This window comes from Euprymna scolopes, chromosome 25, assembly GCF_053919585.1.
Source record: "Euprymna scolopes isolate OS-2025 chromosome 25, ASM5391958v1, whole genome shotgun sequence".
In the NCBI taxonomy this organism is placed as follows: Eukaryota; Metazoa; Mollusca; class Cephalopoda; order Sepiida; family Sepiolidae; genus Euprymna; species Euprymna scolopes.
The window spans coordinates 90,402,744-90,546,922 of record NC_136506.1 but is presented as its reverse complement, the minus strand read 5'-3'; the positions used below and the strand labels follow the sequence as shown (position 1 = coordinate 90,546,922).

The 144,179-nt window shown below is 30.4% G+C and overlaps 3 protein-coding genes across 8 annotated transcripts in view; 2 read left to right on the top strand and 1 right to left on the bottom strand.

The window, feature by feature from the left end:
- The window catches only part of LOC145247503 (uncharacterized), a 1,258,807-nt gene extending 1,222,880 nt beyond the window's left edge, over window positions 1-35,927 (top strand). For 4 of the 6 annotated variants that reach the window (XM_080109320.1, XM_080109319.1, XM_080109316.1 and 1 more), the window contains one exon: window positions 35,476-35,927. In XM_080109320.1, the coding sequence (XP_079965446.1) occupies window positions 35,476-35,666 (191 nt within the window). In that variant the 3' untranslated portion in view covers window positions 35,667-35,927. The remainder of the gene's footprint in view (window positions 1-35,475) is intronic. The other 2 variants (XM_080109318.1, XM_080109317.1) reach the window with 1 other exon arrangement.
- A 25,633-nt stretch (window positions 35,928-61,560) lies between these two features.
- On the bottom strand, window positions 61,561-117,566 carry LOC145247502 (nondiscriminating glutamyl-tRNA synthetase EARS2, mitochondrial-like). The gene is made up of 14 exons (XM_080109314.1): window positions 117,274-117,566; window positions 110,684-110,756; window positions 109,838-109,875; window positions 107,788-107,835; window positions 106,538-106,708; window positions 99,042-99,122; window positions 95,850-95,942; window positions 94,962-95,056; window positions 94,386-94,440; window positions 80,122-80,229; window positions 79,263-79,420; window positions 72,887-72,956; window positions 68,945-69,208; window positions 61,561-61,789 (listed from the first exon to the last, which is right to left on the bottom strand). Exons 1-14 carry the CDS (start codon window positions 117,532-117,534, stop codon window positions 61,655-61,657), a joined length of 1,650 nt encoding a protein of 549 aa, XP_079965440.1. The 5' UTR covers window positions 117,535-117,566; the 3' UTR covers window positions 61,561-61,654.
- Window positions 117,567-120,247: 2,681 nt separating this feature from the next.
- On the top strand, window positions 120,248-135,808 carry LOC145247501 (mitochondrial import inner membrane translocase subunit TIM14-like). Its single transcript, XM_080109313.1, has 6 exons — window positions 120,248-120,351; window positions 124,417-124,468; window positions 129,989-130,065; window positions 131,723-131,802; window positions 133,031-133,101; window positions 135,615-135,808. The coding sequence occupies exons 1-6, from the start codon at window positions 120,349-120,351 to the stop codon at window positions 135,680-135,682; spliced, it is 351 nt and encodes a 116-aa protein (XP_079965439.1). The 5' UTR covers window positions 120,248-120,348; the 3' UTR covers window positions 135,683-135,808.
- Window positions 135,809-144,179: the final 8,371 nt, after the last annotated feature.

Below are 144,179 nucleotides of genomic sequence, written 5' to 3'. Positions count from 1 at the left end.
CTGGGCTGACCTATTATTTATTGCCATATTTGGGTGAGCCTAAAGTGCAAATAGTTCCAAACCAAATTTAAAATCGACCCCTCCCTTCCCTCAAAATAAAAAAGACAAAAAAGAGGCATGCTGTCAGGTAAAGCAATGAGAAAAGAAAAGACAAAACTCTCAGCATAATTCCATTTGCAAAGAAACACGCAAAATATGAGAATTGGTGTTTCGTATTTCTATCTCCCCTCCTTTTTTTGTTCTAGCAGGGGGATGTACGGCATCATACCAGATGCCACTCATACATTCCAACTAAGAGATCTCTTTAAGATTCTAACTGTTTCTTTAAGTGCAATTTCTTTTGTATCTCTCTCACACTTGGTTCACTGGGTATATTTGACAGGTAATTTTTTAAAACTCTTTTTCATGGGTCCTATTGTCACTGGAATGATTGAGATCTTCCTAAGATTCCAATTTCTTTTCATGCCATACATTAGGCATCTGTATTTCGTTATCATTTCCCTCTAAACTTTGTTTAAGCCAGCATCATTGGGGACGCTAACTTCTAAGGTTGCTTCTTTTTCCTTCTTGTCCCCTGTCACTATTTCAAGTTTAATAGCTCCATTTTTTTTTTTTTTTTTTTAGATAATTGTAGAAATTGCGTAGTGGATGATGTAACTGTTCTTTCTGTTAATGTGTGTGTGTGTGTGTGTGCAAGTTTGTAGGTAAACACTAATTATCTCCCTTAGATCCAGAAAAGGGAAATTATTTAATCTATCAAACCAAATTAGCTTAAATATATGTTTTTATTGTTTAATTGGATTATTGCTTATTCAGATTATCATGACTTTTTTTTTATTATTTGGGTTATTACTTATTTAAATTATTAACTATTTGGGTTATTTGTGGTTATTACTGATTTGGATTATTTTGGGATTATTACTTATTTTGCTTATTACATATTTGGTTCTTATACTTACAAGGTTTCGGTTGTAATATCTTTAACCTTTTTCATGTAAATCTTTTTGAACTTAGAAACGTGTACAAGATTTATTTCAAACTGAACTATTCATTTCAAAGATTCCTAATCTTATTTTGTTTGTGAACCGCCTGAGAGGTACCTTATCATCTGTGGTCACTATATATATATATATGTATGTATTTTAATCAATTATTTGTTTCTAGGTTAGTAAAACCTAGAAACAATGAATTTTTAGGTTGCATAATATAGGCACAATCACTCATTTAAAAAAAATTCAAATATTTCAGATTGGTTGTTTTCTTATACAGCATATCAACCCTTTTCGTGTTATTTAATGTAAATTTTGAAAATAATATTCATGTTGCCTCCAATTATTTTGTAGAAGGTTTTTTTTCTTAAAGTTCTTTGTATCTTCAATCGTTAGTTTGTAGCGTTTGGTTTGGTTGTTTTATAGCGAGTTTTATTGTTTTTGTTCACTGCCTTGCAGAACATGAATGAATTTTGCAATGGGAGAGGGAAAAGGGTTATAGTATTAATGTATGGTAGATTTTAAGTTCAGAAACCAATCAGGAAGTGGGTGGGGGATAGAAAAAGGAAATGGGAAGAAAGAAAAGAGAGGAAAAAAATGGGTTGTTGTTTTTGGTTGTGCAGAACATGATTAAGTTTTGCAAAAGGAAGTAGAAAAATAAAAACATCAATGTTAGATGCATTTCGTCTCAGGAAGCCAATATCTTCAGACAGCCTGATCTGGTAGCACGAGAAATATTTCAGATTTGCATTAAATTTGTTGCAACATCATTTGGCACCAATTAATCAACGTTCTTTGAAATTCAGTTTCTCAGGATTTCTTACGCCTTGAATTTGAGACATTTTTCTTTGGTAAAAAAAAAAAAAAAAAATCATGTGATGGATTTTTATCAAAATTGGAACAAGGATTCTAAACATAAAGTTTAGTTATATAGTTTATATCTTGACTTGAATCTTTGTAAAGGATTATAAAAGTGGCGTAAATCTTTGGAGAAATTAATTTTAGCCATCTTCCTTCACACAGATATTCTTCTAGTATGATATATATATATACACACACACACGCATACACATATATTTCAGGTTGATATAATTTAGAAGTAAAACAGCCAATGAATTTAATGAGGCTTATACAACAGTGCTCAATACCATGGTAGAGCGAGATGATGTACTTTGTATTTATTTCTACATAAAAACTTAGGTACCTTTACACATTCATGAGTATGTTTCAGTTAACTAGTTATAACTAACTACAGGCATCATCAGGCGATGTTTTTTAAAAAATTTTTTAAGGAATGGACTTTTTGTAAAAGTTGATGTCTCTAGTTGGTTTTGACTGATTGATTAAAACATACTCATGAATGTGTAGCAATACCTAAATGTTTATGTAAAAAATAAAGTGTATATATATATATATATATATATATATATATATATAGCCTTTGAGACTTTGGCCAGACCGGTCACCACAATCAATTGAAAATTTCTAAAAGTTGTAAATTACTCGCCCCAGTCTATAAAATTTCTTTAAATAAAGAAACGGGGGGGGGGGCTCATTTATTTTACGACCCTCAAATATGTGGTGACTTAGAATGACTGAAAAAAGAGTGGTCACAAGTTTACACATTTGGTGTGTAGTCAAAATGTCAGGAGTAATTTATTTTTCAAATCTCAAAGGCTGTATATATATATATATATGTATATATATATACACACACACACACACACACACACACACACATATGCTCACTTAGTATTAAATTTTAGAAATTTAAAATCTAGTGGACTGTTTAAAAAAAAAAAAACAAGATTTACTTTTATGAGTTGTTTCTTTGATTTGCTGTGTTCTTTTGCAAAATGCTATGTGAGGGTTTGCTAAAAGTTATTTCTTTTTTTGTCTTTGATCTTTTCATCTCTTTCCTATCCAGTATCCTTAAAAAAAAAAAAATCTACTGTACCTAGTGAAGAAACTATTTCTGTATAGTCATCCTATATTTTATAGAGCGGGTCCCAATTCCACTGCCATGTAGGTACACATACACACGCTCACCATGAAGCCTTACCATTCTATCACCAAAGTAGATCTTAGCTCTAATTGTTGTGATTCACTAATAATTGCAGACGTTTTTTATTTTTTATTTATGCATTTTTTGATTAAAAAAAAATTGTTCTTTTCCAGAATTCCCCCTATATTAAAAAATTACAAGAAGCAAAAATCTGAATCCTGGGCGTACCCATGACGAAAGGAAAATATTGTATTCTGAAAATCACATATATTGATCCAGTAGTTTTATTTTTAAATAAGAAAAACTTTTTTTATGAGTTACTAAAGAGTAGTTTGTCAGCCATTTTGCAAAAAAAAAAAAAAAATTTAAAGGTTGATAACTCAATAATAATTCAAACTTGTGAGATTTATGTTTACAAATTTTCATTAATCACTTAAAAATAATTTTCTTTATAAAAATAAAACTACTTGATCAATTTACATGATTTTTGGAGTATGATGTTTTCATTTCATAACGGGTATGTAAATTATACAGATTTTTTCTTTATTTCTGTTGTTTGATATAGAGAAGGATTCTGAACAAGAACAAAAATAATGTGTAATCTCAATATGTGTTCGTATTTCTTTTCTCTTTACTTGGAAACATGACTGGTCTTAACTTGATTTTTTTTTTCTACATTAATAAAATTTTGTGACCACTTGTGGGTCTGTATTTTTGCGCCTCAATGTGACTTTCACATTTTTTTTTTTTTTTTGAATTCTAATAATCAATGATTTATGGAAAATCCACAAATGGCATAGCATTAAACATTAAAAGAAAATCCTATTTAAAAAAAAAAAAAATATAAACATTCAAGCCACCACAATGCATTTTGACTTTTTCGTAAACAAGTCGGCCATTTTAAAATCTTGTTAATAATTCAAGATAGAAAAAATGAACTATTTTTGACCCTTCAGAAACTGAAAGTAATTTGGAAGCATTTAAACTGTCAAATAGAAAATAATTTCTAGTTTTAAAAGTCTTAGCAAATCTTCATGCATTGAAAGTTTAGGAAGTTATTTATATAGATAATTTTATGAACAATAAAAAAAAATTAAACAACATTATTTTAACCAAATTATAATTCCAATTTGGTTTAATTAATAATTTAATGACCAAACGATAAAATTACATTTAACTTTCAAAATCCTATTAAAAAAAAAATGGTAAAAAGAAAAATTGCATGAGTATAAAAAGAAAGAAAGAAAAAAAAATAACAAAAGTGGAAACGACTCCTGTACAATACCGAATGGGTAAATCTATTAATAAGAAAAAAAATATACATTAGAAAAAAGTTTTGACCCTCTTCACTTTTAATCATTAGAATAAAACACACCCTTATTTTAATTTGATTTGAATCGTTTTTCAATGCTAGAATTTCTTTTTACAACCGTTCAATTTATTCACGGACATTAGTGTTTATCCACGAAGGGCGTTCCAAAAAGTAATGCCTCCTATTTTTTATTCGGCCTGAATGAATCTGAGGGGATTGCAAATTGCATTGTTATGATGATTGAACTTATGCATTCATGACCTGAAAGCTTCATCTCCATGTTGCGGATATTGATGGTGTGACCTTAACCCTTTATGACCTGGTTGAACTAATTCGTTCAGTCGTAAATAAATGAATATAATGGTATAATTAAAGTGGGAATTGATTCAAACACGCCTTGTATATATTAGTTCAGTATCTGAGTTGATGCTAGATACCTCAAGATTGTAACTGGCCATTGTTTACATTTAATATGCCGGCATCTCTCAGCAAGTGGAGAATTCTGTTTGTTGTCGTAAACACTTTTTTTCAAGCACTATTGTTAATAATCAAGGTAAGTTTATGGAATGCAAAATTTCTCAGTGGTAGTTTAACTATTAAGCTTTATAATTTTTCCAGTTTGAAGACAATCATAGTATTGTTACCCTTTAAACTAACTTAAATTAACAATAAATATTTTTATAATCATCTACATCATAATTCAGGTCATAAAGGGTTAAGAAAGCAACCCTTTCTCATAGACGTATATCAGAAGCAGAGATGCATCATTGAATTTCTGGCAAAAGTACATTGAGAATGGCGCTAACTATGTAGAAAAGTAAATTCTGGAGCACAAAAGATTGCTCGTTTTAATAGTACCACTCCTATCTTCGTAGCTATTTAACTTTTTGAGTTAAAAATTAAAAATAGGTTTTACTCTCGCAATGACTCTTGTATGACAATGCATACTCCGAACGCCCATGCACATCCATCGTTCGTCATTGGCAAAAGTTCATTAAGAATGGTGGTGACTGTTGAAAAATAAATTCTGGTGCACAAAAGGTCGCTCGTTTTAAGGGTACCACTCTCATTTTCATAAGTATTCAATTTTGAGTTTAAAAAAAGTAGGAGGCTTTACTTTTGAAATGATCCTCATATAATCATGTTGACACACCGGTTTCTGTAAGCTCACCAAAGCTAAGCGACATTGAGCCTGGTCAAATGGTCAGCCATTTTGAATGATCAAATCCTGTACATAATAAAAAATATCTTTTAAAAAATTTCAATTAATCTATAAATATATGCAACAATAAAAATTGTAAGATTTCTGGCATGAAATAACCAAACAGTGGTTGGCATGTCGTAAAAATTCAACAACAAAAACAAATCCATCCTCTTAGACCATCTGCGGCAACTTTTTGTTGTACTAACCTATGTTAGTGCCGCAGTTTTTTTTGTTTTTTTTTTGGTGGGGGAGTTCATTATTAGTAGTTAGTATTATTATTAAACATTACTAAATGATTTGAATTAATAAAGTTAATCTAATTAATTATATTTACATATTTATTTTAACATAATTAAACATTACTAAATATTTCAAAATGTGTGTTATTAATATTCTAACACATTGCTCGCGCGATTCAAAGAAGCTTTTTTTTTTTTTTTTTTTTTTCGGTGCTTGTGTAGATTGGTGATATATATATATATATATATATATATATATATATATATATATATATATATATATATTTTTTTAACCAATGCATTTCAGATGAAAATGTTATTATACACTTACGTGTCATGTTGAATCTGATATAAATTTTAAAAAATTTATGAAAAAATGATCTGGTAGAAAGTGTACTGGGTGTATTTTTAACAAAAATATCCTCCACAATTACATTCTGACATTTTGTTTAAAGATGGCGGACGCTTAATTTAAGTCAAGGGAGATTTGGATATATCCCCCCCCCCAAAAAAAAAAAAAAAAGAAAAATGATCCAGTAGAAATATAATTATAAGTAAAAATAGAATTTACTAAATTGAGTTTTATTGTATGTTTTAATATGGAAATTTTGTAAGACCAATTCAATATGATAAACTTACTTATCTCCCTTGACTTAAATTAAATGTCCAACATTTTTTTACATATTTTTAAGGAATGAATTTATTGTGGATGATTTTTTTTTTGTTAAAAATACATCTGGCACATTGGATCAATTTTTTGGAAATTTTTGGAATTTATACTAATTTTGACATTACAAGTAAGTATGTAATGTTTTCCCCTGAAATGCTTTGATTTAAAATATCACTAAACTGCACAATCACTTTATTTTCCTTTCTTTAAAAAATTAATGCTACACTAATTTTAATAAATATTGCATAAATTTGCGCCTATCAAGCCATAACAAAAATAATGAATTTTCTAAATTGTAAATAGACCTATCTGAAATGTTTAAAAAGGTAAGTTAGAACTGACAGGTTTGAATTTTAATATCTAAAATGTTTTAAAAAAATCATAACATTAAAAAAAACAAGAAAATCTGTCTTTAATGAAAGCTTATGTTATTAACTCTGTTTTTGTCACCTGGATGTACCAAACATGGTTAATCCCATGAAGTGTTTATAGTTTTATTATTTTGTAAAATATAGTTATCCTGCTGGTTCAGGATAAATCTACAGTCTCTGTTGAATAGTTTGAATCACTTGTATCTTGTTGATATTAATATAAAATAATACATTAAAATAGATTATGAAATTAAGGCAAAATAAAGATATTACATTAGCTAAGCTTATAGTTACAAGACTGAAAAAGTAATGAATAAAAGAAATAAAATAATAATCCCATATAAAATAATAAAATAAATTATAAAACTAAGGAAAAATAAAGATATTACATTAGCTAAGCTTATAGTTACAAGACTGAAAAAGTAATAAATAAAAGAAATAAAATAATAATCCCATATAAAATAATACAATAAATTATAAAACTAAGGAAAAATAAAGATATTACATTAGCTAAGCTTATAGTTACAAGACTGAAAAAGTAATAAATAAAAGAAATAAAATAATAATCCCATATAAAATAATACAATAAATTATGAAACTAAGGAAAAATAAAGATATTACATTAGCTAAGCTTATAGTTACAAGACTGAAAAAGTAATAAATAAAAGAAATAAAATAATAATCCCATATAAAATAATACAATAAATTATGAAACTAAGGAAAAATAAAGATATTACATTAGCTAAGCTTATAGTTACAAGACTGGAAAAGTAATGAATAAAAGAAATAAAATAATAATCCCATATAAAATAATACAATAAATTATGAAACTAAGGAAAAATAAAGATATTACATTAGCTAAGCTTATAGTTACAAGACTGGAAAAGTAATGAATAAAAGAAATAAAATAATAATCCCATATAAAATAATACAATAAATTATGAAACTAAGGAAAAATAAAGATATTACATTAGCTAAGCTTATAGTTACAAGACTGGAAAAGTAATGAATAAAAGAAATAAAATAATAATCCCATATAAAATAATACAATAAATTATAAAACTAAGGAAAAATAAAGATATTACATTAGCTAAGCTTATAGTTACAAGACTGAAAAAGTAATAAATAAAAGAAATAAAATAATAATCCCATATAAAATAATACAATAAATTATGAAACTAAGGAAAAATAAAGATATTACATTAGCTAAGCTTATAGTTACAAGACTGAAAAAGTAATAAATAAAAGAAATAAAATAATAATCCCATATAAAATAATACAATAAATTATGAAACTAAGGAAAAATAAAGATATTACATTAGCTAAGCTTATAGTTACAAGACTGGAAAAGTAATGAATAAAAGAAATAAAATAATAATCCCATATAAAATAATACAATAAATTATAAAACTAAGGAAAAATAAAGATATTACATTAGCTAAGCTTATAGTTACAAGACTGGAAAAGTAATGAATAAAAGAAATAAAATAATAATCCCATATAAAATAATACAATAAATTATAAAACTAAGGAAAAATAAAGATATTACATTAGCTAAGCTTATAGTTACAAGACTGAAAAAGTAATAAATAAAAGAAATAAAATAATAATCCCATATAAAATAATACAATAAATTATGAAACTAAGGAAAAATAAAGATATTACATTAGCTAAGCTTATAGTTACAAGACTGAAAAAGTAATAAATAAAAGAAATAAAATAATAATCCCATATAAAATAATACAATAAATTATGAAACTAAGGAAAAATAAAGATATTACATTAGCTAAGCTTATAGTTACAAGACTGGAAAAGTAATGAATAAAAGAAATAAAATAATAATCCCATATAAAATAATACAATAAATTATAAAACTAAGGAAAAATAAAGATATTACATTAGCTAAGCTTATAGTTACAAGACTGAAAAAGTAATAAATAAAAGAAATAAAATAATAATCCCATATAAAATAATACAATAAATTATGAAACTAAGGAAAAATAAAGATATTACATTAGCTAAGCTTATAGTTACAAGACTGAAAAAGTAATAAATAAAAGAAATAAAATAATAATCCCATATAAAATAATACAATAAATTATGAAACTAAGGAAAAATAAAGATATTACATTAGCTAAGCTTATAGTTACAAGACTGGAAAAGTAATGAATAAAAGAAATAAAATAATAATCCCATATAAAATAATACAATAAATTATGAAACTAAGGAAAAATAAAGATATTACATTAGCTAAGCTTATAGTTACAAGACTGGAAAAGTAATGAATAAAAGAAATAAAATAATAATCCCATATAAAATAATACAATAAATTATGAAACTAAGGAAAAATAAAGATATTACATTAGCTAAGCTTATAGTTACAAGACTGGAAAAGTAATGAATAAAAGAAATAAAATAATAATCCCATATAAAATAATACAATAAATTATAAAACTAAGGAAAAATAAAGATATTACATTAGCTAAGCTTATAGTTACAAGACTGAAAAAGTAATAAATAAAAGAAATAAAATAATAATCCCATATAAAATAATACAATAAATTATGAAACTAAGGAAAAATAAAGATATTACATTAGCTAAGCTTATAGTTACAAGACTGAAAAAGTAATAAATAAAAGAAATAAAATAATAATCCCATATAAAATAATACAATAAATTATGAAACTAAGGAAAAATAAAGATATTACATTAGCTAAGCTTATAGTTACAAGACTGGAAAAGTAATGAATAAAAGAAATAAAATAATAATCCCATATAAAATAATACAATAAATTATAAAACTAAGGAAAAATAAAGATATTACATTAGCTAAGCTTATAGTTACAAGACTGGAAAAGTAATGAATAAAAGAAATAAAATAATAATCCCATATAAAATAATACAATAAATTATAAAACTAAGGAAAAATAAAGATATTACATTAGCTAAGCTTATAGTTACAAGACTGAAAAAGTAATAAATAAAAGAAATAAAATAATAATCCCATATAAAATAATACAATAAATTATGAAACTAAGGAAAAATAAAGATATTACATTAGCTAAGCTTATAGTTACAAGACTGAAAAAGTAATAAATAAAAGAAATAAAATAATAATCCCATATAAAATAATACAATAAATTATGAAACTAAGGAAAAATAAAGATATTACATTAGCTAAGCTTATAGTTACAAGACTGGAAAAGTAATGAATAAAAGAAATAAAATAATAATCCCATATAAAATAATACAATAAATTATAAAACTAAGGAAAAATAAAGATATTACATTAGCTAAGCTTATAGTTACAAGACTGAAAAAGTAATAAATAAAAGAAATAAAATAATAATCCCATATAAAATAATACAATAAATTATGAAACTAAGGAAAAATAAAGATATTACATTAGCTAAGCTTATAGTTACAAGACTGAAAAAGTAATAAATAAAAGAAATAAAATAATAATCCCATATAAAATAATACAATAAATTATGAAACTAAGGAAAAATAAAGATATTACATTAGCTAAGCTTATAGTTACAAGACTGGAAAAGTAATGAATAAAAGAAATAAAATAATAATCCCATATAAAATAATACAATAAATTATGAAACTAAGGAAAAATAAAGATATTACATTAGCTAAGCTTATAGTTACAAGACTGGAAAAGTAATGAATAAAAGAAATAAAATAATAATCCCATATAAAATAATACAATAAATTATGAAACTAAGGAAAAATAAAGATATTACATTAGCTAAGCTTATAGTTACAAGACTGAAAAAGTAATAAATAAAAGAAATAAAATAATAATCCCATATAAAATAATACAATAAATTATGAAACTAAGGAAAAATAAAGATATTACATTAGCTAAGCTTATAGTTACAAGACTGGAAAAGTAATGAATAAAAGAAATAAAATAATAATCCCATATAAAATAATACAATAAATTATAAAACTAAGGAAAAATAAAGATATTACATTAGCTAAGCTTATAGTTACAAGACTGAAAAAGTAATAAATAAAAGAAATAAAATAATAATCCCATATAAAATAATACAATAAATTATGAAACTAAGGAAAAATAAAGATATTACATTAGCTAAGCTTATAGTTACAAGACTGAAAAAGTAATAAATAAAAGAAATAAAATAATAATCCCATATAAAATAATACAATAAATTATGAAACTAAGGAAAAATAAAGATATTACATTAGCTAAGCTTATAGTTACAAGACTGGAAAAGTAATGAATAAAAGAAATAAAATAATAATCCCATATAAAATAATACAATAAATTATGAAACTAAGGAAAAATAAAGATATTACATTAGCTAAGCTTATAGTTACAAGACTGAAAAAGTAATAAATAAAAGAAATAAAATAATAATCCCATATAAAATAATACAATAAATTATGAAACTAAGGAAAAATAAAGATATTACATTAGCTAAGCTTATAGTTACAAGACTGGAAAAGTAATGAATAAAAGAAATAAAATAATAATCCCATATAAAATAATACAATAAATTATGAAACTAAGGAAAAATAAAGATATTACATTAGCTAAGCTTATAGTTACAAGACTGGAAAAGTAATGAATAAAAGAAATAAAATAATAATCCCATATAAAATAATACAATAAATTATGAAACTAAGGAAAAATAAAGATATTACATTAGCTAAGCTTATAGTTACAAGACTGAAAAAGTAATAAATAAAAGAAATAAAATAATAATCCCATATAAAATAATACAATAAATTATAAAACTAAGGAAAAATAAAGATATTACATTAGCTAAGCTTATAGTTACAATACTGAAAAAGTAATAAATAAAAGAAATAAAATAATAATCACATATAAAATAATACAATAAATTATGAAACTAAGGAAAAATAAAGATATTACATTAGCTAAGCTTATAGTTGCAAGACTGGAAAAGTAATGAATAAAAGAAATAAAATAATAATCCCATATAAAATAATACAATAAATTATAAAACTAAGGAAAAATAAAGATATTACATTAGCTAAGCTTATAGTTACAAGACTGGAAAAGTAATGAATAAAAGAAATAAAATAATAATCCCATATAAAATAATACAATAAATTATAAAACTAAGGAAAAATAAAGATATTACATTAGCTAAGCTTATAGTTACAAGACTGAAAAAGTAATGAATAAAAGAAATAAAATAATAATCCCATATAAAATAATACAATAAATTATAAAACTAAGGAAAAATAAAGATATTACATTAGCTAAGCTTATAGTTACAAGACTGAAAAAGTAATAAATAAAAGAAATAAAATAATAATCCCATATAAAATAATACAATAAATTATAAAACTAAGGAAAAATAAAGATATTACATTAGCTAAGCTTATAGTTACAAGACTGGAAAAGTAATGAATAAAAGAAATAAAATAATAATCCCATATAAAATAATACAATAAATTATAAAACTAAGGAAAAATAAAGATATTACATTAGCTAAGCTTATAGTTACAAGACTGAAAAAGTAATGAATAAAAGAAATAAAATAATAATCCCATATAAAATAATACAATAAATTATAAAACTAAGGAAAAATAAAGATATTACATTAGCTAAGCTTATAGTTACAAGACTGGAAAAGTAATGAATAAAAGAAATAAAATAATAATCCCATATAAAATAATAAAATAAATTATAAAATTAAGGAAAAATAAAGATATTACATTAGCTAAGCTTATAGTTACAAGACTGAAAAAGTAATAAATAAAAGAAATAAAATAATCCCATATAAAATAATACAATAAATTATAAAACTAAGGAAAAATAAAGATATTACATTAGCTAAGCTTATAGTTACAAGACTGAAAAAGTAATGAATAAAAGAAATAAAATAATAATCCCATATAAAATAATACAATAAATTATAAAACTAAGGAAAAATAAAGATATTACATTAGCTAAGCTTATAGTTACAAGACTGGAAAAGTAATGAATAAAAGAAATAAAATAATAATCCCATATAAAATAATAAAATAAATTATAAAATTAAGGAAAAATAAAGATATTACATTAGCTAAGCTTATAGTTACAAGACTGAAAAAGTAATAAATAAAAGAAATAAAATAATCCCATATAAAATAATACAATAAATTATAAAACTAAGGAAAAATAAAGATATTACATTAGTTAAGCTTATAGTTACAAGACTGGAAAAGTAATAAATAAAAGAAATAAAATAATAATCCCATATAAAATAATACAATAAATTATAAAACTAAGGAAAAATAAAGATATTACATTAGCTAAGCTTATAGTTGCAAGACTGGAAAAGTAATGAATAAAAGAAATAAAATAATAATCCCATATAAAATAATACAATAAATTATGAAACTAAGGAAAAATAAAGATATTACATTAGCTAAGCTTATAGTTACAAGACTGAAAAAGTAATAAATAAAAGAAATAAAATAATAATCCCATATAAAATAATACAATAAATTATGAAACTAAGGAAAAATAAAGATATTACATTAGCTAAGCTCATAGTTACAAGACTGAAAAAGTAATAAATAAAAGAAATAAAATAATAATCCCATATAAAATAATAAAATAAATTATAAAACTAAGGAAAAATAAAGATATTACATTAGCTAAGCTTATAGTTACAAGACTGGAAGAGTAATAAATAAAAGAAATAAAATAATAATCCCATATAAAATAATAAAATAAATTATAAAACTAAGGAAAAATAAAGATATTACATTAGCTAAGCTTATAGTTGCAAGACTGAAAAAGTAATAAATAAAAGAAATAAAATAATAATCCCATATAAAATAATAAAATAAATTATGAAACTAAGGAAAAATAAAGATATTACATTAGCTAAGCTTATAGTTACAAGACTGGAAAAGTAATAAATAAAAGAAATAAAATAATAATCCCATATAAAATAATAAAATAAATTATGAAACTAAGGAAAAATAAAGATATTACATTAGCTAAGCTTATAGTTGCAAGACTGAAAAAGTAATAAATAAAAGAAATAAAATAATAATCCCATATAAAATAATACAATAAATTATAAAACTAAGGAAAAATAAAGATATTACATTAGCTAAGCTTATAGTTACAAGACTGAAAAAGTAATAAATAAAAGAAATAAAATAATAATCCCATATAAAATAATACAATAAATTATAAAACTAAGGAAAAATAAAGATATTACATTAGCTAAGCTTATAGTTACAAGACTGGAAGAGTAATAAATAAAAGAAATAAAATAATAATCCCATATAAAATAATAAAATAAATTATAAAACTAAGGAAAAATAAAGATATTACATTAGCTAAGCTTATAGTTACAAGACTGGAAAAGTAATAAATAAAAGAAATAAAATAATAATCCCATATAAAATAATAAAATAAATTATGAAACTAAGGAAAAATAAAGATATTACATTAGCTAAGCTTATAGTTACAAGACTGGAAAAGTAATAAATAAAAGAAATAAAATAATAATCCCATATAAAATAATAAAATAAATTATGAAACTAAGGAAAAATAAAGATATTACATTAGCTAAGCTTATAGTTACAAGACTGGAAAAGTAATAAATAAAAGAAATAAAATAATAATCCCATATAAAATAATAAAATAAATTATGAAACTAAGGAAAAATAAAGATATTACATTAGCTAAGCTTATAGTTGCAAGACTGAAAAAGTAATAAATAAAAGAAATAAAATAATAATCCCATATAAAATAATACAATAAATTATAAAACTAAGGAAAAATAAAGATATTACATTAGCTAAGCTTATAGTTACAAGACTGAAAAAGTAATAAATAAAAGAAATAAAATAATAATCCCATATAAAATAATACAATAAATTATAAAACTAAGGAAAAATAAAGATATTACATTAGCTAAGCTTATAGTTACAAGACTGGAAGAGTAATAAATAAAAGAAATAAAATAATAATCCCATATAAAATAATAAAATAAATTATAAAACTAAGGAAAAATAAAGATATTACATTAGCTAAGCTTATAGTTACAAGACTGGAAAAGTAATAAATAAAAGAAATAAAATAATAATCCCATATAAAATAATAAAATAAATTATGAAACTAAGGAAAAATAAAGATATTACATTAGCTAAGCTTATAGTTACAAGACTGGAAAAGTAATAAATAAAAGAAATAAAATAATAATCCCATATAAAATAATAAAATAAATTATGAAACTAAGGAAAAATAAAGATATTACATTAGCTAAGCTTATAGTTACAAGACTGGAAAAGTAATAAATAAAAGAAATAAAATAATAATCCCATATAAAATAATAAAATAAATTATGAAACTAAGGAAAAATAAAGATATTACATTAGCTAAGCTTATAGTTGCAAGACTGAAAAAGTAATAAATAAAAGAAATAAAATAATAATCCCATATAAAATAATACAATAAATTATAAAACTAAGGAAAAATAAAGATATTACATTAGCTAAGCTTATAGTTACAAGACTGAAAAAGTAATAAATAAAAGAAATAAAATAATAATCCCATATAAAATAATACAATAAATTATGAAACTAAGGAAAAATAAAGATATTACATTAGCTAAGCTTATAGTTGCAAGACTGAAAAAGTAATGAATAAAAGAAATAAAATAATAATCCCATATAAAATAATAAAATAAATTATAAAACTAAGGAAAAATAAAGATATTACATTAGCTAAGCTTATAGTTACAAGACTGGAAAAGTAATAAATAAAAGAAATAAAATAATAATCCCATATAAAATAATAAAAATAAATTATGAAACTAAGGAAAAATAAAGATATTACATTAGCTAAGCTTATAGTTGCAAGACTGAAAAAGTAATAAATAAAAGAAATAAAATAATAATCCCATATAAAATAATAAAATAAATTATGAAACTAAGGAAAAATAAAGATATTACATTAGCTAAGCTTATAGTTACAAGACTGAAAAAGTAATAAATAAAAGAAATAAAATAATAATCCCATATAAAATAATACAATAAATTATGAAACTAAGGAAAAATAAAGATATTACATTAGCTAAGCTTATAGTTACAAGACTGGAAAAGTAATAAATAAAAGAAATAAAATAATAATCCCATATAAAATAATACAATAAATTATGAAACTAAGGAAAAATAAAGATATTACATTAGCTAAGCTTATAGTTACAAGACTGAAAAAGTAATAAATAAAAGAAATAAAATAATAATCCCATATAAAATAATACAATAAATTATGAAACTAAGGAAAAATAAAGATATTACATTAGCTAAGCTTATAGTTACAAGACTGGAAAAGTAATAAATAAAAGAAATAAAATAATAATCCCATATAAAATAATACAATAAATTATAAAACTAAGGAAAAATAAAGATATTACATTAGCTAAGCTTATAGTTACAAGACTGGAAGAGTAATAAATAAAAGAAATAAAATAATAATCCCATATAAAATAATACAATAAATTATAAAACTAAGGAAAAATAAAGATATTACATTAGCTAAGCTTATAGTTACAAGACTGAAAAAGTAATAAATAAAAGAAATAAAATAATAATCCCATATAAAATAATACAATAAATTATAAAACTAAGGAAAAATAAAGATATTACATTAGCTAAGCTTATAGTTACAAGACTGAAAAAGTAATAAATAAAAGAAATAAAATAATAATCCCATATAAAATAATAAAAGAAATTATAAAACTAAGGAAAAATAAAGATATTACATTAGCTAAGCTTATAGTTACAAGACTGGAAAAGTAATGAATAAAAGAAATAAAATAATAATCCCATATAAAATAATAAAATAAATTATAAAACTAAGGAAAAATAAAGATATTACATTAGCTAAGCTTATAGTTACAAGACTGGAAGAGTAATAAATAAAAGAAATAAAATAATAATCCCATATAAAATAATACAATAAATTATAAAACTAAGGAAAAATAAAGATATTACATTAGCTAAGCTTATAGTTACAAGACTGGAAAAGTAATAAATAAAAGAAATAAAATAATAATCCCATATAAAATAATAAAATAAATTATAAAACTAAGGAAAAATAAAGATATTACATTAGCTAAGCTTATAGTTACAAGACTGGAAGAGTAATAAATAAAAGAAATAAAATAATAATCCCATATAAAATAATACAATAAATTATAAAACTAAGGAAAAATAAAGATATTACATTAGCTAAGCTTATAGTTACAAGACTGGAAAAGTAATAAATAAAAGAAATAAAATAATAATCCCATATAAAATAATAAAATAAATTATAAAACTAAGGAAAAATAAAGATATTACATTAGCTAAGCTTATAGTTACAAGACTGGAAGAGTAATAAATAAAAGAAATAAAATAATAATCCCATATAAAATAATACAATAAATTATAAAACTAAGGAAAAATAAAGATATTACATTAGCTAAGCTTATAGTTACAAGACTGGAAAAGTAATAAATAAAAGAAATAAAATAATAATCCCATATAAAATAATAAAATAAATTATAAAACTAAGGAAAAATAAAGATATTACATTAGCTAAGCTTATAGTTACAAGACTGGAAGAGTAATAAATAAAAGAAATAAAATAATAATCCCATATAAAATAATACAATAAATTATAAAACTAAGGAAAAATAAAGATATTACATTAGCTAAGCTTATAGTTACAAGACTGGAAAAGTAATAAATAAAAGAAATAAAATAATAATCCCATATAAAATAATAAAATAAATTATAAAACTAAGGAAAAATAAAGATATTACATTAGCTAAGCTTATAGTTACAAGACTGGAAGAGTAATAAATAAAAGAAATAAAATAATAATCCCATATAAAATAATACAATAAATTATAAAACTAAGGAAAAATAAAGATATTACATTAGCTAAGCTTATTTTACAAGACTGGAAAAGTAATAAATAAAAGAAATAAAATAATAATCCCATATAAAATAATACAATAAATTATAAAACTAAGGAAAAATAAAGATATTACATTAGCTAAGCTTATAGTTACAAGACTGGAAAAGTAATGAATAAAAGAAATAAAATAATAATCCCATATAAAATAATAAAATAAATTATAAAACTAAGGAAAAATAAAGATATTACATTAGCTAAGCTTATAGTTGCAAGACTGAAAAAGTAATAAATAAAAGAAATAAAATAATAATCCCATATAAAATAATAAAATAAATTATAAAACTAAGGAAAAATAAAGATATTACATTAGCTAAGCTTATAGTTACAAGACTGAAAAAGTAATAAATAAAAGAAATAAAATAATAATCCCATATAAAATAATAAAATAAATTATGAAACTAAGGAAAAATAAAGATATTACATTAGCTAAGCTTATAGTTACAAGACTGGAAAAGTAATGAATAAAAGAAATAATATAATAATCCCATATAAAATAATACAATAAATTATAAAACTAAGGAAAAATAAAGATATTACATTAGCTAAGCTTATAGTTACAAGACTGAAAAAGTAATGAATAAAAGAAATAAAATAATAATCCCATATAAAATAATAAAATAAATTATAAAACTAAGGAAAAAGAAAGATATTACATTAGCTAAGCTTATAGTTACAAGACTGAAAAAGTAATGAATAAAAGAAATAAAATAATAATCCCATATAAAATAATAAAATAAATTATAAAACTAAGGAAAAATAAAGATATTACATTAGCTAAGCTTATAGTTACAAGACTGGAAAAGTAATGAATAAAAGAAATAAAATAATAATCCCATATAAAATAATACAATAAATTATAAAACTAAGGAAAAATAAAGATATTACATTAGCTAAGCTTATAGTTACAAGACTGAAAAAGTAATAAATAAAAGAAATAAAATAATAATCCCATATAAAATAATACAATAAATTATAAAACTAAGGAAAAATAAAGATATTACATTAGCTAAGCTTATAGTTACAAGACTGGAAAAGTAATAAATAAAAGAAATAAAATAATAATCCCATATAAAATAATACAATAAATTATAAAACTAAGGAAAAATAAAGATATTACATTAGCTAAGCTTATAGTTACAAGACTGGAAAAGTAATGAATAAAAGAAATAAAATAATAATCCCATATAAAATAATACAATGAATTATAAAACTAAGGAAAAATAAAGATATTACATTAGCTAAGCTTATAGTTACAAGACTGGAAAAGTAATAAATAAAAGAAATAAAATAATAATCCCATATAAAATAATACAATAAATTATAAAACTAAGGAAAAATAAAGATATTACATTAGCTAAGCTTATAGTTACAAGACTGGAAAAGTAATAAATAAAAGAAATAAAATAATAATCCCATATAAAATAATAAAATAAAATAAATTATAAAACTAAGGAAAAATAAAGATATTACATTAGCTAAGCTCATAGTTACAAGACTGAAAAAGTAATAAATTGTAAATAAAATATAAATCCCATCAAAACTTATGATAAAGAAAATACCTAAACATTAATTCCATATTAAATATTAGAGAAGATTAATGATACGTAATAATTATTATTTATTTTCGTTCCTACTGGAAAAATACAAAAATATATAAATCATAAAATCATACGTACGTTAGTCAGCTGGAATGACTGGACACCCCAGAAGGACAAAGCAACATCTACCTCCAAGGAAAACTGAAATACAACTGCACCATACTATGTGTGCTATATCTTCCCTGAGTCAGAATAGTATTGGGAGGGAAGAAAAGATAATAAGTTGCTAATTAGGAATTATGAGCACTTAAGCAAAATTGGGGTGACAAAACACCCCATGAGACTAACGCAGAGAGTTTGGAATTCAAAGAAACTTGTATAACAGAAATCCTCAGGTTTCTTAAGCCGTAAATCCATGTTAATCTACAATAAATACAATTATTCTAATTTTATGTTATGCAGACATATCTATTATTATACTAAAACTGAGTTAATCAATGTTTGTTTCCCTGCCATGGAACTGGATGTAGAATCAGTACAATCAGTTCCCTTTTGAAAAGTAAACCAACAATTTTTTTTGTGTGCAGGAAAAAAAAAATTAATCCAATCGCTAACTTTAAATCCAAGTTGTGATATTGCCAACGTGGATTTGAGGTTAGTGGTTGAGTTAATAAAGTTTTGTATTATTTGGATTCTTCAGACTACTGTTCTCATCTTGAGTGTTATGTTTGCAATGTTTTGGTTGATATCAAAATGCAATTATCAACTAATTAGGACCTCTACTCAGTAATGGCTTCTCCTGTGGATTAAATAAAAGGCCCCATCCGAAATTCTGTGTAAATTCTCTAGTTCTGCAGAAAGATTCTGGAGTTTGAAACGAACTCAAATAATACAAATAATCAATGCTCATGTAAAAAATTCGGAAAATTAATGAAGTTTTTTTTTTCCTGCACAAAACAATCTTTGTGGTTGCATAATAAACTTTTACTAAGTCAATGTTAATGTTGCTATCTTAAAGTTTGGGGTTTTGGCAATATCGAATTTCAGACCCTAAAATAAACATTTACTGAAATATTGAACTACTTTGCTACAAAATAGTAAATCTGCACAAAAAACTTAGAATCAAGCAGGATTGTCAGATCATAAATCTTTAAACGACATTTACATCAAGGCAAGCTTGTTGTAGAAGATTATCTCCCTTCTAATATGAAAACAATATGCTGGCTTGTCATTTGGAATTTGTAGACAACAAATAGTCAACCAATTTCGTTAGTCCTGATCAATATTTTGTTTATATTTTTTATTTTATTGTCTTAGGTATAAGCTGGGGCAATGCCAGGTACCTCTGCTAGTATTTAAATAAGTATCAGATTTACAAATTTTGGCTTTTATTTTATTTTATTTATTTTATTTTTATTTATTTATTTATTTAATTTTATTTTTATTTATTTATTTTATTTTTATATTTTATTTTTATTTATTTATTTTATTTTTATTTATTTATTTTATTTTTATTTATTTATTTTATTTTTATTTATTTTATTTTATTTTTATTTATTTAATTTTATTTATTTTATTTTTATTTATTTTATGTTATTTTTATTTATTTCATTTTATTTTTATTTATTTATTTTGTTTTTATTTATTTTATTTTTTATTTTATTTTATTTTTTATTTTTATTTTTTATTTTATTTTATTTTTTATTTTATTTTATTTTTTATTTTATTTTATTTTTTATTTTATTTTATTTTTTATTTTATTTTATTTTTTTTAATTTTATTTTATTTTTTTAATTTTATTTTATTTTTTTAATTTTATTTTATTTATTTAATTTTATTTTTTTTATTTAATTTTATTTTTTTTATCTATTTTATGTTATTTATTAATTTATTTTATTTATTTATTTGCAGACTGTTATCGTCATCTTCATAGCTATTGTTGTTTAACCACGTTTCGGCCAACTCATCCTCTGGCCTTCTTCTGGTTATTGGTCTGAGGAAGAGTTGACCAAAACATGGTGAAACAACAACAACAACTATGAAGATGAGGATAGCAGCTTGAAAATAAATAAATTGTTCATCTCAAAGGATTCCAATAATAAAACAATATATAATAAAATTTTGGTATGCTGCATTTTTTATTTTTTATTTTTTTTTTTTAGATTATGTTAACAAAACAAATCCAACATTAGAAGTAATCAATATTGAGTGTAAAAAAAAAACAGAAAAATTTTTTTTATTTTTAAAAAAATTTTTTTTTTTATAAAAATAATTTGTTATTGTCAGCTAAACCTTTAAATAAAACTAATGTCTGTACTTTTGATTTCAAATATATAGCAATTATTTTTTAATAAATATTGTCTTATCATAAAAATAATCCAAATCGGTGCTTGCGTCGCTGATTAATTTTGGGGTTTTGGTAATATGGAATTTCGGACTCTGAAATTAACATTTACTGAAATATTGGACTACTTCTCTACAAACTAGCAAATCTGCATAACATAAACTTAGAATTATATTTTTTTCTGTAAAATTGTCGTTGTCGGCTAAACCTTTAAATAAAACAAACGTCTCTTCTTGGTTTTAAATATGTAACAATTTTTTTTTTTTAAATAAATATTTTGTCTTATCATAAAAATAATATCATCAGCTAAACATTCTTCAAATTAATGGAACAAATGTCACTCTTTGAAATGTATTTAAAATAAGCATAAAGATAATTTGATTTGGGAACAATTCATTTTAAAAATGGATAAAGTTTGAATTGTTTTACTCTGGTGACAACAGATTAATCACCGTTTTTGCCGATCAGATTATTTCATTTTTCTCTTAAGTGATAACATAATTACAAACATGAAAAAATGTCTTAGCATATTATTATAATATAGATGGAATTTTTCAAAAATGTCTTCGCATATTATTATAATATAGATGGAATTTTTCAAAAATGTCTTAGCATATTATTAGATGGAAAAAAAAATTAATTTTTTTTTGAAGAGTTGATTTCATTTTAGAATATTTGTTGTAAATATGTTTCATTCCATTTTTCTTGTCTTTAATGTTCAATTTTTTTTTTCTTTTCTTTTTGAAATTGTGTCCGTTATTGTCTGTTCATTCATTTCGTCAACGTAATTCAAAGTTTGCCCCCTTTTTCCTATTAGATCTCAAATCAGTTTCGGGTTACATATGAGGAACCCTATGCCAATAGCAGTTAAGTCAGCTAGTATAGTTTGACATGGGGAAGATCATCGGTGGGTGACGTTTAAGATTGAATCAAGGGTTAGCAGGTAAAACGGACAACAGGACATGAAAGAAAAGATAAGTTCTGTGAAAATAGGTATGAGACATACTGCCAATAATGCTGTAGAGAAACTTTGAATATAGCTAAGAGTGAAATAACCATGCTAAGATCTCTGTTTGCATGTCACCCATTTTAGTAAAGTAGATGAGTTTGAACCAGCGAGTCTCCAAACAATGGTGTGTAGGCCAGATCCGGTCTACCAAAGTCTTTAATCATAAAGTCTTTACAGAGCTCTGATGGAAAACGTCAAAATGTTTGGAAGCATTTTAAAAATGGAAATGTGTGAAAACAGTGTTGTGATTTTTCTTTTTGTTCATAAAATGATCCAAAGAATGAGGTTTGGGAGAACCAGTTTCACTAAAAAGCAAAGCTAATAAGCAAAATAGTATAAAACATGTCCAGGTCATTTAAAAAAAAATTTTTTTCTTTCATTTTGATTCCGCATAGCTCTAAAAAGTCGGCGATATGCCCCCCCACCCACCCACCCATTCTCTAAAACTTGGAGACACCTAGCTTAAACAATTTGTTGAGAGAACTTGAGTTTCTCTCCCCTGTGTGAATCAATTCTCTCCAGTAATAAAACCTTAGAAACTCTCAGCGAACGTCTCTGTATTTCTTTTTGCATGACGAGAAGTTATTTATTCGTCTAGCTAAACTGATGACGGATCTATAAAAGAAATGGACTATAAAGACGTTTATTTTGGTAATGATAACGTTACATTAGAAGCGTATCTATTACAGTATTCATCTTGGTTGGATTGAACAGCTTTCTGAGAATGGAAATTTCTCAAAAATTAAATTACGAGCAATCTCCAGTCATATGGGTTTTTTTTTTCGGTTAGGGAAGATAATTTTGGGGAATAAGGAAAGCATCACCCATCTAGTAGTGACAAGGCTCGACATTGCTTAACTTTGGTTATCTAACAAGAACCAGTGTGCCTACGCAATTGTGCCTTTATAGTGTTTTGAATAATTTGATCCATTGCTTTATTTGTTAGAATTAATTTTTGTGCATATTTTTATTTGGATATGAAATATGGTGGTTCAAAAAAAGATAAGAGAAAAACCTACGAAAAGAAATATTGGTGTATGCCAAAAGTTATGGAAAATTACCGAGTAGAATTTTAATAAAAGAAAAAACAATAAAATCAATTTGCTGTTCAGAAATCGTAAAATTTGAATGACATTTTACATCAAGCCAAGTTTATTGTAGAAGATTATCTCCCTTCTTCTAGTATGAAAAGCAACACGCTGGCTTGTCATTTGGAGTTTGTAGATAAAAATTAATTCCGATCAATATCTTGTTTATATTTCTATTTTATTGTCTTAAAAATAAAATATAAGTTGAGGCAAAGTTGGATACCTCCTCTAGTATATAAATAACACCGTTGGATTTAAAAGTCTCGTTCGGCATGTCATGTATTTAAAAAAAATTTTTTTTTTAGATCACATTAACTAAAAAAAAACCCTACTAACATGAGAAGCCTGTGCATGTCTGGCTGCAAACTATTTATTGGGCTATTAGACCTAGGAACTTGAAATTTAGTAGAAATGATCTTCAAACGTGAACCAGTTGTCTGTATGAAAAGTTTTGTAATTTTTTTTTTTTTTTTTTTTTTTTTTTTGTATTTTCACCCCAAACAAGTCACAGTGTCACTTTGATGTAGGGGGCTACTATCTGGGACATAATTGCAGGGATACTATGTAGGGAGTTGAGCAGCAAGATGACTGTTTACATTACACTTGAATTTCTGTATGTCAGAACAATCGGGGGAAACAAGAACCTGAAAGGGAATTTCAAAGTGTAGCAGTTCTGGGGACGAAATTATTAAAGTAGAGGGCTTTCTGGCATCTGGGGATCTCTACTGTGTAGGGGTGGGATTTTGTTGCTTGTTGGGTTTGTCGGAGGTATTTACGTTGAGGGGGTTACAAGGGCTTGTAGTTCGTCGGAGAATCGACCATTGAAAAAGGGATGCAACATTTTGTCTGGGACTGAGGCTGATGCCTAGCTGACAGTTCAAGACCAATTAAGTGTATTTTTAGTCTGTCGTGATTACAGAATTCTAATTATGGTGTCGTGTTCGACTTTGGAACGATTCAATTTCAAATACTGCTTTCGAACACTGCTTTTGCATCTCATGAATTACTGGTAGGTTGAGAGATAAGATGTGTGAAACACGTGTAAGACAATGGAGATGGATGAGAACTCGGATGTGGAGAAAGTATGTCTGGATGGAAAAGCTATTGATGCTGTTCAGAAGTTTTGTTACCTTGGTGATACCGTTGGTGAATAAGGTGAAGCAGCTGCTAAGTGTGATTGCAAGCGTTCGGGGTGGATAGAATAGCATAAGCACTGTCAACCGAAATGAAGAGTCTATCAGGCATGTGTACACAATGTGATGACATATGGAAGTGGAACTTGGCCAGTCAGTGAGAGTTGAGGATATGTGTTGCATGGAGAGAAATGATATGAGAATGATACAATGTGTGTATAATGTAACTCTTAAAGATCAGCTGAGTTCCGGTGACCTCAGAGGAAGATTAAACCTGGACACTTGCCAATCTGACTTGGGGTTAGTTGTAAGTGAAGTTTGGTTAATTCTTTTAAGTTTACAAACTAGTAAAATAAAAAAAGTTACCATGGAGAGAATTGATATGAGAATGATATGATAAATGTGTAATGCTCTGATGAAGATTGGAAGGACTGTATAAGGTGATGTGTGCAGTACAGGAGACTTTGATGGTATGGTCATGGTAAATAAATGAGTTTTTGGATTATTAGATGTAGAACAGTTAATGTAGTCATATACCTTACAGGGGGAGGCAAATGACAAGGATGGACTTAATAGTGAGATAAAACTTGGCCACAGATAGATTAGTTTGGAAGTTAGTTTCTGAAAAAGACTGTAACATATGAGAGTATGTAAAACATATTACAGGGTTCACACAGACTTGAAAAGTCCCTGAATTTTGACTTTTTGCCTTGAAAAGGCCTTATTTTTATGTTTACCTTGAAAAGTGCTTTGAAAATATGAAAAATGCTTTGAAAATATGAAAAATGTCTTGAAAATATGAAAAATGTCTTGAAAATAAGGAAAATGTCTTGTGAATACCTTGAAAGGCCTTGAAAATTGTATTCTTTATGTCCAGTAAAAATTTGTGTCTAAATATTGAAAATAAAATTGAAATAAATGTTGCTCTATTTTTGCTTCTATTCATAATTTAATCTGGGAGGGGGAGTGCGGTTACCATGAATAAAAATGACTGCCTCCCCTCTAAGAAAAAAAAAAAAAAGAAAAGAAAAAATTGTGATAATCTAAAATGAGTTTGGGCCAAAAAATAGGGACAAGATGGTAGCGATGTTGGTTACTTTTTTGAATCCCTGTTGATTGTAAAACACCCCAAATTTTGCTTTGAAACGTTTAGTTTTTTTCTGGAGAAGTCCTTGAAAAACTTGGAAAAGTCCTTGAAAATGGACATTGAAAATCTGTACGAACCCTGTGTTTAACCAAATATGAAGATGATTGGGTGATCTCTTTTTTATGGATGAGAATGCAGTTCAAAAGCTCAAACATTATTATATAAATTATTAAAAATACAAATATGAGAGTATGTACGTCATTTTTTTTTTTTTTTTTAAGTTAATTTTGGTCATGTGATGGGGTGGGGTGATGTTACTTTATTATGGGGACTCATTTTTTTTTTTTTATTTCAATTATTTTCTCGAACGACAGGCGGGCATGTCTTCTGCCAATTTGGGGAATGCATGATAGTACTGATGATGATGCTCCCAGAATGGAATGGAGATGCGCTTCCAATTCTGGAATATTCCTTGCTTTCTCTTATAATAAACTGCATTGAGTTTTATTTTTACCCCATAATCTGCGAACATTCCTTGGGCTTGTTTGATATTTTGCCACCATGTCATGTGGATTTAAAAAAAACAAACAAATGAAAATCTGTTGAAAGAATTGCCATCAATTCTTGAATGTTGAAACTGATCTTTGTTCTCAATTTTGCATCGTTAACATTTTTTTTTTTTTTTTTACTTACAAAACATTTCGAAATGAACTATAAAAACCAATTTTAATAAAACTGAGAAAAATACAAATGCGAAGAATATACAATTCTGAATTTTTTAGATGAGGGCTGATTGTTTGTATTGTTTTGATTGAACTATTGTTCTCATCTTAAGTGTTATTTGTGCACCGTTTTGGTCGTTGTAGCCTTCGACTCTCATCAGGCATGTTGGTCGTTATCTTAGAAAGAAAAGAGAAAAATTACTGGCTCGTAGACGACAAAAATAATACTTTAAATTTAAAATGTACTTTGAATAAATCTCTTGCTACACAGCTCCCCACTTAGGATGCCTCCTATAAATCTGTTTTCTAATCACCCTAGCCTCTTTCATCTCCGTGACAATATGCCTTGGTTGGGATGTATAAAAGTTCAAAAAAAAAAAAAAAATAGTCAACTTGTTTATCATAATGTAAGTATCATGTTATAGTTCTGAATTTTTTAGATGAGAGCTGATTGTTTGTATTACCTGTTTCTTTTCCAAAATGGCGACCAACATGTCTGACAAAGGTCGGAGGCTACACCGTTGTGCAAATAACACTCAGGATGAGAACAATATTCTGATTAAAACAATTAATACAAATAAAATCTATCTCTATTTTTTTTTTTTTTAATTTTTGTTTTGGTCCAGCAGAGTTCCTCCTATATTAAAAAAAGAAAAATAAAGAACTTGATCAATACAGATATTTCCTTAGTTTTGTTTTTAATATAGGAGGAATTCTGAATAAGACCAAACCGGGGAGACAGGAAGAGGAGAAAGCAACAACCTCTGCCATGTTTATTAGATTTATAGAGACAATCGTGGCTGCGCCTATGAATATATTTGAAAAAAATTTTTTTTTTCCTTTATAATTGTCTGAAACCTTATAAGATTTATATATACTTTTTAAAAAATGAAGTGGCCCTTCCCCACTGCCTTTTAGAATTGTTGATCCATCTGTCTGTGTGTCGTCAATGAATGTCCATCATAATCTTTCACGTTGTTTGCATTTATTGTCGTCTGTCTGTGTGTCTCGTTTGTATCTAATGTCCAAAACATAATGGACAAATGTTTTTTGTTTTTTTTTCTTTTTAATTGACAAAATAAACTTTTTTTCCCTTTTGTTTTGATTGGTCTCTGACAAAAAATAAAATCTGCTCTGCTACTTTTTTTTTTTTTTTTTTTTTTGCTGTGTCTTTAGTTTTCATATTTTGCAATTCACTTTTTTATTTTTATTTATTTAAATTTGTTGCTTTTTTTTGTTAACATTTGAAAATGAAAAGTAAGATATCCGTTAATATAGACTTCATATTTAATTTAATATATTTGATGTAAGTCACGATTTTCTTTGTTTTTATTAAATATAACTATTTTTTTTTAAATAATTAATATTTATCTATTACAATTTTTAAATAATTAATATGTATATATTGCAATATTTAAAGAGTTTTTAAAACTTGTTCTAACTTTTCACATTAAATATAAAATTCTAATTAAAAAATTCTGTTAATTTTTTTTCAATGTTTATTGCTTTTAAAAACCTGATTTGTTTGTTTATTATTATTTTTTATCTGCTTAATATTTTTTTTAGCTTTATTGCTTTTTCTCTTTCTTTATATGTCTCTTTCTTCTGTTAATCTTTATTTCTCTACATTTGTTTTTCACCGTTTTATTACATCTGTTTGATTGGTATCTGTCTATATACACCTGTCTGTTTTATCACTATGTCTGTCTGTCTCTCTCTGTCTTGCTCTCTCTATATTTATCTATCTATCATATATATATAATAAAAATTACAATTAAATTTACCAAAATGATCCAAGATGGTAAAATTAAAGTATATTATAAATATTAAAGAAATAATATTTATAAAATTATCTCAGCCAGATGTAAAAGCTTGATAAAACCAAATAGGAAATAGAGCTTATAATATGAGCAAACAGTTAATAAAATATGTTAAAAAACACTTTGAAATCGGTTAAAAAAACATATTTAATCTGAAAAGGAAACACTAGATAAGTGGATAGTCCTTAATCTGTGGAGTTAGTAGGGTAGGAATTAGCAAAATGCGGGATCGGATTTTGCATGCAAAAGTATTTGATGAAACAACAAATAAGTCAATATATGTATATATATATATATATATATATATATAAATAAAAACTATAATTATTAAATTATAAACTATAATTATTAAATACCTACAGACACTAGTGTTTCATCCTTTTGGGAATCATCAGTGCAGGGTGTCACGATTAACACCAGTCGATAGATTCGAACCAGGCAACAGAAGCCATCTCTGTCTTCATTAGCAAGGACCTAATCCATTCGGCTACTGTTAACCACGAGAAATATTGTTGAAATTTAAACATTTATTTTTTTAAATATTATTTTTTTTTTACGTCAGTCAGAGTAATCTAATCATTATATGATGATCTGTGCATAAGAGCTAAATTGACCGACTTTTTATTTCGATTGAAAGTGCTCAATGATAAGAAACGAGTTTCTTAAAGGGCTGACATAATTATTTATATATATATATATATATATAATCTCATTAGCTCTGTTTATCTGTTTATCTCTCTTTCTACGTCTATCATATATATATATATATATATATATATATTTCAACCTTTAAAAATATATTCAAAGTTCTTTGTTGGAAAATTATTTTGCTAATAAGTCAGTTAATCTCTTGCAATCACTGTATTAGTTTACTTTCAAAAATTGACACTAGTTCTAATTTAAGTTCTTCACCATGTTTCAGTGATTTAAAGACAAAACAGCATATTAAATCATTTCAGCAGTGTTGATCAAACACCACCTCCCTTAAAAAAACGTTTCAGATATCTGATCTAATTTCTCGCTCCATATTAATATGGATGATCTATTCATGTTATTAAAATGTCTTCTTTATATGTGCCATTCTTCTTGCCTTCCAAAAAGAAAGTGCTTATTTACAAAACTGCCGTATTTTATAGGATTCCAATGAATCCATTATATTATACGGTCCTGGATATGACCTTAAACTATATCCGATGGTGAGGGCCCCAGCTTGCAGGCCTTAGGGAGTGTGGAGCCACCCTTTAATTGCCATTGCTCCCAGGTCCACTCTGACCCGGAGTGGTAGCACCTGTTAAGGTCCCAACTATGGGTTAAATAGAATACGACTTAAAAAAACAAATATACTATATTAAAAAATCGTTCTTCAAAATCACCAGATTCGGCATTAAATAACCTGAAAAGGGTTGATATGCCGTAAAACAACCAACTAACCAACCATTATCACTCTTCCTTTTTTTGGTTATTAATATATTTTATATATTCACATTATTTACTTATAGTATTTTTATATTTATTATAGTTTATTAAAGTTAAAATTATAGTGTGTGTGTATATATATATATATATATATATATATATATATATTTATTTGTTTTTGGCCAGGGCTCTACATTGCGAGTGAAACAGTCGCATTTGCGAGTGATTTTTCAAAATGGCGACTAGAAATAATGAAACGCTTATCTTTTGGCGATTGTATTTCTTTCACTGACAATCTTCCAAAGCTAACTACTGAGTGGAAAATATTTGTTCAAGTTTTTTTATTTTTAATAAAACGAACAAAGTCAAATTATTTAAACAATAAAAGTTTAATAGAACAATATACTCCCTTTTTAACGAAGGCTGTTTAAAAAAACATTTGAAGAAATTAGAATGTTTATATCTTCAAGTATCAACATAAAATTTGTTGTATATTTAGAATTACACTTATTAAAAAAAATACAGAAAAATTTTTATTATGTACATACTCGTCACAGAACGAAGATGTCATATTCTAAAAATCATGTGGGTTTGGCTAGTAAACGAAAATATTAGTTGTCAAAGGTCAACTAAAGATAAATTTACCCATAGAGCCCTGTTGGCGTTTTTTAGCGATATTAACAACTTTGAAACGCTTATTTTTTAAGTTAAAATTATATAGATATATAATTTTAACTTAAAAAATAAGTGTTTCAAAGTTGTTAATATCGCTAAAAAACGCCAAAAACAAATCATATATATACACACACGCATATTATAATCATATTATATATATATATTATATTATATATATATATTATATATATATATATATATATATATATATATATATATTATATATATATATTTTTTTTTTTTTTTTTTTTTGAAAGAGATGAGTATTGGATGAAGAGAGCTTGATATGGATGTCTAAAACGGTCCTAATTATCGGGCTTGAAACCGACGGTACCAATGACTTATTTCATAACTTTCTGTACACAAAATACAATATATATATATATATATATATATATATATATATATATATATATATATATATATATGTTTGTTTACTACTGTCTATATCTACAGGCATTTATTTATGAAAAATAACACTTTTATCATTAAGGATGGCTAAAATAAATACTTTTCTTCCTCTGGTTATCCTAAACCAGCCTTATAACAGTGAAACAGCAGGAGTAGATAGGAGTCTAAAATATAGATTTAAATGACATTAAGACAATTGTCTGTAAATATGCTTAGAAAAAAAATGTTGATGAATCCAACAGAAGGAACAGAAAAACAGTTTGAAACTGAACATGTGCAAATCATTAGGAAGGGACATTGAGGACAGATGTACATCCTGTTGCCGTTGCGGGTTTATTATTATTATTGGTTCTAGTCCAGAATTGCCCTATATTAAAAACAAAAATAAAGAAAAAAAATCTGTATGATGTCCCAACCCATGATAAAACGAAAGTATCATATTTCCAAAATTGCGTAACTCGGTCAAGTAGTTTTATTTTTTATATAGAAAATAATTTTTAAGCGATTAATGGGAATTAGTAGGCATTACAACAAAAATCTCAAAAGTTTGAATTATTGGGTTATCTACTTTTTGTTTTGGGTTTTCTTTCTCATAAAATTCGATTTTCTGATTTAAAAATAAAACTATCTGATCAATTTACGCGGTTTTTGGAATATATTTTCATTTCATCACAGATAAGTACATCAGTATCTTCATTTTTATCTTTTTAATATGGTGGAAATTGTGAACAAGAACCGGATTCTTTCTAGAATCAGGTGCTTACTGGAAAGCCAACATTCATAGTTTTATTATATTTATTTAAACTTGTATAGTATTCAAGAGAACTGGAAAAGCTTATAAAATCATTGTTCGTTATAGGCATCCAAATTAATATCATAATTCATTATAGGCATCCAAAATTAATATCATAGTTCATTATAGGCATCCAAATTAATATCATAGTTCATTATAGGCATCCAAAATTAATATCATAATTCATTATAGGCATCCAAAATTAATATCATAGTTCATTATAGGCATCCAAATTAATATCATAGTTCATTATAGGCATCCAAATTAATATCATAGTTCATTATAGGCATCCAAATTAATATCATAGTTCATTAAAGGCATCCAAAATTAATAATTCGTTGTAGGCATCCAAATTAATATCATGGTTCATTATAGGCATCCAAATTAATATCACAGTTCATTATAGGTATCCAAATTAGTATCATGGTTCATTATAGGCATCCAAAATTAATATTATAAATTCATTATAGGCAAAGCCTGGGAGGATGGGCGTTCTACAATAGCACAGAACTAAACTCCGATTGCAAAATCAAAAGGGACCGGATCATTACAGGAATGGTCTAATCCCTGCTGATTTTCGGGGCCCAAGATAAAAATCCCTAGCTGAGTTAACTGGGTGTTTGATCGTGTGTGGTCTGTTCTGACAAATCAACATTCAAAGTTCAAACCAACCAATGACATTTGGTTTTGGCAGAGAATACACAATTACACTGTAATTTATTAAATGTCTTTTCGTTTTTAAATTTTTGGATTATTCAGACTTTTGTACTCATCTTGAGTGTCATTTTCACAGCGTTTTGGTTGAGATTACCTCTGATCTTCAAGTACATCTCATTGAACTCTAGATTCTGTACGATATTTTGAATGAAAGTTCTTATTTAATACACAAAAGGAGCTTGTTCTCATTCTATCAGCCATCACGGGTCTTTGCTGTGAATATAAGTACCAAGTAATAATCAGTCTAAAAAATAAATGAGTCATCACAAGTTGAAATTTAAGGGAAGTTCACTATATTTTCCCAATTTTTTAACACTAAACTCTAAGCTGGTTTGTAATGACTAATATTCTTTTATAATTAAATAAGAAAAGTTTATTTTTCATGAATAAATGTTTGGTTTGATTTTTGTCTCTAATCGTTTGTCTGTTTTATCAAAACTCTGAAGAACATAGGTTATCAATCCAAGAACTAAGTTTCCATGATGCAAACTATTGATTTCAATTAATGCAGTTCACTGTAAATCCCAAAATAAATTACTAAATAAATTTTAAGCAAATAAAATAACTTTTTGAATATTGCATTTCATTCCAGATAAATGCATTGGAATTTCTGAATTCATAAAAACAAACCCCAAAAAACAAAAGGAAGTAATAACAAGAGAAAGAATGATACCTTTATAAAAAAAAAAAAAAGATTAAATTTTGTTTAGATTAAAATTTTATCAAAACAATCAAAAAGAAAAAAAAAAAGAAGAGTTATCACAAGTTAAAATTGGAGAATATTTTGCTATATTTACCAGTGTTGGGACGATTAATCAGAATCAGGAATCGGAAAAATCAGAATTTCTGGGGTATCTGTATTGGAATCAGAAAAATCTGTGTCTATTTTTTGAAGCCAAAAACGATTCCTTTATGTTTTTTTGTTTTTTTTAATTAAAAAAAAAACAAAAAACTTTCACTTCAGGTTGTAATGATAAAATAACAAATATTTATTGATTTAAAATTCCAGTAAAACTAAAATATATAGATAACCCCCACCTCAAAAGTGTTTTTACATTTTAGAAAATATATACATAAATATTTTTTAGAGATTTATAAAGAATCGGAATTGGTAATTTAGTACAGAATCAGTAATTGTATCGGAATCGGTAAAAATATTGGAATCGTCCCATCACTAATGTATACCCATTATCGTACTTGAAACTAGATTAGTGTCGGATGCCTAATAATAGTTGATGCCAAAGAACTACAGATTGTTAAATTCAAAAAACTTTAATTAGATTGAGTTCTGGATGACAACCCAAAAAACTTATATAATTTTGACATCTGCTTTCTGTTTCGCAGAAGTCATGCCGGTGTATACCGAGAAAAAGTCAATTCTGATGTTTACATAATGGTTTCCAGTTTCCTTATAATTAAAAATTTAACGTTAATTTGTTTTTTTGTTTTTTTTTTATTTTTTTTTTTTTTAAAGAAAAAAACTTTAGATATGAAACTTTAGATGTGTTTTTTATATTGCAAATACTTGAGTGAACTTGGATCCAGAATTCCAGAATTTTTTCTTTTTCTTTAATGTGAGGTTAATTGTTCTTTTGTTTTGTGTGTGTGTGTGTGTGTGTGTGTGTGTGTTGTTCTTTTGTTTTGTGTGTGTGTTGTTTTTTTTTTTTGCTAAAATAAAATTTGAAATATTTATTTTATATTAGAATTACTCTATTGAATCGGACTTCAGAATTTTCTTTTTTTTTCTTCTCTTGTGTGAATTAAAGTCAACTTTTATTTTGAGAACAGTCTTCCTGTATTTTCTGCATATCTGTAATCGGAACTGATAACACCTCAAAATAGTCCCTTCATTTTTTTTTATTATTATTCACTATTTGTACTTTGAAGGGATTTATTGAAAAAAAATATAAAGGATATTATTAAAAAGTATACAAATAAAATAACAAACTCATTTGCATTTTAATAACAAATTGAATTAGGATTCAGAATTTTTTAAGTAAATTTCAGGGCTATGAGAGGGATAAGCAAGGGAAACTTTCATGGTCATCTGCAAGCATTTCTTCTGGCACTGATAAATTAATTTTCAAGAATATTCTTTATTGGATACTTTTTTTATGATCTGTAAAAAAAAAAAAAAATTAAGTAAAGAGTACTTTTCATGCAAACTTTTAAAATACATTTTTTTTAATCGAGTCTGGAAAAAAAACAAGCAAAAAAACACTTCAAATTAAAGACTAAACAAATATTTTGATTCTAACATAATTTATTAAAAATTCTGGATAAAAAAAAAACAAAAAACATTTAAACATAAAGACTAATTTTTGTGTAAACTTTTAAAATCCATTTTTTAAAATATAAAACGAGTCTGAAAAAAAAAAAAAAGCATTTCAAATTAAAAAACTTAAAAAAAACAATATTTTGATGACCTTATTTATTAAAAATTCCAAAAAAAAAAAAAAGCATTTCAAAGTAAAAACTAGTTTTTTTTTTATGTAAACTTTAAAATGAAACTGGAATTACTTAAACATTAATTAGAAGGTATTTTTCTTTGGTATAACACCAACATGACTTCTGCTAAACAATCAAAATGACCCAAGTTTTTTTTTTTAATTGAACCCTATAGATATCTAGCAACAAAAATGGAGAAATGTCAAAAATTTGAAAAAAAATTTTCTTTTATTTCTAATAAAATAAATATTTATGAAAAATAATTTCACACTTGTCTGGTTTTTTTAATCGTTAAATCTTAAATTTAATTATAATTTATCTCTTGGCATAAAATAACCTGAAACGGATTAACATGCCGTTAAAAACCAGTTTATATTGGATTTAGGTTTTTGTTGGAGTCAAAGCAAAATCCTTCTCATGTAAGTATTTTTTATTTTGTTTGAATTATTGTACCACCATTCTTTCTCAAATTTCTAAAACCATTATTTTCCTTTTTTTCCAGAAAAATTACTCAAAAAGAATGCCTCCATGTCATTTCGTTACCAACAAGAACTGTGGAAAAATCTTCCTGCCCATGCCACACTTCCCCGGGGAATCACCAACCCAACCACCATTATCGAAGGACCACCTCACCCATCAGGAAATAAAAAACGTAGCTGGTTCTCATTCACAGGGAAAAAGTCTAAACGTTGAACAGCATTTCGTGTGGCGTAGGTCCATACTGCTTAGGCAAATGATATACACACGATATAAAAGAAAAAAAAAAATTTGTTTAAAGTAATAATAAAAAAAAAATAGAACAAAGCTCAAAAATGAAAGATGAGACCAGTGAAGAAGCTTTAGTAAAAGACACTTTTTTGCAAAAAAAAAAAAAAAAAAAAAAAGTGGATTTTTTTTTTTTTTTTATTATTATTCTTGTCCAGAATTCGCCATATATTAAAAAACAAAAATAAAGAAAAATCTGCATAATAAAATGAAAATATCATATTCCAGAAATCATAAATTGATTCAGTAGTTTCATTTTTAAATAGTAAAATCAAATTTTATGAATGACAGAAGAGGGACTGACTTTATCTCCATTTTGAGGTGGGGGGGGGGAATCTCCAGAAACAAGGGAGATAACTCAACAATAATTCGAACTTACTAGATTTTTTTTTTTGTTTGTAATACCTATGAATTCTCATTTATCGCCTAAAAATGATTTTCTTCATAAAAATAAAACTACTTGCTTGATTTATGAGTTTTGGAATATGCTATTTTTCGTTTTGTCACAGATGCATACATCTACATATTTTTCTTTATCTTTATTTATTAAAATAGGTGGAATTCTAGACAAGAGCCTTTTTTTTTTTTCAATGAGTCTTTCATGGTTAATGGTGGCTCAAAAAAGTGATCAGTAGAAAATGCAGTGGAGCTGGATTGAAAATGTTTTTTTTTTCTCTCAATATAAAAAAAAACAACAAGACTTTTATTATGTCAAATCATAAACTGTATGTTTTGACAGATGATTGCTTTTTTTTATTTTTACTGAGAGAAGAATTTAAATTAATATATATATATATATATATATATATATATATATACTTACAACAAGAAGAAAAATTTAAATAAAAAAAGAAAATCCTAACCTACACACACAACCTTCGCCCCAATCTGCCCACTACCATCCTTGGCCCATCTTTCTGTTTTGAGCAATTAAAGGATACAAATGCTTCAAAGACTAAAAGCTAATGTGCCGTTCTGTTGTCGAGAGCCTGGAAGTTGCTCGGAACAGAAGTAGCCTTTTACTATTCGTTGCAGTTCTGCCGAACGATCATTAGAAACAACATTTTGGTTTCATTATAAAAGACATTATCAAAAAACATTTTATTTTGAATCGATAAAATTAAAAAAAAAAAAAACATCCACAAAAACTGGGAAGCAGGAAATTCAAAATAAAAATAAAAATTTTAAATGACGCAACAGACTTTAGGGACCATTCTAAGTTTGAAACAAGCTTATACATTTTTTTTTTTTTTTTTTTTTTTTTTTTGAGGATAAGAGATTAAAACAAAAAAAAAATACTTTAGCTGTAACAGGGTGAAGAAACAGTTTTTGCCTTGTTAATTTGAGCAAAGGGACACTTCATTGGAGCTATTTGGTTCGCGTATTTCTTTTTCTTTTTTTTTTCCATTTCTTTTTCCCCTGTTTAAAGCGAAAAACGTGAAATCATAAACAGCAAATGAAAAAGATTTTTTTTCTTTCTGCGTAGTCATACATTTAAAAAAAAGGGAATGAGTTTTAAAAAAATTATATGAAAGCAATGGAATGAATTTTGTTCATATTATGTATTCTCTTATGGAAAAAATTTTTTTTCTTTTCTCGACTGTATTTAAAAACAAAATATTTTTTTTCTTTTAAATCAGTTATTGAGTTTTAATCGAATTCTATTTGATAAAGATATGAAACTTAACATAATACTAATAAATGGCCATTTCTTCTCCTCTTCCCTTCCCTCTTAAAAAGACCAGACCAAAAACAAACCCTTGAATCGTTTAAACTATTTTTCACATTTTTCTAAAGCAATACAATGTCAGACACAAAAAGTGTCATCCATTTTCCTCTTTTTTTCTTCCTCATAGTTCCTTTTTTATTTTTTTACTTTTCTTTTTCTTCTCCTCCTCCTTCCTTTATTTTGCTCCTCCTACCCTTTTTGTACCTCCTACTGTTCCTTCTCATTTTTTAATTTTTCTTCTCCTTCCTTTTTGCTCCTCCTACTGCTCCTTCTCATTTTTTTTTTTTTTTTTTTTTTTTTCTAACATTCTTCCTCCTTCATTGCAGACAGTTATTTACAAAATACGTAAACGTGTATTTCCTGCAGAAACCTCTAACATGTTCACGGAACCTGTAGCAACTCGTGTAGTACGTTTGTTATTTATACCGATTCCTAAGAAACTGGGGGAGAGAAAGAAGAAAAAAAGTAAAGACATCTTCATTTTTATCGCATTTTGCCATTTAAAAAAAAAAAAAAAATTTCCTCAAAATTTCTAATTTATTCTTACTGACTTGTAATGTGCACACACATAATACATACATACACACATACATACAATACAATACACACAAGTTCAAATGTATTGTTAAAATGAACTAAAAACAAATTTAAAAAAAAAAAATGTTCAATACAGAGTAGTTTTATAAATGAATAAATTCATATAGACATTAGAACAGTCTATGCAAATTAACTTGTGTTTCTGCACTAGCACACGTCACAGGGCTCTCTCTCATATATATATATATATATAGCGTGTCAGGAGGTGATGAAAAAATCCAATAAAGTGCTCGATTGTGGATGTGACAGCTGAAGATACAATATTTATTACGACACTATATATACATATTTCAAAGTCATACCATTAGTTTCATTACGCCAAATCAACCATAAGAGGTTGGAAACAGTCAGCGTAAATTCATCAGCAACAATTGAAAAACTGAAAACAATATGTATATATAGTGTCATAACATTTTCGGACTACTATTTTCATTTTGATTATAAAAACCAAGATAAAAAGCAGTTGTCCAAACAATACAGTGTCATTTCAGTTGACGTAACATCCAAATTTCTTTCCAAACTCAAAAACCTTTATGTAATTTCAAACTGAACCTTTTATTTAATCCATGAATGTGTGGAGCTTTTTCACTCCATCAGTCATGTAGCAAAATTTTAAACCTTCAACCCGCTGAAGACTAAGGACGGTCTTCTGGAGGTTAAAGGTTCAATCCTTACTACAAGTGATAAGAAATAAGCATGACATGAATTAACTTTTCATTCTCATGGCATTAAATAAATGCCATCCAGGTTCCCGTTTCTGCCTAGATGGTTTCCAAATTTGGAAAGATGTCCCTGAAAAATCTCTGCGATTATATTAACCGAAACATCTGTGAATCTAAAGATGAGAATAGTAGTCCAAATATCAATTATTACTTCTCCATCTAAAAAAAGAAAAAAAAAATGCTGAAACATGCACACATCTACCGTATATACTTGTGTATAAGTCAAATTTCTGGGAGACAATTTTAAGGATTTTTTTTTGGGGGGGGGGGTCGACTTATATGTAGATAATATTTTTGGAAATGTTGTTAAAGAGTGACTCGGCGCTCGATCATAACAATAGAAAATGCTATTCTGTTTGTGCACTCGGTATATACTGTTAATCCTAGTAATTAATCGCAATGCTTCCGAACCCCCACTGCAGTGTGTTTGTAAGCACATGCGCGGTTTTTCAGTGGGAGGCTTAATAATAATTGGAATAGCTCTCGCAATGTTCACTCTCTAGATGTGGTTATAAGCCTAAGTCTGATATGATGTATTCAGTGATATGATGTTTTATTAGTAGGTTAGGAAATGTAGTTTTTACCATATGTCGTTCTCCCCTAAGTTCAACAAGTTTTAACAATTTAATGACAACTATTTAATGATACTTAACGATTGCGTTCACATTATTACAGTATATTATGGCTCATGCAATGCATGCGTTTACGTTATTATGGTACGTGACATAAATTATGTCTAAAAACGGCAACTGCACCTGAAATCTACAACATGTCATTGCTCAGAATGTCTGATTAACAACATTTGCGTTCATTTGCATGTAAGTGTGCAGTGGGTTGATTCTATATATGAAAATTGAATAGACCACACTTGCGTAAATGCACGTATTATCGTTCGCAAATGCTGAGAAACAATTTATGATATGTCTTGACAAAAAAAAAGCACCAAAAAGGAAATAATCTGTGCAAGAAAGAGCCATGAGGCAGGCTATTTAATGTGTCTAGAATCTACAATTGACTTATACACAGATAATTCCTAAAATGACACAATTTTTGGTCTTAAAATACACATGGACTTATTCACACTATCGATTTATGCACAAGTATATACAGTATATAATGGAGAAAGTTAGATTCAATTTGACAATTTGGCAAGAGTAAGTAGAAAAATGAATATAAAATGATTAAGTCTTTATTTTTTTAGAAGACTTTCTCTGAGTGAAATTCAATTGAATATATCATGCTAAGGAATGAAATATTGGTTTTTAAAGATGATTTAACTTTAAGGTTTATCTTATATACTGAAATATATATATATATATATATATATATATATATATATATATATATATATATATATATTAGTGTTGGGACAATTAATTAAAATCAGGATTTGAGAAATTGTTTAAGATATCGGAATCAGAAAAAAACGTGTTTATTTTCTGATGTCAAAAACGATTCTTTTAATGGTTTATTGTTTGGTTTGGTTTTGTTAAAAACGTAGTTTTCCATTACTACTACCAAACGTAAAATAGTAAATGTGTATTGGTTTTAGGCTACAAAATTAAAATGCATAGATTCTGCACATAAATATATTCTTACATTCGCAAAAATATATACCTTATATCGCATAGGTTTTTATGGTAATCTAAAGAAAAAACAACTCTAAAGTTAATATTGAGTGATTTTAAAAGTATCTGAATCTAAACCGGTAATTGTATTGTTGTATCGGAATCAGGAATTTAAAGCAGAATCGGTACTTTTTTTTTTTTTTTTGTATTGGAATTGAAAAAAAAAAAAAAAAAAGTTGGAATCGTCCCATCACTAATATATATAAATGAAAAAAATTAACTGATGAGGGATAAAAAAAAAAAAACTTACATTATTACAGCATCAAATGTTCAAAGACACGGAATACAGTAGGAGTTATTCTTTATTACGTCGAGTTTTGAAAATTTATACTTTAAAAATACCTTCTAATGTATTCCATGTTTCGTTTTAAACGTTTAAGGATTCAATAAATTATATAAATATCTTATCTGTCATCAGTTAATTTTTTTTTGTTTATTAAATCTCTATATAGAATAGTGAGCGTCCCTTTCAAGATAGGATTTTTTGCTTATAGTCAGATTTTCAAATTCTCTTTTATTCTATTATATATATATATAATATATATGAGAGAGAGAGAGAGATTTCAATAACTATATCTTTATTTTATAACAAAGTTTCTTTTTAGATCAACAAATCCTGAATTTTCTTGACAATGATTCATCAAAAAAAGTATTCATTTAAAAAAAATTTTTTTTGTATGTTGATTCTTTTCTCTTGCTCATTAGAGTACATATATTCAACCCCAGGTCTACTCCATTTTTGATCTAGAAAAATCAGAGTTAGTTGATTGTAAAAGAAACCTTGATTGCCTGGAGGATAAAGATATGTTGTGGGAATTTGTTTTTTCAATTTATAAATGCTCTAGAATTATTAATTAACATCTATTGAGCTTAAACACTGAAATTTTTATTATGAATTTCAAAATGAGAATAGTTTTTTGGGTTTTTAAAAAAAACAAAAAAAAAAAACAAGGAACACCTATTTATTTAAACCTAATTTTACAGAGTGCTTACTGTTATAAATTAAAAATATAACAGAGCTAATATGATTCTCATATTTTCAACTTAATCTTAATAATCCCAACATCGGGTTTCATATCTCAAAAATTAATGGTAAGAGATTGTTTGTTATTGCTTACTTTAAAATTAAACCCAATTTGATAATTGTATCTTTTAGGAATTGTGAGCAATGTTAGGATAGGAAGGTGATTAGTAATTTTAAGAATTTGGAAAAGTTTATAATTTCATGGTGCTGAAACAAGTTTTCTACAATTCTAAAAATTGGATCTGGAAAATTCTTTTACATGTCCCCCCCCCCTCACTTTTTAGATAAGTTTTAGAGATATTTTATGAATTACTTTTAACCTGTATTTAATAACTGATGCGTTTCGTACATTTATATGTGCCTTTGCCATTCTCATTTTTTCCTTAACTTCAGCCCCGAAACAGGCCAATGATTCTGGAATGTTCCGATTTTGTCTGTGACCTCCATGAAGGTTCAGTTTTTAATTTCCCTAATCAACTCAGTTTTTGATAAATGCGTGTGTGTGATTTTTTTTTTTTTTTCTATAGTGTTGTTGGCTTAACTATTTAGTAGTTGAACCAATTTTAGGAATGCAGGAGTTATCTTCCTTTTGTATTTTTTTTTTTTTTTTTTTTTTGTATGTCGGCCATTTTACTTAAAGCTTCCGAATCCCTTAATATTATAAATATGTATGTATTCACTACAAGTCAAAAAAAAAAAAAAAATAGAGCTTTTTTTTCTTTTTTTTTTTTTTTTTTTTTCGTATCTGTGATAGCTGCTCTTCGAGTCTTGGAGTGGAAATGAAATACATAAAAAAAAAAAAAAAAAAAAAAAATCATTTCCAACAGGCGATAAAATTCTTTTTCTTTTTTTCCTCTGGAAAAAAAAATATAAAAAAAAACATAATCACACCAAAGAATATTTTAAGTTCTGCAAAGAAAAGGATTTATTACTGCTTTGAAGTTTTAAATGAGTGAATCACGGAAGAATTTATTTTCTGACTGAAGATTTTAAACCAAAACAAAACAAATACATCAACTAAAAGTATTGCTATTTGAGTTTCTTTTTAAAAAAAGGACAATTTCTCAAAGTTGTTGAATCAAGGTAATTCCTATAACATGCCATGTAATCTTGTAACCAAGATATTTTACTGGAAGAAGAGAGAATTTGTACTTAATGGTTATGGTTAGAGTCCATTTTGAATGAAATTTTCTAAGGTACTTTCCATAAAAAATGAACAACTTATGTCTCTGGGGAATTTTTTCCTCGTCACCAAAGTGAACAGAGTGTCGGCCATTTCTGAAATGTTATTTCTCCTGATGACTGCTGCCTTTTACTGGACATAATGTGTATTTTCAAAGATTATTGATATAGCAATGAAAAACAGAAAATTCTTTTTTGATATTAGTTTAGTGATTGTTTTTATGTGTTTTACATACAAAATAAGAACAACACTGTGCTAATTAATAAAATTGATAATTATTAACAAATTCCTAGAAATGAAGAGACAGGTAATTTTGATTAAACAAAAGCAGACGTATATTTTAATGAATGATTTTTATTTCAATATAGGCTTTTTTCAATTTATTTATTTTTTTTTAGCAAATTTTTACTTAATCATAGCCATGGTTAAAATCATCTCATAATGACATTGGTCTATGAAAATCAAGCATGAACTCTTCATAGCTTGAATAAGCAAGCTTACTTCCGGTTTTAAATGCAGCTGTTGTCAGCTGTTAATAATTGAAAATAAATTAAATAGAAATTAAATTAAAAATAAACTAAATCAAATATAAATTGAATTAAAAATAAACTAAAACTTTAAATAATATTTCCAAATAGATCCTATTACAACAAATAATAAAAAACATTAAGCTAATTATTAAAATAGATTATCTTTAATGTAATATGCAAATGAGGTTAATCATCGAATGTAGATGTCTTTTGAATAAATAGTATATATAGAAATCGTGTTTGAATAAAAGTGTATAAAAGTCCGTTTTTAGTATGAACATTAATGTGTGAAACAGAGTACCATTGTGTACATATTAAATTGTGAACAAACGAACTGATAGGAATACAACAAGACGTTCTATGGTGTCTTTTGCTGTAATAGATTCTTATAAATAAAGAAACCGGTAATTTGGAATAAACAAAAGCATATTTCAACGTGTGCTTTTTATTTTTTGTGATTTTTTTTTTCTTTGGTAACCTTCTACTCATCATAGCCAATGCTAGAATTCCTTCAGAATAAAATTTTCTAAGAGCAATGACAGTAAAATGTTAGCAGCTAAAACTATCTCTACTGACTGATAGTAAAATTTGCCTCCGGTCAGAAACTGCAAATGGTTAGATCTCTCTGTCTGTTATTGGGACGGCCATGTTTTGAAAGGATATTAAAAAAAAGAAGTGTAGGCTTTTGGTTAAGTAATTATGGAAAGTGTTCTTACACAAAAAAGAGGTGAGTGATTGTTGGCTCAGTCGAATGTTATTCATTTTGTGACGCTTTTGTTTGAAAAATGTTTGTATATGTGCACTTTCTGGATGAATGTTTTGTCGCTGTCAACTTTAAAGAAATCTTTCCACTAAAAAAAAAAAAAAAAATGGTTGAACAATTCACGTCTTGAGGGTTTTTAAAAATTTTTTTTTTTTTTAACCATTTCAAAATGAGAAAAAAAAATTCTTTAAATAAGATTTTTTTTTTATTATTCTTGTAAAATAGAATGGCATTTGTGATCATCAGAGAAACTTACAAATAAAGTTTTCTTCATTTTCCCACTTAAAGCGTCCCCAAGTTGTAACATGGATCACATTTAGGATTTGATCTTTGATATATTTTTTAATCTAATTGTATAGAGTCTCCTTAAAAAATGATTCCATTGGGCTTTGTAACACAGGCGTTAAACGGACACACAAAACTGTCAGAGACTATAAAACACAATTTCTCACTCTTTTCTTAGCTGATTCAATATCAAACCCTACCTGTTATTACTACTGCCATCTATTTCCTTCTGCCCCATGTGTGAAATGCTTTTCGTTTTTATGAGTTCGCCTGACCGTTATGCAAATTTCTTTTCATGACGCAGACACACACACCCACACTTTGGATAACAATGTAACAAAATATTTAGTGAAACGAAACCTCTCCAAAATGAAGTTATCAGTTGTTATTTTGTCTAAAACTTGGACTTTTTCAAGATACAGACTGTAATATATATATATATATATATATATATATATATATATATATATATATAAATTACTATCATTATTTTTTTAATACCTACACACACTAGTGTTAAATCCTTTTGGGAATCATCAGTGCAGGGTGTCATGATTACTTCCGATTATATGTTAATATATAATGATATTCCAATGAGATGGAGAGATGAAAAAGGAACAAACGAAGTTATATGCTCATCCTATAACTTGGTTTATTGCTTTTTTTTTTTTTTTTTTTTATCTCTCCATATATAATTAGCGTTTGTGTAGTGTTCTCTTCGGTTTCAATTTTGTGTCTATCTCTCTCTCACACACACTTAGATTTTTATGTTATTCATAGTGAGACTAAAATAAATTGAAGTCGAACATTAAAATAAAGCAAATATTTGAACTCTGCATAATTCAGACCCCCCTTCCCTCCCTAAAAAAAAAAAAGAAATCAAGTTTTGCAATGACAATTTTTTTCTCATATTTCAGACTAGACAGTGTGTTTTTTTTTTTTTAGTTCAAACCAAACAAGTTTCATTGGAAAAAATAAATTCCAAGATACTAAAAAAAAACAAAAAAACTGATTGTAAATCTAAGTAAATACTCCTTTTTCAAAGGAGTTTCTAGTTCATGAGATTGCTGTGCCTGACAGTAATATTTTAAATTTTAAATGTTTTTCTTTATTATTATTATTATTACTCAGTAAGAAATATGCATTCATCATTGGGTTCACAACATTTCAGCTGATGTAACTGCCGACTTTCTTCAGGGGACGTCTTTCTAAACTTAAAAAAGCAACCTGTATGGAACCTGTATGGAATTTCAACTCAAACATTTTATTTAATCTAGTAGATTATTCAAAGTTATTTCCCCCTTTAGTAAGGCTTGAACCTTTAATATCAATAAGACAGATACTTTGGAACTTTTAGTCTATAAGTCATCTGTTAGAGATTACAGGATCAATTCTTACTACAAGCAATAACTAAAAATAACAAATTAACACTTGGCTGAGTGAATGAGAATAATCTATCCATCAGTTTGACTAGAAAGTTCACAAGTTCAAACAGATGCACCTGAGAAAGGTCAGAGGTTATATCATCCGAAACATTGTGAATATAATAAGATAGTAGTTTGAATAAAACAAATTATCAATCGTTTGTGAAGTATATCAAGATTTTATTCTTAAACTTTCAAAGATTTTTTAAACTTAATTCTTACTGGTTGTTTTGTTTTGCAAGTTTTCGATTCTTGCTCATGTCTACAGTAGATGTTTCTGCTATTTTCGTGTCAGGATTGCGAAGTTAGGTTTGACAAATGGGGGAAAGCGGAAGAGATGCTCGTCCTCTGTCATATCTAGCAAACCGACTTGCCTACATTTTTCGTATCATTCTTCACAATCAGTTTGAATTAGGAATATAATTGTTTTTATTTTTATCTTTTTTTTTTACTATTTTCATAGTTACAAATAACATTTTCTTTTTTTTATTTATCCATTTATTTATTGCGGACTGTTATCCTCACCTTCTTGTTTCGCAACATAACATCTGGTATTTTATTGCACCATGAAAAATAGCATATTATTTTTAAAAACTGGCCAAGTTTACAGGTTGCCACTTTGGTAATCACAAACTATCAGCATATCAATATTTGGATCAACACTGTTGCATTATAGCAAAGTTTGATCACTTAAATTTCCATTTGTTTCAAAACATATTCATTTGAGCTTATATGATGGGATAAATTGAATTGTGAAAGAAATCTTTGGTGAGAATTGAATTAAAGTAGAGTCGAATAATATTTAGGCAAACTCGCAAGTTTATGTATCACAGAATAGGGTAGTTTTTTTAGTTAATGACAACATTCATCAAATTGGGAAATTAATTTTCCCTCTCCCAGGATGAGTAAACTTAAAAATATTGCATCAGTTATGTCCCTTTATGAAGATTGTGTCCCCTTTGGGGTCGTGGGGGCGCTGCATTATTTCATGCAGCGTGTCTTGGGTAAGAATAGCTTGGCGGCGCCCATCCTTCTCGAGGCTCCGAGCATATACAGCACCTGGTATTACCAAATGGTCCCCCATTTCAGTTTTGGCGAGAACTGGTGTGTCAACATGATTATGCTGTATATATATATATATATATATATATATATATATATATATATATATATATATATATATATAATTTATGGACTGAACGTTTGTATAAGCAATATCACCTGAAGAGGTCTCTAGTTAATTGTAACTGGCTGACCGAAAGCTGTTCATAAATGTGTATTGACATATTAATGCTTATTTAAAACAAATAAAATATATATATATATATATATATATATATATATATATATATATATATACACTTTTATTGGTTTAATTTGTACTTATGGCAGCATTCACATGGAGTGAGTTGAACCATCTCCAAATGAACTCACTGCATCATAAGTCAAGGCAGTCTATCCAGGTCTGACCGCTGCTGACTCCTCTGCATACTTCAGCCCTTTATGATTTCATCATTGCATACTAAATATGCGAAAGATGGCCACATCGTCAGCTGACTACTACTTTTCTTGTGCCATTCCAGTAGCGGTATTGGCGCTATTGCTTTGTAAATCAGGTCAGTTGGTGGCCAATGAAGAGCCTTTCCTCAAGTTTAGGAAATTTACATTTTATGTGGAATCTGGCGTTTAAAAAATTTAGTTTTGTTAATTTAAAAAAAAAAAAAAAAAAAAAAAAAAAAAAAAAGGTTTATTTTGGGTGGGTAACGATTTCCATTGGATAGAATAGACATTTTGATTTTAACCATTCCCCCCCCTCCCCAATATTTTTTTTGTTCCAAACTAAGGGAAGTAACTTTGTATTTGCCAATGATGTATGAGTAGTTGCATTCTTTGCTTTTAATATGGCGTCCATATGAAAATAATTTCTATCCGGTCAAATTATTATTTTTATTTTTATTTCTTTTTTTTTTATTTTATTGAAATAATTGTTTACAATTATGATGTTCTTTCTGGTAAGGATTTTCATTGCATACAATGAGATAAAATCTTCATATTTATATTTTAAACAAAGGGCGTCCCCTCACCTTTTATATTTTTTATTTCAAAGGGAAGTAATTCTGTATTAACAAATACAGAATTACGTCCCTTCTATTTTATTATGGTTATCTTATCAAAATAATTCTGGCCCGGTTAAAGCTGTAAGGAATTGAATTAAGTTTGATTCAATCTGCAATGATCTATCAAAAGAATCTGATGGACTAGAATCAAATATTTATTTTGTAGAGAAAAAAGAAAAAGCGATCAACATTAAATTTACAACAAATCAAAGGGAGGTAATCATGTATAACATGTAGAATAATCTAGAAAAACATATTCCAGAATTCATCAAAATCAAATAGAAATAGTGAATTAATGATGTACTGAGATGGATTAGTTACACACGAAACTAGAGTTTGGAGTCAGAGGGGGAAAAGCTGAACAAGTTAACACAAAAGATGTCGTCTCCGCATTTTAGAACCTGGGAGAAACGTGGCTTTAGCGTAATGTAGAAAATTACAATGTTTTGCAGCTTTGATGGGAAGTCAAAAAATAAAGTTGTATCAAATATATTTCCTATTTTTATTTGGTTTCCTTCGGTGAGAGATGAACTTGAATAATGAAAAGAAACGAAGGCACAATGGAGAGAGGTGTATTATTTGTCTATACGTCACACATTCCTCTCTCTAGGCACACAAACGATTCGTTTTTATAAATTTCTTGAGAAATGAGTGGACACAAGGGAATTAACTCATTTATTTAAAAAAAAAAAAAAATCAGGTACTTCATTTTCATTAGTACATTACATCACTAGAAAACTGAACCCCACTGACAAAATCTGTGCCTGTTCAAGGTCGAATAATGAATATTTTTTTTTTTTTTTTTTTTTTTTTTTTGTAAATTTTAGATTACTTATCTGGAACAACTCTGATTAAGAAAAGACCAACTTTTTTTTTTTAATTATTTTTAGCCAGATATAGATAGACATGTGTCCTCCAAAAGTCACTGAAAGGTTTTGAAGTAAGATTCTTTTTTTTTTTTTTTTTTTTTTGATATCTTTCTGTAATTTCAACACAATCTAAGACATTGGGAAAACATTATTCATGACCGACTGCAGAATCTCTGGATTGCGATTTAACTCTTGTATTTTGTTCCCGATGTCTTCCTTCAATTCTTGCAGGGTTTGGAATTTAACATAGATTCTTTCTTTAAGATATCCCCGCAAGGGAAAGTCGGGGTTAATCAAGTCTGGGAAATGTGGTGGCCATTTGACATTGCCATAGCGAGAGATAATGTTGTCGCCAAAGCATTGCCCAAGAAGCTCTATGATGTCTCTTGCTGTATGTGTACGTTGTTCAATGCTATAATTATCCATAATTAATTTCCAAAATATTATCTGTAAATTATCTGAAATGGACAAAAATAACCATTAATGGTAAAATGACAAAGATTTTCAAACCTTCAGTGACTTTTTGGACATCCTGTATTATAGACTAGCAAAGCAACCAAGCATTGTCTGAGGCAAAAGTTTAGCATTTTTTCTATTAAAACTTCCATCTAGCTTGTTTCCCCTTTCTTGTCTGCCCAGCCCATTCCTCTCTAGTTAGACATGCATGCTCACACTCATTTATAGAATAGATTCCTTGATGATTGAGCTAGTTTTTTTTTTAAATCAGTAAATAAAATGACTAAAAAAAAAAAAAAAAAAAAAATGACCGGTCTAACAAAACCCAGTCTATTTGACATACATAATAACACTAAAAAGTGCCTCCCTGTGATGACACCCGGCCCAGTTGACCCTCAGAGAATAATTTTTTCTAAATTTTAGATATTAATCATCCGGGGCAATGCTGAGCAAAACTATACTAACTTTGTGTGTGTTTTTTTTTTTTTTAGCTGGACATGCATACAAACATACATTTGCCATTCATATAGTACATGGCATTCTAAATGTGGTAAATGAAACATTAAAAACAAAAGGGAGGTAACCCTGTACAACATAATGGGAAATGTAGAGTAATCTAAAAATTTATATCAAAGAATTCATCCAAATGGAATAAAAATCTGTTAATCTATCTTGTGAGTTAGGACATTCTGCTGAATGTGCCACCCCCTCCAACATGATCTGTTTGTAAGTAAAAAAAAAAAAATTTATGATAATACCAAATGTTTGGTTGCAGAAAGATGACCTTATCAAAAAATTCATTGAAATATAGTTTTTTTTTTTTCCCACACATCATCCCATCCTTTTATTTATTTCAAATATAAAACCATATCGTGTGGCTCTAGCTAACCTGTCGTGACACTAAGCTTTATCAACTAACGCAATAAATGCTTTTTAGATGTTTGAAAAGAAAAAAAAAATATTTAAAAAGAAAAAAAAAAAAATTTCTATGTTGTATAAATTTTCAACTCCAAACTCTTCCGTTGGTAAATTTTGTTTCATTTTTTATCTTTTTTTTCCCCCGAAACACCTTCCCATAAATAAAAAAAAAAATAATAATAAAATGGTATAATTTTCTTTTTTTCAAAAGACACTAAGAAAAGTACATGTTCAAGAGTGTATGTAATAATGAACGATTTACAAACTGATTTTTGTTCCAGTGTAAATTTGAGTGCCCTTTGCTCTTCAACTGTTGCTACAAATTGCTTTGAAAAGAAAAAAAAAGATACCAAATAATAAATAAAAACAAAAAATGTTTTTCATTAAACCTTGTGATTGTTTTCATTCAGGTCTTTTTTTTTTTTTTTTTCAGCACAAAAAATAAATACCAAAACATTTCTATGTAGTCAATCAATTATTAAAAAATGTTTAAATATTAATTTACTTGTCTGTACGTCCAGTCTCACAAAAAAAATCATCATCATCATCGCAAACATTAATTAATGAGAACCCCCCCTCTTTATAGTGGTTGTTAATCAGTTAAAATCAATTAATAAGAAACCAGTTACCTCCATTTATAGTCGCTCTTTATCAGTCAAAAATCATTAAAACCATTTTTTCTCGAAAAATTTTCAAAACAAAAAAAGAACATGGCTGTCTGTTTACTGTTTTAAATTGGTTATTTTATTTTATAATTTAAAAAAAAAAGGAGACTAAGTTTTTTTTAATTATAGTTTCATTTTTAAATGAAAAAAATGAGCAAGTGAATTCACATCTGTTCCTTTATAATTTATATTAAAAAATTATTCAGAGAAAAAACAAAACGTGTTGTGTGTTGAATTTTCAGATGGTTAGTGCGACCACACGAGTAGTTTTGATGACCATGAATTAAGATAAGTAAATATTATCTGTTTTATATGAAACCATTAGTACTTGTACAATTTAATCAAGACATGAAAATATTGAAAAAAAAAAAAAAAGGTTAAATTGTACGTATCCGTTATGGAATAGAAGTTCTCCGATAAAAAAAAAAAAAAAAAATTCACTTAATTTTATTGTGTAGTTTTTTTTTTTTTTTTTTTGTTTTTTTTTTACAGCGAAAAAACAATTTGTTGTGATACCGAGCAAAAGGTAGTCATGTTTCCATTTTTAGGAAGCTAGTATTTAAAACAAGGGGAGGGAATATCAATACTTTAAACTGAGTTATCTCCCCGTTGCGTGTTCAAAAATTCAAAGATGTGTACCTTCATTGCGCTCTCATAAAAACGTGTTTTTTTTTTTCCACTTAAAAAAAAAACTATTTGATCAAATAAAGTGATATTTTTTTTCGGAGATATTCAGTCCAAAACAGATACGTACAATGTAACCATTTTTTTTTTTTTTTTTCGGAGATATTTTCATTTTTTTAATGTCTTGATTAAGCTGTACAAGTATCGTAAATTTAACACTGTTTTCTCTTTTGTATCTATTTTATTTTTTCTACATTATTTCAGGCATTTATTAACCATCTTTTCACTTATTTTAAAGCAAATTACTAAAAACAGAAAAGTCTTTTCACCATGCTTAATAACACCACTTCTATCCATAGTAAGAGGATAATCTCTAAATATTTTCATGCTAATTTGTTTAGAAGAAGGCAAAACTTTAAGTATCATACTTATCTTTCCAGCCATGGAAGGATGCTGAAAAACCTGGTATTAACCCCCGGTGCATGGTTACCTCTTTTAGAGTGATGAATCCGTAGATTTTGTAAGGTAACCCATCTGGGAGAGGGTAGGCCTTGATGTAAAGTCTATGCTTTTGGTCCATGTCACTGCGCCGAAACACTGGGGAGGGCGGGGGGACTTCTTGTTCATAGTCGATAACCTTCCCAGAGCTGGTGACGTTACCAGATTCTCCAGTTTGCAAACCTATATCATTATTCTTTGTCTGTTTGCCAGACGCACAGCTACAATATCAGAGACTCGCTTGACACGCTCTGTGCCTGGTCTTGATTCTTGACTAGGACAATGAACCATGACTCCCCATTTACTTAATTTATTTATTGCGGACTATTATTCTCATCTTTATTAGTTGTTGTTTCACGACGTTTCGGCCAACTATTCCTCTGGCCTTCGTCAGGTGGTAACCGCGACAGATAGGAACTTCGAATCTCCTAACTGGTGCAGTTGATAGAGACGTTGAATCTCTACGGTTCCAGATGAGGATTGTCTGAAAATAGCGGTTTCAATCCTACCCAAAGCCGGCTAAAGGCTTACTTTGCCAAAAACGTGGTGAGACAACAACAACTACGGAAGGCAGTGATTGCTGAGAATGCGGTTAGGAGATTCAAAGTTCCTATCCGTCACGGTTACCACCTGACGAAGGGGTCCTGGATATGACCGTAAACTATATCCGATGGTGAGGCCCCACCTTGCGGGCTTTGGGGAGTGTGGAGCCACCCTTTAATTGCCATTGCTCCAAGGTCCACTTTGACCCGGTGTGGTAGTACCTGTTAGGGTCCCAACTATGGGTTAAATAGAATATACCCCATTAAAAATCGTTCCTCAAAATAACTAGATTTGGCATTAAATAACCTGAAAAAGGTTGATATGCCGTAAAACAAAAACAACCAACCAACCAACCTGACGAAGGCCAGAGGAATAGTTGGCCAAAACGTTGTGAAACACCAACTAATAAAGATGAGAATAATAGTTCACAATAAATTAATATAAATTATACTCATCTCAATAATGAATTCCAATTAAAAAAAATATACCCCATTTACTATTTTTTTCTCTCAAACTGAGCAAATGGCGGTGCTTGCATGCTGCTCATGTTCTCTTGAACCGTTTAGGCCGTTGTTATAAAGTTGTTGCATAATATACTTCAATGAAAATTTTTATCTTTTATCATCCAAACATGACCGTGTTTGAATATTTGTGGCAGTTTTAGTCATTTAGAGCTTCACCACTCACTCATTTTTTAACCAAATTTCAAACAATTATTAGTTTACAGATCACCTTCTCAGCTATATTGTGAAAAAAGATTTTCAATTTTCGTTCAGTAAAACAAAAGTTATGAATTTTCTGGTGTTCAAAGTCATGAAAACATGCAAGGAGTTGAGCGACGTTTTTTTTTTTGTTTTTTTTCTTTTTTTTTATAACCGGTTTCCATAGCAACCACGTCGCTTCAATTTACCGCTCTTATGAAAAAGGGAAGTAACAAGTGAAACACAATGAAAGGGAGATAATTGGGAGGAATTTTATTGAAAGCAGACAAGTGCCATACATTGTTATTACATATGTGTATGTTATGTTTATGGGGGGGGGGAATAAGACCAAAATGAAACAAAGAATTTACTGGAAGCCTGGAAAAATCATGGATTACAAAAGAAAAATGCAAGCATGAAAAGTAATATGGTTAAGCTTAAAAATGGAAAAGTAAAAGAACAAGATATTCTAGTAAAAAATATAACTGTATATAAAAAATTTATAACTTAAAATATTGCAGCATTAAGAATTATTTTCTAAAATTCAATTTATAACATTATATAATCAATTCTTAATGCTGCAATATTTTAAGTTATAAATTTATAATTTTTTAGTAGTATATCTTGTCCTTTTCTTTTCCAGTTTTAGCAACTAGTCCTTTACTTTTCCATGTTTAAGCTTAACCATATTACTTTTCATGCTCACATTTTTCTATTGTATTATATATATATAATATATATATATATATATTGCATATTTTAATATATATATATAAATTTCCAAAAATCCACGAGACCCCTCCTTTCCCTCCATGCTGAGATGCTTAAGTACTGACCACAGGTTGAAAACAAGTAGAAACTAATGCTGAATGCAACGCGTAATCGAAATATTCATGAAAGGCAAGCCTCTTACTTATTCCTTGTTTGCTTACTACGTATTGTAAAGTTATTGATTTTTTTTTTTTACCTCGACCTTTATTTCGTGCTCTGATGCTTCCTCACTCTTTTGAAGCTCTTAAATTATCATTCTTTGAGTGAATGCTTAAATATAAGACCTATACTTGTTGTAAGTATATGGTTCCTGATGTATTATACAGAAATAACTGGAACATTTGGAACATATTGATTTAAAAGGGCTCGTTATTTTGCCTCCAAGACGACTGCCTATGTTTTTTTTTGTTTTTTTTCGTAACAAACATAAATCCTTATAATCCTATCCTAATTCCTGTATATCCTAATATGGCTTTTTTGTAGTTTAGATCATATCTTTTGTTCCAGCTGAACAAAAACCAATTACCCTTCTCCTATAAAATCATATACATCACACTTTGCACATCCCATAGGAGAGGAAATTTATCTTCAGGTTTTTAACCTTCGAAGGCAGAAATTTAAAAATTCATGCTAAACATCTATACTGATCTATATTAGTAGACATGCATCTATAATATATACCTATACTTTATAGATTGTCTATAAGATAGATACTTATTAGCCGTTGTTTGAAGTCATACCTAAAAGTTATATTAAGTAAAAACTCTATATTTAGAAGGGCCAAAGTACTGGTGATTGTTTCTACATGAAAACTAAAATCTGAAGTTTGAAGCTCATTTTGAATCGTACCTTAACTCCTTATACTATACTTTTTTTCCAATGTATTTATTAATCCACAACCATATTTGATCCTCGTTCAACTCCATTAAATACTAACCTTAAACCTACACCTCTTACTCATACATATCCCCAAGCCTTTCCACTCATAACGTGTGAATAACCACATCTCCCAATCTTAATCTTTTTTTGAGGAGTGTAACTTCATAGCAGGTACTTACTACCTTTGATACTAACCTGATCAATCCTAACTACCCATGCGGGGGCGTAGAAATACCTGGCTTTGAAACCAGGCACAGGGCTAACATTCTCAGTGCTGATGAACCCATAGATCTCGTCAGGACATCCATCTAGAAGATAGAAAACTCTGATGTTAAACTTGTGTCACTGAGTTAATACACCTTGCCACCAAACAAGGGAGGGAGTTCTCTTCAGTTCTGGTCGACCTCTCTAGAGCTGGTGAGTCGATCAAATCACAGACTTGCAAACCTGAATTGCTTAAGGAGTAGGTAGGCTCTGCCTATCGCCTGGCTTCCATACTCCTTTGCCTATTAGCCAGGAGTAGAGGTGCGATCATAAGGACTTCTTAGAGATGCTCAGGGCCTTGTTTTCTGACGAGGGCAATGAATGCCGTCTCTCACACTTGCCTCATTCCGTTGGGTGTTTGTTTACCATGTATACTAACATGATTGGACTTGGCCACTCATTTCTGATAGGTTTGAGGGTACTGGTTTGACAGTTTGTCTGGCTGCTGTATTCTGACTGCTAGTGTGATGCTGTTTATGTGGGGTGAAACAATGTTCACTTTGAAACAAGAATCGGGCAACATGTACCTTCAGGTTTTCATAATAAAAATAAAACTAAAAATAAAACACTCCTCAACCCTAACCCACAATAATTTAGATTCTGCGAATATGGTTTTGCATATAAGGACAAGTTCTTTTCAGTTTTGTTCCAAGGCCGATCGAGTAATCATTTGAAAATTCTTGAGTTTGTCCCCATCTCACGACTCAGGCCCTCTCTCTGCCGACAGAAGAGGTTCATTAATATATTAGATCTTTTGGGTGACTTACCATTATTATATATTGTTAAGTGTTGAGACATTATGTTGAACAAAGATGGCGGCAGTAAATCAAATCAGCAAAGAAGCAATGTAGTCACGATCTTGAGTGTTAAGTAATTCCTAGTAACAAAGATGGCGGCAAAGAATCAATACAGTCTTGATCTTGAGTCGTTCTATGACAGAGGCGATGGCAAACTGATTGAATCCCAAATTCGACATTTTTTATAGTGACTTTTGAAGTTTCTGATTGGTTGATTATTATAACTGGTTATAAAAACGAACGTCGAAATCATTGGAGTCATACCCCCCATTATGAGTCCAAACCATTTTAACATACATATGTGTGTGTGTGTGTGTGTGTGTGTGTGTAAGTTTCAGTCTCTCAATGTACAGCACAATCACGTTGACCAGTTCTCGTCAGATCACCGAAGTTAAGCATTATTGAGCCTGGTTATTACTAAAATGGGTGACCAATTTGGGAATTACAGGCGCTGTATGTAGGACGTCAACACCTCCCTACAAGAGTTGCAAAAATCGAACGTCATCATCTCCCCTAACAGGGATATACATGTGATTGGGGACTGCTTGTGAATTTCATACTCCCATGAAACTTCCTCTTTTGGAGGAAGCCAGTTAAACACGAATAGGGTTAGTGCCGAACGACATATGCATAAGTTTCCTGTTCCCTCCCTTTTTGTGTATTTTTTTTATGTGAGATTTTTTTTCTTAAATTACGTTCCCAAGCAAGGCACAGCGCCACTTTGATGTAAGTGGCTACTATCGGGGACATAAGTTGCAGGGATACTATGAAGGGAGTTGAGCAGCAAGATGTCTATTCACATTACATTTGAACTTCTGCATGTCAGTACAGTTGGGGAAGCAGGAAGCCAGAAGAGAATCCTGAAGTCTAGCAGTTCTGGGGAAGAAACTATTAGAGTAGAAGGCTTTCTTACACCTGGGGATCTCTACTGGGTACTGGGTAAGGGTGGGACTTTTAAACCATGTCTAGGAGTAAGAGACTAGTAGCAGATGCATCAGCCAAAATGTGACAAGAATACTCCATAAATGGGTGAATGGTGGCTTTGTAGAGGTAAAGGATACTTTCAGGCATTATTTACTTTCTAGCATGGTAAAGAGAGCCCACCTTCCTTGCAGCAATGCTCTTAATGTATCTGCTCCAGTTCATGTTCCCTGTGATATGCAAATGCTCCCCTTTTATTTTTTTCTCCTGTATATTTATATGCAGGATATATTTTTCCTTACTCGTACTCTCTTTTGTGAGTTATTTTTTTTTCTCCTTCAATATGTTTTCTATATATATATTTATATATATCCCTCCCCCTTCTCTCTTGTACATATTTATTTGATGGCAATTCTCATTTTCATCTTATTTTTAAACTTCTTCCTCTTCCTTTCTTTTTTAAAATCAAAATGCCATTTTACACCCCAGATGAAGGAAGACGTCTTGGGTTAAAAGGAACTCTTTTCTGTTATTTATAAATTTTGTACCTCCAACAAACTCTCTCTCTCTCTCTATATATATATATATAAATAAATATAAAGAATTAATAAACATATTTAATTTTCAAAAAGGAGACACAAATTAAGTGGATTGTCCTTAATCTTGGGAGTTTCAAAAGAAATACTTTCCTTCTCACCAGAGGGTAGGAGTTAGCAAAATGCGGAATCGGATTTTACTTGCAAAATATATAACAAAACTACAAATAAGCCAAAGAGCTTACTTAGTAAAAGTTAAAAAATAAAAAGTGAAGCAGAGGGAATGGGGGTAAAAGGAAAAATAATTTCACGTGAATGGATGGTCGAGTGAAGAGTAGAATATCCAATAACAGTAAAATCCAAGAAAAGTTGGTAAAAATCTGGTATCCACAAGTAAAAATCCAAAGCAATCGCGTTACTGGAAGATATTTTGATGTCATCGAAAAGTCAGAATTCTGTGAAATAATTCACAAATGGGTACAAGGAAAAAAGAGTGAGTTCAAAATATTATTAAAAGAAATAGAAGTGTGTGTGAGAGAACACCTCTCAACCTCAACGAATTTTTGATCTACAGACTTGAAATTTGGTATATAGGGTATTCAGACATGTGGAAAACTTTTTAATCGGTTGTCATTCAGAAAAAGGGCTAAGGGGTCAAAATTGAAAAATTGGTACGTGGAGTCATCGTTTTTTGTTTTTTTTATCTGTTTGTCAACTGTTTCATGAATGCGCATGCACGAATAGTTTATATGACAGATTCTTTATGCTAAAAATAAGTAGGTTTGAAAATACTTTTTAAAGATCGTTTCAAGCTGGCCTAATGGTTATCGTACTTGACTCACTGTCTTTAGGTTTTGGTTTTGATCTCAGCTCGAGTATTTTTTTTTTTTTACTTACAAGAAGTGAACTGTTTAGAAAAAAACAATACTCGTATGCACATGTCTCAGTTTCTGTATGAATGTAAAAATAAAATATAATTACTTTTAATAATTACTTCTTTTTTTTATTATACTCTTTAATCTACAATAGCGCATATTATTTTGTGTGTCACATTTACATATTTTTTTTCTTCCGAGTGACTATTGTTTAATTGTTATGACCTTCCATTTCTGGTAATAAATAATTTTACAAAGAATTCTTCATAAGTTTTGGTTACGGTTTCGATTATAGCTGAAAGAACTCAAATTATATATACCTATATTTCTTTTTTTTTCGTAAGTTTGGATTTTAGTTTTGGTTTCGATACAAGCTATTGCACCCAAGTCATATGGATATCTTTTTTTTATTTTTGAAATCATAACTTTATAATATATAGGAATCGATAGAAAATGGACTTTATAATAATATATACGAAATCTGCATAAATTAAAATATTATATTTAAGCGTATTTTACAACCGGGTTACGCTGGGAATCCCTGCTAGTTTAGATAAATACTTTTGCAGTTTTAACAAGAGCTACAATAATATCAGGGTGTCTCCATTTATGCAGAACATCCACAGAATACCAACATCAATATAATTACATATGAAAGAGTGCGCTGTGGAATTTCCACAGGTCCCAGTAGTAAATTCTTAATTTCTTTCAGAAAAAAATTCTTAACCACATAATCTCTTGAACATCAATAAAAAATGCCAGTGCAAAATAAAATAATATGCAAACTTAAAAAAAAAAAAAAAAAAAAAAAAAATCTGGACTGATTCTTACAGGGAAGTTATTTTCTTGTGTGCCCAAAAGAATTATCTCCCTTTGTTAATCATGAGTTTATTTGTCATATAACCAATGTACAAATACAAAAGATTTGTCAAAAAGAATCTTACATCAAGTAATGTAACATTACATGTTATTTAATACTAAATTATTTGTTACTAGCAGGGACACCCAATGTTGCCCAGGATTGAATGAGGATCGCTCCACACTTCCAATACTTTTATTGGCATCGAATTGGGTAAACTCACCCATTTTTCAATCAAATCCATTGATTGCCTGCTCTAGTCAGGACGGTGCACCGGGAGGAAGCTTCACATATCTTCCTTGCAGTGACTTAGTCTACATTGAATTATAGAGAACCTGTTGTTAATTTTATAAAAATTATATAATCGCTTGAATTTAAGTTTAAAATGCAAACATCAAGTGTCATTGTTTAATTGCACTTTAAACAAAAACATTCATTTCGAACGCACCCCTGTCTTATCAAAGAACCTACTGTTGATTTTACACGCTGGGCTCTTCTACTTTATGTGGTGATAAAACTGTATAAGGGTGTTAACTTTGGTCAAAATTGGACTATTTTCCTTTTTTAATTGGATTTTTTGATTATCGATACATATCGAAGACATTCCGATACAAAACTTATCTAAGAAAATTCCCAGACACATGAAATTTAAAATAAAATAGCCAGCCGTTTCAGAGTCTGTAGACAAAGTGTTTTTTATATATAAGTAGAGGTAGTTTATTATTATTATTACTAAATATAAATTTTCGAAGCTGATAATTATTAGAGAATTTTATTTTTTTCATGTCTTCATTTTCAAATACCTCCACCAGGTTTTTCAAATTAAAATCGTTACTTTTGCTTGATTCATAAAAGAAAAAATATCTGTTGATTTGCTTCATTCCGCTTTAAAAATAATTGGTTGATTAAGTCCTAGGCACAGTATAAATCGTTCATCACTTTTTTATTTGTGAACTTGTTTCCTCATCTTTATAGTTGTTGTTTAACTGTATCCTCATTAATTATTGGCTTCCATAGTTGTTGTCATGTCACTGCGTTTTGGCCAACTAATCCTCTGGCCTTCTTTGGGTAGGATTGAAGCCACTATCTTCAGAAAATGCTCACCTGGAACCGTAGAGATTCAATACCTTTATCCACTGCGCCGTGAGCCCTGAAAGGCAACGAAAGTTAGACTTTTTAGTCTTAACAGTCCGCAAATCTAATATGTCTGTCTGTCTCCATATTTTCAAACTATCTCTTCTGAAACTAAAAGTCACAGAGCGGCATTAGGGCTTCAAATAATTGGTATCTACTGAATTGTCATATTGCAGTAATGAACATATTCAAAAATTAGTTTTCAAAGAAATTAGCAATTTTAACTTGCATAATAACTGAAGAGGGCACATATTAGCAGGGGAGGTAATTCATTTTTAAAAACTGTCAAAAACTTAGGCCAATGCAAACTACTGAGTCATTTCCCTTGTGTTTACGGCACACATAACAAAACTAAGATGGCGAAATCATTTTTTCGTTGAATCATGGAAATACATAACTAATTTTGACATGACAATTAAGTAGATAACATTGCTTTTGGTTGAAATTGACAAAAAAAAAAAAAGGTAAGTTTTTTGAGAATTGTTCAAATTAAAATACTTGTGGCTCTTTTGTATCATTTACACAAGAAAAAAAAATTATTTGGCACCCCCTCCCCCACTTAAAATATATATTACTCATGTTCCCCTCTTACAAAACATATCGCCACTTGGAGGTAATAGGCTACTATTTAGGACCATGTCCAGGAAAGATTAACAAGATATTTGTTTATGTTACATTTAAACTTCTGCATATCAGTACAGCCAGGGAAGCAGGCAGCAAGAAGTGAATTCAAAAGTCTAGCTGTTCGAGGGAAGAAACTATTAGAATAGAAAGCTTTCTGGCATTTAGGGACAACAACAGTGAAGGGGTGAGATCTTATTGCTAAGCGGGGTTTGTTGGGATATGTACGTCGAGGGGGAACAAGTGAAACAAGTTCATCAGAACACATTCCATTAAAATATTTGTAAATAGGCACAGTGATGCAACATTGTGGTGATGAGACAGGGGCTGGAGCTTAGTTGATAAAGCGTATCCGTTTTGAACTGAAGATCTCTGAAAAAAAATATTTCATTTAATTTGATCGAGTATTTTTTTTTTTTTTTTTTTTTACAGCGGAAAAACACGTTCATATGAGAGCGCGTTGAAGTCAGCCATAATGAAATTTGTTGAACACGCCACGGGGAGATAACTCCAGTTAAAGCGCCAACACTCCCTCCCCATCTTTAATTCTAGCTTTTCTTCCTAAAAATCGAACCTTTTGCTCGGTATCATAACAAATTGTTTTTTTTTTTTTTTTTTTTGCTATAAAAAAAAACTACTTGATGAAATTAAGTGAAATATTTTTTCAGCGAACTTCGTTTCATAACGAATACGTGAAATATAACCTTTTTTTTTTTTTTTTCGATATTTTCATTTTTTAATGTCTTGATTAAACTGTACAAGTACCAAGAATTCTTATAAACAAAAAAGGGAGACAATTAAGATAACATTACTTTTTAGTTGAAATTCAATTTTGCGATTTTCGTTATTATTCCAAACAAATACTGAAATAATTTTTCTCCAGAACAGATTTCTTTCTACAATTCAAGGTTTATTGCAATGGTCAACTTGTTCCAAAGTTGTTTATGTTCAAATGTAAATGTCTTTTTTTTTTTTTTTTTTTATCACAAATCATTCCATTTCTTGTCAACAGAACTGTTCTTCTTTATTTCTTCAATCCGTTGATGACACAACTTTAGTCTTTCGATTGTCCGCTTGGGACCAAGGAGATAAATCATTTCCCCAACCCCAGGGCCTTCCTGGGAAAAAAAAAAAAAAAATGATACAAGTATTATTCAATTTTACTAAACAACTACATGAATTGAAAACTTACCAGCAACATCCTAAAAATAAACTCTAAAAATTCAATCACATTTTTTGTTCAAAACGAGGCTTGAGATGAGAAATTAACAAAATTGTGAAAATAATGCTCATGTGACCTACCACTTATAATTACCGCATGTAAAACCATTTTTTTTGTGCTTATAGAGCAAATTCACTCCTGGATGCAACTTTTAGATAAAAAAGCAAAAACAAAATTTCAACATTTATTCTACACTACATACACGGCCACTTTGCGATTGAGAGCCATGTAATGTTTGGATGCCAAATTCTATTAGCAGATGGCTTTTATACTCTCTGACACAACAAAGTATGTAAATACCTCCGCTGGAAGGTCTGCGGAGGAATATGGCTTGATAGACTATCAAACATTTGGAAGTATAAACTTTCACAGATAACATCAAATGGAAAGATGACAATGTTCTTTGGCAAAGTCATGTAGGTAGGCAGAAAACAATGCCATCAATTCAGACATTGTTATCTATATATATAAAAGTGAAAATGTATGTATGTTTGGATGTCTGCTAAAAACTTTTGACAGACGCAACAAAAATTCACAAACTTGGTATCACATCGAACCTCCATCCTTTGCTTGAAAAATTGGCCAAAACTTTTTCACCCCGAAATCGACAATTTTGACAGGGAAGGGGGGGGGTCAACAAAAACGGTCCTCTCGTGACAATGACCGATTCTACGCATGCATCAGATGACATTGTGACCTTATTTACTTTAAATAGTTGAAAAACCAAAGAAACTTAATGTACGTCGCTTTAGCTCAGTTGGTTAAGGCCTTGGTTCATTATCTAAACGTTTTGGGTTCGAATCGTGGTGTGAGATTTTTTTTTTTTTTTTTTTTTAATTTTAATATCGAAACAGGCTTATTTAAGCCATTTTTGACGTGTTCGTTTTTCTGTTTTCATCGTTCGTTTATCTTACGTTAGTTTTTTTTGTGTTTTTTTTTTTGCTTAAGTGTTAGCGTTGTTTTCTTTTTTTACTTCGCTTATAACAAACAAACCTACATCGTCGTTGTAATGCACCTGTCAATTTGGTTCTTAAATAAATTCAAACATCTTTCACTAACTCATTCTGGCTGGCCGATTTATTTTCAAACTTCGCCTCAGGGCTTTGGGTTTGATCAATGTGGAAATATTATTTCCTTATATCAGAAGACAATTGCTATTCAATTTGGACAAGTGGAGCTGTTTCCTCCTACCCCCAACATCTTGGGGAAAAAAAAGAAAAAGCGTTCCTGCACTAAATGAAATGCTACCCCGCAGTCAAAAGTTGACCTCATTAAGTCATTAAAACGTGAACCTGCTAATTTAAGTAATTAAATAAATTCAAATGTGTTTCCGTTAGCATCTCGCGGTGGCCCAATGGTTAACGTCGCACTCTTTTTTTGTCACACTTTAATTTCCAACTTTGCCTCAAGGGTTCGGGTTCGATCCTCATACTTACCTACCAAAACATTTTTTTTTTATTCACCCCCCCCCCCCAGGAGTTTTGATTTACCCAAAACCACACACACCTCCAAACACCCGGGCAACGCCGGGTACCCCTCGCTAGTCTATAATATAAATCTCACCTGTCTCTTTGTATGTATGTATGTATGTCTGTCTGCCTAAAACTTTCGACAGAGGCGACGGATTTTTACAAGATCAGTACCATTTTGAAGCTCGACCTTTTGGATGACAAATATCGAAAAATTGGTTAAAACATTAATTCCTTAACCCTCAATTAGGCACTTTTCTTCAGGGAGGGGTCGCTTTTTTTCACTGATATTTTCGAAAGTCATCGTCTCTTTTCAATTGTCTAACCTTAATTTAAACCTATTTCAGTTCTGGTTTCGTGATGGGCGCAACAGCTAACGTGTCACTTTTTTTTTTTTTTCTTCCTTTGCGGTACGGGTTCGAGCCTGCCTGCCTACTAAAAAATTTTTTTTTTTTTTTGCTCATCACACAACTCCAAACACCTGGGCAACGCCGGGCACTCAGGCTGGTCTGGAATAAATCTGAAAGGACAGTGCTCATTATTGATATAACTTTTCGAAATGATTATGGCTTTAATAAAGCCAAATAGGAAAAGATAAAATATCAGGACCTTTTATTCATTTTGTTTTATAACTTGGATCTTTTTTATTTTGTGTTTTTTGAGGATGAACTTATTGAAAATTGTTCTGCTAGTTTATAATGTTTTCCTTGTTGGTGATTTTAATGTTGTTGCATATTAAGTGTTTGATTAGGTTCTTCTTGTTCTTCCCTGATATTTTCCTGACCCATACTTTTTTGGTTTTAGTGTTTTCATTTTTTTTTTTTTTTTTTTTTTGATATATAGTTTTTTTTTTTTGATACATAGTTTTTTTTTTTTTTGATACATAGTTTTTTTTTTTTTTGATACATAGTTTTTTTTTTTTTTGATACATAGTTTTTTTTTTTTTTGATACATAGTTTTTTTGTTTTTTTTTGATACATAGTTTTTTTGTTTTTTTTTGATACATAGTTTTTTTGTTTTTTTTTTGATACATAGTTTTTTTGTTTTTTTTTTGATACATAGTTTTTTTTTTTTTTTTGATACATAGTTTTTTTGTTTTTTTTGATACATAGTTTTTTTTTTTTGTTTTTTTTTTATACATAGTTTTTCCATTTTGATTTTTTAGTTTTCCGTGCTTTTGCTCTGCTATTTTTGTTTATGTCCAAATTTTGTTTTGTCGGATTATTTTTGAATTTTCTAAAGTTGACACTTCTTATTCTTATGGCTTTTTTGCATTCTTTATTGAACCATGGTTTGTTATATTTTGGGTGTAGAGTTTTTTGGTATTTTCTCTTCTGCAATGGAAAGTAGCCTATTGATGAAATGTTCCAAATTTTGGGTATTAATCAATGTTGGCACGCGTTTTTTCCCCAATTTGCTTTTTGTATGTACCAGTGGGACATTTTGCCGTTTAATTTGAGATTCTTGTTTTCCAGTATAATTGGGAAGTGGTCATTTCCACATATATCGTCATGTATTCTCCAGCTATGGTCCATGTATATGGTTGCGTCACATAACGTTAGGTCTATTGCTGATAGTGTTTCTGTTGCTGGATAGAGGTACGTGTTCCCTTTGTTATTGAGTAAACATAATTGGTTTTGGTTGATTACATTTTCAATGATTTGGCCTCTTTTGTAGTGTTTTTTTATTGCCCCATAGTTTGTTATAATTATTAAAGTCGCCCATCACTAAAAAAGGTTTTGGTAGTTGGATTATTTATGAGTAATGATGTTTTGTTTATGTAATTGTAATGTTTTATATTAATTCCCTCATTTTCTTTTAACTGTGTTTCGTGTAGGCAAATTATTGCAGGACGAACGGTTTTGATGAGGAGTATTATTTCTTCAATATTAATTTTTAGGCCTCATATTCCATTGAGGTATTTTATTAGCCATGGTTTATATTTCATTTTCTTGTTTTGGATTGTTGATGTTAATGTCAACTTTTATGGTTTCAGTAGTTTCTTGCTTATTATTTTTTTTAGTTTGTGATGTGTTGGACGGGGTTCTTGCTTTGTTTCATTTTCTTTTTTTTTAAATTTAAAAAAAAAAAATTTTTTTTAATTTTTTTTTATTGATTCTTTCTGGGACCGGTGATTTTTTGTTTCCGGATGTGCTAGGGGTTTGTGTTTTTGTTTGGTCTGATGTTATTGTTTTTTGTTTTGATTTATTTGATCCTTGTTTTGGTTTATTTCAGGGTAGGTGTTCACGTTTGTGGTATCTGTGATTGTAAGTTTTATTTCCGTTATGAATTTTTGCCAATCATTAATTTTTCAACGAGTAGGTCATTTTTTTTTTTCTTTAAATTTGTGCATAACTTGTCTCCCATATATTTATCTACATTTTTCTTGCTTCAGGGAATGAAATGTTTTGTTTTTGTTTTACCATTATATTTTCTTTTTTTCATATATTGTAGATTCTTGCATAGTTATGGCGGTCTTCTCAACAGTTTTAACATTTGCATCTGTTTGTTCATATATTTGTGTTATCCCTTTTGGAGTATTGGATGTAGATGTATAATGTTTCTGTTCTTTTAAATAGATACTCTTTTTATGTAAATTAAGCCTTGCGATTTTAGTTCCATTTATATTTTTTCAATTGAACAACTGGATAGTTCTTTGTTTCGAATAACATCCTTTGATGTATTCATTTTTCCATAGGTTTTCATTTTTTTTGTTGTGGAATTTTTTCATTTTTAGTTGGACATCAGCATATTTTTTTTTTTCCTACTTACATTTCTTAAATTTAGATTTGGGTGTTATTTTTGTAAAAGTTATACTTTTTATGTAGAAAATTAAAATGTAAATAGTTTTGTCAATGGGGTGTTGTCTACTGCTTCCAAAATAATGAATCTCGGGAAGTTTTCCTTATGTTCAGTGTTCGAATTGGACTCGGTGTGAGGTCTCTTGGTTCATTTTATGTTTTTTTTTTTTTCATTGTCCCTGTTCTCCACCCACCGCAGAGTCCAATTTAATGGGAAATATAAGGAGGGAAACCCATTCATCCTCGTAGGACAGAGATATAGGCATGGTATACTTGTATTAGTAGTTTCACAAGCACTTGTTCTTCCTTCTTGTTTCACTGCCCAAGAAAATCTAGAACTGCCGCCTTCTAATTCAGTAGTTAGAATATGTTTTTTTTTTTTTTTACATGGGCATCACCACTTATCAAGGCCTAGAGGCCCCTCGAGGATAAGGGTTAAAGAGTGTACAGTAGTCAGTTTGACAATATAGTAACCGTTAGTAATGGAGATTTAGTAAATTTGTTAAGTGGAACAGCTTATCAAGAATTTGTTTACGTTAGACTTGTAGTCAACTGGAAAGCAGGAAAACGGAAAACAGTTCCACAGGCATGCAGTTCTAAGAAAGAAGTTTTGTTCATGGAATCTACGTTTAGGTTTAGGCACAAGTAAAGAGTGTGTGGGGGGGGGAAATTATTGATAGTGTTTTCTGCTAGACGGGTGTTTCTTGTGAAAGTTTGGTGAGGGGGGGGGGCATAGATTGAAGTTTTTGTGATACTTGTGTGTTTATGTGGATGTTGATTTTCTCTTCTGAATTATTCTTGACATGACCAGCTGATTGATCGGATTGGGCTTCTCTGACCGCCCGTCTAACTCAGGTAAGGGCCAAAGTGGTGTGTTGCAGGGCCAGGTCCTCTTTGTACCTAGGTCTAAGTCTTCTCAACCACCAGGATCCCATTCCAAAACATCACGGATCACCACCCATGGCCAACAGGTGGCCCTATTGAGGGACTTTTACTCTTTGTAGGGGGGGACAGTCAGCATATTTTGATGCCCTACTGACTGGGTCAGAAAAGGAGGATAAAAAGTAGGGATAGGGGAAACGTTTTTGTTTTTTTTTGCTTTGCAGAACAACATTGTTTTATGCAGAAGAACATGATGCTATCACGTGGAGTGGAAAGATTTTGACAAAAATTCTAAACCCAACTGAGCAGCTTCATCTTAAATTGTTCCCATTGACTGATAAGGCATCTATTAAGCCAATAAAATCTGCAACATTTAAATCTTGTAGGATTTAAGTGGAACAATGCCTTTCAATAAAACTGCACTTTATTTCGAAATAAACACAATTTCAATTAACATTTGTTTTAAGTATTTTATTATTTACTAACAGGACCAGTGTACAGGAAGTTGACATGAAGCTGGAACAGATTAGTAAAAAAGATCCCTCCCCGCAAAAACAATTGAAACTGTGGTTACCTAGCGCATTTATCTTATTTGATTTAAGTGGAACAATGCCTTTCAATAAAACTGCACTTCATTTAGTTATAAACACAAATTCAATTAACATTCATTTGCTTTTTATTTTATTATTTAAAAAGTTTCTTAAAAATAAAATAATGGTTGATATTATTGACAATGGTGGTCGTTAATAGTAAAAAACAAAAAATGGGGTAAAATTAATGATCACTTCTTTTTAAATCATAATCATCATCATATAAGAATCCAAAAGGTTCTATTGTTGGCATTGGTTTCTTTGATATTTTTCTAGTTAGAATTCTTTCTAGAAAGACATATAGGATTATGGGAGGGACCATGAGAAGATTGCCAACATCCTAAGTAGTGTTGGGACGATTAATCGGAATCGGGAATTGGAAAAATCAGAAAAATTTGTGCCTATTTCCCAATGCCAATTTTGTTTAAAGCAAAATCTTCCATTGCTGGTAGTAATGATAAAATAAATTTTTATTGATTTATTAAAATCTACGGATCATCTCTCCGCACACATAACCGCGTCAGGCGATGTGCACTTTGTCCAATGAAAACATTGTAATAAAGTTTAGTTCCGCCATTAATCTCTTTATGACCTGAATTGTGATGATTAAAAAAATATTTGTTGATTTTAGTTAGTTTAAAAGGGTAATCTTCCATTGCTGGTCATAATATATATTCATTAATTTTGATGTACCAGTAAGGTTAAAATCTAGAGACCCCACACCATCCACCTTCACAAATGTTTTTACATTTGAGAAAATATGTGCATATTTAACATTGGAATTGGTAATTATATCAGAATTACGAAAAATATTGGAATCGTCCCATCGCTAATCCTAAGTGAAAGCGATTTTTGTGGAACGAACGAATTCGAACTTTGGACACCCAGGTCGTCAGTCCATGTTGTTAACCACTTGACCAGCGTCACCTCCAACTTCCTTTTGAAAGAACATATTAAAGTCAATGTGTGACACACGCATTCATAAATGTATAGGGAGACGTATGCAGTAGTTTAGACTTCAACAGTATGGTGGCCACGTTAAAAGAATGGATGAGAGTTCTTGCGTTAGTAGATGTAGAACAGTTGAGCTGGCAGGGTCAGTTGGCATGGGAAGGCCAATGAAAATATGTGATGAATTGATAAAAATGAACTTCAGAAAAAGAGGGATAAATAAAGACCTGGGCAGAGATAGGCTAGTTTGGAAATCAGTTTCTTTAAATTAGTCATCACGTCATGATGATTTGACAAAATTTTTTTTTTTCTTCATATCAACAGTGAGACCCCCCCTCCCCAACCCCAGCCTTCTTACCTTTTTTCCGGTGATGGCAACCCGTAAAAGGTGCATGTACAGTTGGTATCGGATCTTCAAAATCTTGGAATGGTTCCGTAACAATTTAGAAATGTCTTCTCCGGCATTGGACGTGACATTGTCCAAGAGGTTAATGGTTGATTGCAGAAGACTGGTGGCATCAAAAGTGGCAGACGCAAGAGTCTGAACAGATTCGGCCGGCGGATCCAACCACAGGAATCGGAATTCGGGAAGCAACAGATCCTCGAGTTTGTAGATTCGTTCCTAGAAACAAATTTCGTAAACGAAGACGGAGAAAAAAATGATGGATTAAAATCATGACACTTTCAATGAAAAAAAAAAAAAAACTCATTTTATAGCAGTGGGAGAGGTGGTGGTGGTGGTGGTTTTGGAAAAGTGATCTGCAGAAATTCCACGAAACCTCTTACAATTAAGAAGAAGGTCTCAATAACTCTCCCTTTTATTTTGTCCTCACATTCCATGAGCGATGTTCCTGACAAAGGGAGAAGAATTGCCGTTTTCTAAATCAAATCCATCTAGCTAACATTTATTATTTGTTAGTTTTTGACCTTAAAGTATTATTTTATCTTTTTAAATTTTAACTATTTAAATCAGATAACTTCATGCTTTGTCTGGAGTGATTTCGATTAAAAAAAAAAATCGTTCTTTTTTCTATTATAGCTTATTTAATCAAAAATATTTCTGAAATTAGGTTTTGTTATTAGAGGTCTAATATAATAATATAATAGCAAAACTCTTGATCTTGCTTGTTACCATGCACACTACATGATCCGAGAATCTCTTAACCCTCTAGAGCCGTAAGGCCAGTGCATTATTTCATGCGGCATGCCTTGGGCAAGAATAGCCTGGCGGCACCCACCTCTCTTCAGGCTTAAAAGCACATACAGCATCTGGTTTTACAAAATAGCCACCCATTTTAGCACTGACCAGGCTCAATGTTGCTTAACTTTGGAGATCTAATGGGAATTGGTGTGTAAATATAATTATACTGTATACAACTACATCAAACCAAAAAGGAGGGAAAAAATTATAAGGTTTTATCTATCTTTCGAGGCATAGATTGTCTACTACACAAACCATTTAGAGCCCTGGTTCGTCTAGTATATATTTATCAAATTCCAAACTGGTACTTCACTTTATTATATATATTAATGGCCTGGCAAAGCCACAAGTGAGACGACCAAAGCAGCAAAACTGAAGCTGGTCTGCCAAGACACTATATACACAAATGTAAGCAAATGTTAGCATATTTTATTGGCTTGAAAATATAGGCTCTTTTTCACCAATTGTCATAAAATTTTAACCATAGAACAGTATTATAATTTTCAAAAAGCCTGCAAATTTTCATATAAACAAGCTGCGCATGCGTGATTCCCCCTCTTGTGCTGCATGTGAGATGACGCCACAAAAAAATAGTGAAGAAATAATGAATGTGAGAAGTGTGAAGGGCCAACGTTGCCTTCACATTTTCGCCAAGTTTCAGAAAAATCTAACGGATGGGACAAAAGTTATGGGGTAAAAAGTGTCATTTTTTGCAATTTGGAGGCATTTGTGACTCCTTTTGAGCTCCTGGGAATGCCAAATCCCAGTGAAAATGGACAAACAGTGCAGTTTCACGCCTTAAGACATGTATATTTGAATTCAGCACCATGGAAAACCAATATATAGACAAAATATCAAGTTTTTGAGTAATATGAAAAAAGAGCTCCAAAAAAGCATGTTTTTTAGCCCTAAAAGTTCCACAGGGATGCGAACCAGAATTTTGCCGGGGTCACCCATACTGAATTTATATTAAAAACAATGGGCTCCACATTTTGGCCAAGTTTCAGGAAAATCTAATGGATGGATCAATCGCAATGGGGCAAAAAGTATAATTTTTGGCCATTTTTGACCTCTTTTGAGCCCTGGAGACGCCAAATTTCAGTGTAAATGGATAACAATGTCGTTTCATGCTTTTAACACATGTATATTTGAGTTGACCACCATGAAAAACCACTATATAGTCAGACATATCAAGTTTTTGTTGAGAAATATGAAAAAAAAGAGCCACAAAAAGGGGCGTAATTTAGCAGTAAAAGTTCCCGGGGATGCAAACCAGAATTTTACCAAGGTCACCCATACTGGATTTATATTAAGAACAATGGGCTCCACATTTTGGCCAAGTTTAAAAAAAATCTAAAGGATGGAACAAAAGTTATGGGGCAAAACGTGTCATTTTTGTCCATTTTGACCTCTTTTGAGCCCCTGGGGATGCAATGGGAACTTTTGCAAAAAAAAATTTATTACTGTGCACATCTATTTCATGAAATACAATTTGTGGCAAAATTTCAGAAAAAAAACTCATGGACGGTTATCTGGCAATCGTCCAGAATAAGGACGCTACTGAAAACATAGGTCCCTCTCCGATAAATCAGGGGACCAATACACACACATACACACATACATACATGTGGTAGCTTTCTCCAGTACTGACGGACTATGGATATCCACTGTAAGAGTGTCTGCACGTAGAAGTTTTGTGGCAGGCATTGTAAAATCTTGAACCACACCTCTCATGAGTTAGCGTTGTTAAATACTAGTGGCAAATGGAGATTCAGGATAAGCAAATCGGACATACAATACCTAGAATTTCCATACCGTCACTCATTTGGTACTAGCCAGACTTAACATTGCTTAACTTCAATGACCTGATGAGAACCGGTGTGTCAACGTGTTTATGCCTTATATACACACACACATACAATATATTTATACACACACATATGCATACAGTATATGTATATATATATATATATATATATATACACACACACACACAAAGGATATATTGAAGAGAAATCAATAAAGTGCTCGATCATAAGAATGCGAGAACTAAACTACAAACAATTTAAATAAAAACTAAATGCCACATATTCAAGAGATTTATCATGGTTTTATTGACGCAGGTAGACCTTTACTATTTAGAAAACGGCATTTAACATTTTATGCATATGTTTTAATATAGTTATGTATTACTACTGAAATACTTAGAAATACATTTATCAAGTACACTTAAACAAGCTACTAATGACTGAAAGTATCCTATACCTCTATAAGGCCACCATTCGCCCATGTATGGAGTATTGTTGTTATATTTGGGCTGGTGCATCTGCTACTAGTCTCTCGCTCCTAGACAAGGTTCAAAAGAGAGTCACTAACCTGATAGGTCCTGAACTGTCATCTAAGCTTCAGCCTCTGTCCCATCTACAAGTAATTTAACGGTGAATACTCCGATGAACTGCAAGCACGTGCCCTCTCGACGTAAATACCCCTGACAAACCCGACAAGCAGCTGAATCCCACCTCTTCACAGTAGAGATCCCTAGATGTAAGAGCCTTCTACTCCAATAGTTTCTTCCTCAGAACTGCTAGACTTTGGAATTCCCTTCCAGGTCCCTGCTTCCCCAACTGTACTGACATGCAGAAGTTCAAGTGTAACGTGAACCAACATCTTGCTGCCCAACTCCCCACATAGTCCTCCTGTAGCTTATCCCCCTGATAGTAGCCCCCTACATCAAAGTAGCAATGTGCCTTGTTTGGGGTGAAAATGTAAAAAAAAAATAAAACATAATAAAAATCTAACAAATGAGTCCTTGATTAACACAAATTTAATTCAGTAAAAGTTAACCGAATTAATCTCATACAGGAACCATCACGTTCGTCTAATATAACCAGGGCAGGTGGTATATTTTATTGGGGAGGCATCAGGTAGTAAGGATCACCTAAGATTATGTTCCTGCCCTTTTATCTTGTCTGTCTGATAATCACAGGAATCTTTCTGATTTTGTCTTATTCGGACTATTATGGGGAAAATTCTGTTTTTTTTTTTTTTTTTACAAACCCACAACAAAACTGGCGTTTCAGAAAGAAGAACAAATCTTACCTTTGACCAATCAAGAACGTTTTGCAAGAAATCACCTTGAAGGTACCTCATTTCAGAATTCTTCAGCAGGCTGAAATTTAAAAGAAAATTTGGTTATTATCATGACATAATAGATGACCCTATTTAATTGTCTGTGTACAAGGGCAAAGTTAGACAGTTTCTAATAAGGAGAGGCATAAAAATCCTGGATAGTCTCGTTGCCTCACTGAGGGATACAACATCTTCAAATATGGAAGGTGATGGTGGTTAATGGCACAAACTGACGACCTGGGTGTCCCAAGTTCAAATCCTGTTCGTTCCACAAAAATCACTTTCACTTAAGACGTTGGCAACCTTCATGTGGTCCCTTTCGTAAGTATCTGATGTCGTTCTAGAAAAATTTCTGACTAGAAAAATATCTGGGAAACCAATGCTAACAATAGAATCTTTGGATTCATACGATATGATGATCATCAAATATCATTTGACTTCCATCCATCATCATCATCATTTAAAAAAAAAAATAGAAAAAAGAAATGAAGAAAAAAGAAAAAATATAGAAAAAAAGAAAAAAGAAAAGAAAAAATATAGAAAAAAATAGAAATGAAAAAAAATAGGAAAAAGAAAAAAATGAAAAAAGAAAAGAAAAAAATAGAAAAAATATAGAAAAAATAGAAATGAAAAAAAAAATGAAAAAAAAAAGAAAAAAAAATAGAAATGAAAAAAGAAAAGAAAAAATAGAAATGAAAAAATAGAAATGAAAAAAGAAATGAAAAAAACTAGAAAAGAAAAAATATAGAAAAAAAATAGAAATGAAAAAGAAATGAAAAAAAAAGAAAAAAATATAGAAAAAAAAATAGAAATGAAAAAAGAAAAGAAATCAGTTTTCATTCAATACCTTCAACGTGAGGTTGGGCAGATCCATGTTCTGCCAAAAAACTTAACAGAAAAATCGATGAAAACACACCTTGATTTAAAGAAGGGAGTTTTAAAGTTTATGAAATCAAAAATCAAAAAAAAAAAAAATGCCATTTTGCATAGATCAGATATAAACTTTTTTTTTACAATAACAAAGTAGGTTATTAATTCAATACATAACCTTATAAGAAACTAGCAAGAAGACATGGCGTTGCCCGGGATTGAATGTTCTTTTTCACTACATTTGTAACACCATATGACTTTCTTTGTTTATACCCCTTTTTGTTTCATCCCCTAATATAATTGGAACCGCTTGTGAATTTAATATTCCCTTGACATTTCCTCCTTCAAAGGAATCCAGTTCAACCCGCCTATGATGAATGTCATACGACAACAAAATAATTGGAAAACGCTTAAATGTTAAAAACTTTCTAAATTAGTGTCTTAATTACATATACATATATATATATATATATATATATATAATTATTACTACTATTTTTTTAACCCCTACATACACTAGTACTTCATCAGTGCAGAGAGTCACAATTACCATCGGATGGGATATTCAAACCCGGCCCCAACAACATCTCTAATTCTATTAGCAAGAAACAAGCCACTCGGCCAACATTAATTGCAGCGAGAATATAGTTGAAATTAATCTATATATATATATAAAAGCGAAAATGTATGTGTGTATGTATGTACGCTTTTCCTCGATGTCCACAAAAGGCTTCTTTCAAAGAAGCGCTTGCTCGCTTCACAACTTCTTAAAACTTTTTATATCATCTATAAATTGTAATATCTCAGAGTTACCCACGGAGCTCGCCTGTCTATTTAATTTTATTGACTTTCAAACGTTAATTATTCGACATTTCCCGCATCGGCACGCGTTACATTCGGTTTTCGGTATAAAAAAAAAGCGAAACTCAACTCTAATCACAGGCCAAAAGCCAGTTGTCTCAAGAGAGCTAAGTAACGTTTGTTCAATGTCGACTTCGTCATATCAGACTGTAGCTTTCATTTCGCTCCTCCTAATAAACAGGGAGTGGATTTTTAAAAACAAACAAACCGATTTATTCACCTCATTCAAAACTGTCCTGCACAAAATAACTGCTGAATACCTATCGCCGTCACGTCAATCAAAAATGCACACCTGTTTTTTTTAAAAACATTTTACTATTTTCCAACTGCACGTCGTGAAGGCTTCGTTTTTTTTTCACATTTTCCGTTTTTTTCCACATACCCCGAAAAACACCCGGGCAACGCCGGGTACCCCTCGCTAGTCTATATATATAAAAGCGAAAATGTGTGCTTGTATGTATGTGTGTTTGTATGTCTTGCAAAAACTTTCCACACGGGTCACGGATTTTCGCCAGATCGGTATCATTTTAAACTTCCAACCTTCGCCAGACAAATATCGAAAAATTGGCCAAAAACGTTAATTTTTTCATCAGCAGTTTCCTACAGAGGGAGGGTCAGCAAAAACCGTCCTCTCATGACGAGTTCGGTTCTATGCATGCGCAAATGACGTCGGAACCTGATTTAGTTTAAAGATTTAAAAAAGCGACACAATTTCAGTGACGTTGTCTTAGCTCAGTTGCTTAGAGCACGGCCTCATTAGCTAAATGTTTTGGGTTCGAATCGTGGTGTGAGATTTTTTTTTTTTCGATTTTTAAAATTTTAATATTGAAACAGGCACACACACAATTTAATCAATTTTTCACGTGTTTTCTTTTTTTTTTTGTTTTTATTTTTCAGACTTTTTAAAGAAGTTTTAACGTTCGTTTTTCTGTTTTCTTTTTTTGTTTTTTAGTTTAGTTTTTTTTTCGCTTATTCTTATGTTTTGATTAACACCCCACCCCCACCCGAGCACACACATGTACAAACACTCGGGCAACGCTGGGTAACCCCCTGCTAGTATTTATATAAATCGTAAATGTCATTCAAGAAGGCCGAGAGTGATTGTGTAATTTTAACATCATGATCACACACGTGTATGTGTATAAGTATATATATATATATATATATATATATATAATGAATTACAAAAGTCTACATTCCAAATTTCATGATGTTGACCATCTTACAATGTATTCCTTTAATTCAGTTGACATTTATAATTCTTGACACACACACACACACACATATATATATATATATATATATATATATATATATATATATATATATATGGTTTGAATTTCATTAAAATCGGATATACATATGTGGAAGTTTCAAAGAGGTTCCATTCCCATGGCTGACTTAAAAGTAAAGATATTCAACACACAGACGGTAACAATTGGATTCAGGAACCATTCATTTCTAGCGTCTCCCCCATAAATTTTATACATATGATTCAAACTTCATTGAAATAAAATATATTTTAAGTTTTAAAGAGGGTAGTATACTCTTGTAGTCCCCTTAGAGGATACACTTAGAGGTTCAGGAACACTTCCATTGATTTATTTGGTAAATATAATACACTCTCATGTAGAGTCTTCAGCCTACACTTTTTACTAGAAAACTTGTTAAGGCCATAAAATGATCAAAGGGAGCTAACTCTTTTTCTGTAAAATGCAGAGTTGGAATTTTCACGTCCTTCACATAAGAGAGGAGAGTGGTCATTTTTTAGAGCAACAGCAGCAGATTTAAATGAGACCTACAGAACTGAAATTAAATCATAAATAATAGAATTGGAAGAACCCCTTTTCAGCTTACAATTAACAGGGACCATTTGTAACAGAAACAAACAAATCACACACACACACACACATTGAATTTATATATATGTACTAGCAGGGGTACCCGGCGTTGCCCAGGTGTTTAGAGTGGGTGTGTTGGGGGGGGGGGGTAAATCCAAACAAAAAAATAAGCGAAGTAATAACCCTGTCTAAATATTATAAAAAAAAAGCAAACAAACAAACGTGATGCAAACGAACGATGTTAAAATTTTTTAAAATCAAAAAAACAAAAACTAAAAAAAGAAAACGCGAACGTGATGGAAAAACAAAATAAAACAAACGTGAAGCAAAATGAACGATGTTAAAACTTCTTTAAAAAAATCTGAAAAATTAAATTAAAAAAAACAGTGAATGCGAAAAATGGCATAAATAACCCTGCTTCAATATTAAAATTGTAGGGGAGTGTGTTGGGGGAATAGATGGAAACTAAAAGTAATAACCCTGTTTAAATATTAAAAAAACGAACAAAAACAGTGAAAAAAGTTTTGGGAGGGAGGTAGGCTCGAACCCAAAGCCTTGAGGTTAATAGTCTGATGACATAGCATAACAAAAGAGTTGAAAATAAACGTTTAAAAACCCAGTTGGTTTTCTAGGTTAACTATCACGCCATAGCAGTAGTAGAGAAAACAAATTCACATGAATTTCGTAAGAGAAAAGTGGCTGAAATAAAAGATTTTTGCCATGTTGTTTCGTAATTGTTAGATATTATCATCTTGGTAGCATATAATCCTACATATTATTATCTAGAACCTATATACACAGTTTTAAGCGATAGTAATGACCCCGGGAGCGTGTGCGAGAAAAGCCTTTTGAAGACATACACAAAATGGTCACACACATTTTGCCTTTTATATATATAGATATATATAGACTAGCAGGAGGTACCCGGCGTTGCTCAGGTGTTTAGAGGTGTGTGTGCTTTTGGGTAAATCAAAACAAAAGAATAAGTGAAGTAATAACCCTAAAACTTCTTAAAAATCGTTGCCCGGGTGTATGTGTTGGGGGGGGGGTTAAAAAAAGTTTTGGTTGGTAAGTAGGAAGGATCGAACCCGAAGCCTTGAAGCGAAATTATAAAATAAAGTTTGAAAAAAAAACGTGCGACGTTAACCGCTCGGCCAGCAAGAAATAGTAACGGAATCATGTTTGAATTTATTTAAGTATTAAGAATTGACAGGTGCCCACACTTAATGACTTAATGAGGTCAAATATTAGTAGCGGAGTTTGCTTTCACTGTGGGGCAGTTTTTATTTACTGCGGGGCAGTGTTTTTTTTTGTTTCCCCAACATGTTGGGGGAGAGGGGGGAAAACCAGCTCCCCATAAAAAGGAGATTGCCAAATTGAATAGCAATTTTCTGATATAAGGAGAAACTGATTGTTTTTGGACGTTCCCGGTGATCGTGCCGGGAACGATGCTGTCTTAAGCTTCGATTAGTTTCGCTTTTATATGAAAAAGCCGAATCAACATGCGGCGATCCAAAAATGTGGAATATTTAACGTTTCAAAGTCGGGCAAATTAAATAGACGGGCAACCCCCGTTGTTAACTCGTAGATATTATGATTTAGACTTGATATAAAAAGTTTTAAGAATGAGCGACCCCCCCCCCCCCGAGAATCTGCCGGAAAAAAGCCTTTTGCAGACATACACAAAAACAAACAAACACACATTTTCGCTTTTATATATATAGATTTTATATTTTAATTTAATGTAATTACTAATTATAAAATTAAAATTTTCTGTGCCCCCCCCCCCCATCCCTTGTACGCCCTCCATATTTTTAAAATTTGATCCCTGAAAAATATTGCAAGGAAACATTGAACTATAATTGGTGCTTATACAGATATGCACTCATGGCGGCAATTAAAAGTAAAGAAAATACAGTAGAACCCCGAGATATGTTTTTTTTTTTAAGTTATGATGTGGAATACAATGTTTTTCTGGCCTTTGGTTATAGTATTTGCCCCCACCTTACGGTGTTATTTATAATGTTATTTGATTATATACTGTGCTGTATTTTGTTACTAATTTTTAATATGTTCTGCATACAATTTGGCTTAGACCTGCCATATGGTGATTGCACCAACCTTGAAATGGATTAATGCCGTATCCCAGTGTTTTACTGTACAGAAATGTCTGTATGATGTATGTATCGGTCATGGGATGAAGATGAAAAATTCCAAAAATCATGTAATTTGATCAAGTAGTTTTTTTTATTATTATTATTCAAGAAAATTAAATTTTACTGTTTCAATGTGGGTGAAAAAAGCGATCACTGAATCAATGGACAAGGGCAGACAACTCTTATGCATGTGGAAATTGTAAAAGTAATCACTGATTACCCTCTCTTATCACATTCTTTAGTAAAACATGGCCGCGTCTGTCACTTATCGGTAAAAATGGCAAATTTGTTTTTTCATAATGAAAAAAAGAATTACTTGATCAATTTTTGTGATTTTTGGAATATGCAATCTTCATTCCGTGACAAGTAGGTACAATATAAAGAGTTTTTCTTCAGTTTTGTTTATCATTATAAGTGCTAATCTGAACAAGCACCCTGTAAGCACTATAAACGTTTTAAACAATTTAAAGTCCATTTTCGTGTAACAAAGTAAAATATTTACTTGTTTCTTCTTGATACAAAATGAACATTTTTCAATTTTGACAAACCGTTTTGGAAATTATTCAAACCATGCGTTCAATTTATCAACTTAAGAAAAAAAATTTAAATATCACTTACTCTTCTCCATATTTCTGAATTAATAATGTGCGAGCCTGTTCGAGCAGAAGATATCGTTGGGAGCCTTGCAACTTTTGAACCAGAACTTCCCGGTTAAAAATGTCGATCCGATCCAATTCCAAACGACCAGGAGTTTTCTTTAGTTTTGGCAGAGAAAACTTTAAAAAAAAAAAAAAAAAAAAAGAAAAAAACAATAAAACACATGAAAAATTGTTTTTAATAAGCAAAACATTTAAAAAATAAGTAGAAAAAAAAAAGTCGCTGAAATAATTTAATGGAATGCAATTTAAAACTCAAGTGTGACAGATCAACCAACAGACAGCGTCTCTTATACAGAGGATTGGACTCATCTTAAAAAAAGATGAACATATTTTATTTGAGCATATAGGGATTATATTGGCATGGTTTCCAGTCGTCCTGGACTACTCCTTGCCACTGAACATAAACAGTGCCGATTCAGGAGAGGTGTGGTCGGTGATTGTGTAACCCTTGCCTCAGAATTACATGCACAACTACCATTACAGGGGGTATCCATTGTCTCTTGAGACTGAACGGAGGCATCGATAGGGATAAAAAATGTTAAATAAGTAGAAGAAAAGTGAACAAAAAAAATCACGGAAATAATTTCAAACATAAGTGTGACAGACCAACCAACAGACAGTACCTTTTATATGGATGATTGGACCCATCTTAAAAAAGATGAATATATTTCATTTGCACATATAAGGATAAAAAAATGTTATATCAAACTGAAGAGTAACCGACCAGCAAAGCATCGCATAGTTGCATCTCCAAACAAAACAACTGCCAGGAGGGTCAAAGGTCAGGCTGAAATTAATTATTCTGATTATTCCGTTACCTTTTCTATTAAGTCTGGGAGTGTCATTCCAGCCGTTTGGTCAGTGCCGAATCCTCCCCCAACATGGCAGATGAATGCGAGAAGACTTTCAGGATAATAACCTTTATTCTGAAAAAAAAAAAAAAAAAATAATAATAAGTTTTTTTTTTTTTTAATTTTTAATTACTGAATCAAATATATACAGTATCTACCCATCTTTGCTAAAAATTAAAAAATGTAGTCCACCCATGGAAGCGTTAATCTATCTATCTATATCTATAAAAGTGAACGTGTCTGTGTGTGTGTCTGTGTACATTTCCCTACGCAATAACTCTGTCAATTTTTAGTCTACAGACTCGAAATTTGATATACAGGGTACTGAAATTTGGAAAAATTTATATGATCGGTTTTTGGCCAGAAATTTGTCTTTTAAGGGGTCAAAGTTCAACGATTTGACCTTTGAGAACTCTACCAAACTCCTCCAACAATTTTGGATCTAAACACTTTAAATCTAGGATATAAGTTTCTTGGACATGAATCTAACTTAATAACTTGATTTGAGTCCAAAACAATAAATGTTAAGTGGTCAAAAAAGGAGTCAAAGTTAAAAAAAAAATTTGACCTCTGCGGTCTCTTCCAAATTACTCAGACAATTTCTGGTCTAAATATTTGAAATTTGACATAAAGGGTATTCAGAGATAGGGCAAGCTTTTTCATCGGTTTGGATTGAAAATTTTTAGTTATCAATATATAAATGTATGTATGTTTGTATGTTTGCATGTCTGCCTAAAACTTTTGACAGAGGCGAAGGATTTTACCAAGATCAGTATCGTTTTAAAGTTCGACCTTTCATACGACAAATATCAAAAAATTGGCTAGAAACATTAATATCTTCACCTTCAACTAGGCACTTTTCTATAGGGGGGGGTCACTTTTTTTGCCAATATTTTTTAAAGTTATCCTCTCCATTAGATTATCTAGCCTTAATTTTAAAAAATGTCGCTTCCAGTGGTTGTAACAGCCTAAACGTCAGGTTTTAACGCGTTCTTTTCCTCCTTTGCGGTACGGGTTCGAGCCTGCCTTCCTACTACCACTTTTTTTTTTGCTCAACATACATATCCAAACAACCGGGCAATGCCGGGCTGAAATGCTAGTATATCTAGAAAAGTGAGAATATATGTGTGTGTGTGTGTGTGTGTGTGTGAGGACGCTTCTCAACTTATATACTCAACAAATTTTTGATCTGTGACAAGAATTGTGGACCCGAACAACGTCAGGTTGTCTTGCTGTTGGGTTAGGAAGATGTCTGGGTGGTCCTTTTAACACGAGTTGAGAAGATTTCACATAGCACTTCAGTTTTATTCGGAAGAGGGGGGAGGGGTTGGTTGGTTGGTTGGTTTATTGGTGTTTTACGGCATATCAACCACTGTGGGTCATTTAATGCCAAACCATTGATTGATTTTAGACAGTTTTTTTTTTTTTTTTTTAATTTTGGTTTATACAAATTTTTAATTATTATATTGTTTTGTGTTTTTAAACTTTTGGTTGCTTTCAGAGTTTTATCAGCATTATTTATAATAATTTGAAAAGTTGTATTTTTTTTAAATATTTGATGATCTGGTGTGGTGTTATCTTATGAAACAGTTCTTTGATTTCATTTGCTATATAATATTTGTCTCTAGTAGATTTGTATTTCCGGCATTCTGTTAATATGTTTTATTGTCATTTGTTGATTACAGAATGTGCATTTCGTTTTTTCTGTTGCTTCAATTAAGTGTGAATGTGTTAGTTTGGTGTGTCCAATTCTAATTCTGTTTAGAACGATGTTTTCTTTTCGTCCTCTCATTACTATTTTATTTTGTTTTTTGATTGTAGGTTGGTGTTCATGCAATTTATTTTGGGTGCATGTATCCCATTCTGCTTGCCACTTAATTTTGTTGTATTCTATTATTTTTTTTTTGAAATCTGTGTATGGTATTTTGATGTTTCTTATATTTTAATATATAGCTTCTTTGGCTAGTTTATCAACTTTTTCATTGCCTGGTATACCAACATGGCTTGGTATCCAGGCTAGGATAATCTTTTTCCCTTTTTCGCTAATTTCATTGTATTCATTCATTATGTCGATTATGTAAGGGTGTTCGAGTTCTTCTCCTTTTAGAGCTAAGATGCATGACAAAGAGTCAATGTATATAATAAACTTTTTCCCATTATTGTTTTTTATAAGTTCAAGTGCCATTTTGATTGCCTGTAGTTCCGCTGTATATATTGATGCATCAATGGGAAGTCTTGTTTGGAGATGGATCTGTCCATCGGTACATGCTGCACTTGTTCCTTTTGTTGTTTTGGATCCATCTGTGTATATTTCTTTGTATTCTAAATATTTTTCTCTAAGCTCACCAAAGTGGCTTCTATTTATTAAGTTGTTTGTATTATTTTTCTTGTATTTAGTGAGGGTTAGATCAGTTTTTGGATTTTTTAAGGTCCATGGTGGTCTGTTACTTACTGTGTGTGCGATTATGATATTAGGTTCTTTATTAATTTGAGTTATTGTGTTTTTGATACGATGTCCAAAGGAGGGTATGTTTTTTGGTTTGCTGGTATAGAAGTTTGTATATTGCAGGTTGAAAGTTTTTTCATATGTTGGATTGTTTGGATTACTTTGTAGTTTTATTGCATATTGTAGTGTTAATTTCTGCCATCTTAAATGTAGAGGAGGTTCTTTGGCTTCTATGTATAGGCTTTCCATGGGTGATGTTCGGTATGCTCCCAGACTAAGTCTTAATCCTTGGTTTTGTATAGTTTTTAATTTTTGGAGATAAGATTTACAGGTAGAGCTGTATATGATGCATCCATAATCTAATTTTGATCGAATATGTGCATGATATATTTTTAGCATTGTGTCTTGATCTGCTCCCCAGTTTGTTTTAGATATTATTTTTAAGATTTTTAATGCTTTTAGGCATCTTTGCTTTAGATCATTGATATGTGCATTAAAGTTTAGTTTCTTGTCTAGTATGACACCTAAAAATTTTGTGTGTTGTACTACTGGGATTGGATTTCCCTGTATTTGGAGTTGTGGGTCTGGATGATATTTTTTCTTTCTACAGAAATGGACACAAACAGTTTTATCTTTGGCTAGCTTGAATCCATTTTTGTCAGTCCATTTTTCTATTTTGTTCAAACTATGTTGTATTTTTTTTTCTATTGTAGACATATTTTGAGCAGAATAGGCAATTGAAAAGTCATCTACAAATAGTGACTTTTCAAATCCTGTGTCGACCGCTTGTACTATTTCATTCATTTTTATTAGGAATAATGTGATGGATAATACACTTCCCTGTGGTACTCCTGTTTCTTGTTCATATTGGTCTGATAGTGTATTTCCTTGTCGCACTTTATAATATCTGTGAGATAAGAAGTTATGTATGAACTTTGCCATATTTCCTCTTATCCCCATATTATGGATATCTTTTGAAATTCCATATCTCCATGCTGTGTCGTATGCCTTTTGGATGTCAAAAAAGACAGCCACCACATGGTGTCCACGCACAAAACCGTCTCGAATGAAGGATTCCAGTCGTACTATTTGATCATTCGTACTTTGTTTTTGTCGATATCCACTCTGGTATTTCGATAGAAGGTTATTTTTTTCCAGGTACCACATTAAGCGGTAGTTGATCATTCTTTCTATAGTTTTGGAAAGACAGCTGGTAAGGGCTATAGGCCTGTAACTAGTAGGGTTAGCTGGGTTTTTATTCGGTTTGACAATTGGTATAATGGTGGATTCAAACCAGGATTCTGGTATGTCTCCAGTTTCCCATATTTTATTATATATGTTAAGTAGTATTTTGAGAGATGTTTTTGGTAATTTCTTTAGGAATTGGTAATGTATGTCATCTGGGCCTGGAGTCGTATTTCTGCTTTTGTTTATTGCTCTTTTCAATTCTTTTATGCTGAATGGTATGTTATATATTTCGTTGTTACTAGTTGTAAAATTAAGTTTTTCTTTTTCTGACGTTTCTTTGTAAATTTGAAATGATGCTGAATAATGTTTATTTGATGAATTTTTGTAGAATTCTTCAGCTAATAAATTAGTTATTTCTTTTTGGTTTATGCATTTTGTTCCATCAGTTTTAGTCAAGTAGTTTATGGTGTTCTGTGTTTCTTTTCCTGCAATTCTTCTTATTATATTCCATGTTTTTTTAGTTGGTGTTTGGTTATTTAGTTGTGAAATGTAGTTTCTCCAGGAAGTTTTTTTACTCTGTTTTATGGTATATCTTGCTTTGGCGCGCATCTCTCTGTATTTTTGTAAGTTAGTTGCTGTAGGGTTTTGTTTGAACTTTTTAAGTGTGTTTTTCCTTTCTTTGACAGCTTTTTTGCATGTTTCATTAAACCAGGGATTTGTTTTTTTGGTGGAGTGTGTTGAAGTTTTAGGTATTGTTTTGATGGCAATATTGTTTAATGTTTGTGTAAAATGTTTTAGTGGTTTTTCTTTTTTTAAGATGTTTTCATTTATTTCTGTTTTGCATAGGTTGGCAAATGTTTCCCAGTCAGCTTTGTGTAATTTCCATTTTTGAGTTTTTTCTTCTGGTATTTTTTGATTACTTTCTAGTAGAATGGGGTAGTGATCACTTCCATGTTGATCTTCCAATACATCCCATTGAAAGTCCATATAGATGGATGGGGTACAAATTGATAGGTCTATTGCAGACATGGATCCATTGGCTGGGTGCATGTAGGTATTCTTGCCATTATTTAATATGCATAAGTTTGTTAATGATAATATTTCGTTTATTATATTACCTTTATTATTATTTCGCTTATTTCCCCAATGATTGCTGTGTGCATTAAAATCTCCCATTATTATGTAAGGGGGTGGCAGTTGTTTGATCAGTATATCTATTTCTTTTTTGTTTATTTGCTGATTTGGTGGAATGTATATTGAGCATATTGTTATTTTCCGGTATAGATTAGCTGTTACTGCTATTGCTTGAAGTTCGGTATTTAATTGGAGGATTGTGTGAGGTATAGTTTTTTTAATTAGTATGGATACTCCTCCAATTGGTCTATTTGTTGTTGATGTGCTTGTTTTGTCATACATATTATATTCTTTGTATTTATAGCCATGGTTTTCTTTGAGCAGCGTTTCTTGTAGACAGATTGCCGAGGGGTTTTGTTTCTTGATGATCTCTAGCATTTCTTCATGGTTAGATCTTAGTCCTCTACAATTCCATTGTAGAAATGTTGTTTTGTTGTGTTTTGTGAGGTTTTCCATAGATAGGTTTTCAATTTTGCTTTTCTTTTTAAATCTGTCTGATTTCTGTAGTGGTTTTTATCCTACATCAATTTCCATCGCTTTGGAAGTGGATGGTCTGTTTCTTGTTTCTGGTGAGAGGCTTTTTTTGGGTTTTGGTCTGGGACTTTTAGATTTACTTTGCCTTGACTGTCTTTCTTGGCTATCAGTTTTAACTAGTTCAAATTTATTTTCATTTTCAATTAATACTAATTCTGTTTTTTGTTTGTCATTTTGTTTTTGGGGGGTAGTTTTTTTGTTGTTCTGTTCTATTTCCATTTTTCCTGTTGTTGTGTGTTTATTTTTAACATCTGTTTTTGTCCTTGTTAGTGACTTGGATCTTTCACGTTTTGATAATTGAGGAGGTTTCATTTCTTTAGAGATTGATTCCTCAATATTGATGGAAGTTTTTCTGATTTCCTTTGTTTCGTTTTCTTTTATACTGGGTTGTTCGTTTCTGACTTTTATTTGGCTGTTAAAATTTATTTTCAGTTCTGATAAAAAGGATTTTAATTCTTCAAGTATGTTCTTTAGTTCTTTTGCTAGGTTTGCAATTTCTGGAGCAAGGTTTAGTTCATTGTAGTTGTACATTTTGTTTGCTTGTTGGGTTATTGTGGCATATGAGTTTTTGGTGCGATTTGTGACTTCTTTGCGGGCTTCTTGGAAGGTTATGTTTTTTTGATATTTGATTGTTATTATTTCCTTCTCTTGCTTATATATTTTGCACTGTTTTGAGTGAGAGTGGTGCTCTTCTTGACAGTTTGTGCATTTGGTTTTATTTGGACAGTCTTCTTCATCGTGGTCTGGGTTTTTTTCACTGCAGTTTCCACATGTGAAGAATCTTAGACATTGGTCTTTATTATGTCCAAACTTTTGGCAGTTGTAGCATTGTAAAGGTTTTGGAATGTATTGTTCTATTTTCATTCTTTCATAACCTATATTGATGGTCTCTGGTATTTGAGGATAATTGAATGTTAGTATATAAGTGTTTGTACATATTACCTCTCCTTTTTTTTTAAATGTGATTCTTTTTACATCTGTGACCCCTTGGTTTTTTAGTTCTGTTTTGATTTCTTCTGTTGTGCAGACGGAGATTTCCTGTTTTTTTATGACTCCTTTGGAGTAGTTTAGTGTTTGGTGTGGATAAGCTTTGATGTTCGTTTCATGCAATTTTTGTAGTTGAAGTAGAGTTTTGGCCTGTTTTTTATTTTGTACTTCTACCAATATGGTACCATTCCTTAATTTTTTGACATTTTTGGGTGTTATTTTGCTTGATATTACCTTTTGGATAATGAAGGGTGACATTTTAGTTAACGGTATATTAGACGTTGCTTCTAGCACGATGAATCTTGGAAAGTTTGTATCTTCATTGTCGCTGTCAGAGTCAATTTCTGTGTGTGGTCTCTTGGATTTTTTGGTATTCATAATAATTTTTGAAAAATTCATCAGCCATGCTCCCCACCCTCCTCGGAGCCCCTTATGGGGAAGAACTATGAGGGGGTAAATCCCATTCGCCTCGGTTCTCCAGGGCTACATAGCTGGTATACTCAAACATGGGGAGGTTTCCAAGCATTCACAATATATGGTTATGCCCACCCAAGTATGGGATTTCCCTGTATTTTTATTATTCCTGATGGTTACCTTTTTCCCAGCTTGATTGACCCTTCAGCCATCGCTTATTAACTCAGTTTATTGTTTGTGTTGAGTGTTAGTGTGTTTTTGTTTGGATTGTCTGAATTAGTGCTTGTCATGACCAACCGATTGATTGGATCGGGCCTATCCAACCTCCCGTCTAGCCTAGTAAGGGCCAAAGTGGTGTGTTGTAGTATCATGTTATTATTTCCTAGGCATGTTCCACTCAACCACCAGGATCCCGTTCTTAATGCATTACGGGTTGCCACCAACGGTCAACTGGTGGTCCCATTGAAGGATTTTTACCCTCTGCAGGGGGGCAGTTGGTATGTTCTATCGCCCTACCAACTAGGCAAAAAAAAAAAAAAAAAAAAAAAGGTGAGGAGGTGAAGGAAAAAGAAAACGAGAGAGGGGAGGGGGAGGAGAATGTTGTTTTTGTTTTTGTTTTCGCAGAACATGACTAAGTTTTGCAAAAGGGAATAAAAAACAAAGACATCTATGTAGGTGCGTTTCATCTCAGGAAGTCAGTAGACAGCCTGATCTGGTAGCACCAGGAGGGGGGAGGGGAGATGGAGCACAGCCAAAAAGCAAGTCAAGTAGATAAATATTCAAATGCCATTAATTATTGAATTGTCCCTTTGGAAGGAGGGTTATCTAGATAACCAATTTCTTTATTGTACCTTATACAGGTGGCCTTTGGGAAAACCATCCCATGAGTGATGGTAAGAGCTACAGATTAAGAGAGAGAGGGAGAGATAGAGGAAGAAAGACAAAGCCCCCAATAGAAGGAGGACATAAATTGGCGAGTTTTGGAGAATTCGTTGGTGAGGCAAGTTTGATAAAGACTTGAGGTTTTGAGATTCTGGCTGTCAGATGTGTTTTTGCATCTGACGGTCTAGATGAAAGCAAAGACGAAAAGAAAATGCAGATAAAGACTAAAGATAACCACTCGATGAACAAAAGTTTTAAAAAGATATGGAAGAACTTTAAAATATTATAAAGACAAGACGAACACTAGACCAGAGATAACCACTAGACGATCAAATCACGAGATGGAATTATGAAGAAGTCTTCGCCAGTTTAAAAACTTTTAATTCTTAAAGAGTTTGACAGTTTAAAGGCTCTCAGATGCTTTTGAAAAGTTTTAAAGAAGGTTAAAGGTCTTTGGAGATTTGAGGGGTCCAGATGCAAAGTTATTGAATTTATTGGAAAAGTTTTTTTTCTTATTTTATTTTATTTTTAAAAATGTAACCCTGAGTCGTTGAGAGTGGGGTTACCTTTAAGGTGTGGCCTAACTCTGCTCCCGGCGACGGGCGATGCACCCCATAGGGTTATAGATCTACAGACTCCAAATTTAGTATATCGGGTATTCAGACATGTGGAAAACTTTTTAATTAACTTTAATCTGGAAAAAGGGCTGCTACTAAGGGGTCAAACTGTAAAAATTTGTATGTGTGTGTGGGGGGGGGGTCTTCGGATTTTGATCTGTTTGTCAACTATTTCATGCATATGAACAAATTGTTCATGACAACTTCCTTATATTAAGAATAAGTAGGTTTGAAAACACTTTTTAAAGATCACGGCAAGCTGGCCTAATGGTTATCATACTTGACTCACTGTCTTCAGGTTTTGGTTTTGATCTCAGTTCGAGTATTTTTTTTATTTTACTTAAAAGAAGTGAACTGTATAGAAAGGACATGATACTTGCATACACATGTCTCAGTTTCTTTCCATTTTTTTTATTTCATCATTTTTTTAAGGAATTTAATGTTACGTTTAATACTTGGCAATGCCAGGTATATCTGATAGTAAAATCTACAATCCTTTCTGCAAGCCAAACATTTTCTACAAATAAATTTTAATCTATGTCTAACTTGCCCACTAAGTTTTAGTTATGGACGTGAGAGGTGATGACATGGACGTGAGAGGTGATGACATGGACGTGAGAGGTGATGACATGGCTAGCAGAGAAGATGAAAGGTAAGATCATTGAAACAATGGTGTGGTCGAGCAGGATAATATGTCATATCAAACAGAGACTCGCACATCTGTATCAAATTTCTGATGAAGCACAATGGATCCGTGCAACATGGCATAACGAACATACAGGGTGGTCAAGAGAGGTTGGTTGGTTGTTTTTGTTTTACAGCATATCAACCTTTTTCAGGTTATTTAATGCCAAATCTAGTTATTTTGAGGAACGATTTTAATAGAGTGTATATATATATATTTTAAGTCAGATTCTATTTAACCCATAGTTGGGACCCTAACAGGTACTACCACTCCGGGTCAGAGTGGACCTGAGAGCAATGGCAATTAAAGGGTGGCTCCACACTCCCCAAGGCCCGCAAGATGGGGCCTCACCATCGGATATAGTTTTAGGTCATATCCAGGACTAAGAGAGGTTGGAGAATAATAGTTGGACGCAAACTGTAGGAAATGAACTGATCAACTGACTAACGAACATAGCCTCAGCAGATGAGTAAGATGTTGGCGTTGGCGTGTAGAGGGTTGATGGTGTCACACACACACCCAGAATGCAACTAACATTTACAGAAAATGTCGGAGTCTGTACTTTTTTTGGAGTTGTTTCATTGTATTTTTATACTTGTGAATCTGTGCGCACCCTTTCAACAGCTGCCAATGTGAGAAATGATGACATGGCCAACAGAGAAGAAGATGTTGGGGTCAGCATTGTTGAGTGTGGTAATACATGCTATCACACAGAGATAGTTGCACAAGACTGATAATGCACGATGAATCTTTTTTTCAAACTTGCAGCCACACGTCTGTATGATCATTTTGCCGAAACAATTGCAGATCAGAAGTGTTTAGAATGCATGCCTACACTGCTGTGCAATGTGGCAAAACGAACATAGTTTGTGAAGACTTTACTTCGAATCTTGAAGGAAATATGCCTAGACGAAAGAATGGACAGCAGCTTCTTGAACATTCTTTAAGCAAAGCATCTAAGTAACAAATGGTGACTTTGAGTGGCATTTACTAAGTAACTAAATAAGTTTATCTGTTTTTTAATTAGCCATTAACGAAGCTGACATATACATGAAATGCATGTAGCAATTGTTTTCAAATTTGGGCATCCAGAAGTAGGAACATCAGACATTATAAAAAGCATGCACACTAAGTTTTAAACCAGGCTTTAAAGATCTTGGCGTTCTGGTAAACTTGTCCTTCCAGCCATCTAAACATTGCATTCAGTCTGCTAACAAAGCAACGAGTATTCTATTTCTCATACGACATTCTTTCTGCAAACTCACTCCTGGAATATTTCTCTCTTTGTATGTCTCCCTCGTTAAACCATTGTTAGAGTATGATACACAGGCCTCTTCTCCACATTTAATATGTAATATCCATCAGTTGGAGAGAGTTCAAAGACTGGCTGTATGAATGACGTAGGATCTATTGTTAGAGAATGGATAGAGAGAGATAGAGGGAGAGGGGGAGAGTGTGAATTACAGTGTAGACACGTTGACAGGAAGTCAAGATCAGCTGATTTGATTGCATGTGAGTCATGTGATCAAGTTAGCTGAATCGAGGAGATTTGGTTGGGACTTGGAAGAGAGCGGATGGCTCCGCCGTTGTCTCCTCCCCTTTGCTGGGGTGGGGCGAACGCTGAGGTGGTAGAAATAAGACATAGAAGAAAAAAACAACACAGGCCAAATTCACTTTCCATTCTTCTGCGAATGATCTGGAAGGTGAATAAAAAACTATAGAACCAATTTCTTGTCTTGGAGTGAAATAAATCTTCAACCCCAAAAAACAGGTACTAGTCTCCCTCCCAGACGAGAATTTCCAGATGAACCAACGAAATGGCAGAATGTATGTTGAAAATACATGACATGTCACACACATATTCACACTTAACAGCATATGAACATATGTAATAGAAAGACCACTAGACGAACACACACACAACAACATTAACTCTGATAAGATAATTAAACACTCAATCCTTTATAAATAGACAATACAACAAACGCTCATTTTATGATACGACAACATAACAAATGCTCGTTTGGTGCCATTCTTGAACCAGAACATTCGGACAAAAGTGTGGAAAAAAAAAACAACCTCGAACCTGGTGGTTACAATAAAAAAATATATTATATAGACACAACAAAAAGAAAAAAATATTGTACACTACACATAAAAATGAAAAGATAAAGAAAATTAAAAGAAAAAAAAAACCTAGGGTCCTTTCATTGAACAGCGGTGAAAAAAAAAAATATAGACGCAACGGAAAAAAAAAGACACATTAAAATTATGTATAGTTATATTATATGCTAAATTAAGAGAATAAGAAAAAAAAACAGATAGCTCGATCGACATACAGATAACGAATTGTTGATTTTAAATATGAAAATACAGAAAGAAAAAAAATGCTATGTTAATGTGTAGAAAAATAAACAGAGGAAATTAAAAAAGAAAGATATATCAATCAACATACTGATAATAAATTGTTGATTTTGAATATACAGCCAAGGTGAAAACAGAAAGAAAAAAAAAGAAATAGAAAAGAAATATGAACTTCAGTTACAGTGTGGAAATGAAACTGTCAATTAAAAGAGAAACATGTCATTCAAAAATGTTCTTATGAGTTAGATGTTACAAAATTACAAATTTGTAAACTGTAAAATCTCTGTGTACTTTTAGGAAAAACAATGTGTATTTTTTTTTTGTGGAAAAAAAAGGGACAGTTTCTGCTAAAGTGAATTTTCTTTTCTCTAATTGTATGTTTTTTTCTTAGGAATTTTTTTTCTGGTGTGGAAAAATGTTATTCATTGTTATGTAAATCGATGTAAACTGTTTTATGAAATGTTTAAACGTATGTTTTTTTTTAGATTAAGAAAAAAAAAGAGAAAAAAAAAACAAGTGTTGTCTTTGGGTGATGAGATTCTGTGATTTCGAGTAGGATCAATATGGAAAAATCCATGGGTGGAAGTCTCGATACTTTTCGCTGAGCTATATGCCTTGGAAGGCAGTCGCGGTTACCGACCTAGAAAAAAAAGTTTTTCCAATATAGCAGAGCAAAATATATTTCTGTCCAACATTAGGGAGCAAATGGAGTTCCCCTGATGTGGCGTAAGTGACAGAAGAGAAAATGGAAAAAGAGGCCATAATAAAAATCACCCGGATAAGTAAAAGGCGATATTTTTTTTCTTTTTCAGAAAACCCCAGTGTTGGGTGACATGGACAATTTTAGTTTCCATCGATTGTTATTTTGTGTTGAATTTTGTTTTATGAAGGATTGTCTGAAAGTTATAAGTGAGTCATTTTTTTTTTGTTTTTGGAAACGACTATCTATTTTAATTGTAAATGTCTATGTATTTTTTGTAAACGACTGTGATTTTTTATTTTTTTTATTTTTGAGATTCTGTGAGGTGGTAAAGGTGATGTAACCGAACTCATAATTTGCTGACGTGGACAATTTTGGGTTTCCACGAATCTATGTTTTGTTATTTGTAACTTTTTATTGGTGAGATGAGACTTTGTGAATGATTATAAGAATGTTTTTTTAAATTTATATTTTCATGCGATTGATGTTTTCTCACATCAGAATTGTGCAGGTTTTTTCTTGTTCTTGGACATGTATTTTTTTTTCGCAGAATGGAGGAGGAGTGAATCTTTGCCTTGTGGAGTTTATTGAAATAATGATTAATTTATAAGTAAGAACATGTTGTTAATTAATTAATAATGATAGTAATAATAATGATAAAATAGGAAAAAAGAGAAAGAAATAAGATTAAGCAGTGTACGAAAAAAAAGACACACTACTGGGTTGAATAAGGGGTCAACTAGTTCTTAAGTTTGGAAGAGTCAAAGGTTCAGTCAATATTTATTCTAATTTTCGAAATAGTTGTAGAATTTTAATTTTTTTTGTGTGTCGTTTTTTCGTGGGATTTTTCTCCGGATGCGTAATTCGGCGGGAGATATAGGAAAATACTCTCATATTGTTATAAGAAAAATCTTTTATCTCGTATGAGTCATGTGCTTGTGGAAACGCGTTATAGCATGACGAGAGATATCGTGATCTCTGCATGATCCTAAGATGCGAGATGGAGACCATGGGGTCACAGAGAGTTGTTGACCTTCGAGGGCGCAAGAATTCGCGCCACATGGTATTATTTGTGGATGTAATTTTATTTATTTGAATTATAATTTACTGAATAATGGTATGACAGTTCATTTGCGAGTGGGGTGAGCTTAGGATTCCCTTAGAAAAAGTGGGTAGTAAAAAAAATGTATGTCTTCGTCATACATTTTTATAAATAATGGGGGAAGGAATGTTAGAGAATGGATAGAGAGAGAGACAGAGAGAGAGGGAGAGTGTGAATTATAGTGTACACACGTTGACCGGAAGTCAAGATCAGCTGATTTGATTGCATGTGAGTCATGTGATCAGGTTAGCTGAATCGAGGAGATTTGGTTGGGACTTGGAAGAGAGCAGATGGCTTCGCCGTTGTCTCCTCCCCTTTGCTGGGGAGGGGGGAGGGGGAAGAACACTGACGTGGTAGAAATAAGACATAGAAGAAAAAACAACACAGGCCAAATTCACTTTCCATTCTTCTGCGAATGATCTGGAAGGTGAATAAAAAACTATAGAACCAATTTCTTGTCTTGGAGTGAAATAAATCTTCGTCCCCAAAAAACAGGTACCAGTCTCCTTCCCAGACGAGAATTTCCAGATGGACCAACAAAATGGCAGAAGGTATGTTCAAATGACATGTCATACACATATTCACACTTAAAAGCATATGAACATATGTAATAGAAAGACCACTAGACGATCACACACACAACGACATTAACTCTGATAAGATAATTAAACACTCAATCCTTTATAAATAGACAATACAACAAACGCTCATTTTATGATGCGACAACGTAACACTATCAGCTCTGCCTTATGAAAGGCCGACCCAAAAAACTTAACCTTTTCTCTCTTGAGCGCCGATGATTATGTGGTGATCTGATTTTGGCCTACAATCTTGTCAATGAGCCTTATGATATTCCTCAGAACCTTTTATTCATTCTTGTATCAGAAAGAGAACTACACGGACACTACATGAAACGTTTTCGCTGCCGATTTCAATTAAACCGAAGGAGGGCTGTGTTCTAAATCGGAATCCCTGGATCTTGGAATAGACTTCCAAGTTAACAAATACAACAACAATGCAACAAGATAAATTTGGACAGATGCCGAACTACTGTGTCCTCTTCTATGTATATTTTACTACTTTTTCCTTACATGACATTTGGAACATGATTGTTTGATTTTTTTACCAAATAAATAGAATTTAAAAAAAAATTAAAGAATTTAAAGCTCAGTATTTACCTTAAAATGTTCTATGTGTAAATCTCCTTGGCGTTTTGATAATTTGGCACCATCTCTGATAAAAGAAAGCAATTCAACCAGTAAAATATATATATTTTAGTATTATAACAATACACCTATAGTAAGTAAGCTACACAGACTTGATCCAACAGTATGGCGGTGATTAAAAAGGTCTAGGCTCAACAATATAGAGGGAGACGCTCCAAATAAATTGGATTTAACAAAAAATGTACTTGGTCCAATACAGGATGTAAAATGTACTTGGTCCAATACAGGATGCAAAATGTACTTGGTCCAATATAGGATGTAAAATGTACTTAGTCCAATATGTCATGCTGAAAATTTACGTGATTAAATATGAAGGTGTTAAAATGTACGTCATCGAGGATGGGAGGTTTAAAATGTAGTTGGTGCAAGATGGGGGGGGGGGAGGAGCTTAAAATGTACTTGGTCAAAGATAGGGACTTGAAATGTACGTGGTCGAAAAGGATGGGCTTAAAATGTATGTGGTCAAAGATGGACTGCTTGTAATGTAGTTGTTTCAAAATGGGTTTCAACATAGAAATTTTTACTTACTTGTTTACAAGCAAAGGCAAATGGGCAAATCTGGGAGGTTCCCAACCAAATGCTTTGTATAATAGAATATGTTTGGCAGTGGATTTCTGCCATTCCTGAAAACAAAAAACAAACAAAAAGAAGTGACCGATAATGGCAATTACAGAATTCAAAGATTTTTTTCTCTTTCTCTAAAAAGCGAAAGAAATTCCGTAATTATAAGGAAGAATATGTAACTAGTTGAACCTATGAAAAAAAAATTCCATTCCATTTCACAGAAATTCTACCTATAATGAAAAGAGTTAAAAGTGGAACTTTGGTTTACCCTAACCTCATAACTCTCACTTCTCTTATTTTGTCTTTTAGTCTTCACACTTTATGAGCAAAATCACACGACATCAGGTCAAATTTGGTCACCATCTTGTTTTGCTCTCACTTATTCACCGATATATTTCCAGCATGCTTTTCTCAAATTTACATGCATAATACTAAATGGATTTTCTTAAAATGGAGTACTGTTGCCAGATCTCATGTCATCTACCTTCAATATTTTTGCAATCAATATTCTGGGCGAGGATGACTTGTTCTGTTGGTCAAAGGTATGATCCTGTACATCTCTAAGGGTCCAACTTCCCAGGCTTGATTTTCTTGCCCTTTTGAAAAGAGGTTAGTTTATTATTAATTACTTGAGATGTCCCCACCAGGGATTGTTGACAGGACTGAACAGGCAATTTTTGTTCAACCAGAGTTCTTTTTCTCCAAGGTGCTGGCTTTCCAAATCTCACTTTCGCTGACCTTGTGTCACATCTTCCCACGACGAGAGGCAGATAAACTAAATCTCTGGAAGACAGAATTTTCTAACATAAACTTTTTGAAGCGATAGTGATGAAGATGAGGATTGCTACTTACCACGCCCCTCAAAACGTGACTAATGGCCATGGAGTGGTCATCCACAACGTTGGCAAAATGGTAAGTGGGGAATTGGTCAGTTTTTAGGATCACCTGAAAAGATAAAAGAGAAACGTTTTTATTTTTTGTATGATTTGAATTGTTCAGACTATTATTCTAATCTTGGTTATTTTTTCCACAATGTTTTGACCGATGTAACTTCCGGCCGATTGTCTGGAATAGTTAAATAAAAACTATTGGAATTCTTTTGAGATGAGTAATTTGTATATTTTATTTATTTGTTTGCGGACTGTTATCCTCATCTTTTTTATAGTTGTTGTTTCGGAGACCATGGCGCAGTGGATAGACGTTGAATCTCTACAGTTCCAGGTGAGCATTGTTTGAAGATAGCAGTTTCAATCCTACCCAAAGCTGGCCGGAGGATTAGTTGACCAAAATGTGGTGAGACGACGACAACTATGGAAAGCAGTGATTACTGAGGATAAAGTTGAAGATTCAGCATTCGTATCCTGTCATGGGTAAGGCCAGAGGAATAGTTGGCCGAAACATCATGAAACAATAACTATAAAAAATAATGAAGATAATAGTCCGCAAATAAATATGTTTGGACTGCATTTTGAATTTTTAACGACTATGTGCATTGGGAAAGCAATTAAACCAAATATTTTTCACCATTCACCAATAACATCAAGTGTGAATGCACCTGAAGATGGCCAGAGGTTACATCGACCAAAACGTTATGAAAAAAAAAAAAAAAGCAAGCTGAGAACAGTCCAAGCAATCCAAATAATAAAAAAAATAATTATCAAGCCTCATCTCAAAAATATACAAACATCTGATTGTTTTTAATTTTTTTTTTTAATTTCTTTTGTAACCTTTTTATTATTTGTTTGATACATCACCCCTACCTTCTATTGACATTGTATTGTGGGATTCTGTTGTATTATGGTTGGTTGGTTGGTTGTTTTGTTTTACGGCATATCAACCCTTTTCAGGTTATTTAATGCCGAATCTGGTGATTTTGAAGAATGATTTTTTAATATAGTATATTTGTTTTTTAAGTCGTATTTTATTTAACCCATAGTTGGGACCCTAACAGGTACTACCACTCCGGGTCAGAGTGGACCTGGGAGCAATGGCAATTAAAGGGTGGCTCCACATTCCCTAAGGCCTGCAAGCTGGGGTCTCACCATCGGATATAGTTTAAGGTCATATCCAGGACCGTTGTATTGTGGGATTCTGTATAACATGTAGAGGGATGTATATATAATGTACACGTCTTCTAGCGGTTAGATTGTAAAAGAGTATATATATATGTTTTTATATACGTGTCACAGTCATCTTTACGTGTGTTTGTCTACGACAGTCTAGCATTGTGATCATCTAATCTAGAGTTCATTGTGTACGTATATACGTTGAAATACAAAAATATACAAAGAGAGGAATATTTCAGGAGTGAGTTTGCAGAAAGAATATCGTATGAGAACTAGAATACGCGTTGCTTTGTTAGCAAGCTGAATGTAATATACTTTTACAGCACAAAGGTTAAATAACACTTATTTGGGGTTTCAACATCTGGCCAATCAGGAACATATCTGGTCCATCTTTGGTCTTGTTTGACGGGAAGCTATAATGGAAATTCTTCCAAAAAAAAATGACAGCATCTCGGGTTTTATTTTCAGTAACTTTTTTTCCAGAGTGTTTTTCCCCCTTTTGGAAAGTTGCAACGCTGATTCTGACTATCACCATTTCTGAACCCCCCTTTACTTGGAGCCATCTTAATCTTTGGACCATCTCTGCCCCTCTCTCAACTCCGACTGACTCAGCTAATCTTCACGTATCTCAAAAAGACCATCTTCTCTTCTAAATGACGTCATAATTATACATTACTAAGATAATCACCTGATGTTTTTACATGTCATTATTCTAAGTTGTCAACTAAATTGTTGTAACATTTTTAAGTTACATTCTTAAATTAATATAAATAAATATTTATTCTAAATATTTTGATTATTCTAAAACATTTTAGCTGACAAAAATTTTAGCTCTTATTTTACTTCTAACCTACATATCTATAAAAGTGAGAATGTGTGTGTGTGTGAGGACACTTCTCAACCTATATACTCAACAAATGTTTGGTTTACAGACTTGAAATTTGGTATATAGGGTATTCAGACATGCGGAAAACTTTTTAATCGGTTTTCATCCAGAAAAAAAGAGCTAAGGTGTCAAAATTAAAAAATTAGTACGTGGGAGGGGGGGGGGTGCAGGTCATCGGATTTTTGTCTGTTTGCGAACTGTTTTATGAATGCACAAGCATGAATCATTCATATGACAGATTTCTTATGTTAAGAATAAGTAGGTTTGAAAACACATTTTAAAGATTGTGTGAAGCTGGCCTAATAGTTATCGCACTGTCTTTAAGCTTTGGTTTTGATCTCAGCTAGAGTATCTTTTTTTTGTTTTTTTTTTACTTACAATAAGTCAACGGTTTTGAAAAATACATAATACTAGCGTGCACATGTCTCAGTTTATTTCCGTTTTTTTTTGTTTTTTTTTACTTCATTTCTTTAAACATTTCTTTTAACATTACATTTAATACCTACTGTATTTCTGTTTATGATAAATAAGAATTCTGCATTAATTAAAATATAATATTTTTGCGTATTTTATGACCGGGCAACACTGGGCGACCTGCTAGTTCTGAATAAACACGAATAGATGAAGATGATTTTAGTTTTTTTTCTTTTTTGAAATGCTAATGAGCGAGCAAATCCAACTAAAATCTTGAATTTGTTTTATTTTGTTTATATTTGTTTTTACTTTTCTCCTTATTTCCGTGTTTTTTTTTGTTTTTTTTTTACACAGGCATCACCACATTATCAAGGCCAAGAGGCCACTCGAGGATAAGGATTAAAGAGTGTACGGTAGAAATTGGGCAATATAGTAATCGTTAGTAATGAAAATTCGGTAAATTTGTTAACTTATATGGAACGGCTCATCAAGAACTTGTTTACGTTAGACTTGAAGATAACCATATTGTAGTCAGCCGGAAAGCAGGAAAACGGAAGACAATTCCACAGGCGTGCAGTTCTAAGAAAGAAGCTTTGTTCATGGAATCTATGTTTAGGTTTAGACACAGATATAATGTTAGCTATATGCATATACAAAGATAAGTAAGAAAATACTTACCGGATCTCCTTCAACATCAGCTATATTATCTGTAATTGCGCCATACAGCAAGTCTTCCCAGGGTTCAGTGGTCAGTTCTAGCTGTCAAAAAAGTAAAGTTTTAATTTTTCACTGATGTTTTTTTTTTTTTCAAAATATAAATACAATTATAAGAACTATCAGTCACTTAATTTTTCTTACGCATAAACAAAGAAAGATAAAAACAAACTTATCTTCTATATATATATATACTAGTGGGGGTGCCCGGTGTTGCCCGGGTGTTTGGAGATTGTGTGTGTGTGTGGGGGGGGGGTAAATCTAAACAAAATGGAAACTACCCTGTTTAAATATTATAAAAACAAACGATGTTAAACTTCTTAAAAAAAAAATCGGAAAACAAAAAAAAAAAAAAAACAGCAAATGTGATGGAAAAAAAGACTCCACCCCCCCACCAAAAAAATGAACACGTAAGCGAAATGTTAAAACTTAAACAAAAAAAAAAAAATCGGAAAAACAAAAGCGAACGTGATAAAAAAAACAGCAAAATGAAAAAAAAAAATGGCATAAATAACCGTTTCAATATTAAAACTTTAAAAATCGAAAAAAAAAAAAAAAATTTATCTGACACCTCGGATCAAAACTACAATCTAAGGATAACAACGCTGCCACTTTGACGATTGTTCCACGACCATATCAGCGAATTTAGGTTGCTTTTTATAATATTTAAACTAATTCAAGGAACAACGAATGATTTTTTGCTACTCCTCCATGTAGAAAAGTGCCCACTTGAGGGTGAAAGAATTAATGTTTTTAGCCAATTTTTCAATATTTGTCGTCCGAAGGTTCAAGCTTCAAAATGATATCTCGTAAAAATCAGTCACCTTTGTCAAAAGTTTTTGCTAGACATACAAACACACACACAAACATTTTGCCTTTTATAAATATACTAGCAGGGACACCCGGCGTTGCCCCGGTGTTTGGAGGTGTGTATGTAGGAGAGGGTGACCCTGTTTTAATATTATAAAAAAGAATGTTGGAATAACCAAAACAAAGCAGAACAGCGAACATACGTAAAAAAAAAAAGGTGTAGAAGAGGAAAAAAAGTTTAGGTAGGAAGATAGGCTCAAACCCGAAGTATCGAGGCTAAAGCGGAAAAAAAAAGCCTGACACGTTACCCCTACGCCAAAGGGACACACAATTGAGAACGGATAAAATTAAACCTTTAAAAACACTTGCAGGTGGTTTAAACTAGCGTCAATATTTTCTAGGTCAAACATGACGTCATTGTCGTTGCAGCAGGAGGAGAGAAAATGAAGGAACGATTTTTTCGGCACCCATCCTTGTAGAAAAGGGTCCAGTTTAGGGTGGAGGAATTAATGTTTTTGGCCAATTTTTCGATATTTGTCGTCCAAGATGGCGAGCTTCAAAATGATACTGAACTTGTGAAAATCCGTTGCCTCTGTCGAAAGTTTTTGCGAGACATACAAACACACACATATATTTTCGCTTTTATATATATAGACTAGTGGGTGGTACCTGGTGTTGACCAGGTGTTTGGAGGTGCGTGTTGGGGGGTGGGGTAGATCAAAACAACCCTGTTTAAAAAAAACAAACTTTGGCCCGGTGTTTGGAGGTGTAAAAGAAAAAAAAGTTTTAGTAGGAAGGTAGGCTTGAACCCCGATGCCTTGATGCGAAGGTGGAAACGAAATGAAAAAAAACCCGAGACCTAACCATCTCGGCCACAAGGGGAGAGGAAGTGGTAAGTGTCTTAATTTAACATTTATAAAGTGAAATTGACAGGTGCGAGAAAGTTTAGTCATGTGATGCTTGATCTTGAAACATAACGTGGCTGCAAGCCAGTTTTCACTTTTTTTTATACTGAAAAGCATAATGAAAACGCGGCGATCAAAAAAAAAATGCCGAAAATAGCATGTAAAAGTCGGGCAAATTAAAAATAGACGTGACACCCGGTCATAACTTGTAGATATTATTATTTAGACATTATATAAAAAGTTTTTTAAGAAGGAGTGAGCCGACTGAGAAGCCCGGCAAAAAAAACCTTTGGCGGACATACAGAAAAAATGCACACACTAACACACATTTTCTCTTTTATATATATACTAGCGGGGGTACGCAGTGTTGTCCGGGTGTTTGGAGGTGTGTGTGCTGTTAAATAAAAAAGAAACTGGGGGGGTAAAAGTTGGTAGCATCGAACCCGAAGCCCTGAGGTGAAGTTTGAAAATAAAATGGGCAAGCCAGAATGAGTTATTGAAAGATGTTTGAATTTATTTAAGTTAGAACCAAATTGATAGGTGCGCGCATGGAAGTCGTTGAGTGTTACGACAACGACGATGTAAGCAATAGCTATTCAGCAAATGAGGTCAATGACCAGGTTTGTTTGTTATAAGCGAATTATAAAAAGAAAACAAAAACGGACGTTAAAACTTAAGCGGAGAGGGGGTAATCAAAACATCGAAAAAAAAAACACAAAGAAAACTAACATAAGGCAAACGAACGATGTTAAATGTAAAAATCGAAAAAACAAAAAAGAAAACAGAAAAACGAACACGTGAAAAATGGCTTAAATAAGCCTGTTTCGATATTAAAATTTAAAAAATCGGTGGGTACCCGGGTGTTTTTGGGTGTCGCTAAGAATAAGCGAAGTAAAAAAAAAAAACAGAAAAACGAACGTTATGTGAAAATTGGCTTAAATAACACTGGTTCAATATTTAAATTTTAAAAATCGAAAAAAAAAAAAAGACATCTCACACCACGATTCGAACCCAAAACGTTTAGATAACGAACCAACGCGCTAACCAACTGAGCTAATACGACGCACATGAAATGCGTTCAGTTTTTCAACTATTTAAAGTAAATCAGGTCATGACGTCATCTGACGCATGCGTAGAACTGGTCGCCGTCATGAGAGGACCGTTTTTGTCGAAAATTGTCGATTTCGGGGTGAAAAAGTTAACGTTTTTGGCCAATTTTTCGATATTTTTCGAGCGAAGGATGGAGCTTCAATATGATACCGAGTTTGTGAATTTTCGCCATGTCTGTCGAAAGTTTTTAGCGGACACACAAGCACAGATTTTCGCTTTTATATTTATAGATAGATATCTATAAATATAAAAGCGAAAATGTGTGTTTGTGTGTGTGTGCACTTTTTCTGTATGTCTGCAGAAGGTTTTTTTCGTCGGCCTTCTGGGTCGGCTCGCTCCTTCTTAAAACTTCTTATATCACGTCTTAAAAATGGGAGTCGCATGTGTATTTAATTTGCCCAACTTTTACCAGCTATTTTCGATCACCATGTCTTTGAAAAGCAAATGATGGGGCAGGGGAAACAGTAACTGGCTTGCAGCGCAAAACTAGGTCAACCATCACGCCACTTAACTTCCTCGCACCTGTATATTTCACTTTATAAACCTTAACTTAACACGGTTATCAATTCCTCTCCCCTCGTGGTAGAGATTGTTAGGTGCCTAGTTTTTGTTTCCCCGCTCGTTTCCACCTTCGCATCAAGGCTTCGGGGTTCAAGCCTATCTTCCTACTAAAACTTTTTTTTTTCTTTTACACCTCCAAACACCCGGGCAACGCCGGGTACCCCCCCCCCACTAGCATATATATAAAAGACAAAATGTGTGTGTGTGTTTGTATGCCTTGCAAAAATTTCCAACAGACACGCCAGAACCTGACTAAACTGGTATCATTTTCAACTTCCATCCTTCGGACAACAAATACAAAAAATTGACCAAAACCATTAATTCCTTCATCCTCAACTGAGCAGTTTTATACAAGGAGGGGTCGTTTTTGCATTGCCATTTTTTTGCAAGTCATTCTCTCTTTTTCGATTGACTAGCCTTAATTTCAACATTCTCAACTTCTGGTTGGGCAATGGAGACACCGACTAAGATGTCAGGTCTTTTTTTCTTCCTTCACGTTACGAGTTTGAGCCGGCCTACCTACTACTAGTTTTTTTGTTTTTTTTAGCACCACTCTCTGCCTGGTTGTTTTGATGTTTTTTGTTTTTTACTTGACACACCCAGGCAATACCGGATTATTTAAAAAAAATTTTTTTTTTTGAATGTGATTTTTTTTCGTTCACTGTTGATCCTGTCTTTGATTATGTGATTTAAAAGGATTCGCAAATCCAGTGCATGTTCCTGTTATATATTCTTTAACACTATATATATATATATATATATATATATATATAAATATTTTAAAAATGCTTTATATTAACAATCGTCCAGGCTAGATTGGGTAATTTTAAAAACAAAGTATGTTATATTGCAAATAACATAGGACAACAATAACAAATGAAAATTGGTTAGTCAGAAGCAAACTTTCATTTGTTTCCATTCCGATATATTTCAATTATTTTATAGACCTAACTGATAACTGACCATAGTAACCCCAGATTAAAGCTAAAGAAAACTTTAATGGTGTCTTTAGATTCTGTGAAAAATTTATTGAAATTTGTATCATTTCAATTTGTTAGACTACTGTTCTTATCTTTAGTGTTATTTTCACAACCCACAACTCACTTTTGTAGAGGTTGAAGGTTCAATCCTCAGTGCAGGCGACATCAAAATACAATTGCAAATTGCTTAGGACTTCTACCCAGTCATGGCTGAGAGCATGTTACTCCTTGTGGATTAAATAAAGGGTTCCGTTCAGAATTCCATGCAAATTCTCGAGTTCAACAAGATATACCTGAAGAAGGTCGTAGGTTACATCGACCGAAACATTGTGAAAATAATACTCACGGTGAGAACTGTTGTCCAATAATAGTAGTAAGTAAAGTAATCCAAATACAATAGAACCCCGGGACGCGGTTGCTCTAGGATACGGTTTTGAGTTATCTTTCTTTTAAATTCATTACTGTTATTTGAAAGTAGGGAAACTGTTTTTTTTTTTACACAGGAATCACCACTTATCAAGGACCGGAGGCTACTCGAGGATGTGTTAACGGATATACATTAGTCAATATGATTATAGCATAGTAAGCATAAGTAGTGGGAATTTTGTAAAATTGGATTACTTAGGGGGATGGTTCATCAAGAACTTGTTTACATTGGACTTGAAGACAATCAGATTGTAGTCAGCTGGAAAGCAGGTAATCGGAAGAGGGTTCCACAGGCGTGCAGTTCTAAGAAAGAAGCTTTGTTCATGGAATCTACGTTTAGGTTTGGGCGCAGATAAAGAGTGGGGGAAATTATTGATAGTGGTTTCAGCTAGACGAGTGTTTTCATGAAAGTTTGGCAAGGGGGAATTATAGATTGAAGTTTAGATGAGCACTTTGCCTGGCCGTAAGATACACTTTGATATGATAGTTTAATTTATGCAGATTACATATTTATTATTATAGATTAAAATTTATTATTATAGATTAAAATTTATTATTATAGATTAAAATTTATTATTATAGATTAAAATTTATTATTATAGATTAAAATTTATTATTATAGATTAAAATTTATTATTATAGATTAAAATTTATTATTATAGATTAAAATTTATTATTATAGATTAAAATTTATTATTATAGATTAAAATTTATTATTATAGATTAAAATTTATTATTATAGATTAAAATTTATTATTATAGATTAAAATTTATTATTATAGATTAAAATTTATTATTATAGATTAAAATTTATTATTATAGATTAAAATTTATTATTATAGATTAAAATTTATTATTATAGATTAAAATTTATTATTATAGATTAAAATTTATTATTATAGATTAAAATTTATTATTATAGATTAAAATTTATTATTATAGATAAAAATTTATTATTATAGATTAAAATTTATTATTATAGATTAAAATTTATTATTATAGATTAAAATTTATTATTATAGATTAAAATTTATTATTATAGATTAAAATTTATTATTATAGATTAAAATTTATTATTATAGATTAAAATTCTCTATTGATTATTATACTGAACCTAATATATAGAAGTGAGATCAAAACTAAAAATATATATATACTAGCAGGGGTACCTGGCCTTGTCTGGGTGGAGAGCGGTGGCGTAGTAAGGATATTGAGCAACCCCCAGAAAAAAAAAAAAAAAAATTAGACGCAGCCTGGGTGGAGAGAAGTGTGAAAAAAAATTAATGAAAAAAAACAAAAAATACGAAAATGTAACTGACGAGAAAAAGAATTATGTGAAAACCAGTTTAAGCGAATTTGAAAATAATTCAGTTTTTGTTTTAAAAGGAAAAAAATCACATTATGTAAGCCTCGAAATAAGAAAAATGTTATGGCTTTTAACACTGTTTAAATGTTAAAACTTAAAAAAAAAAAACAAGAAAAAAACCCCCTAAAAACCCTGTTTAAAAAACCAAAAAAACTAAAACCCGTTTAAAAAAAAACAAACTAAAAACCCTGTTTAAAAAAACAAACTGAAAACCCTGTTTAAAAAAAAAACAACTAAAAACCCTGTTTAAAAAAACCCCAAAAAACCCTGTTTAAAAAAAAAAAAAAACCAACTAAAAACCCTGTTTAAAAAAACCCAAAAAACCCTGTTTAAAAAAACAAAAAAAAAAACAACTAAAAACCCTGTTTAAAAAACCCAAAAAACCCTGTTTAAAAAAACAAAAAAAACAACTAAAAACCCTGTTTAAAAAAAAAAAAAAACGTTAAAAAACAAACAAAAAAAACACCGTTACATAGGCTAGAACATGAAAACTAAAAGCTCACAACGCGACCTCATTATCCAGTACCCCACGACGCTGTCAGTGAAATAACGTCATTTTTTTAAATTATTTAAATCAATTCAAGAAAGAATGCCTGACACACATGCGTACTTGTCAAAGTCGTTTAAAAAAAAAAAAAAATTTCCGACCACCCTTGTTATAAACTTTTATTTCTATATGAAATAATTGAGTGTTTTTTTTTTTTAATTCTCACATATTATTCGAACAAGATATCATTGAAGACAAGATTTAAGCAATCAAAGACTCTTGGATGGTCCACAGAATTTTATACTTTTATAGATAAACACTGACTTTTATATAGTGAGATCTGTACCATTTTGAAAAAAAATCATTAACCCTTTATGACCTGAATTATGATGTAGATGATTAAAAAAAAATATTTATCGTTGATTTTAGTTAGTTTAAAAAGGTAACGATACTATGATTGTCTTCAAACTGGAAAAATTATGAAGTTCAATAGTTAAAATACCACTGAGAATTTTTGCATTTCATAAACTTACCTTGATTATTATCCATAGTGCTTGAAAAAAGTGTTTATGAAAAACAAACGGAATCCTCCCCTCTCTGAGACAGATGACGGCATACTGAATGTATACAATTGACAGTTGCAATCTAGAGGTATCTGGCATCTATCCAAATACTGAACTAATACGTACAAGGCGTGTTTGAATCAATTCCCACTTTATTTATGCTGTTATATTCATTTATTTATGACTGAATGAATTAGTTTAACGAGGTCATAAAGGGTTAAGGTCACACGTTGATAATAAAAGAACACTTACTTTGAATCTAATCACATATGGTATTTTTTCAGACATTTTCTGTGAAATTTCATTATCTGTTAAGTGACGGCATTTGTTGTCATATTTTGGTGTCTCTCCACGACTAAGCGCCGACTTTCGGAGAAGATCCAGCCGTTTGTTTGTACAGAAACAACGATACGCGGTCCCATTCTACAAAACAAAAGAAAAAAAATAAATGAAGTTAAAAACTGATAGGCAATTTGGTAGTTTAACTCATTGTTCTAAGGGAGGTAACTATTTTACTAAGAGATTCGTTCATTTTTTTTCATACGATAATTTGGGACGCTAAAATATTCAAGGAATTGTAAAAGAAAAAAAAAAAAAAGATGCAACTGTTTTTTTTTTCAATTATTTTATTTAATGTAACAAAGTTTTATGACATTAAGAACAAAAAAAATGGTACTTGTAATTTAGTGAAGACATTAAAAAATGAAAATATTGAAAAAAAAAAAGGTTATATTGTACGTACTCGTTATGGAATGAAGTTCTCCGAAAAAAAAAATTCACTTAATTTGATCAAGTATTCTTTTTTTTTTTTTTTTTTTTTTTGGAGGAAAATCAAATTTTAATGAGATCAACCATATCCTGCCATCTTATTTATTTCGCATACGAAAGGGGGGGGGGGGTGCGCCAAGGGAGATAATTCCATCACCGCTTAAAGTTTGTCAAAATTTGCCGAGATTATTTCGAAATATGGGCAAAAAAAAGACCTACATAAATATTTTAAGGGGTTTTTTTTCACTTATTTTACAGCGTTTCTTTGTCTTCATTAAAATTTGATTCACAGATATTTACAGTGAAGAAACGACAAACTTGATCAATTGTCAAAAAAAAAGATAAATTAAAAGTATGATGCTTGAAAGGCCATTTTCGGCAAAAGGTTACACAGGTGTAATCAAAGTCAGGTCAATCCAATGAAACAACAATGGTCAAATAAAACGTCCTTGGGGTGTAGCTAAGATGACAAAAGAGTGCAGTTCAGGGGTCACAAATAGTTATATAATAATCATAAAGGATATCATTGTTCGCTGATGTTTGGGCCCCCCAAAAAGAATCAACCCGTCAAATTTCAGTGCATGCATTTCCCTCCTAACAACCAACCATCCATAACCATCACCGACAATAAAGATATATTGTTATATTTTCATACATCAGTGGGTCATCATTTTTATTTAAACACAGCAAAAGTACAACAATATTATGGAATTATAACTGGAAATCTCACTTACCTCTATAAGTATCTGTGCCTTTTCTTTGTAAAGATCCGTTCTGTGTGACTAAAAAGAGAAGAAAAAAAAGAGAAAAAAAACCACTAATAATAAAAAAAAATGAATGTGAAATATGATTAACTGCAATACTTCTAAACACAATGTTCACAGGAAACATGAGTTGGAACAATTACATTGAGAGCATTGCCAGGACTGCTGCGAAGAAGGTAGGTTCTCTCTACCATGCTAGAAAGCTACTAATGCTCGAAAGTATACTATACCTCTATAAGGCCACCATTCGCCCATGTATGGAGTATTGTTGTCATAATTGGGCTGGTGCATCTGCTACTAGTCTCTCGCTCCTAAACAAGGTCCAAAAGAGTCGCCAACCTGATAGGTCCTGAACTGTCATCTAAGCTTCAGCCTCTGTCCCATCGCTGAAATGTTGCATCCCTCTGCCTGTTTTACAAGTACTTTAATGGTGAATGCCCTGACGAACTGCAAGCACTTGTACTCCCTCGACATAAATACACCCGACAAACCCGACAAGCAGTTAAATCCCACCCCTACACAGAGATCCCTAAATGCAAGAGAGCCTTCTACTCCAGTAGTTTCTTTCCCAGAACCGCTAGACTTTGGAATTCCCTTCCGGGTCCCTGCTTCCCCAACTGTGCTGACATGCAGAAGTTCAAGTGTAACGTTAACCGACATCTTGCTGCCCAACTCCCTACATAGTACCCCAGTAGCTTATGTCCCTGATAGTAGCCCCTACACCAAAGTGGCAATGTGTCTTGTTTGGGGTGAAAATGTAAAAAAAAAAAAAAAAAAAAAAAATTTCAAACTCCTTGGCCTAACATTCACAGACAACATGAATTGGCACAAATACATTGAGGACATTGCCAAGGATGCTGCAAAGAAGGTGGGCTCCCTCTACCATGCTAGAAAATTACTCACACCAGAGAATATCCTTTATATTTACAAAGCCACAATTCGTTCATACATTGAATATTTTTGCCACATCTGAGCTGCTGCATCTACCATAGTCACTCACTCTTGAACAGGGTTAAAAAAAAAAAGTCTCAAATCTAATAGATCCTGTATTTTCTGCCAAGTTCCAACCTCTGTCCCATCACCGCAATGTCACATCCCTGTGTCTGTTTTACAAGTATTTTAATAGAATGTGCTCTGATAAGCTCATAGCACTTGTGCTCCTTCGACATACATACTCCTGACTAGTCTGACAAGCCGCAAAATCATACCTCATTACTGTTCAGGTTTCCTAGATGCCAGAAATAGTTTCTTCCCGTGGACTGGTAGACTTTGGAATTCCCTCCGTTTTTGCTTCCCTGACTGTACTAATCTGCAGAAGCTTAAATGTAATGTGAACAGACATCTTGTTCCTTAATTCCCCATGTTAGACACAATCCAAAATAGTATCTCCTTCCGTCCCAAATGGCAATACACCTTGTTTAAGAGTGAAAAAAAAAAAGAAAGTTGGGTTTATTATTAAGGAACACTTGTGCATCTTATGACCCGTGCTGAAACCGATGTGTTATTGACATCTTCCGGAAGTGTATGTAAACCATTGGGAGATGCCAAAACACGTAGATTGCAGCTGATGATAATTGTCGAAAACAAATCGAATATAACAAAGAAAATTTTCTGAAAACTGAAAAACTTTTGGTCAGTTTAGCAAAACTTGACTTTTGCTAATTGTCTTTCAAAACTATTTTCATTAATAATTAATTTTCTATCTTATCGTTTTTCGTAATTTTTGGATATGTTCATTATTGTGGCATGACAATTAAGTAGACCCCATTGGTTTTACTTGAAATTCAATATTCCATTTTTCGAATTTCCCTACAATAACGAAGAGAACCACACATTCGTCTATATTGGCCAGTAGAATCCAAGGGAGCTAACCTGGATAGCTTTGAACACAACATCTAAATTAGAACAAAAACTAAAATCTGATGAAGATGAAAAGCAGATCTGTTTTAATTCACTTGAAAAAGTAGAAATTATTTTGCTAAAAAAAATTTCTAAAAAGTAAAACAATTTAAATTCTTACTTGAATATAAGGACCATAATCACCACCGACTCTTGGACCTGAAGATAAGAAAATGAAAACTTATATATTTCTGAATTTTTGAGATGAGGATTGATAATTTATAGTATTTGAATTATTCAGATGATTGTTCTCATGATTGTTTTTTTTTTTTTTTAAAATGGGATAACGAAGTTATTAAAAGAGAAAAGAATTGAATCTTTGGGAAAACTTGTTGAAACCGCTCTGTTTTAAGGTTGTTTTAAAAATGGAATGATAATTTAAATTTTGTTCCACCTTAATTTTTTTTTTCTAAATTGCTCTGGTCCTATTTTACTTAAGAAATGATTGACAAACAATCTTTAATTTTCCAATCAGTAAGTTTAGATTTCTTTAAAAAAATGTCCTCCTCCTCTCACTCATACTGAAACAGCATCTTCTTTTTTTTTTTTTTTGGCAACACAATGAACACATAGTTTGCGCATTGCTACATTTGACTTTTCTTCATAAAAGAACAGTGTTTGGCACTTTGGACCGATGATTGTTTTAGGCAATACACCATGTTCTATTAGAAACCTCCTACTTTAATCTTGTTGCTCCCAAAATTTTACTATTGTATAAAAGTTCTTATATTTGCAAATTGTTCGCATATCGATGATTGTGCTATCCATTTTTTAAATTCATTTTTTTAATTATTTTATTGATTATTTTTGATTTTGTTGGCGCAATTTGAAAAAAAAAAAAAAAGATTAAAATGGAAAGTAATTTAAATTTCCATTCCATTTTTAAAACAACCCCAAAAAACAGCGCTTTCAACAAGTTTTACTGAATCTTCATAAGAAATTGGAATTTACAAATGGAAATATTCACCTTCATCTGGTGGAATTCCAGCCCATTCAAGAGTATCTTGTAATTTTTCCAAAGCACCTGGAACAATCCGAGTCTGAAAAAAAAAAATAAAAAAATAAACAAAAAAAAAATTTTTTTTTTGTATGAATTCTGGATTCACTTTACAACAATTTTTTTAACTTTTTGAATGTTGTCTAGATTTCTACAACTGATTTAGAGTATTTTTGCACTGCTGAATCAAATTTCCACTATTAACGATTACTACGCTATAATCCCATTGATACTGCACACCTATTAACCCTTATCCTCGAAGGATCTTTGGGCCTTGATAAGTGGTGACTCCTTGCTAAGTTGATTTGGAAAAAAAAAAAAAAAATTAAATCTTATGACATCTTCAACTAATTTTTGTCAACACATCATCGTAAATATATTTTTAAGAGAAAAATCAATCAGTCTGGAAAAAAAAAAAATTTTTTTTAAAGTTTTTTTTTTTTTTCTGAATTCTGGATTCCCTGGGCAACATTTTTTTTTAAAAAACTTTTTGAATGTTGTCTAAATTTCTACAACTGATTTAGGATATTTTTGCACTTAAAACTCAAGTCCCGAAAGCCCTTCTACAAATCAAAAATCAAAAAAATAAAAAATTTCGACCCAGTTGAGACATGGAAGGAGGAATGGATAAACAATATTCCCAAATAAGGGGACATCATTGAAGACTCAACTTTGTGCCTCCCAGGTTTTGCTACAAATAGTAAGAAGCAGTGGATAGCCGCAAACCGGATCAAAACAAGACACTGCAAGACTGCAGCAAACAAACACAGGTGCAGACAAATAGACTCCCCAATCTGTCCAAAGTTCAAGGATACCTGGTCTCCATCTCTTTCATGGTGGAATCTTTTCCCCTGCTCATCACTCATTGAACTCAGATTCTCAGGAAACTTGTCCATATGTGAAAATAGTGCATCTTGCCACTCATGTCGCAGCCCAGGTTTCTGAAAGTAGTCAGCATGTTGTTGAAAAATTCTGTGTGGTTTCAGGCCTTTATTGCTGCCACAAAAGTTCTTCACTCGCAGAACAAATGCCTTTCTTTGCAAAGCATTGATTCCTCCTGAACAAGTCAGTCTTTCTTTGTGTAGCGTTGAGCACGGTCCGTACTATCCCACATGCACAGAAAACATGGATACTTGGTAAAGCCAGGCTGTTGTCCCAACAAAAAGTTCATCATTTTCAGGTCAACATTAATAAACCACTTATATTGATCAAAACCAATTTTCTTCCGCACATACTTCACCACTTCATACTTCTTCTTCAGTGTAGTCAGATGAACAATAAACAGGGAGGCAATCTTGTAACTATTGTTTAACAGAACACATTTCATTGATCGTTTTCTGTTGTCAATGAACAGTCTCCAATCTTTGTGTTCATACTGTGGCACTTCAAGCTTGAGCAGAAGCTGTGCAATATCTGCACAGGACACCATGTCTTTCACCATAGCAAAAAAAAAAAAAAAAAAATGGAGGTACTCTTGATGCCTGTTGTGGAAGAAGCTGATGTGAGCAATGTCAGAGAGGAGTTTTTTTTCTTTCAATCTGGATGCCAACTGTTCGGCAGAGTCCTTTGATAAGCTGAGATCACAAACTCGATCATTCAACTCCTTTTGGGAAAATGGATGTGGAACACCATCTTCATGTCCTTCAACACTGGAGGCATCTTCGGCACTAATGTCAGGAAGTTCTCCAAAGACAGGCATTGGATATTTTATCACAATGAGCTACAGGACAATGTGCTGATTGAAGATCAAGATACTTAAGGCTGCGCGGGTTCTTTCTGTTGATCCCAGTCACATCAACAGCACAGAAGTAGCAGTCAGTGACATGGTTTGTCAAATCCCTTCAAACCAAAGGAATTTCAAAGTTCAGACTCTTTTTGCCATGCAAAGTCTCAGTGCATGTCTTGCACATCATGTGTTGTGCCTAAGCTTTATTCTGGTCAGCAAGTTTAATACCAAAATAAGTATGGTAAACTTGTAACTGGATTCCTAATAGGAGCAATGTTGTACTCTCCACATATAGAGCAGAATATGTTGAGCTTATTTCTGCATGATCTTCTGGTTGCCACAGCCGAGATTGAACATACTACATGAGTTTGTAGTGTAATTCGAATCTTGTCAATAGCTGAATACGTGATGGTTCGCCAGGGCTATCAAGGTTATTTTTTTTCGTGACGTCATCACTAGACGGGTTGCCTACCATGGTTTAAGAGAGTCCCATCTACCCTCGAGAGAAGGATAAACCATGCCAGTTTCTCGACCTGGTATTTTACCTTGCGGTACATACAGCGCCTCGCCTTCCCAAATGGGCACCCATCTGGTACAGGCCAGGCTCAACATTGCTTAACAAAGCCATAATGCAAAACAAAAATAGGTACAAATTAGTTATAAATTGGTGCCACCAGCACAACAATGCAAATATTCTGCAACATTAAGTAAAAGCATCCGTAGATTCACAAGTGGAATTTTCTAGACACTTCCTGGGGAGGCTGCCCCATTAACTTTAGTTTTGATCCAAGTTTTTGCTTTGCTGCACCAATTTTTGATAGATTTCGAGGTTTTATAACTTTGAATTCCTTTTTAACATAATCACCCAAAACTATCAGACCTAAATACTTCTCATCATTAAAATAATCATTTCCAATCAAAACAAATTGTTCGACGTAGCATTCTACCCCCACCCACTTCTTCTAAAATGCTCCACACATGCATAAATGTGAACAAAAATGTAAAAAAAAAAAGAGAAAAAAAAACACAAAAAAACCCACAAAGACACAAAAAAACACAAAACAAACCATAAAAAGAAACACAATAAAAAACGCAAAAAAACACACAAAAAAAAAACACAAAAAAAAAACAAAACATGTGGGCATAGCTCCAAAACTTGACCAGATTGAGCCAAACCAATTTGATTTTTGGATTCAGCGCATCAGATTTGTCAGCTAAAAAAATCAGCTAAAAAAAATGCAATCAACAAATTTGTTGACCAGTGAGTCGAAGAACTAGGCACGAACTCAAGTTCATAAGTTTCAACCTTTTTTTTTAAGATGAATGAAAAAGAATTTTTGCATTTTTTGTTTTTCAACAACTAAAATAAAAGGTGCCTGTTAAGATAGTCGACAAATCGATTTTTTTTTTTTAAATATGCGGTTTTAAGCAAAAACAGTACTTAATTGTTACGTTGAAAAAAATATATATTCAAAAGTTTCACAAATTCATCGAGTAGAAAATTATACTTAAAAGTAATTTTTACGGAAAATCGAGTGAAATTGCATTTTCCCTAGATGTGAACACCTTGAAGATTACGAATACAGGGGACATACTTATCTCCCTCTTCACCACTTTAATGGCTGATATACTTTTTTTTTTTACTAAAAACACAGCAGCATTAGGTGTATCAGAAGTGGCCATTAAAAATGATGATCAGAACTTTAATAATTCAATTTACTATTTTTCGAAGCTTATAATTACTTGAAAAATGTAATTCAAACCCTAATTTCTTTTTTCAATTAAAGGAGCAAAGACCAAATTAAAAAAAATAACAGGTTTAATAGCAAATTATGCAATATTTGTTTTTTTTAAAGCGGTTTTCTTTAAAAAAATATAAAGAAAATCAACATATTTTGACTTGCTTATAAATATATGCATATATATAAATGCCAAAAAATCACTTACCTAAAAAAATACTATTAAATGGGTAGTTTCATTCTTCATTGTAAAGAATTTATCCATATTTATATTTTAAATTCCATGTACTTTTTTAAAATAAAAGGATATTTTTAAAGTGAGGGTCGTGGAAAATCACATTTTTGTAACGTGTTTTGCGCCAAGCTTAAAAGAGCTCCTCCTGCTAATATGAAATTTATCAAATATGGATTCCTCAAAGGGACATAAATAATGTCTCTTTTATTGCATGTGTTAACCAAAATTAGTATTTTTCGTCCTCTGTAGTTAAAAAGAAACGCACATTCACTTATAAGTTTTTCCCCTATAACAAAAAATCCAGTTCACCGATTGTTTTTTTTTTTTAATTCTCTTAATGAAATACACGAGTTTTTGATTGATATATTTTAATACTTCTTTATCGACTGAATTTAAAAAAAAAAAATATCTAAAAATTAAGAAAACATTGAATGAAATAGAAAAATTTGCCCTCAGCGTCCGGTATTTACTTGACGATATAAGCATAACATAAGCTTTCATTAAAAAAAAAAAAAAAAAAAAATCAACGTAGTTTAAAAAAAAAATAGGTTTTACACTTTGGACTTTACAAGTAACTTTCCAATAAACTATTCTTTTTTTTTTGTTTTAAATTAGAATATTTTCTTTATTGATCTTTTATCTTCAATTTGTGATATATAAAACTTTGGTACATAAATTAATTATTAAAATTTTAATAGACATTCCAAAATGGGGGGGGGTGAATTAAAAAAACAAAAATACGTTTGTATAAAATATTATATTTGGTTTATTGGAAAGAGCATAAAATTTCCCATTGACTCTGAAAATATCGTAAAAATTGAACCAATAGAAAAATTGATAGATTTTTAAAGTTTAAAAATTGAAAAATATTTAACTCGTAAAATTAAATTGATTTCATTACGTAAAAAAAAAAATGGCTGCATGAAGGCACGCCGGCATTTTATAAACATTTTGCAAACACTGTTTAAAAAAAAAAAAAAAAAAAAATTTCTATTTTTTAAATAAGTTTAATAGTTTATTTTGGAAGTATATTCCATACAGAAAATAAACAACCCACTTTAAAAAGAGAAATTTATTCGCAGTTTTCTGTTAGAGGTGTCAAAAATCCCTTCAAAGCAGCAGTTGTTCTACTTGATGAATTTTCGTAATTTGTGGATATATTACTATTTTCGACATGACAAGTAAGTACTGTTTTTGCTTAAAAGCAGATATTTAAGAAAATTGATCTGTCGATTCTATCGTTAACAAGCACCAATTAAAAACGGTAAAATATTTTTTTGGTGCTAGTGCAGAGAGTGATCCGCGCTATTTTTTAAAAATCGTATTTCCAAGTTTAATTAAAGTTTTATGATATGTTTTTTTTTATTCAATTGTAAGGTTGAAGTATAGAATAGGCAAAAAACACCCTTCCCTCTCCATGTTAAGAATGGCTTTTTTAAATAATAACGTGATCATTTACGTTCGCATCACTCTCTAGTGCACTGCACTGTACCATTTTTTTTTTTTTTTTTTTCCAAACAATGTTTTGCTGTCTTAATGAGAAAATTATGAATTTAAGTTGTCAACCTAACCTTGGACTATAATCATAAATATGCTGTGTTGGTACACAGTCCCATTTACTGTCAATATTTGCCTCCTCACGAGGGCAGGGTTAGATACAAGGTTGGTTTTTAATGTGAAAAATCCAGCTCCCCTAAAAAGGGCCACTCTGGATTAGAAGAAGAAAAAAGATCGTCTCGGTCTAAAAGGACCTCTTCTCCACTAACTGGGGGCAGATAAGATGCTCACCACCAAAAACAGACTACACCTCATTTCGTCTTTTTATTTTTATTAGGTTCTTGTTCGGAATTTAATCTAATTAAAAACGAAAAATACAGAAAAAAAAATCTTTATGATGTACGTACTCGTCACGGAACTAAAATGTTGTTTCAAAAATCACGTCAATCAAGTAGCTATTATTTTTTCTAGCTATGAAAATGGCGTTTTATGAGAAAGCAAGACATTGAGTTTTAATCTGCCATGTTTAATAACGGGAGACAACTCAATTCGAACTACCGAGATTTAAACATCAACCTCCATACAAGTTGTATGAATCACTAAAAGTCGTAAAATGTAGGGCGGACCTGAACGAGAATCCCCCCCATATATTAGTCTCTAATCAATAATAATCCACTGAAGAAAAAAAAACAAAAAAAAAAAACGAAAGCCGTTCTTAACAGAGGTTGGAGATATTTATTTCGAAAACTGTTCTTGAGGCGGAAGCGATTCTCATTCAGTTCCGCCAAGGATTTCCTCTATAAAAACCCTATTTGATCGATTTACGCGATTTTTGGAATATGCTATTTTCGTTCCATGACTGATCTGGATAGTTTTTTTGTACTTATTTTAAAATGTTTATTCGGTTCGAAAAATAAATAGTGCCAAGTTGCTAAGTGAAAATAACGATAAGATGGCGAAAATGAGGATGCGTCTTCAAAGTTTCGATAATCGCTTAAAACTAGAAAAATAAACAAAATGCCGATGGAAATCCACTTAATAAACGTCAATGTGACATTTATTTTGTTTATTTTTTGAGTTTGGAAGGATTATCGAGACTTCAAAGACAGCATCCTCATTTTCACCATCTTGTGGTTGTTATAACTTAGCAAGTCGGCATTACTTTTTTTTTTTCAAACAGAATGAACACTTTAAAATAAGTAAAAACATATCCGGCGAGATAGAAGAGTAACTTATTTTGATAATATTTTTATTTTTTTATTTTTTTTTACCGCTTTTTCTCGTTCTGTTGTCTATAGTAAAACATACCCCGTTTTTCTGTATTTTTAATTATGTTGAACTCTGGACTTGCACCCTTACTTACTCTGTCAGTGTCTTCTATTCGGAGTATAAACGAACCCCCATGTTTTTTGGCAAATAAATAATTATACAGTGCCGACCGTAAGCTACCAAGATGAAGAAATCCAGTTGGACTTGGGGCAAAGCGCACCCTGATGTTTCCAGGCGACGTATGAACCCCTTGGCGTTTCCTCCAGAAAAAGTGAATACTCCATGTCCGCAATAGAGTTGACCCTGAAGACAAACACACGCGACTCCGTCTTAAAGTCAACAAACAAGCAGCCATGCTTGCTCGCCAGTTAGCGGCACCACGTGACTGTCGTAAATATCAAGACACAACTTTCGTTAAGAAGGCCTGTTCACTTGAAAAGTGACGTCATGCTAGTAGTACAACCAAACCAGCTAGATCTGTCGAACAGCCAGATTGTCTATATTTAGTTTTTTTTTTTAAACATTGAAAAAGAGAAAAATAAGGAACATAAAACTGAACTTTATTCAATATTGATTTAAAAACGAAAATAGTTAATTCAAAAAGAAAAGCTGTGTTTTTTCGTGTTAAAGATAAATAAACATTGTGTGTTTTTTGTGAATTTTACTTGGCGCTTCTACACGATTTGAACGAAATTTTGTAGTCGATAAATGGGGGTTTCAGATATAAATCAATGGTTTCTACTGTTTTTTTTTTTTTTTTTGGTATTTCTACACTACGAGTACAAAATAGACTTCGTGGCTTAGTGAGGGATGCCCTTTTCTCTTCCCTGCAACCTCTCTCCCACAGAAGTGACGTTGCGAGCCTATCTTTGTTTTATCGTTATTTCCATGGCAAGTGCTCGTCTGAACTCCAATCTTTGGTCCCCCGTCTCGCCAATCTTTTACGAAAAACACCCGTCTAGCTGAATCCACTGTCAAAATTTTTCCCCACTCTTTATCTATGCCTAAATCAAAACGTAGATTCCATGAACAAAGCTTTGTGGAACTCTGTTCCGTCTGCCTGCTTCCCACCTGACTACAACCTGGATGTCTTCAAGTCCAACGTAAACAAATTCCTGATGAACCGCCTCTTTAAGTAGACACTTTATTAAATCTCCACACTAACGTACTGTACTTACAATAACCCTTATCCCTGAGTGGCTTCCGGGCCTTGATAAGTGGTGACCACTTTGTAAAAAAAAAACAAAAACAAAAAACTTTATTGCCGAAACTGAAGACGCCATTTTATTTCATGCACCTGCAGTTTAAATGCATTATTTTAAACTATGGTCAAAGCATAAAATAAATAACAAAAAATTAAACTGGAGAACGATTGCTTCCGGAAAGAATAAATTAACCTAAAAGTAACAATTATTACTTTATTTAATGTAAAAACAAAACAAAACAAAACAAACAAAAAAACAAAAAACAAAAAAACTATTTTATAAAAATCCAATGTTGCTTTCATTACGAAATTGTTTTATTAAAATTATATTTTTTTAGACAAACTTTTCAATAAATGTTTTTTACAATTATATTTTGATAAATTTTTATACAATAAATGTTTTGGTTTTCAAATGGCGCTCGCCCAGTTTAAACAATTATGAATATGTCATTTCATTTTCTGTTTTTAATAAAATAATGTTTCATGAAAAAACTTGCCCGTTTTCATTATTTAAAGCGAAACATTTTCAATTAAACAATTATGGATATATGTTCTCTTTCACTTTCATTATTTATTTTTCATAGTTCTTTCCGGAAGTTTAATTTTTTTGTTATTTATTTCTAACTTCGGCCATAGTTTAAAATATTGACTTCTCCCTTGGATTTGGACAGCAGGTGCGTGAAATAAAATGGCGTCTCTAATTTCAGCGATAAAGTGTAGAAGCACTTTTTTTTGTCAATTCTAATAAATTACAATGTTAGCTTCCAATTAATGCAATCGAAATTACCTGAATATTACTAAATTATTAAAACAACAACAACAACAACAACAAACAAAATAAAAACACTTTAATTGTGTTAGCAGGTGAAAATTTACGGCCATCTTGTTTTATAAAATGAATCGGAACGGTAAATTATCTCCCTTTTGAACTCTCCTGTGTCTTACATAAGCAAGCGCGATCGTTTTCTTCAAATTCTATTTTCTTTAATAAATAATTTTTTACCTTATCGATTTTCGTAATTTTTGGATTTAATCATCCTAAAAATACTAGGAATACGTAGATGTCATTGTTTTCATGTAAAATTCAAAATTTTGTTCTGATAGTGTAGAAGCGGCTTTTACTTTTAACGCAGAAACAAAAAAACTTTATTTCAAAAAATAATTCTTGTTTTTCCTTTTTAAATTGATATTAAATAAAGTTCGGTTTCAGTATAAATTGTATTCCTTAAGTTTCTCTTTTTAAATGTATCTTTAAAAATTTTCTAATGCTTTCTTTTTATTAAAAAAAAAAAGAAAAACAACAACAACAACAACAAAAAAACAACAAAAAATACAAAGGCAGGCCTGAACGAGCTTCCCCATCTCCCGTTGTAAAATCAATTCCCTTTCACGTTTTCTTATTTTTTTTCTGCGGATTATCGTCTTAACTTTCTTATTAGCTGGAAAAATTTTTTTTTTAAAAGTTAATTTAATGACTTTTAACGTGGAGAATCACTTTTAAATTATAACGTTCTATTAAACTGATACCCCACTTTTCGATCAATCAACAAACCTCTCCTTATTAAGCTATTTTTGTGGTGTAAAAGAAAAATTTAATAGAACATTACAATTTAAAAGTGATTCCCACGTTAAAAGTTTAAAAGTCATTAACTAAATTAAAAAAAAATACTGCGAATATGAAAGTTAAGTCTGTTATTGACGATAATAAATTTACGGTGGGGGGGGGGGCTCGTTCAGATCCGCCCAACAAACTATTAGAAAACTCGATCATTATCGACATTTTATTCGAAAGATTTTTGCCTGTTTACAACGTGCATGACGTATTTTTTAGTGAACAGGCCTGCCTTTACGGAGGCCGTTCTCGTCTGAATGAATGAAATTTACGACAGCCGAAAATGAATTCGTTAGAGGTCAATATTTCTTCATGGTTCGTATAAGTGAACTGGCAGCGTAGTTTCTTTTACGATGGTAAGTTTATTCTGATTTCATCTTATAGCTAGTTCAATTTTTGTTTCATTTTAGTCAATTTATGTATAAGTTTTGAATATTAGTTTGTTTTATTAATCGTAATTGGTTTTTATTTACCAAATCGAAAGTTCTAAAAGTTGTAAACTGCGTAGTTACGTACTAACTACACTGATCGACGGTATTATTGCAAAATACGGACCATACTGAAATAATAACGTTATTATTTAAAACCCCATTCTTTAACATGGAGAGGGGAACGTGTTTTGTAACTATTCTGTACTTTCACCTAACATTAATAACTTAATAAACAAAAATTTAGAATTACACTTATTAAAAAAAAAAATACAGAAAACTCTGTAAATATGGGTATATACTACAACAGAACACAACACCGGCCACTCTAATGTGGTTTTATAGAGGTAATCGAGGTCGCTGACAACGAATCTCATAATCAAACCCGGATACTTGTATAGTTTAGTCAAGACATTAAAAAATGAAAATATTGAAAAAAAGGGTTATATTGTACGCATCCGCTTTGGACTGAAGATCTCCGAAAAAAAGAAAATTCATTTAATTTGATCAAGTAGGTTTTTTTTTTTTACAACAGAAAAACACGTGTGTTTTTTTTCTTTTTTTCTTTTTTTTTTATGAGAGCGCGTTGAAGTCAGCCATTACGAAATTTGTTGAACTCGACAAAGCGAGATAACTCCAGTTAAAGCGCCGACACTTCCTCCCCATCTTTAATTCTAGCTTTTCTTCCTAAAAATCAAACCTTTTGCTCGGTATCATAACAAATTGGGGTTTGTATGACTGTACACATAGATTCGAAAAAGTTGTCAAAAAACAAATATATAACAAATAAATGTTATCAAAGGCAAGATAAGTTACTTTTCTACCTAACTGGATATATTTTTCGTGTTTTTATTCAATGTAACATGTATATTCAGGTCGAAAACCATACAGTGTTTACCGATGTAATATGTATTGGAACATTCAAGATGGAGTCTGATTCTCTCTTTAACACGGTAAGTTTGGGAAAAGATGTTATAAATAAAAAAACGGATAAAATACTGTTAAAAACTCGCTCAATAATATTACTGCGACATAGGTTGACATATATTCGGCGGGTTTTTAATAGTATTTTGTATAGTTTTTTATTTATAACACCTTTTTCCAAACTTACGGTGTTAAAGAGGTTGTGAGACGCCATCTTGAATTTTCCAATACATCGGTAAACACTGTATGTTTTTCGAGCTGAATAAATATGTTACATTGAATAAAAACACGAAAAATATATCCAGTTTGGTAGAAAAGTAACTTATCTTGTCTTTGATAACATTTAGTTGTTATATATTTGTTTTTTGACAACTTTTTCGAATCTATGTGTACAGTAATACAAACCCTATTTTTTTATTTTTAACTCATTTTCCCATGTTCAGCAGAGAGTTTGGCGCCATTTAAAATTTTCTAATACATCGGTAAACACTGTATGTTTTTCAAGCTGAATAAACATGTTACATGGAATAAAAACACTTAAAAATTATCCAGTTAGGTAGAAAAGTAACTTATCTTGCTTTTGATAACATTTATTTGTTATATATTTGTTTTTTTTGGCAACTTTTTCGAATCTATGTGTATAATAAAACAAACCCGACATCGTTCTGCGACGAGTGCGTAATGACTTTTCTGTGTGCGTGTGTGTGTGTGTGTGTATAAGTGCAATAAGCACCAATAATTCTGTTCTTTCATCTAATTATTTAATGAACAACAGATACCGTGAAAATTGAATTTATTTTGCAAACAAAAAAAACCACAAAACAAAGTCTGTAAACTGCAGAAGTACGGGTGATTTTTTTCTGATGAGAATTGATAATTTGGATTTCTGCAGACTACTGTCCTCATCTTGATAGTTCGACTAAAAGGTTCTCCCCGTTCCCCCCCCGCCACGGTTGAATTATGTGACACAAGGGTCGAAAAGTTGGATTTGAAAAGATAATGCCCTAAAAAAAGAGCACCGGGGCTGGCAAAAAATGCCTGGGAAGCCCCATCAGCGTTCCTCATTAGAGGTACCTCAGGCGATTAGCAGTAGACTCCTCTTTTTTCAAAGGGAGAAGCTAAAGCCTGGGAGGGTGGACCTCCTAGAACTGTTACATCATGTTTGATGTAGGCGAGAAGGGGGGGGTAATCATTTGGTGCGCTTTGGAGGTACCTACGGAGATGTGTGACGAGCAGATGCTGTTTTGCAATTTGTCATTGTGCAAAGGGAAACAACTCTTGTTTACTAAAAGATTTGTTAATTTTTTTTCATCTCATAACTTGGGACGCTCGATCCAACGATATTTTTTATTAAATCAAAACATTAAAAAAAGAAAGCTGCGACAATTTTTTTTTTTTTTGATGTAACAAAGTTTATAACATTAATAATACAAAATGTATTCTTTACGCAAATATTAAGAAAATCGTTTTTGTTTTCATATCATAATTTACAATGCTAAAACCAACGATATTTTCATTAGACGAAAACATTTTAAAAAACAAAACAAAAAGAAGCTGTAGCAACTTTTTTCTACATTTTTTACGACTACTTTTTTAATTAATTTTAATTTAAAAAAAAAAAAAAATTAGCCCAGCTGTTTAGGAGTCCATATGGAACAAAGTCACACATACACAAAGTTTATTTTATATAATAGTAGAGATATTGTGAGAAATTCCGTATACAGTCACCATCTTTCTTTTTGTTTAGCCGCTCACGCATTAGTGGTCGGCTGGTTTAAATTTTAATGTGTCAGGTGATTCACGTGGCGTGCTTTTGTATCATGCTTTATTTTCAGTCTACACAGAACTCGGCATTGGGATAGACTCAAAACCCAGCAGCTCCTACTGGAGTGAGCTAAGACAATTCCTTCATGAACACCAAACAGTTGGTGAACGAGGGACCACATCTCTACAAGCAGAGACAACTTATGCTGCTGAATCTATCCAAATTAAGGATGACATTCAGGAACTGTTCTGCATGTTTATTTACAAATATTGGATCTTATCTCAATTCATCTTGAGTCCTAAGTGGCTCATATTACGTCTAATTATAGGCGCCAATATTCCCGCCGAGTTTACTATGAACATTCATGGATCCTTCCGAGGAACAACGAACTAACATTCCGACAATAGGCATTCATACTAAAGGCTCCAGGTGTATGGGGGCAAATCGGGCCACCGTTTTTGCAAAAGGACAATACTAGAACTAAATAAACTTTCATTGCTGTTAATTGTGAATAAATTTTGAGTTAGAAAAAATATGGCTTTTGTATTTATGGATTCTTTTGCTTCTGCCGGGAGGAAATTGGGATGTGAGAAATAATTTCTTGCAATATAATGTGTAAATATCTCCACTGGACTATAGAAATTGAATATCAAATGCAGCAGCAAATCCTGGGAACATGTTTACCGGAAGAAAACAGTTGGAAATAAGTCGTACACCATGACTATGCAATTCCTACAGCTATGTACGTTGAAAACGGAGTTATTAAACCTGATAGTGATAAGGAACAAGGTGAAGGAAGCAACCTTGGTAGAAGTTAGAAGTTAGTATCTCCAATGATGCCGGCTTAAACAGGGCTGAGAGGGAAAAGATAAGGAAATACCAAGGTCTTATATACAACATGAAAAGAAATTGGAATCTTAGGAAGATTTTCATCATTTCAGTAACTGAGCTTTCCAGAGCAAGTAGCATCATGAAAAAGAAGTAAAAAAAAAACACACACAACTACCTGGCAAATATACCCGGTGAACCAAGTGCAAGAGAGATACAAACAATTGCATTTAAATGGATAGTTAGAATCTTAAAATGATCTCTCAGTTGGAATGTGTGATATAGCAGATGAATATCTGGCCTCTGATAGGATGCCCCATCCCCAGCCAGAACCAAATGATAAAAAAAAAAAAAATGATCGAATATTTTAAAAACTAGAATGCATGCTAGGAGCAGACAAGATGGGAGGGTGAGCATTTCTCCTCACGTCCGTAGAAGTTGCTTGAGAATAATTATGCAATCTTTCTTTATTTCAGGCCAGTAACTTAATTTTGGCTGGACTTGGATTAACCATCGTCGGCTTTGCTGGTAAGTTCTTGTTTATACAAAAGATGTGATGAACCACATCTTTCAAGTCTCATTCGACAGTCCAGGAGCAACTGGGCTAATGAAAAAAGAATTTCAAAAACTATCTGGCGAATATACCCAGTGAACCAAGTGCAAAAGAAATACAAACAGTAGCACTTAAAGAGACGGTTAGAGTCTTAAAAAGATATCTCTGCTGGAGTAACTAAACTAGTGGGAGAATGTTTGGCATCCGGTAGAATGCCCCATCCCCAGCAAAAGCAAAGTGATAAGAAAATTGAAACAAATAAAAACCATAGGTTGACTTTTATATGATAATGAAAATGCTAGTACTCTTTAAGATTATTTTTAAGTTTATTAAAAATTTGTTTCGTTTTTGCTTTCAATAGACATTTGATACGGAAAGAATAAATAAATCAATACAAATAAATCAATAAAATAATTTTTGGTACTTCTATGGTATTAGTCAGAATTAAAAATTGCATTTTAAGTAATATCTCTTTCATGTCCTTCATCACCAAAAAATTAGAAACGAAACTATAAAAACAAAAGGATAAAAAGAACACAAATTGTATAATTTAATTTACATAATAATATATATGATATATAATTTAATTTACATAATAATATATATAATATATAATTTAATATACATAATAATATATATAATATCTAATTTAATATACATAATATATAATTTAATATATATAATAATATATATAATATATAATTTAATATATATAATATATAATTTAATATATATAATATATAATTTAATATACATAATAATATATATAATATATAATTTAATATACATAATAATATATATAATATATAATTTAATATACATAATAATATATATAATATATAATTTAATATACATAATAATATATATAATATATAATTTATTATATACATAATAATATATATAATATATAATTTATTATATACATAATAATATATATAATATATAATTTAATATACATAATATATAATTTAATATATATAATAATATACATAATATATAATTTAATATATATAATAATATACATAATATATAATTTAATATATATAATAATATATATAATATATAATTTAATATACATAATATATATAATATATAATTTAATATACATAATATATATAATATATAATTTAATATACATAATATATATAATATATAATTTAATATACATAATAATATATATAATATATAATTTAATATACATAATAATATATATAATATATAATTTAATTTGCATAATAATATATATAATATATAATTTAATATATATAATAATATATATAATATATAATTTAATATAAATAATATATATAATATATAATTTAATATACATAATATATAATTTAATATACATAATATATATAATATATAATTTAATTTACATAATAATATATATAATATATAATTTAATATATATAATAATATATATAATATATAATTTAATATATATTGTATTAATTTAATATACCCGCTCTGTTTACTCATTGAGCACTTTTTGTTAGACACATTTTATTTAATATATATATATATATTAATTTAATATAATAAATTAAAATATATATATATTTTAATATAATAAATTAAAATATATATATAATTATAAAAGATAATAAATTAAAAAATATATATATAATTATAAAAGTAAATAAATTAAAATATATATATAATTATAAAAGATAATAAATTAAAAAATATATATATAATTATAAAGTCAATAAATTAAAATATATATAATTATAAAAGTTAATAAATTAAAATATATATATAAGTATAAATATATAAAAAATATATATAATTTAATGTAATATACATAATTTAATATAATAAATTAAAATATATATATAATTATAAAAGATAATACATTAAAATATATATAATTATAAAAGTCATTAAATTAAAATATATATGTAATTATAAATATATATAAAATATATAATTTAATGTAATATATATAATTTAATATAATAAATTAAAAAATATATATAATTATAAAAGTCAATAAATTAAAATATATATATAATTATAAATATATATAAAATATATATCATTTAATGTAATATATTAAAATATATAATTCTACAGCATAAATTAATATATATAATATATGAATAATATATGTAATTTAATATAAAAAATTAATATATATATATAATTATAAAAGTCGATAAATTAATATATATATATAATTATAAATATATTTATTATACATATAATTTAATATAATAAATTAAGACATAGTTCTACAGCATAAATTAATATATATAATATGTGAATAATATATATAATTTAATATAATAAATCATTATATATATATAATTATAAAAGTCGATAAATTAAAATATATATATAATTATAAATATATATAAAATATATATAATTTAATATAATATATATAATTTAATATAATAAATTAAAATATATATATAATTATAAAAGTCAATAAATTACAATATATATATAATTATAAATATATATAAAATATATATAATTTAATGTAATATATATAATTTAATATAATAAATTAAAATATATAGTGCTACAGAATAAATTAATATATATAATATATAAATAATATATATAATTTAATATAATAAATCATATATATATATAATTATAAAAGTCGATAAATTAAAATATATATATAATTATAAATATATATATTATATATATAATTTAATATAATAAATTAAAATATATAATTATAAAAGTCAATAAATTAAAATATATATATAATTATAAATATATATAAAATATATATAAATTAATGTAATATATATAATTTAATATAATAAATTAAAATATATAGTTCTACAGCATAAATTAATATAAATAATATATATAATTTAATATAATAAATTAATATATATATATATAATTATAAAAGTCGATTAATTAAAATATATAATTATAAATATATATAAAATATATATAATTTAATATAATAAATTAAGATGTATAGTTCTACAGTATAAATTAATATATATAATATATAAATAATATATATAATTTAATATAATAAATTAAAAAAAAAACGATTTATTCGATTTATTTCTGAGATTAATTCATATCTACTCATTTTTTGTCCTTTGAGGGGAGTAGTAAATACCAGCCATGAATGCTGTTTAGGTATTCAATGGCTACACCCCAGATTAAGCTCTCCTTTGGTGAGGAGGCAGGAAAATGCCTGCTCTCAATAACTATATTTAAATACCACTATAATACTTATTTTTGTTCATGAATAGACACCCACTGTATGATACCATGCGCCAGTTTAAAAAAAATTGAACTTTGTACATCTTAATTTAACATGTGTTTATTTAAAACTTTTTATAAAAAAAACAACTTTTTTTATCTCAATATCGATTAAAACATAAAATTCCATTTAATTATACTGAAATGCATTTAAAAATTTCAACTCTTCCAATCTAGACTAAATGATTTTTCTATTATATTAACCTGAATACTATTGTATTTTTCCCTACAGTTTTAAAATTGAAATAGATTGTAAATGACATTTATAAAGTATGAATTTTAAAAATTTATATAATACAATAATTTAAAATCCATAATAAAATAATTTAAAATTACAATTAAAATCCAATTTTACAAACTAAAGTCAATTTTAGAATTTAAAAGTTAACTAAAATGTATTTTTTTTTATAATAAAAATTTAGTTTTGTCTTTTTCACTGACCCAGTTTATTAGGAGTGCTTTCCTTCTGTGTATACAATTTTTCAAAGATTCACTCCTCCCATTTAAACACCTTGTTTCAGGTTCATTAATTGACTGTAGGATATGGTATTTTTTCTGCATTAAAAAGTGAGCATTGATATAATTCTGGAACGTATGCTGGTTTATGCTTGATTTTTCTTTATTGATGGAAAAAGGTATATCGTAAAACTTGGCAGTGAATCAACAAAGTTTTAAGCAGTTCAACAACTGTGGTTTCAATAGCAAATAGATTTTTCTGGAGGAGGTGGACTTGGATAAACTTGTTTTCCTAATTTGTGAAATCAGCATTTTCTTTCTCTTGGACTCGTTGGTCATAATCATTGTCATGGTCACAACATTTGCTCTGGGTTGGTTGGGCCCTGACTCTTTCCAACAAATCTACTACGTCTGAAACACTGGCTGACCAGGCATGGCGATTTAAGGTTGCTTCCATTATGTGTGCAAGCCATTCGAGGTTCCAGTGACAGACTTTGTAAAGGCGAGGGCCCAGAATCAGTCCAGTGTCCTGCTTCTCTGTGTTGAACTAAGTTTTAAGTTGGCTATCGCAACGTTTTTCCAACCTGGTAGTGGTGCTGGGTTGATGACTTCATTCATGAAGTCACCTGGGTATCATCAAGGAGCATTGCTGAACGAACAAAGGCACCTGGCTAGGAGAGAATTTTTGAGGGAGTGGATCTTGCGAATTGTATTGTTGGAGAGAAACTGTTTCCCATGGATATGAAGGATGCGGTGTAGGCAGTGATGATCAAATACTGCCAATTTGCATAGGTCACTAGCCCACATAGGCCAAGTCTCACAGCCATAAAAGAGAATGGTGCAGACCAGAGTTGCGATCAAAGTCAACATAAGATGGTGCAAGCATTGTTGATGTGGTTGTGAATGTCTTCCTCTTCTTGGCCTGTTGTGGTGATGATGGAGCCAAAATATTTGAACCGATTGACCTCTTCAAAGGTTTCTTGTGTTGAGGAAAATCGGTTGCTTTTAATTTGGAAGAAGACTTGTTGTCAGTAACTTTGCCTTATTGACGTTTATCTTTATGCTGATCTTTGAAGCGTACAATTGCATCTTGTCTATGGCCGATTGAATGTCAGCGAAGCTTTCACCCAATGTGGTGTTATCATCAGTCGAGATCCAATATTCATGGACTACAACTTGGACTGATTTCCAGACAAGACAAAAAAATCCAGTCTACCCTACTACTCATTTTTATCTATTTATAGAATCTTATGTAAGCTAATTTAAAAAAAAAAAATTTTTGATAAATTAAAAAAAACATTTTTTTTGATAAATTAAAAAAAAACATTTTTTTTTGATAAATTAAAAAAAAACATTTTTTTTGATAAATCAAAAAAAAACATTTTTTTTGATAAATTAAAAAAAACATTTTTTTTGATAAATTAAAAAAAACATTTTTTTTGATAAATTAAAAAAACATTTTTTTTTGATAAATTAAAAAAAACATTTTTTTTTGATAAATTAAAAAAAACATTTTTTTTGATAAATTAAAAAAAAAATTTTTTTTGATAAATTAAAAAAAAAATTTTTTTTGATAAATTAAAAAAAAAATTTTTTTTGATAAATTAAAAAAAACTTTTTTTTGATAAATTAAAAAAACCTTTTTTTTTTTTGATAAATTAGAAAAAAAACTTTTTTTTTTGATAAATTAAAAAAAACATTTTTTTTTTGATAAATTATTAAAATAACTTTTTAAATGGACTTAAAATAAATTTCTCTAATTATTTTTTATTTTATTTTTTTTTTTGCAGGACGTTACGCTGTCCGATATGGCAAAGTTGCTGGTGATGTTTTAAAAAAACAGATTGACTCGATACCAGCGACTGCCGTGAGTATTTGACTGATGAACTCATTTATGTAACCTTTTTACGTTTTGATCTGTTGATTATTAAATCCTTTTAGAATCAGATCTTTGTATTTAATGTTCTAAGTAGACGTGTCTTTATTAGTATTACGTCCTTGTTTAGTTTTATGTCTATTATCACAGTAACAGTGCGATACTATGGTCGACCTGCAGTCGTTAAGGGAGGAAGTAGGAAAACAAATAAAGTAGGAAATAGATTTATCAATCGACAGAAATTTGTTCTTTATGTAGATAATGAGATAAGGATTGATTCAAATTTAGGGTGTGACGAGCGACGGGGTGACCGATAGGTAGAGAACAATGGGCCAGTGGACATTTTGGGGTCCATCCGAGTCAAGAGAACAATAGGAACAAAGGGAGGCAATCAGCCGCTTAGTTAGTCAAGGCCTGAACTCTGAAGTGGGCAGTTGGATTTTCGATACGGCCGAGGGCAATTGGTCATCTCCTGAAGGAGATGGATAGAGCAACCGACGGCCATAGACGCACCCAGCCCCGACAGGACAAAGATGTTGGCCTTAGCACGTAGAAGGTTGATGAGGACGCACACACCCATAGTTCGACCAACATGTGAAACGTCTGCATCTGTGTTTTTCCTGTGTTTGTTTTATTTTTATTTTCCTACTTGTGGACCTGGGTTTTCCCATCGATGGTTGCCAGTGTGATCAAGATGACATGGCTAGAACTAGAATGGTGAAAGATGAAAAAACAAAGCCATGGCACACACAACGTTTGGGGTCGGTGATTGTCGGTGTCACAACAGAACATTGTTTATGTTATGGCTTTGTTTACTATAATGTCTATTATCGTTGTAACAAAACGTTATTAGTGTTATATTTTTATTTAATACTAGCAGGGGGAGGTGCCCAGTCGTAAAAGGTCCTGGATATGACCTTAAACTATATCCGATGGTGAGGCCCCAGCTTGCAGGCCTTAGGGAGTGTGGAGCTACCCTTTAATTGCCATTGCTCCCAGGTCCACTCTGACCCGGAGTGGTAGCACCTGTTAGGGTCCCAACTATGGGTTAAATAGAATACGACTTAAAAAACAAATATACTATATTAAAAAATTATCCTTCAAAATCACCAGATTCGGCATTAAATAACCTGAAAAGGGTTGATATGCCGTAAAACAAAACAACCAACCAGTCGTAAAATACATTTAAATATGATATTTTAATTTGTACAGATTTCGTATATATTATTATAGGGTTGTGATTTCAAAAGTGAAAAAAAAAAAAAAAGAATTTCGGTGTCATCAGCTAGAATTGAAACCGAAATTATAGCATTCAAAGCTGGTGACGTTCCCACTTTACCAACGTGACATATGAACTGATAAAAAATAAACTAAGATGAACGTACAAAATGTATAACGATTTTTTCAATTTTGACCCATTAAGAACTATTTTAATCGGCTAAAGACCCATAAAAGAATGATTTTTAAAAAATTCAATCATTTGAGGGCCTCTAGTCGCTTTTAGTTTTGGAGGAGATAGCTTGAAAATATGGAGACTGATAATGTCTATAATCATTATAACAAAACGTTATCAGTGTTGCAAATTTGTTTTCCCTGAACTATTGATGATCTGAAAATTAATATATATATATTTTTTTTTTTATTGCAGACGTTTGCTAACAAATATTATAAAGGAGGTTTCGATGTGAAAATGTCAAAGCGAGAGGCTGGCCTCATTTTAGGCGTCAGGTAAAAATAATTTTTTTGTTTACTTTAATTCATACTAAATAATACACATTGTCACCACCAAAATTAGGGGTCATATTTTTAAGGAGCATCGTATGTAAGGAATTGTGTACAGGTCTTTATTTATCCCTCTGTCTCTCAAATCCATCCTTATCATGTCCTTCCATTGTTTAGTTTTTTTAACTGACTCATGAAGTACTGATGCCACATCTGAGTAGGAGCTGCTAGAAAAACCTTATCCTGCTTTGACAAAGTTCAAAATAGACTTTATAGCCTAGTAGGGGATGCCCTTTTCTCTTCCCTGCAACCTTTTTCTCACAGAATGGATCAAAGGTCGTTATTATTATAGAATAAAGATTTTCTAAAACAGTTTTTAATTTTCAAGATGAAATTTTAAATCGGCAAAAGTTTTTCACCCACCTGATCTTTTAATGAAAGTTTGTGATTTTCACGCACGTAATGTCGAATGCTACGTTTGTCCTTATTTTTGTCTTTCATAAAACATAAATAAACTTCATAGCTTAGTGGGGGATGCCCTTTTCTCTTCCCTGCAACCTTTTTCCCACAGAAGAGACATTGTGAGCCTTTGTTTTATCGTTATTTCCATGGCAAGTGCTCGTCTGAACTCCAATCTCTCACGAAAAACACCCGTCTACCTGAAACCACTGTCAATAATTTTCCCCACTCTTTATCTGTGCTTAAATCAAAACGTAGATTCCATGAACAAAGCTTCTTTCTTAGAACTTCACACCTATGGAACTCTTTTCCATTTGCCTGCTTCCCAGCTGACTACAACTTGATTGTCTTCAAGTCCAACATAAACAAATTCTTGATGAACCGCACCCTTAAGTAATCCAATTTACCAACCATTACTACAATATTATCCCATTGACTACTGTACACTCTATAACCCTTATCCTCGAGTGGCCTCCGGGCCTTGATAAGTGGTGACTCCTATGTAAAAAAAAACAAAACAAAAAAACATCTGTGTGAGAAATAAATGTAAAACTGTTTCTTGATCCTTACCGTTTTCTTTTGTTTATTTCCTGATGCATAACTGACGACACATACAAAAGATGGAATCAAGTTACCGTTTGTTTGGAAAGAAATCTAAATATGTAGTCGTTTCAAAAATTGTAAAGATAGAATATTGAATATTCCTGTTTTCCACATTTTTGATTTGTAATTTTATGGAATTATCATTCAATGTTTTTTTTTATTTTTTTGTCAGTCCATCGGTGAGTAAAGCTAAACTTAAGGAAGCTCACAAAAGGATTATGCTTTTAAATCATCCTGACAGAGGTATGTTTTTTCTTTTTTTTTTTTTTTCTTTTTCTTTTTTCTTTTTCTTTTTTCTTCTTTTTTCTCTTTTTTTCTTTTTTTTTCTTTTTTGTTTTTTCTTTTTCTTTTTTTTTCCTTTTTTTCTTTTTTTCCTTTTTTTTTTGACTTTTCTTTTTTCATTTTCCTCTTTTCTATTCTTTTTTCCTTTTTGTTTATTTTTTTTAATTCTTCTTGCTTTTCTTACCCTTATTTTTCCTTTCAATATTTTAATTTTTAAAATTTTTTTCATTTTTTCTATTTTCGTTTTCTTTTCTTTTTTCTTTCTTTTTTGTTTTTTCTTTTTTGTATTTTTATTTTCATGTCCCATTTTTATTTCTCCCCCCTTCCACCATTTCAAGTTTACTATAAGGACAGTCGATCTTAACTACCCATCATTAGTTTTTATAACTAAACAATTTAATTTTGTGATAGGAATCAAAGAAATACATACAGCTGTGCATGAACAAGGATTCTCAGCTCGAAATTTCAACCCTAATCGGAACATATTTTCCTAGGATTAACCATTTTTTGAAATGTGCATCCTGGTCACATGATCTCTTCACCATGAGAGGGGGAGATAATTCACATTTATATTTGTTATTCAATTTGTGTAAGAGAAAACATAATATAAGAACTGTATATATATATATATATATATATATATATATATATTACACACACACAAACATATATATATATTTCCCCAAAGCCTCTTGCCTTGATGAGGGGGAGACTAAAACTTGCTGCTATGGTTTCAAATAATCTGAAATAACAGCAAGAGGAGACTTGAGTCCAAATATTTCCCATATTTGGAAATAGGGTACGATTATTAATATCTCCAGTATCAAATAATCTTTATACACTGTGAAATTTACTTTATACACTGTGAAATTTACTTTATGTATGAAAACCAAACAGGGAGATATAACACATGAGAAATATTTGGAATCAAGTCTCCCCTTGCTGCTATTTCAGATCATTTGAAACCATAGCAGCAAGTTTTAGTCTCTTCTCCATAAAGGCCAGAAATTTTGGGGAAATATCAGATATTTTGTAATTCATATGCAAAACTAGGACAACAAGTGACTATGATTGAAATATTGGTAAAGGTGCAGTATCTTTCCACCCACAAAAAATCCTTTAAAATTATCACTATTAGAGGTTTTCGAGGGTGCCGAAAACAAAAAAACAATTAGAATCCCTGAAAACAAGTAATTTCAATGATATGAATAAATCATAGTTTTAAAAAGTGGGGGATTTTTTTCTATATTAATTTAGCGTAAAATAAACCCCCACTTTATAATCAAGATGGCCATAAAATGGGTGCTCATTTTATGTTAAATTAATATAGAAAAGTGATCTCCCACTTGTTTAAGCAATAATATGCGACCTTAAGGGAAAATATTACATACACCACTACACAATTCAGATCATTAGCTTTCCAAAAAAACCTTCATTTGTTAAATTCTGATCAATAGTTTCTGAGACTTCAAACTTATAAACTTTTTAAAAAAAGTGGTATATTTATCTATCGATGGATATGTCTATACTGGTAGTCAAATTTTATATTGAAATGCTCATATCTTTGGTTCTATGAGACGAAAGTACATGAAAATTTGCAGGCTTTTTGAAGCTTATAATACTATTCTATGGTTAAAATTTTATGTAACAACTGGTAAAAAAGAACATATATTTTCAAACCAATAAAATATGCCCAAATTTGTCTACATTTGTATATATAGTGTCCTGGCAGGCCAGCTTTAGTTTTGCTGCTTCTGTTGTCTCCCCCTGTGGCTTTGCCAGACCACTAAAATATATATATATATATATATAGCAAAAATTGTAATTAGTAGAAACCTGAAGAGTGCTCAGTACTATTGCAGAGCAAATATATATTTTTATTACTGTTTTATCCGCTTAGTTACACATGTTTCGAATATCAAATCGGAAACCTGTAAAGTCTGATGAAATTATCGGATTTTTGATAATGAGAAGTTGAGAACAAAGTTTATATAAGATCAACTTGGTATTTGGCGTTTCTTTGATGGGAGACATTTGTTTCATAAAGAAACAAACCAGAAAAGTGAGAAACCTATTTGTCCCTATGAAAAAGGTATGTTCTTCTTTTGTCTGGGCCTAGCAGATAAAGATGTTATTTGTTGTTGTAAAATAACTGTCCTGCATATGTTTGTTTGTTACGACGTGAACAGAGTTATATGTGAAACAACCACACATACATACAACATACTAAACACTAGACGTTCACACACTATATATCACATATTTATATACACCCACCCCCACTAATATAGCATATCCACTATCCAGTAGGATTTGTTGCTTCTGAACGTCCGAAAGAAATCTTTCTCTCTGACTTTGAAGCGTCTCTATGTAATGTTTTTAGATCCAATTTTTTAGTAAGATGCTCTCTCAATTTTTATTTACTTTTTTTTTTTTTTTAAAAATCCTTTTTCTGTTTTCTTTCCTTCTTTTAGGTGGATCTCCTTACCTGGCAGCCAAGATAAATGAAGCTAAAGATTATTTGGAAAATAATAAAAACTAAGAACATGACAAATCAAAATTTAACTTTATTGTCCTCAATTTTATTATCTACTAGACCATTTTGTGACCCGTTGGGTCAGTATTTGTTATTGTGTATATTATTAAATATATAATTTTTTAAAATTTTGACATTAGTTGATAATCATTTTTTACTAAGTCTGAATACATTACGATTTCATATTAGACACCCCCTCTCTAACTCTCTCTGTCCTCTTTTCCTTCCACTTTTTCTTCTCTTGCATCTTTCTTTCTCTTCTCTTTCCCCTCTATCCTCTTTTTCTCTGTTTAATTTCTCTCCTTCTCTTCCCCCTCTTTCTCCTCTCCCCTTTTCTCTATTTCTTTTTCCTTCTACTCTGTGCTTCCTTTTTCGTCCCCTGTTTTTCTTCTCTCCCAATTATTTACATCATTCCATTCCTCCCACTATTTCTCTTATCATCCGCCTTTTGTTTTCTTTGTTATTTGCCCTTCCTCCCACCATCTAAAACATCGATAAACACACAAGAAATTATGCACGGTGACAAGCAAACAGTGTTTTAATTGCAAAAACATCGTTTGAAGATAAAAAAACAAAAAAAAAAAAATTAACATTGTTTTGTACAGAACAGGGGATGTTGAAGATCGAGGAATTTTCGACTCAAAACAGATTTTTCAAACCAAAAATAAAACTTGGAGAACCGGAAGAGAAAAGGGAAAATGAAATCCCTGATATGATCCGGTGCATGAAATAACCCAATGGTAATTGTTTTACGACAGGAAACACTTGATGGCGTGTAGCTTCCATACCCGGAACAAAGTTTTTTTATGGAACAAAGTTTCAAAGAAGAATCTGAGGCAATCTTCTCAACGACCCCGTACGTTTTTAAAAAGCAGGTGTCATGGCTTTCTTCCACAGACAAGAAAACATCCGGATATAGTAACTGCTAAAATACATGCATCTTAAATCATAGATCAAATTTCTGCCAGTGATGGAAATGATTATTTCACGACAGGAAACACTTGGTGTGTGGCTTCCATACCTGGAAAAAAAATTTTTTATAGACCAAAGTTGTGTAGGGTGACCCGAAGCAACCTTCTCAACAACTTTAAAAAGCAGGTATCGCAGCTTTCTGTCAAAGATAAGAAACTCCAGGATGTGGTAACTGCTAAAATATTTATGCTAAACAAATTTGTGGTCTATTCATTCACATACGCTCCAAGAATTCAACATAAACAACAGTTTAGTGTACAATCATTTCTGAGATGATATGAATTTTTATTGATATCGACTTTCTTCATGAGCACGGGGTATAGACAGCACTGAGTTTAAAACCAAAACATAGCATCCAGACTATAGTATAGTTTGCCTTTTTTTTTTTTTTTTTTTTTTTTACATAGAGGTCACCACTTATCAAGACCCAGAAGCCACTCGGGGATAAGAATTATTGCGTGTACAGTAATCAATGGGATAGTATCGTAGTAATCGTTAATATTGGAGATTTGATAAAGTGTCTTACTTAACGGGGTGGTTCATCAAAAATTTGTTTATGTTGGACTTGAAGACATCCAAGTTGTAGTCAGGTGGGAAACAGGCATACGGAAGAGAATTCCACAGTCGTGCACTTCTAAGAAAGAAGCTCTGCTCGTGGAATCTACATTTGATTTAGGCACAGATAAAGAATGGAGAAAATTAATGACAGTTGTTTTAGCTAGACGGGTGTTTATCGTGAAATATTGGCAAGGGGGGGGCAGAGATTGGAGCTCAGACGAGCACTTGCCATGGAAATAACGATAAAAAAAATTTTGTACTCTGTCAAGGCAGGATAGGCTGTTTTTAGCAGCTCCTGCCCAGATGTGGCAGCAAACCTTCATGTACAGAGGAAAGTTGGTGTGTAACTTCCATACCTGGAAAAAAAATCAACCTGACAACAACTTTCCAACAATCTTAAGTGGAAGGACAAAAACCATCTGGATGAGGTAACTATAAAAAAACACGACATTTGTATTGAAGAGCACAATCACAATACTTGATTTTTGAATTTTAAAATTTAATTCAAGTTATTATATAAAAACAATTTTATAAAATCAGCAGGAGATTTTTTTTGTTTTTTTTTTCTGATTGTTTACCAAATTTCATGATGAAATTTCTCATAGAGGAATGGTACATACTCATATTCAGCAAGCTGAAGCAACAGCAGCAGCAGTCATCTAGTGTAAAGTTAAACAGGTTTTGTGAATTACATTTATTTTGAAAAACAAAACTTTTTTGTTTAAAATTAATGCTGTTTGTGATTTTTTTTATAGAATTTCTTTTGAGAAATATTGGTGTTCAAATGTACTTTCGAGCTTTAATTGTAATAAATGACTATAGCTGTCAAAAAAACCCCCATTTTTTTTTGGTGATTATGTGTGAATGCTAGTGATGGAACAGTTCCAATATTTTTCCTGATTCTGATACAATTTCTGATTCTTTGAAATTTCTAAATATAGAATTGTTTTTTTGGAGGAGAGTTACTGCAAAAATGACGAAACATGTACATATAAATTTCCTAAATGTAGAAATACACTTATGGAGATGATCTATTGATTTTAGTTTAACTGGTAGTTTAAGATCAATAAAGATTTATCATTTCATCATTAATACGAGCCATGGAAAAGTAAGTTTTAAATAAAAACAAACAAAAACTATGAAAAAAATCGTTTTTGGCATCAGAAAATATACACAAATGTTTCGACATTCTGGCATATTTCTCAAGAATTTCGTTCTTGCTATACGTTTCCTGTTTTCCAGACAGTGATAGCTGATTTGGTATCCCCGACGAAACATTTTCCAACAGATATTTTAACTGAAGAAGTTTATCACATTCTTAGACAAATTATTATTATTATTGTTACTAGCAGTTCAACCCGGCTTTGCTCGGGCCCTATGTACTGTTCATAACTTTATGCGCATATATATATATATATATATATATATATATATATATATTAAAAAGTTTGACTCATGTCCAGGTAACCTACATCTAAAATTTCAAGTGTTTAGACGCAAAATTGACGGAGGAGTTTGATAGAGTCTGCAAAGGTCAACTTTTTCAACTTTGATCTCTTGGCAGTCAAATTTTTATCCAAAAACTGATTAAAAAGCTTGCTGCATGTCTGAATATCTTTTATGCAAAATTTCAAATGTTTAGACCCAAAATTGGCTGAATAGTTTGCTAGAGACCACAAAGGTAAAATCTTTTAAACTTTGATCCCTTGGTAGCCAAATTTTGGGCCAAAAACCGATTAAAAAGCTTGCCCTATGTCTGAATACACTTTATGTAAAATTTTTAAAAATGTTCAGACCAAAAATTAGCTGAGTAATTTGGTAGAGAATGCAGAAGTCAATATTTTAAAACTTTGACCTCAATTTTGGTCCCCTAACACTCGTTGTTTTGGGCTCAAATCAAATTTAAATGTTTGATCCATATCCAAGTAACCTACATCTAAAATTTCAAGTGTTTAGATCCAAAATTATCAGAGGAGTTTGGTAGAGTTTTCAAAGCTCAAATCGTTGAACTTTGACAGCCAAATTTCTGTCCGAAAACCAATTAAAAAGATTTTCCCAAATCTCAATACCTTTTATGTCAAATCTCGAGTCTGTAGACTGAAAATTGACAGAGTAGTTTGGTAGTGAAATGCACACAGACAGACACACAGACAATTTCCCTTTTATAGATATATAGATTATTATATATTATTATTATCATTATTAGTATTATTTATTATTATTAGTATTTATTATTATTAGTATTTATTATTATTAGTAGTAGTTGTATTTGTATTATTATTATTATAAGTAATTTGGCATAAGAATGTTTATTTACTTTTAAGAATGTTTCACATAAAAATCAATATTACACATTAAATAAAAGTAAGACTTTTTCACATTGTTCTACTTATTTTCATGTAAAATGGTAATAATAAACTAGAAAAAATAACACTATCTGTTGGAAGATATTTCGTCGGGGATGCAAAACCATTCATCACCGTCGAGAAAACAGGGGAGGCAATGCAACAATGAAATGTCTCGAAATATGCTGGAATGCACATTTTTCCTGATACCCCAAAAAAGTTCCAATTTTTTTTTTTTGAACCCGTTAATCGTATCGACACTAATGAACACCATAAAATAAAAAAAACTTAGTGTGTGTGTGGGAGGGAACAACAAAAACAAAATTACAACAAAGATAATTGAAGCATTCTTGGTTTGCCGTGCCTGGTCAGCTAGTGTTCAAGATGTAGTGAACTTGTTGGAAAGAGCCGGCCCAATTGACTCAAGGTGAATGCTAAAACCATTATAACGTAGTACATGTTTACATGTAAAGTTTGTCACAAGGAAACAACCGACAAGGAAAGAATTCAACTCTTTTTTTTTTTTTTATAGTTGAAGCAACAGACATTTATTTACAGGTACTTTCCAGAATAATGCGTTGTCTTGTTCTAAAGTCCTCTCGCACACCAACATGCTTAACAAGACTCTGCCGTTTTGAACACTGGGTACTTCTGTTACAGGAAAAAGGCTGTCCCCTTTCCATTTAAATAAGAAGAACATTAGATAAGTGAAAATGAGATTAGGATAAGCTGAGACTCGAACCTTGTAAGCAAGATTAAGAATTGAAATGTTAGAAATCGGAATGTTAAAAAGGTTGTTAAATTCTATTATAAATAGTTGGATATTGTTTGTATTGTAAAAAGAATTGATTGTTCATTCTTTTACAAAACTGAATATTAAAAATGTCAGCTAAAAAGAATGAACAATACAAATTAAAAATACATTGTTAAAAAATGGGTTAGAGTATATGTTGAGAATTCTTTTGTTGTGAAAAGTGTGTTTGGAAAAAAGTGTGCATGGCCACGTGAATTGGTCACGTTTGGGAAACACACTTCTGAGGTCATAGCAAAAGGGGGATTCTTAATATAGGAGCTAGAGTTAGTCAGATGAGTAGAGTTGCAGAGTCGGCAGTTGAAGTGTTGAGAGCAGTTGAGTTGGGTTGAGTTGGAGTCGGTCCTTTGGAAGCGAAGGAAAGTACATTAAACTATGTAGATCCCAAATTTGAATTCCTGACGTCATCAGCATTCGACCGGTCCAATGAATAAAGAATCATCTGTGTGTTTTTGTAAATCTGTTGTCATGTGTCATCTTTCAACAGCCAAAAGGTAATGTGGTAAACATCTTAATATAAACATTGTGTAACCCTTACAAGATTATGTATCTCCCCTCATCTGTGTTAAGAACGTGTATACATATCCATTCAGTATCTATATATGAAGTCCCCAAGAAATAAAAGAACTGATATATAAATCTCTCTCTCGCTCTCTCTCTCTCTCATCATCATTATATCCGTTATATGTTTTTTTTTGTTTTTTTTTTTACACAGGCGTTACCACATTATCAAGGCCAAGAGGCCACTCAAGGATAAGGGTTAAAGAGTGTACAGTAGAAATTGGACAATATAGTAATCATTAGTAATGGAAATTCGGTAAATTTGATAACTTATATGGAACGGCTCATCAAGAACTTGTTTGCGTTAGACTTGAACACAACCACATTGTAGTCAGCCGGAAAGCAGGAAAACAGAAGACAATTCCACAGACGTGCTGTTCTAAGAAAGAAGCTTTATTGTCCCAACATGAATCTCCCGTCTTATCCCTCGATATGAGTCCCCTGCTATTCAACACTTCGTTCCTGTCCAGCCATGTTTAGCATGTGTCTTTTCCTATCACTCAGGCCATCCGTGTAACAATTCCATCTCTATCCTCTCTAACCATGATCATCGGTCTGCACATACATCCTTCTTTTTATAATCTTTTCCTTGCTGTGACGTCACATCGCATATGGTTCGGCCATTTGCATATAGCTGTTATAAGCGCGTCCACCATAAAAATCAGTTTTCTTTAAAAAAGATTTTAAAAAAATCGATGTATTTCAAGGCTAGACGGCTAACGTGAACGTGTGGTTTTTGTGTCCTTCTGTTCATCCATAGTTCAAAACAAAAAGAAATACTGGTTCGGCATAATAATGCTTACGTAATAGCGGGGTTTTCAAATAGTTGTTTAAAAAAATTATTTTATTTAAAAAAATACATGGAATTTAAAATATAAATATGGAGAAATTCTTAACAACGAAGAATGGAACTACCCATTGAATAGTATTTTTTATAGGTACATGATTTTTTGGCATTTATATATGCATATATTTTATCGAAGCAAGTTAAAATATGTTGATTTTCTTTAAATCTTTTTTAAAGAAAACCGATTTAAAAAAACAAATATTGCATAATTTGCTATTAAACCTGTTATTTTTTAAAATTTGGTCTTTGTTCCTTTAATTGAAAAAAAAAAAAGAATTTGAATTACATTTTTCAAGTAGTTATAAACTTGGAAAGATAGGAGGTCGAATCATTCAATTTTTGATCACGCATTTTTAATTCTTCGACTTTTTTTAAAGGCAAAAACATTTTTTTTTCTTTTAAAGAGATACATGAGTTTTGATTTAATATATTTTATTTCCACTTTATGGAGTGAATTTTTTTTTTAATATAAAAAAACATTGAATGAAATAGAAATAATTTTCATAATAAAACGAAACTTTCTGTGCAATATAAGAAGATTATAAGGTTTCATTTTCAAAAAAAATCAACGTGGTTTTAAAAAAAAAGGTTTTAAAGTTTGGACTTTACACGTAAATTTGCAAATAACTGTATTTTTTTGTTTTAAATTAGCTTATTGATCTTTTATCATCAATTTGTGATATATAAATATGAGGTGAGAAAATTAATTATTTTCATTTTAATAGATATTTCAAAATAGGGGGGGGTGAATTTTAAAAAAATCCTTGTCTAGAATATTATATTCGGTTTATTGAAAAGAGCATAAAATTTCACACTGAACCTGTAAATGCCGTAAAAATTGAACCAATAAAAAAAAAATTTGATAGATGTTTAAAGTGAAAAAATTAAAAAAAGAAATTAACTCGTAAAATTCAATTGATTTCATTACGTAAATAAAATGGCTGTACGAAGGCGCACCGCACAGGCACTTTGTAAACAGTGTTTTTTAAAAAAAAATAAAAAATAATATTTCTTTTATTTTTTCAAACGACTTTAATAATTTATTTTGGAAGTATATTCTATAAAGAAAATAAACAACCCACCTTAAAAAGAGAAATTACGAGGTTTTATATTTTATTCGCAGTTTTTTGTTAGGGGTGTCAAAAATTCCCCTAAAATTATGACACACTTACTGGTACAACGAACGCAATTTTCTAGCTATCAGGGAAACAAGACTGCTAGGCATTAGAATTTGAAGAGGACGGGTCCCTCAATCTAAACTTTAAAATAATTATTTGTTTTTTTTAATAATTTTATACATTAATTATTTTTTATCAGAGTGTTCGTAGGTAATCGCCTGAAAATAGAATCTCATTTTTTGTGTAGGTGTGATAATTTTGTTTACAATAAAATATGTTAAGAACTGCTCTTTTCTTATTTTCAATAGTTTAGTTTCACTACTTCAAAATTGTATTTTTCACTCTGTAAAAATTTATTACAGAGTGAAAAATACAAAAGAAAAGAAAAAAAGAAAGCTAACTCCTATGAATAAATGTAGAATTATCTCCCTTACTTTATTTGTAGCCATGCAAAAAGCACTTCACATATCTATTGGGATATGAACATATATATTGCAAAATAAAAACCGGAATAATAAATTACAAAAGAATATGAATATATTTTATAAAATAAACTTAAGTGATAACATCAAAGCAGTAAATTATAGTAAGTTTCGATGCTTGTTCAAAATTCACCCTATATTAAAAAAAAAAAAAAAGCCTAAAGAAAAATTGGCGCTGTTTTACAGTTTGTCATTGTTCAGGGGGAGACAACTCTCGTTTACTAAAAGATTCGTTCATTTTTTTTTCATCTCATAATTTAGGACGCGATATATATATATATATATATATATATATATATATATATATATATATTAACTCAAAACAAAGAAAGCTGCGACGATTTTCTTTTAACGTAACATTCATAATACAAAAATGTAGTCTTTACGCGACTATCAGCAGAGCAGAGCACTCAGAGCAGTTGTCAAAAAAATTGTAAAAGAGTGTGTTTTCTAATCTCAGACTCAGCAATAGCCATTTCTCCTCGAATCCTTGCTGGACGAAACAGCATATTTTGTCACTACTATGACGACGATAGTCAGACGCATCATCAGCAGTTATGCCCCCCCCCTCATTTTTACAGCAACCATAATTACTAACGTTATGACAACTATAGCGCCCCATTTTTAACCAATCATAGCTTATGCCTATCACTATTATCATCATCATCTGTAGTTTATTTTTTTTCAGCCAGTAAAAGTCTATAGCAGCTATGTCACAAGTAGGGCTAGGACAACAGCATATTCCTTTCATTGTTTTGACTCTCGAGTGTGTATCCGTTGATATCTTATATGCTTTTATATAGAGAGAT

Excerpts from the sequence above, each read along its gene's own strand:
- LOC145247501 (XM_080109313.1), top strand. Across the intron at positions 124,469-129,988 it reads AACCATCGTCGGCTTTGCTG|GACGTTACGCTGTCCGATAT; the intron begins GTAAGTTCTTGT and ends TTTTTTTTGCAG. Across the intron at positions 130,066-131,722 it reads ACTCGATACCAGCGACTGCC|ACGTTTGCTAACAAATATTA; the intron begins GTGAGTATTTGA and ends TTTTTATTGCAG.
- LOC145247502 (XM_080109314.1), bottom strand. The coding sequence starts at position 117,534 with ATGGCTGCTTGTTTGTTGACTTTAAGACGGAGTCGCGTGTGTTTGTCT. Across the intron at positions 94,441-94,961 it reads TTGCCTTTGCTTGTAAACAA|AGATGGTGCCAAATTATCAA; the intron begins GTAAGTAAAAAT and ends TTCTTTTATCAG. Across the intron at positions 79,421-80,121 it reads TCCCAGACTTAATAGAAAAG|TTTTCTCTGCCAAAACTAAA; the intron begins GTAACGGAATAA and ends TTTTTTTTAAAG.